At 41.0% G+C, this 144179-nt stretch overlaps 3 protein-coding genes across 12 annotated transcripts; 2 read left to right on the forward strand and 1 right to left on the reverse strand.

Annotated features, from left to right (window-relative positions):
• Nucleotides 1-23138: 23138 nt before the first annotated feature.
• On the reverse strand, nucleotides 23139-25592 carry LOC134549451 (putative hydro-lyase KRH_21160). The gene is made up of 3 exons (XM_063394995.1): nucleotides 25545-25592; nucleotides 23897-23993; nucleotides 23139-23818 (listed from the first exon to the last, which is right to left on the reverse strand). The coding sequence occupies exons 1-3, from the start codon at nucleotides 25590-25592 to the stop codon at nucleotides 23139-23141; spliced, it is 825 nt and encodes a 274-aa protein (XP_063251065.1).
• OSBPL8 (oxysterol binding protein like 8) lies at nucleotides 23161-106447 on the forward strand. Of its 9 annotated transcripts, none has more exons than XM_063396425.1 (24): nucleotides 23161-23327; nucleotides 51222-51325; nucleotides 56648-56684; nucleotides 60326-60460; nucleotides 76181-76251; nucleotides 79561-79641; nucleotides 80428-80529; nucleotides 81215-81418; nucleotides 85139-85223; nucleotides 86357-86528; nucleotides 91518-91752; nucleotides 93121-93305; nucleotides 93999-94080; nucleotides 94782-94880; nucleotides 95289-95385; nucleotides 95725-95823; nucleotides 96549-96646; nucleotides 97321-97410; nucleotides 97979-98115; nucleotides 98437-98622; nucleotides 100927-101014; nucleotides 101426-101528; nucleotides 102060-102165; nucleotides 102396-106447. In XM_063396425.1, the coding sequence occupies exons 2-24, from the start codon at nucleotides 51284-51286 to the stop codon at nucleotides 102529-102531; spliced, it is 2670 nt and encodes an 889-aa protein (XP_063252495.1). In that variant the 5' UTR covers nucleotides 23161-23327; nucleotides 51222-51283; the 3' UTR covers nucleotides 102532-106447. The 9 variants fall into 9 exon arrangements, with proteins under 9 accessions (XP_063252495.1, XP_063252498.1, XP_063252502.1 ...); XM_063396428.1 differs by having other exon boundaries at nucleotides 60329-60460; XM_063396426.1 differs by lacking the exon at nucleotides 23161-23327 and adding an exon at nucleotides 50225-50380.
• Nucleotides 106448-106562: 115 nt separating this feature from the next.
• Nucleotides 106563-109674, forward strand: BBS10 (Bardet-Biedl syndrome 10). 2 transcript variants are annotated; one of them, XM_063396435.1, is made up of 2 exons: nucleotides 106563-106790; nucleotides 106859-109674. In XM_063396435.1, exons 1-2 carry the CDS (start codon nucleotides 106603-106605, stop codon nucleotides 108609-108611), a joined length of 1941 nt encoding a protein of 646 aa, XP_063252505.1. In that variant the 5' UTR covers nucleotides 106563-106602; the 3' UTR covers nucleotides 108612-109674. The 2 variants fall into 2 exon arrangements, with proteins under 2 accessions (XP_063252505.1, XP_063252506.1); XM_063396436.1 differs by having other exon boundaries at nucleotides 106573-106665.
• The last annotated feature ends 34505 nt before the right edge of the window (nucleotides 109675-144179 follow it).

Raw genomic sequence — 144179 nt, forward strand, 5'->3', positions numbered from 1 at the left:
TGGTTATTATCCAGCCCAACTTGTGCCCTATGGAGGTATCCTTTTGAAAGATGTGGCCTTTATTTACTGACTACTTCTTGCAGACAATTGCTAGTTTAGAAATAATTGTTCTTTTCCGGGATGCATGCCTCTTGCTTACTTTTCTAGGTTATTACTTTTTGGTACTCCCTGAAACCTATGGAGGTTTGCATATTTGCAGATTTGAAAAGAGATCAAGAAGACCTCTCTGTTTAGAGAGCAGTATAACAACATCATCCAGTGGATTATGTTGATTTAAAGTGGTTTCTGTAGTGTCAGGTTCACGGTAGATGCTATAAGTGATGCAAGACATTTATTGCTAAGTGGAAATATACAGTCATAATAAAAACCAAATGAATAAGCATTTTTAAAAATAAAAACAAAAACAAGAACAGCAACAACAAAAAAGGAAAGCATTTTCACATAGTTCTACAAGCTGAAATGAGATTTCAGTTACAGGGTGATGGGCTAGACAGGGGTGACTAGGGTTATTAAACACATACAGCTTCCTTTACTTGAGTAATTTGGTATTGGTTTCCAGTCAAGGAGAAAATATTAGTAGACGATGATGCTGAAAAATCATAACAAACCTGGATATGTAATTATTTTTAAGTCTAGAAAGGTCATGCAGAAGTGCAGGGAACACTACATTGTTCTTTATTGAACTGGAAAACACACACAAATCCTAGTCCCATCTGTACCAGACATCCAGAGATTAATATAGGATTGGAATATTATAGTTGTTATTGTAAAGCCTTTCCTCCATAGATAAAAGAGCCTCAGAGTCATTAGTGAATGAGAACATACGTGGTATTCCACTGAAGCAAGCTTTGCAAGGATGAAACACAGGAGCAGCAGCAAAAAGGGCTCACAGTTTCCGCTTGCTTTGAGGGGCGTGCTGGAATTGTGTCCATTTGTGGTTTCTTACAGAGGCTTTTATCCACAGCAAGCAAAACAGAATGGCTGCAGAAGGAGGTGCTGTACACAACAGGAATGGGAAACCTCACCCTGGTTTGGGCTGTATGGAGGGCTCTGTCCATCCCTGTTTTTCTCAATCCCAGGCAAAGTGCTCCTTAAGTCCTAAAGGACACCTGTGTCCTAAGAGCTAGGCCTGGCATAAGGAACAAAGTCTCACTCCTCATGCCCAGAAGCAGCGCAGAAAAACGATCCTACACAGAAGTTAACCATACAAACAGCATATTTTTGGCAAGTCAGTAGCAAAACTAGAAACAGAATCTCATTTTTCTTCAACTTTTCTTCTACACACACACAATTAATTTAGATGTTCACTACAAAGGAAACATATATTTGAGAATGCTGAGGCTTTCTTCAGTACTGCTCTGTCTCTGGTGGAGTCAATGGATGGGCAGCATCCATTTCAGATGGATCAGAGAAATTTCTCTTCATCTAATTCACAGTGGAAGACGGTGCCTAATTAGACAGCTATTTGCTAAGGAGTCCATTTTCACTTTTCTCTTTGTTGTTCTTCTTTTATTCTCCTCTTCCATTTCTGCAGTTAATCCTATTCAGTCTTTCTGCAGAAGTTCTACAGAGGAAAAATAATGAAGTTACAAGTATACTGTTAATTAAACTCCCTCCCTTTATTAATTGTGCCTGGAACACTCAGAAGTGAAGGTAGCACTTTTATGATTTTGTTGATGACCAAACATTGCCAGTTACTCTAAATTGTCAACAGTATAGAACAAATCACAGGCACAACAATGCTTCAACAATTAGTGTAGGAAGCTGGAGTGCAAACTCCTCTAGAAAGAACAGTTGAATGAGATACATATGTCCTAAAGTCCTGGAGATATGTAGGAATTTGCTGTTTCTGGTTTTAAAGCTGCTCTGTTTATGACAGCTCTTGTCAGCTTCATGTTTATTTTCCATATATCCATCATATTTTTTATAATATAAAATACGGATCAACGTATTTAAATTACTTGCCTTTAATCTTCTCTCTGCCCCCTCAGTATCTAAATGTTTCAAGCAATATCTTTACAGGTCTATTTTATTGCTAGCCCCTCTTCTCTTTCTTGTCTCCTCTACTTCCTAATTTCCATTACTAGTTAATTATGGTGAATCTTCTTTCCATTTTATTTAGAAATAAATTGTTGGTCTTTCATGCTTTCACAATTCTTTTCCTTAGGAGAAACTAATTTTTCTTGCATCCCAGACACTTCTCTCTACGTACATGAAACTGTCAAATCCCTTATCCAGTTTTATACAGGTTCTACCATCTGTCCTCTTCCAAAAACTCCCTTCTCCAGTGTTCTTCTTAGGTACCTTGCCCCTTTTCACCACTCTACTCCACCTCCCCATCACCCCCTGCTGTACTTCAGTTCTTGCCCCGTTGCAGCAGCCAGGATTGATGCAGTAGAGGGAGCCCTGAAAATCTCAAATAGGCCAGCTCTTTGCTCTCAGCAAAGAGCTGGCCTATTTTGTCAAGGACCACAAAGTCTTCATCAGCCAGCAGGGCTCTTACTCGCTATGTCTCAGCTTGGGCAGAGAACTGTGCTTACTGCAGATCAGATTTCTTGGGAAAATGGGTACCACACTGCGACAAGTGTGTCTGGAGTTCACAATAACTGAACTAACAGAGTGCTTTATAACCTTTTATAACGTTTTCAAAAATGATCTGTCGTCAGGAGACAAGAAAATAGCAAATATCTGACAAGGCCATTTCTCTGCCAAATATCAACTTCCATCTCTAAAGCAGGAAGGCAGCAGAGAACTTGTTTTAATAAGGAGAAGCACTGACTCATGCCAGGGAGTCAAGCGAAGCTGCCAGGATGGGGAAACTTCTGTGTGACCAGCAAGGTGGCAGCAGAAGAACCTCCATGCCTTGCTGGTGCTGGTAGCTGCTCTTCTTAAGCAAAGCTGAATGAAAGTGTTCCTTCCAGTGAAGGACCTCCTGTGAGAGACTGGAATGTTAGTGGTTAATGACTCAAAGCAATCAGCTATTTGCAGAGGCTGCAGGGTGCTTTGTTGGGCCGGGTTTGCACCTCCCCAGCCAAGGAGACGCAGGATCTATCAACTATAACCTGAGTTACCCTCACCTTCAGGGGCTGGTCTTGTTCCCTCCTAGCCTGGGTGTTCACATTAAGAGGCTCTGAAGATCACCATGAAGAGTCAGATTAATACCCAACACGACAGTGAATCATATGATGTTGGCAACATTTGCTGCTGCATCACTACAGAACAAGATTCCAAATACCTCCCTACCAAACCACTTCCAGTTCTGCTGTCTTAAGAGTTTTGTTCTGCTCTACTCTATTCTTGCTTTTTCACCTTTTTGGCTTTTGGAACTGCAGATGGGTGTGTCCCTATCAATTTATCTATCTTTCTTTTCTATCATTAGACTTAGCCTCAGACTTGCTCATGAAGAATCTTTCTGCTTCAGAGATATGGTTCCTAATGCAATCCCATCATTTCAGCACAATCATGTAATATCCCAATTTCTGCAGCCATTTACAGATAAAAGTAGCATTAGTAAATAATGCTCTGGCTATTTATTGCTGCATCATAGTATCCAGGGAAAAATAAGAATGAGTACTCCAACACTGCTTTCTGTGAATCACCAATAATTTCTCTATGAAACATGGATATGTGAATGTAGCTGTGGCAGGGAGGCTGGTGTGAGAAGGAAGCATGGAGACATTCTCCACTCTTCCTCCCATGTGGCTGATATAGAACTAACAGGGTGAAGCACCAAGGAAAGGAGAGCCTACATGGAAACCATGACCTACTGAAGTGCATGCACAGCTGAAAGATTAATAAATTCTAGGACTGTGTCCTAGGCCTGAGGTAAGATCACTAGATCAATAGATTTTGTTTTTATTATTCCCAAGTCACTCCCTCTACTAGCTCCGAGAGTTTCTTCCCATCTCCAGTATTATCCTATCTCCCAAAGCACAAGACACTCTCTGCCTCCATTCTCCACTCCCTCTGCACCATGCAGAGAGGACAGCTGTGCTTGTGGCTTTAGGTCTGAGCAACTGAAGGAATAACTGGCCATCTTGCAGATAGTTATGCCCAGAAGATGCATTAAATTTGCCTTCACCCTTCCTGCTTCTCCTTATTCCCAGATCTCAGGGCAGTACATTGCTTTCGATTTGCTGCCTCAGCAGCACCAGCAAGTGCAGCAAAATGGAATCAAGGCTCTGCCCTCTGACTGGCTTCCCAAGCTGAGGAGAATCATATAAACAGCTCTGAACATTCAGGTGCCAGGTCCCAGTAGCACTCTTAAGGTTGTAGGTGAGCTTCTCCATTCCCTGGACTAGTACGTGGCTTTGACCACAGTCCAATTCTGAGTCTAACCCTAATCTGCAGGGCTCTGAAGCTGTTAATTCCTGATGCTTGCCTGCCAGCTCTCAGCAGCACCAGCACACAACAGAAGGCTCCAAATGTTGCCCACTGTCAGTGAGAGCAGCACTGGGGCATATTAGTACTGCTGATAGGTGGGAAGGCAACAGATGGAAAATAGGTTTAAAAGCTCTGGGGACATCCATGATGCTCCAGGGACTGCAGATGGCTGGGAATGAACACAGTAAAAGCTGCAGCAAAATTTTTCAGGGTCTCTTACCATCTTACAGCTGAAGGAGTGATTTGGCCACTTTGTAAACAATGCCTGTGACAGATGGTTGAATATCTATCTATTCAAAAGTTGCTAATAGAAGTATTATGGCAAACCTTGAATTCTGCTAATCTACAAGTTCTAAACGTGCACAAAAGGTACATGGTAAGGTTAATTCAGACGTCAAAAAGCCTAAATAAAACCTACACATCTGGAGACATGAATTAGTACTTCCTTACTCTTATTTAATGTGGCTCATTAGAAGAACAAGAAATATATGACAGCTGATTTTAAGTGACATTCTGTCTGCTCCACTGACCTTGATTTTGAATAGAATGTATTAATTAATACAGAGCCACACTACATTCAATCCTCTTCTTCCTTCTACCTTCTCAAAGAGAGGGGGAAATTTCCTGAATCCTCATCTATTTAAAATTCTGCTTGTATTAAGAGAGCACAGGCAGAAGAATTAACTTTCATTGTAGGGTTTCACAGCTGGGCTACAAAGTGAGGAAGACAGAAACTGGTAGCAAAGCAGGGAACAGCACTCTACCCATCAATTCTAATAGATTGACTTGAAAAACAAGACATCAGATGAGAAATGTGCCAGAATTGGACTCTGAAAAAAAGAAATTGACCATGTACTTCTGTGGCTGAAAACCATTCTATTTATTTATCATTTAAAAAAATCAAGCAACACAATAAAAAACAATTTTGGCTCAAGCTGAATGAGTATCAGATAACTAGTTGCTGATCCCAGTGGAAGTACACCCTTCCTACTTGGGCTATTAAAAGAAGCTTCTAAACCCTCAAACAAAAAATTCAACAACAAAACAAGAATGAATTGTTATAATTAAAAACTAAAATGCAGTATTTGCTAGAAGATGAGATCTCAGGAACTATTTCAATGCTGAGCTAAAAGGATGTGTTTAGATCAAGAGTTTATGCTTACAGTCCATCTTCCCAGTCATCATTCTAACTCTTCTCTATTATATATGAGCACCTAATAAAGACAAATTCATCCAAAGAATATAACCGTATCTCTTGAGGGCACTGCACTGAATTTTCAGGTAGAAAGTTGAAAAACTACTGATGAGTGACTTGCCAAAAGGTGTACAGAGAATAAGGTATTGATGCCTGGAGTTTAAACCCTGCTGCCTTACCCAGCAGCTGCTTTACCACATAGTGGTGAATAAGGATTTGAAAAGCATCTGTAGCAAAATATTATTTTCTTACATTATTTAAACATTTTACTAGAGTAAGTAGCATAGCAAACTATCATAGGGGTAGCCATATGATGTCATATCAAAGGTCTATCTAGCCCAGTATCCTACCTTCATCAGTGGCTGAAAACAGATGTTGAGAGCTGCCACAAAAGCTGAAATATCCTTCTACTACCCTTCTAATCACATTTTGCCTGAACTTCCTCAACTGCAAGTGAAAGCTATGTGGGAAAACTCTGTGGGCTATGTATTGTGGATAAGGTATGACAATTCAGCTGTAGAGTAAATCTGAGCTACATGGAGTACTACTAGTTGTGCTGCCAGATGAATTCCACATGATCTATTTTATCCATTGAACTCCTAACTCCACCAGATTTTTCAGGGATCTGCAAGTCAAAAAAGGCTGGATGTTGCTCCTTTCGAGATCAGGGTTTGGGGGATTCTACTTGCTGTTGCCTGTTTGTAGATGAGAAAGTTCTGCCATCTGCTGGAGAGAAGAAAATCCGCTCTGGTTCCTGTGGCTGTAACTACTACTTTTCCTGCATCTCATGGTCTATTGTCTCATTGTTTCAGTTTGGGGTGGGGTTTTTTTGGTTTTGTTTGTTTGTTTGGTTGGTTTTTTGTTGTTGTTGTTTTTTGTTTTGTTGTTGTTGTTTTTGTGGTGTGGTGTTTTTTGGGTTTTTTTTGTGGTTTTTTTGTTTGTTTGTTTGGTTGGTTTTTTTTTAAGTTTAAGACGGTTTAAGACGGTTTAATTATCCTGTGTGCACAAGAATTTGTGTGAGTCATTTGTATGCATACACACGTTAATATCTTGGGCATTAACTTTGTTTTTTAATTCCCACTTCCATTTCACAGTGAGGCAAACGTAGTCTAACGTCATTTGTACTAATTAGAACCTGCATTCAGAGAAAAAAGCTTACTTCAGCATAGTTTATTACTTTTTGAGGTATAAGATGACTCAATCTAGTACATTTCTGAAAAGCAGGGTTTTCATGCTTACTAGAACAGAATAAAAGTAAATTAACTCAATAGTAGCATTCCAATCCAGTACAGCTCATTTCTTATCACTTTGCAATTTCCCACTAGCTTATTCCTAGGAAGCAAAGCTAGCAATTCCACCTGTGCCTTTGACTGGGAACAGGAATGGCTTTAGTCAGCTCTTCAAATCCTGGTCAGGACTGCAGGTGAACTGAGCCACTTGAACAAAGCACTTGTCACAGCAGATGTTCTTCACATTTTAGAGGCCATCTGAGACTGAAAACAGGGAGAAGCTCCTGAACTCCATTACCTGCTGGGAGGTTTGACACTATTTTTTCTTAAATACATGTAAATGCAGGGCTGACCCATGCACTACATGTCCCCATTCCTTACAGCTAAAGGAATGTTGTGGAGCACTAACATGGGCTGGCTGTGGTGGGGGACAAGATATGTCCCCAAGAATCCCTTTCTGTGGGACCCTTTTCACAGCCAGCCTCCTTCAAGACCCCGAATCAGTACAGAACATGTGCTCATTACATATTTAAAGCATGGAGACAGTTTGTCCATCTTGCCAGCCTGGTATCTGTTTCAACACTGTTCAGGTTGTCTGAAGGATGAACACATCACGGTGACATTCCTGTCTGTGTGAGGGCATTCAATGGCAAACCCTGATTCAAGAAGACAGAAGGTTGGCATATTTGCCATCCTTGCCACATAGTGTTTTTGCCCTGTGTTAAATACTGGATACCAGCTCTTAAATTCAAGCACACATACATGCCCGCTGTGGGAAATGGATTTGTAGAGAATTCTCAAAGCCTGACAGAACACTCACATAGTATGCATCTGTATGCAAACTTCGAGATAAAAAATGATACTTAGAAATTCCATGGAATAGGACAGATATTGTTGAGAGAGAAATGGAACTGGAAACAAGTTTCAAATTATGGCCTTGCAAATAAGACTAGATATTTTGGAGAAATAGAACTATGAAAGATACATTGTAGTGGACCCACGAGGGGTAATTTTAGATGATTTGCTTTAAGGAACTAGCAGCAGTGTGTGGCAACAGCTGATAGGTCAAAAACGCTTATAATGTGTTGTAATTAGGAAATAGTTGGCTTCTGATTGTGATGGCGTGAATTGTAACAGCTGTATTGTCTCACCCTTCACATGAGACTGAAAATGGAATAAAAGTTTTTGAAACACCTCTCAGTCACCCCACCTCTGGGTCAGAAAAGGGTAGAATCTGACATCCGCAAGCTTGACCTTGCATCCTGGCTCCATCTGCCAAGGCTTTGAGGGATGCATTGGTTGGAGTCAGAGCAGCAGTTACAGCCCCCTCTTCTGCTGCTTCTCCAGCAGCACCACCCTGACTGCTGCAGCAGGGCCAAGAGCAAAAACCCCAGGGATGCATTCTTGGATGGGTCTGCTGGGGTCACACGGAGCTTGGCTGTACCACAGACACTCACTGCAACTCTACCTACCTTTCACCCATGTAAACAAATACTAGTGGTATTTCTCTTGCAGGTAACTCGAGCTTTTGTGCTATGATAGAGCATAACAAAAACCTGCATGAAGCTAGGCAGACAGAGAAGCTTTTTCCTCTATTCTTCCTCAATTGCACTATTTAAGCCCCAATGTAACCCCAATGTCCAACACATACCGATCTAGACTCCCAGTTTTAAAACAGTATTTATGATGATGTACAATCTAAGAGTCAAACTCTTCCATAGCTCTGCAAGCCACAGGTTTAAAAATACTATTTTATTCTTCTACCATGTAAGAAAACCAAAAGTTATGTGAACCCTATTTTGAACATGGTTATTCTGCTTTAGTCATCTGCAGTAACATCATCAAAAGAAGCAGAATGATTTATAGCCTAATATATATCTGTCTGCATTATGAAACAGTAAACCAAAAAGGAGCACATGAAAACCCCAGAAAGTAGCTAAAGTATCTTTGATCTCATATATTATTTCTCTCCTCAAGTACATAAATGAAAACACTTTCACTCTGCACTCTGTGCATCTTATACCTAGAATTATAAAACAGAATTATGTAAAACGATGTTTGTCTAAGGATCCAAGATCCTTTCTTTGAAAAGGTGAAAATCCATCCAGCACAGCGTTTGTTCCTTCCTGGACAGCTGCAAAAAAAAAGAAAGAAAAATATGTATTCTGCAGTGTGTCCAAAGATGGAATAATCCAATTCTGGCAGATCATTGAGTTCTAGGGAATTTTCTGCAAAATGGAAGTCAAGCACAGGCTGGCAGGGAATGAGGGCTCTGGGAGATTTTATTACAAAGTTACAGCCTGGAGTGGTAGTTGCAAGATGTGTCTCCACTGATTTTTATTCTGTGCACTTGCAGCAATCCAGCAGTTACCATAAAACTTCTGCCTGACTAAAATGCATTGGGCGTTGGGCAGGATACTTTCCTTTTTATTAGATACTGCTGCAGATTAGAATTTCTTTTTGTTGTACAACTAGGTAAGAATATAATGCTGAGGTCTCTTGATGCTTTACATTTTTACGGGAATAGTTTCTTCTGATCTAAAGCCACATACAGAATTGAAGAAAAAAATGCTAGAAAAATAGCTTGCACTAAAATAAGTCCCTTGGTGTGCCTAAGGTACTCTAAACAAGAACATCGTAGATTTTCTCAGGGATTATCAGAAACAAATATTGTAAATAATTTTAAATGCATATATGCAAGAAAATGCTGGAACGATGTAAAAATAAAAAACTGGATGAAGCAGAACACCTAATTCTTATGATGTTTAAGTGAGGACAGAAAATCCACACTTAAATCTTGCAGACACACCTATATTACTCCAGGTAAGTTATGACTTAAATTGGTTTATTTGATGTAACACCCCTATACAGACCCACACAGATTTTATCAGCTATTTGTTTGGATCATCAACTTGATAAAAATCAACATAAAACAACTTAAGGCAATATACATATTGACCTGCACTGGTATCATTAAACATTTTCCAAAATGTCATTGAATTCTGTATTTGGAGAAGACCTGAAATATCTTGCTGGATAGTGCTCAAAACAGCAGGAATCTCTTTTGAAGAATCCATTGCTAATGCTTCCATCATTCTGGAAATCAAGGTCAGAGAAAAATGCATTCTCTCTCATAGGCCTGTGGGTGAAATGACTAAGCACATCCTTGTTTTATAGCTCTTGAGTTGCTCTTGCTCCTTAGGTACCTATGAGCCTCAGCACCACTCAGGTTTATGCATGCAGGGCCACACATCCCCAAAAACTGGGTTTGGAAGAACACTAGTGTTTGAGAAATGCAGTCAGAGCCAGGAAATGAGCAAGAGAAGGGTGCCTTTGCTGGCTTGTTTCAGTGCCTGGTCACATGCAGTCCTCACCCAATACAATTACTCATCCGAATCAGCACAGGGAATGTATCTGAACACAGCACAGGGAATGTACCTGCACTGGGGATAAGCAGTAAGTAAATCAAAGGTGCCTTCAGAGATCAAAATAGAGATAATTTTAAAGGTAACAGATGCTAGTAAAAACATTTAGACACTGAGAATGTTCATTCCACTTCCAAGTCATGTTAAGAAGGTCACCATCATGAAAAATGTGTAAGTATTTTTAATTAGAAAAAAAAAACCCTGCACCCCCCAGTAGAAAGGAGAATTCTCATCTCAGCCTGCCCTGACCAAATTAGCAGTTTAGAATCCCTGTCTCCTACAGCCACTCAGTTTAGGCATGCTCTAGCTACAGATGTCTTCCTCTCACCTACAAGTTCTTTTCCTCACTAACCCTAAGGGTTTCTGTTCACCATACATTTTTCCCATAGCCTTTTCTCTCGCAGACTGCATCCTCCCACATTGCTTGCTCTCTGTAGCTGAGACAATTTTGAATATTCCCCTCATCTGGTGTCTTGCTCTCCCATTCACCCTCTCAAGTAAAAACTTCCTTGAACAAAACTCAATGTATAGCACAACTGATCTGCTTTTAATGTGATTTATTACAGACATGATTGTAAAAATCCAAGCCAAAGCCCAAAATACTTAACTAGCATCATGAAAATAGCTTCCTATCACCAGCAACAGAGTAAGAAGCTGTGAATTCTTTTTTTCTGACGGTTTGTTATTTATAGTAAGCAGGCAAGCACAGGGGTGACTGCAAGGGACTCCAGGCCAAACAGAATGATGGTGAGATTTGCCAGGATATGAACCTGTCATTACTCTCTCTCACTGTAAAACACAGAAAAATAGGGAATGAGGATTTCCTCCCTGATACCCCAGGCTTTTGAATAGCCCAGTCTCTACCTCAATAAAAGTACAAAGTGAAGCAGGCATTTCTTCCTGCTAGCAAAATGATGAGGCATTGGTCTTCCTGCGAGTTGAAAGTCTTGTGCTTTTTGGCAAACTCCTTGTTGTTTGAGATGAATTTCCCTGCCATCTCCTAATGAGTTAAAATGCTCAAGGCGCTGAAAGAAATAGCAGGCAGATGGTGCTAGTGATTTATGCATTGTCGGGCACAGAGGATAAGTGAGAGTGCTTGTAGGAGCCATCTGCAGTTTCACACACTGATCCCATGGTCGTTCATTATATTTGGACTTGACACCAAGAGGATCCTCCAGTTCGCAGGTGGCTGTGAGCTATAGTGGAAGTGTACTAATGTCAGCTCTAATAAAGATTTTGAGCTCCCTGGGAAGAGTAGCTTACCTCAGCCTTGAGCCCCTGCTGAAGGCACCCCAGGGCATCACTCACAGGCAAAACAGCTTTTTCAGAGTAAAGTTTTCTTCTGTTTGAGAAACAGCCATCAATCCTGACATGCTTATTCTTTGGAACTTGGGTCAAATTCTTTGACTTTCTACTTCAATATTTCAATCTATGAAAAAAAGAGGATACTTTACTTAGCTCTTGAAGATATTGTGAAGATATTTCTACATTATTATATTGCTGTTAACATGCAAATGCACTCTACAATGAAATACAATGTATATTGCTTTTGAAGGGCTGCCAGCCCTGTTTTGGGACATACAAAACAGGTGTTTCAAAATTGTTTTTCCTATGTACAGTAGAGATGAGTCTTAAATGTAGTAATTCAGCAAGGCTCACACTGTACCAAAACATTTAACTTAGTTGTTTAGACTTTGAGTTCAGGGTCAGGTCTATCTACTTAACCAGATACTGACCATGAAGGAGAAATACCATGGCTTTCAGATAAGGGTAAAATCTTGGCCCCATGGAATTTAATCACAAGTTTGACAGGGCTCCTACTTTAGCACTTCAGGCTGGAAAGTTTGACAATGTCTTTTTGTTATCCCTCAGCCCCTGGCTCGTGGATCTGGGTAAGCAATACCATGTTTGGGACTCAAACCAGCAAGAGGGCTATCAGAGTATCCCTACAGCTCTTGAAAACTTCAGGCTGGAAAACACTTCAACAAATGTGGAAATTTATCAGAGAGACAATTTGTCCCACAGTTCAAAACACAAAGTAAGGGCCTAGAGGTAAAGCACATCTTCATTAATGCAGACAAATAGTCTTGAAAAATTCTGAGCAAGCTGGGACAGTCCTGACACTGAGGAAATGAGAAAATACAAACTTTGTGGCATTGAGGCATTAAGATACCAACTTAGCAAGGGGAAAAATACCCCACACCAAACCCTGAATTACACCCTAAGAATATACTTTTGGGAAAAGTATTTCTGAGACTGCCCTTTGCCTAAGGTCTCTGCAAATACAGCAATAAGAGAAAAAGGTTTTGTGCCTCTGAGGCTTTAGATACATTTGCTTAAGAAGGCAAGGCATTTTCACAACCCATCACCATCCTCAGGCTGGTATCACAACTAATGTTTGCAGCAGTACATGACATGCAGAGATAGAAAAAAATGTGTATGTGAGAACTTTCTCTATTTTTCAAGAAAAAACTTAGACTTCCGGGGACAAAAATAACTCAGCTACAACTTGATCACATTATTGTTCACAAGTATTTGCACTAGCAGGGACAGAGTGCCTTGTTTTTGGTTTTCACCACATAGAGGCACATCGCAGATAGGTTTAGTAAGAGGCAGTCTCTCCCCATCATCTGCTTATAGTAGACACAAAAATTGTATCTGATGGAAGACAGGGGAGGGTATTTAGGGGCAAAACCAGGCAATTGCACCTAGATTTGGGTTGGATTTAATCAGTAGCATTTAAAAACTTTTCAGTTTAGCATTGTTTAAAAGCAACATTTTCTTTCTACATTTTTTTGCACGTATATGAATAGTGGTTTTAACAATCCTATGGCCTGCCTAGCCATTTTTGCAGTACCAGAGTAAACTATGGATTTACCAAAAAGAAAAGGTGTTTAGACCTCTGCTACAGCTGGAGATGTCATGCAAAGTGTTGGGGATATGCAGTGCCAGAGAGGCCTGAAGGGAAAGAGTGAGAAGGGAAGGGGTGGTAGGGAGGAGAGTGGCAAAGAGCAGTCATCACACAAACACTTCCTCCCCCTGGGGTAACTATGCATGACCTGCGGTGAAGAAGGAGACTAGCAAGGAAGTAGAGGTGTTTGGCCAATGCAGAGCCTGAGCAATGAAAGTTGTCTCTTGAAGTGTTTAAATATGTTCTCTCGTTTTTCCACCCAATACCTGAATCAATGATCAGTAGCTGGTGCTAACTGGGAGTAAGTAAAGTAAAAATTTCCTGAGTTGAGAGTGTTTCACCTGAAACAGGATAAAGAGAAAAAAATAACCAAAACCCCTGTCTTGGGTTATTTAACAAAAACAAAAACAAATTAAAAAAAAGTATTCTATTTCATCTGTAGAAAGCAGTTGGGAGATGGTTTCTTTTTTTGTTGTAACTCCAGGGGGAGGAGTGGATGCCCTCTCATAACAGACCATCTGTTAAAACCAGTTGGGGCAGTGTTTCTTATCTCTTTCATCAACTTTGTCCACCCTCTGAGGGACATCTTCTGTTAATGGGCCATTAGGGCTCATCAGTGCCATGACACATTACACCATCCACTGAGATGCACCACACAGTGGGGAGGAGCCAACCATTCCCTACCCAGATAAAAATGGGGACACAAGGACCCCAGACATCCTCTTTTTCCCTGGATTCTCAGAGGAAGACTGGACTCATCTCTACTGTATTCTATTTCACCTGGAGAAACATTTACAGGATCATCTCTACTCCAACAGAACCACATCTGTCACTCCAGGAGGACTTACTTGGACTGCTTCCAACACCCTGACAACAGGGTGTCAGGTCATATTCCTTACTCCATCAGAGTTTTCTAACACTTTTGTTTGCTTGCTTGCTTGTTTTGGTTTTTTGTTTTTTTTTTAATTACTGCATTTGCATTTTTAATATTCCTAGTAAAGAACTGTTATTCCTATTCCTGTATTTATGCCTGAAAGCTCCTAATTGCAAAACAGTAATAATTTGGAGGGAGGGGGTTTTTGCACCCTCCATTCCAGGGGAAACTCCAGTTTTCCCTGACAGATACCTGTCTCTCCAAACCCAGACAAACCCCAAACCCAGTTATCTCCCCTCCTTGCAATTCCAGGAAATTCAAAATTGCCTCCCCCCACTTTTCTATTAATCCTACCAATGGGCTGGTTTCTCAGAGGCTCACAGGCTGGGCACCTACCAGCACTTACCCTCCCATCTCCCACTAGTGCAGCCGTGCCCTTCACTGTCCCACTGCACCACATGCTCTCTCTTTTAATCTCATTTGCTATCAGGTCTCAAATCCACATTTTTTCTCCTGTTCCTATTCATATGCCTCCCTCTGCTGGTTTTTTTTTAAATTCTAGACTTCACAGTGGTATCATTTTTATGAAGTACAGCAGTTCAGAACACATTCTTCCAACCAGAAGTGCCTTTCTGAGGTGTGCTGGAAAAGGAGCAGGTGGTTTTAGTCATAGTCACAGTTATACTATAATGGTCACTCCATTGACTTTATCTACCCTACCCATAGAGGCAGGATTGAATTCAGAATCACGACACTTTATTAGAAGTAATCATCTAGGTTTGGACTCAGCCATTTTTAGTTATGAGAAGAATTATTTAATGGAGCTACTTGCTAAGTTAAAACTTTCCTGAAAAAAATCAAACCTTGAAACCATGTTTTTCAGTTTTCAGGATGCAATAGCTTGAACCCTTGCCCTCTGGTGAAGCTCACTAGGAAGTACCACAGTGCACAATCAGGTCAGAAATGCACACTAGAAAATAACATAATAAAGTGTCCAATTGCAGTGTTTTTTTCACTCATATGTGTTCATGGTTATTGAAGAAAACTTACACTGGGTGATTGCTTTCCTGCAGCAAATAAATGCTGTAGACTGGCTGGACTTCATGAACTTTCACATTTATTTCAATAAAGTACATGGAATTAAGGATACTATTTTATTACCATTAGCCCTGTTCTAAACCTCACAGGAGCCACTGTCAACCTTTCCATTTTTCAAACCAGAAAATTATATATATATATATATATATAATATTCTCACTTTACAGATATTGTATGTAGACTGTATCCTTGTACTTACTAAGGTACTGCCAAATTTAAAATATATCACATTGATTTTGTCCCATTCAGAAAATTTCTTGGGCAGAGAAAATGAGGGTAATTCCACATGATTTGTTCTGATTTATGAATGCCAGCTGTTGCTCATTACCTTGTTATCTTCTAGGGCTTACATATAGATAACTTATGCTGGGCTATTTCTAGGAAGGAAAAAGGGGCTAAGTGTATTTTCCTTGGTAGTTTTCTTCTCCCCTTCCATCCTTTCAAAGGTGGCCACTGTGATTTCCATTTCACAGGCCTCTAGAATTTCCCTCATCCTTGATAATGTATATTCTCTTCTGCAAATAAATAAAGGGCTCAGGACTCAGGCTGCTGCTCATGGGCAAGTTTCATGACAGCTGTACACACACAAATAAAACCTAAGAGGAAAAGACAGCTTAGATATTTCATAAGACAGAAATGCAGAGCCATCTAGGCAACTTCCAACTAGATTTGCAGACAGCAAGGCTACAAGCAGAGAGGAATGACAAGAAGTTTCCTGTAGCTGGGGCAATGGTGAGCATATACATCATATTTCATTTATGATGTTTACCTCTATAAACATAGCTCTCAGCAAATCAAGATCAGCCTGTCAAGGACCAGATATGAGACACTGGCCTTTTATATTAAGAAGATAAGAAAAACATGATGAAGAATGCAAAATAGAATCACGTGACATGGAAAGGACCTAAAATCACGTGGGGTGTGTTACTTTTACCTACTTTTCTCTGCATCAGGCTTTCTTATAATATAAACAAAGTATCTGATGACACAGGAGCTGTGTGATACAAGAGCTGAAAGAGAGAAAATTGCTTGAGCTGCCTTTCCCTGATTAGAAAATGTTTCATAAGCTTCTGACAGGCTGGACACCATGTAATCACAACACACATTTGCAGAGGTGGATGGAGTCTTGATTCAATTGCCCTACTGCTAAATAAAAATCCAAACACGACTCTGAGAGATGTCTGTGCTTTACACTGAATTAATGAAAGCTTGTCTGTGAGAGGAAATAAAATGTGACAGTACACTTTGACAAAATCCCCTAAGCACTGACTATATAACTACCCTGAACAGTGAATATATGCTTTGCTTTCAGTAATGACGTGCTGGAGACCAAGCATCTATAGGCTAACTGAACATAGCTATCTGCCAAGAAAATGAAGGAGCTGAGACATGATCAATACTGCTTAAGGTTACCAGGAGGCCTGGAAATAGAAGATGTTTTAGAGTAGATAGATAGAATAGAATATAATGTGGATTATGCATTAAGGACATACAATAGAAAGAAATAAAACCTACATACATTAAGGGTATGAGTCAAGCTGGCAGTCAAGGGTTAAGAGGGAGGCTTACAGCAAGACAGCATCTGCTAAGGGCCAATTGCAGTTGTTGCTTCAACTGAGGCATCAATCTCAACAGCGAGTCACAGGGGGACCATATCAGTACCTGTCATGGTCCAGCTGAATGGGCTTTCTTAGCCAGCAAACTAAATTAGATCTGAGAAAAGGGAGGGCCGGGACTCATTCTGAATCAAATGAACTTTCTTCTTCCAAATTTAGGCTATAGAATGGTATTGCATCCAATATAGAAGAGAGTTAAAAAAAAAAAAAAAGTTTCAAGAATCATCCCAGGAACAAAAAGACTTGCGAAAGGAAACTGGGAAGAGAGCCTCGATAAAAAGCTGGTAATGGACAGACCAGCAGATATTGCCCACTGACTTGACAAGGGGACAGATAGAAGCTTCACACTACGGAGATCCCTTCTTCCCCCAGCAAGTAGGCTCTGTCATTTTGAAAGACAGTTTATGACTTTAAGTATATTTATTCCATTCTGTAACTGAGGAAAACACAACATATCAGCAAGAAATTCTGGAAAAGAAGGTTCAACCTGGAGCATACTGATCTTAATGTGTGTATGTCTTCCTTCCCTCCCACAAAATTGCCATGTGGTAAAGGAATTGTGCCAATGGGTAATCCTCAGCCAGCGTCTTTGCCCCGTGCAACTGCTCACTCACACACCCCACACCCCCTCTTGTGGGATGGGGAGAGAATCCAAAAGGTGAAAAGGAGAAAACTTTTGGGTAGAGATAAAGAGATTTTAATAGCGAAAGCAAAAGCCACACATATAAGCAAAGCAAAATAAGGAATTAATTCATTACTTCCCAGCAGCAGGCAGAAAGAACTGACACTTCATACAATGTGAATGATTTACATCCTCCATATTTACCATTTGTGCAAGAGTTGATGCATTGCTGTTTTCTATTTCTTCATTATACTAATACAAAGAGTTCTGAGAACACTGGCTGCACAAGTGTGTAAGCCAAGTGGCAGGTGAAACAGGTGCATTAAGTCTCCTTGCTGGAAGAAGTCCCTCTCAACAGGATTATTGGATTAAAATCCTACTGATACAGCTAAATATAATCCTATCAAGCTCAGTTCACTGTACAGGAGAAATGTGAAGTTCTCTACATGAAAGTTGGAGGCTAAAAACAGACACATGGGGGGAAGGAGCTTCTACAAGACAGCTGATACAGCAGATATTTAAAGAGGACTTGTCAGACAAGAGCATACTGAAAACTGCAGAAATGACAAACCAGATCAGGGCTAAGAATACTTGAACTGGTGATGCAAAAGAATAAAAATATGCGGGTACTTGAAAAATGCCTGAGTTGAATTAAAAATCTTGTAACATCATGTCCTAAATAACTAAATATAATGCAGAAAATCAGGACTGACATATCTCATAGAGACAAGCTTAGATCTAAAGGACGCAGTAACATTCTGCAGTGTCAAGGTCTGTGACAGAATGAGTAGTTCTGCATCTAATAAAATAAAAATGTGATCTAACTGTGGAAAACTAAGTTTGGCTTCTTTTATGTTAGCCCTGTGAGTGGCTGGGGTAAATGATGGATTACTGCAGCAAAAGTAATTTCCTAAGGATAGCACTCATAACTATGAAGAAATTGAAGACAGTGAGAATTATTGTACTTTAAATAAGAAATACTTTAGATACCTGCCACACAGCTTTTAGAATCAAAGTGGAAATACTTTCATCTCATTTCTAATTAGCATAAATGTACCGACTTTAAATGAGAGACTCAAATCGTTAGCAACATCAGTGGTTTTAAAGCTTCAAAACATTTATTCTGAACCAACTGTGCATTACCAAGCTCAATGATAAAAAGACTACTACTAAACATTGTTTCCTATCATGTACAATTACCACCAATAATAATCCTTTCTAATTTTAATTAAAATTTTAATTTCACTAATGTCAGAATGCAGATAATTGCTCCAAAACGTGAAGCTGTGCAGTGAGGCCACAAGAGCTCAGAGGCCACAGAGCTCATGGCCCTACCAGCAGCACTAAGGCTCTCCCACAGAGGAGGGACCCAAATCTGAGCTTCCTTCTATCAGAACACACTAAAGCCTCTCTAAGTCAGCATTTACCTATAAAGTTTTTCATTTCTCTGCTGAACCCCTGCTGCTTGTTAATTAAAACCAAATTTTGTTAATTAGAACAATGGTCCCAATTTTAACTTTTACTAAAAATGATTTTTTTAAGCTGAGAACAAAAGCCTCTGTTCTCTTTGACAGATGTTGGAAGCTGAAACTTCCAGGAAGTGCAAGGAAGACAGCTTCCCTGAAAACATAAAATTGCTATATTTTTCCTCTTAATATTTTTAGTACAGTATTTCTTTTTTTTTTTTTTCCTGGTTTTATAAATTTTTCCCATGTTGTCAGAGTTCCCTACACCTTCAGATGTAGCAGGAAACTACTATCCACTTCAGAGAAACCAAAAAAAAGTGAGTGTGTGCATAAGTCTCCTTTGCCAGGACTGCAGAACTCTCACATTACCTCAGCCTCTGCTGCTGCTTTTAGTCTTTCTCTGTTTCCCTTTACCAGTAAAGCCCCATGTGGCATGTGTTAACACTGGATAATAAGACAACACCCAGCAGGATTACAATGAATATCCTCCAGTGACTCTGCAAGCATGTTATCTGAGAATAATGCAAATTTTATCTTCTTTTTGAACAGAGCTTGTTTGTGTTCCTATAGCATCTACCAGCCCTAATCATAGATATGCACAACCACAGACCAAAACATTCTGCCTTTTTGTTGTTCACCTTCAACTCTGAAGTATATTATCTTGTTTTCTGAGAACAGATGCACTTGGGAACTAACCCTGAGACCGTTGCTCTGCCAGAAGCTCCCACACTTCAGGTGGAAGTTGTTCTTCCTGTGGCTCAGCTTCATGTCTAGCACACAGCTCTTCTGTCACGATTTCACCCCTCCTTTTGCAAGCGTTGAGTCAGAAAAGGAACAGCTGTGGGTAGCTGAGGTGAAAAGCTTGCTTCAGTATGTTATTGCAGATTTTATCCTGTAAAGAAAAAAGGGACCAGATGAACTCTGTGGTCCTGAGTGCACTAATAAGACTTAATGGCTCTAACCAGCCTCATCTGCAGCTTCTACTTATACCCATAGGCCCAAGAGCTCTATTTAAGCACAGCCCTGGGCTATTAGACCTTATTTGAGCTGTGTTAGAAGAGTATTAAGTCTCTGAGATAGTAAGTCTTGAATCAAGCTTCAACCTCTGGCCTAACTTCCTAGCCTGACATCAGCCTGCTCTCGTTGCCTTGGTAGTTGCTGGACCTCATCCTGAACACAGCTAAGGGATTTTGCTCCTGGCTTCACCTCACATCTCTCTCTTCATTGTGATATTGCCTTATTGCCTGGACCTCTGGATGACTGTGACTGTCTCTAGGTATGTCTGGCTCAACTGAATGTGAGAGTGGGTCCTAGATGGTGGGCTACCTGCCCTGACAGCTGTGTTACCAACGTTGGCTCCCCACTCACCTTTCCCTTAGGGAATAGTCCTGTCCTTGCCATTCCCTGACTAACTCAAACTTCAGATCCTACTTTAGGTTACTTGAATCCCTGCTATTTTAAATGGGTTGGAAATATGCCCTAATTAAAAGTCTATGTCAAACATGGAAAGCAGCTTCTCTCCTTTCATAAAGTAGTTTTCACGTCCTTTTTATGACCCTCAAATTAACAGGACTGGTAGTTCTGGTGTTTCTACAGGAAAAAATAGATAATTCTTTTGTTCTGCTAGCTGTGGGCTTCCTGCTTGTTTATTCCTGGTCACAGATGTATACAGTGCAAGCAAATGCTTTCTCTAGTCCAGGGCATCCAGCTCTGGGATCTCCAACTTAAGAAGGATCTGGACTTGCTAAAAAAAGTCCAGGTGATGGCCATGAAGATGATCAGAGGCATGGAGCACATCTTTTATGAGGCTGTGAGAGCTGGGGCTCTTCAGCATGGAGAAGAGAAGGCTGCGGAGATCTTATAGCACCTTCCAGTACCTAAAAGGGACCAACAAGAAAGCAGTGAAAACTTTTCACAAGAGCATGTAATGATAGGATGTGGGGGAATGGACTTAAACTGAATGAGGGCAGAACCAGACTAGATATAAGGAAGAAATGGCTTACAATGAAGGCTGGTAAAAGACTGAAACAGGTTGTCCAGAGAGGTGGCTGATGTCTCATTCCTGTATGCATCCAAGACCACGTTGGATGGGACTGTGAGCAACCTGGTCTAGGTGGAAGTATCCCTGCACTTGGCAAGGAGTTTGGACTAGATGACCTTTAAAGGTCCCCTCCAACCCAAACTATTTATGATTCTCTGTACTTGTGGTGGTAATTAAGTGTTTTTTCCACCTGACAATCCTAAGGCATGAGGTGCAACCTCCCACTACTCACCAGTTCTCTGTGTCCTCAGATCTGAAGCTGTGATACTTTAAGGGCATTTCACCCCCATTTTCCCTATAAGAGATCCTTTAATGAAAAATACCTAAGACATAATTCAGCATTGTGTAACCCATGGAAGCATCAGCATGTATATGATTCAGCATAAACCCTGTAAGGAGAGACCTGAGTTCTCCATAAACTCTTGCTACTCTGGTGTGCTGCCAGCCTCCCCTTTCTATCTCAGACAAAAATACAAGAATTCTGTAAAGCTAGGAAAGCACTCTGAGGAATAAGTAATGAGAGTTTACCAGTGCCCTCCAGGAGAAGCAAAAAGCATAGTGTGGATTCACCTAGTATACTCACTGAGGTGCACACAGCAGCCTGATATCGCATACTGGGTATATCGGAAACTGTGACCCCTCCATGGCTGTTTAGCACAACTTGAAGAATTCCATGTTTTTTCTAGAGCTCTCAAAGCGTTAAAGTGTGAAATATGGTGTCCTTGAAAATAGCTTTTAAAGCATTGCTCTGTCACAAGGCAAGACATAAGAGTCATGAATTGCACACATGCGCAGGACTGCTTCCCAAAGCTAGACTCAGTCTGTTCTCTAGACTGCAACCACCCTTGTGAATTAAAGCTCGTCAGTAAGAAAGCCTGGGTGAGTAGCTCTTGTCAGAGTGAATTATCTCATTCCAGAGCCTTCCTTTTGGAAGAAGTATTGTTTAATTATAAAAGACTTTGTACAAAGAAACTTCATTTTTGTTTTCATCATTAGATATGTTCTCTGTATTATTCAACATTTTATACTTCATTGCTGAGAAGACAAAGCAATCTTCCACAGCCAGGAATATATACACATCTTTCTACAGAAGCATTACAAAGTACTGAGAAAAGAATAGTCAGCCTGTTAATTAACTTTGATTCCAAGGAACAGAATGAAAAGATTGTGAGTGGAACATTAGCCCAAGATAATGGACTCCTAGTCACACTGCTACATAATTGAGATATAACAGATGATTTTATGAAAATTGGATGGAGCGAGACGACTTATTTTTGGAGTTGGGAACATTAATCCTGTTTCAACTTTTCTGCGTCATTCATTGGGGGTCAGTGCTGAAGGTGCCAGATATCTTCTGAATGTACTGACAGTACTTTCCCTTCAAATAAGCGAAGATGCTCTACCTTTTGCATCTGTTTTCAGCGCTGTCAGCCGGCAGATAACTGGTGATAACAAGGTGAGGTACCAGCTGATGTTACTTGAAATACAGTAACAGATATAAGTTGCTCACGGTGGTTCTTATTACCGAGGGTGTGTTTAAAAGTGCTAGGAGAAGAGGAGGTTCATTATTGCTCTCTCCAATTTCCTGAAATGAGGGTGTAGCCAGGTCAGTCAGGATTAGTCTCTCCTCCCGGGCAGCCAGCAACAAGACAAAGGGACACAGCCTTAAGCAGCAGCAGGAAAGGTTTAAGTTGGACATTAGGAAAGATTTCTTCATAGAAAGGGTGATTACACATGGCAGTGGGCTGGCCAGGGAGGCGGTGGAGCCACTCGTCCGTCCCTGGAGGTGTTTAAGAAAATACTGGATGTGACAGTGCCATGGTCTAATTGACACGGTGGTGTTGGGTCATAGGTTGGATTCGATGATCTCAGACGTCTTTCCCAACCTAATTGATCCTGTGATTCTGAGAAGTCTCATTTTGAGGTAATAAAAAAGGAGAAAAAAAAGCAATGCGGGGTTCCTGTTGTGATGTTCATCTGAGACCACGTCTTGCAGTTTTGCGGGTACGCTTCACACCTCATTTTATTTCCGCTGTCACTACTTTTCCGCTGCCTAAGTTATCCCGTACCGCCGCGCCGGGCGATGTTACGGCGGTGGGGTGCCCGGAGTTTCGCCGCGCTGGGCGCAGCTCGCGTTCCCGGCCCTGAGGGGATTTCACCTCAGGGGATTTCACCTCAGGGCCTTTCCCCGGCAGCCCCGCGCCCGCCCACGCGCCGCTCCGCGGGGCGGGGCCGCCCGCGCCTGCGCGCGCGCCTCCCGCCGCGGCGGATGAGCGGATCAGGGAGCGACCGGGCGGGGCCGCGGTGGCAGCAGCGGGAGCGGAGCGGCGGGAGCGGAGCGGCGGGAGCGCCCCGTGCCGCGCGGGGCAGCGGAGCCCGCGCCTGCAGGGGACGGCTCCCGGCCGCCGCCCACCCGCACCGGCTCGGCGCCCCTCCGCGCCGCCCGCCGGACCTGGTGCGGGCAGAGGTGAGGGCAGCGGCGGCTTTGGGACAGCGCCGCAGCGACCGCGGCCGCTGACGGGAGGCGGGGGGCGTGTGTCGCGGTGCCACCCGGGCCCCGCCGGTGCCGCGCTGCCGAGCGCGCCGCCTGGCCCCCGGCTGCCGGGCCGCAGGGGGTTGCTGGGAGCTCCCCGGGGTCTCCGGTAGCGCCGGGCCCGGTGGGTGTTGCTGGGCGCCGGCCGGGCCGGGTCCCGCGGGCGAGGCTGAGCCGCGGCAGCTCGGTGCGGTGTCGGGCCGCCAGCACGGCCCCGCGGAGCCGGGCACTGCGGCCGGGGGCTCCGGAGCCGCGGGCCGGCTGTTGCCGTCGCCGTGCGCGCACCCCGGGCCCGCCCGCGAGCCGCCGTTGAAACCGGCCGCGTTCGGTGCAGTTGAAGTGAGCGCCTGTGGCTGCCGGTAACCTCCTTCCCTTCGCACCGGGAAAATAATCTTGCGCTGTAGCCGTGCCCTGGGGAGCGAAACCTGGTTACTGTCCCCGGTCCCGTGGCGCTGCCAGCCGCGCTTCTGCATTTCTATCGGCAGGCCTTGCAAATGGCTCACTTCCTAAAGAGCCTGGCTCCAAGGGGGTTTTGCTCGGCGAACTCGGTAATCGGTCAGATGAGGTTCGCACGGTGGCTTGAAGTGCAGAATCCTTCTCCTGAAAGGAGGAAAGCCGGCAATTCAGTGTGTCACTGAAGCTGTTTCTAACGTGGTTTGTGGTGCCACTGTCCAAAACAGTTCTTGGGACTGAGATCAGGGTTTAAAAACACCTTTTAAAACCAGTTGATTTTCACTTGGCAACTTTCATAACTTCAATCATTTCAACTTAATCATAGGAAATATAAATCTATTTGATTTGTTGAATGTTGAAGTAATCGGGGCCCTGCTAATTAATACTCGTTGATTGTTAGCCTCAGTTTTGAAGTTTTGAAAAGGCAGAGTTAGTACTGAGTTTAGTCCCCAGTGAGCATGATGGTCAGCAACAGAACTGTGTAAAGAGCGGTGCTTCCTTCTTGCCTTTGTCAGGTCTGTTCTTTGGCAAGTGCGAGTTTAGAGTTGATACAGTTCTAGTTTTAAATGATGTGGAAAATATGAGAACAGAAGAACGTAGTTGCATTGTTTGCTATCAAGTAACTGTAGAAGGGACTGGTGAAATTTTCTCTGTGCTGTTTTGTTTTAGAATTCCTTGCAAACTTCTGAGGTCATTTGTTATTTTAGCAAAGTACTAGTTTTTAGTCAAAAGTCCTAAGCTTTGAAGTAATTTGTTTTGTGATTATACAACTTTCCAAAACCTGGCCCTGGATGCCTCCTTTTTAGATGCTGATTTGATGGGTCTACTTCAGAATTGAAACTTTTGGGGAAAAATGAGATATGTGATTGTGGTCAGTTGTGGACTCTTTGGCTCCTTTTTTTTTTAGTAGAATTGGGAAGATCATAGACTTATTTAACTTTGGAAAGACCCTAAAAATCATGTTGTAAGTAAACCAAATTTTTCGAGGCTTATATAGCTTAGACCTAGCAATACGTAATCCTTTTTCTACCTTAATCATGGGTCAGGGAAAGAACTCCTTTTAAACATGCTGCTTTGTCAAATTAGTTAAAAAAATGACTTTTTAGTCAAGGGCTATCCAGCTCATATCTCTGCTGCATGTGTAAACCCCCAGCGTACCTCAGACTGTTCTATAAATGCTTGTTGATGTTTATTAACTTTTACAACACAAGGAAGAATTTTCTGATGCTGCAGGAAACAATGTACTTGTACACCTTTTACGGAGAACTGAACTGGAACAGAAAGTCAGACTTCTGTGTGCCTCTTCTTTTAATAATGCTTACTATATTATCTCAGGTTTTGCTCCCAAGAGAAATAAAATGCAGAAATTAAAGGAAAATAATTTTGGGGGAAGGGAAGTTTATTGAAGATGACTCACTCTGGGATTGCCATTTCTTAAATTCTATTGGAGTGATCGAGAAAGGTCTGAGGTGATGCAGCACTTACCCATTTTCTTTTGTCTTGTCTGCTGTTACACTTTCCAGTACATGGTTGTGCAACTACCTAGTAAAGAAACTATGCATACTTTTTATTCTGTGGAGTTGTGTTCCAGCCTCCTCTCTGTCCAGTAAATCTTTGCATGGAACACCCAGCCAAGTTTTAATGAACTGTGTTGAGTCAGTTATTAGGCTTTCAGCTCTTCACTGATTACTGTTTTACCACCTGCTTCTGCACCGCATTTCCCACAAGTTCTGTTTCCTGAAGCATGCAGGAGAGTTTTTGAAGGGCCTTTTCTCCCTTCCCACCTTCTTGTGCTGTGTAATTCCTCTTGCTTCAGGCTGTCAGATAACTTCTCTTAGTCTCTTGCTCTTCTGTTTCACAACAGAAAATGAATTTGTTGGAGAATTTACATAATGTAGTATACTTAAAACTTCCCAATGTGCCAAGGAATGTGGTTTGTTTTAGTTCTGTTTGTTTCTCTTTAATGAACATGCATCAAGCTCTACATTACTCAAATTTGTGATTAAACACAGAAGAACAATTTTTGTTGTTCAACAAAATGGAAAATTGTGAAGAAAGATAGAAAAAGACCTTCAGTGAAGAAATAGTGGTAGCTGTGGAAAACAGTATAGTCTTACTCCCTACAAGTGTGGGTTTTTCTCCAGTCCGTGCAATGTAATTAAAGTAGTACAAACACAGAAGTTGCCGATCCTATTCTCTGAACTGTAATGTGACCATCTTAGTCAGGTACATTGTGTTTCATAATAGACTATGCTGTTAATGAAGATCCTGCTTCTACAGCAGATGTATAGCTGGGAAGCAGAGGAGCAGTAGCTGAGAGCTTTTTGAGGGAGATATTTGTGTAGTCACTGTTTTCACAGGAAGAGTGAAGCAGTGGAGTTCTTTGCCTAGGCTGTTTTGGTGAGTTGGTGTGGAAGTTAAAAATACTGCTTCTAAGTGTGAAATGATTCTTTAGATGATTTCCTGAGTGAGCTGCCTTTGCTGTTTGGCTTTCCCCTCTCCGCCCTTCAGTATTCTGATATGATCATAATGATGTTGAATTAGTTAATCTTTTCTCGTTTGTTAGACAGCAGTTACAATTATCTTTTATTAGAACAGATGGTTGATGGTAATATAGTTCAGAAATAAATCTCACTTAAGACAGAAGAAATGATGGGCACAGTCTTGGTCATTTGTTTTGTTTAAAAAAACCTAGCCCAACAATAAACCCTATAGCAATAAAAAATATTTTCCCCAAAGCCTTTGATTCATTTTAGAGGACTGTCTCTGAATTTTGCTTGAGTGATTTCTTTTGCTGTTCTCTTGACTTCTGGATAAAGTTGATATCCTCTGTGTTTAGCTTCAGCTAAATAGTTCCCTTCCTTCCCTGTGCTGCCTATGCCTCTCCCACTAATACAGAGTGGAGAGTCATGCTCTGAGTTTAAAGCTGATGCAATGTGAAGGGCTTTGTAAGGCTCTTGCTTCTCTTGAGAATGCGTGAACAAATACTGAGACACACTTGTGACTTACACAAGTTTTCTAGGTGTTAGAAGGCCTAGTAATCAGAAATAAGAAAAAATGAGTTACTGACTTTGCAAAATACTTCATGGTATTGATAACTAGTAGAGGAGATATATTGTTGCTGCCTTATGGACTGATTCGGACCCTGAACTTAAAGAATCTGCATTGTTTTGGGGATGTTTTTATAAATTAGGTTATGATCAAGGAGGTCGTTTCTCTGCCTAAGAAACTCCATCAGTTTAGATGCCGTTGAAGCAGCTCTGTGTAGCTTTGTCTTAAACCATATGCTTGTCCAGCTTCTGGGGAGAGCAAATTGCATGCTTTCCTGATAAATTTTCTCATTTTGGTGATTTCAGACCATGATGGAGCTTGATGTTGTGAGGACTGACATTGGCTTTTAAAAGGAAGGCTTATAGGGAGTGTTGAATTCTGTAAATGCAGCAAGTGAAGTTTGGGAAACAGTGCTCATAATAGGCCACTGATCAGTAGCAGATATGTTAAAAGTGTTTTATTCTAGAGTAACTAGTTCTGGATTGTACACAGTTGAAATCTGGAGCAGTATTTTGCTATATTTGTTATAAAACAGTGTTTAATCCCATCTGTACTCTACAAGAAGGAAATCTGTTGCAGATGTAATGTCTATAGTAGCATAAGAAGCTTCTTGAGAACAGCTAAAACTGTTTGACAGATGGTAGGAGGCATTTGGGAAGTAAGATTTTCACTTTGAGGAAATAGCTTGGACTTCTGGTGCTAGGAGAGGAATAAATAAACCACATTTTCTTCACACTCTTAATTGTGGATGTAAGGTTTTATCTCAGCTTGTTCCCTCACCAAACGGTACAGCACTTATTCATCCACTAAAAATGCGACATCTGTCTCTCTAGAAGTTATTAAAGTTACAGTGACTTTGACACAATATAAGAATGTGTATCTGATCTTTCTCTTTCTTTTTTTAATTTTTATTTAACCATTCATTCATCCATTTGAAAGTGTTCTCATTGCATCTAAGCTTGAGCTAGTTCATATGCTATCTGTATGTTCAGACATGTCCCAGTGCCTTAATCCTGTCACCCAGTGTTTGTGTTGCAGTACTGCAGAACCTGTTAATATGACTATTCAGCTGAGATAAGGAAAACCAGCATGTTTCCTTCCAGAGTTATCATTTTCTTGCCTGCAAACAGAAGCCATGGTATTTTGAAGGTTATTTCAAAAGACCAGTGAGTTTCTTTGAATAGGCTTGGACTTGGAAGTGCAAATATAATATTGGTCATATAAACATGGGAAAAAATTTTATTTAATTGAGTGTTCTTGCTCAACTTAGGGAAGCATGTGTGTTGTAAGGAGACTTTTTTTGGTTGACAGTTTTAACTATTTAGGGAATTACGCATGAGAAAATAAGTGGTGTTTTATTAGAATTCACATGTTTAAAGCCAATAGTAAGCAGGTGGTCTAGTAAATGGAGTTGGGTACTTCACTACCTATCTATTCCTAAGCATTCCCAAGGCTTAATAAATTAAAGGATACTGTTCACCTCTCTTTCCACCTCAGAGTAATGAATAACACCCATGAATGGTTTACGTGACTCTTCAAGTAGCAGAAGCATCATTCCAAACCTGGCTTTGTCTCGCGTACAGTAGGTCTTTTTCTAACTACCTAAGAGGGCCACATCTCAGTGATTGGCATATTTTTCCTCAAAAATGTTCTGTAGATGTTGTATTTCTTACAGATGATTTGGAGAGATAAGGCAAACAATTTATTACTTATAACTGGATGGGGATAGTTAAAAAGAGAGTCATATTGTTGATACAAGATCTGTGAAAGTTTTCGATTTAGTTGGTGTCAAGTTCACAAATTGATTCCTGGCTTTATTCTAAGGGTGAAATGTGATGTATTTGTGATTCATGAAACACTTGGCCGGGTACATAGTAAGTTCATTTGCTTGAAATTTCATGTGGATTTTTTTCTAATTACTTCTAAGAAATGTAGTGAAAAGCATCCTTTATGGGCAAAATGAATACTTTTTTTAGGTAAAATATGGGTAACATTTGCTTCAATATTGCATTGACCTAATTTTTTAGTTAATATATTCATATTTTATGGTCTTGCAGTCTTTGCAGGTTTTAAAAGTTAGTGTGTTAATGCTGTAAATCTGTGAAAGATACTCCTTAAATGGCACTGAATTGAGAAACTTGAAATATTAGTTTTCCCTGCGTGCAGTGTAGTAGAACAGATCACTTGGTGTGAGGATCCATCGTGATGGATATAAGCTCTTTTCAGTACTAAATAGCATATTTTTTCTTTGTTCTTGCATATTTAATTCTGATGTAAATAGCTGCATATGGGTCACTGTTTTTTCTTTGAGGTCGCCCGTATCATGGTTTGTTTCTGCAGGGTGTGAAAATACTGCGGAAAGCGTGACTGGAGTTAGGGGAGAATGCTGCTCCCAGCCGCATGAAGCTTCCAAGAGCAATCCCAAGTTTGCGCTCCCTGTGCAAGCTGTTCCTCCCAGTCTCGTCTCAGAGGTGGCTGCCCGAGAGCCCTGCAGTGTGCGTGGGGACGGGTGCTGGAGAGGAGCGGGGTGGGAGGTTTGCTCTTTGTGGGTGGCGTGCTGGTGCTGCCAGCACAAGGGGAGGCAGCTTATTTGCAGTGGAGGTTTTGGTGCAACTTGTGACCCGTTGTGCTGCGTTAGTCAAATACTGTTCTTTGGCACAGAGGAGAGAGCCACAATATTGTTTAGGCATTAAGGCAGCGGGTCTGCATTAACTGCAGTTCGTTGTTGGTCAGCTGTGGGACTCGCATACAGCAGCACCATACTGGACCAGGAGAGTGGGTTTCCTATTGTTCCTCACTGGAAAAATCGTCCAAGAGAAGGGCTGAAACATACTAGAGTTTCAGTTTGATACTCTAAATACATAACGAATACAAAAACAAATATAACACGGCTGTAGAAAGTCACCCGTCTCTTTCCTTGCGTGACTTTACCTTTGTCTAATAAGAGCTCTGTTATAAGGCTTTTGATATAATCAGAGCTCTTGTGATATTTCTTTCAGTACTTTTTCCAGTGGAAAGCAATCACAATAACAAGTTTATTTGTGTCTCTGAGCAGAACTGAGCCAGTTTAGATCTCCATTTAGAGTAGTGCAATTAATTACATAATACAAGGAAAATGTTTTGGTCTATACAGATGCAATGCATATAATACAGTCTGTGTTATTTGGGCCTGACTTTTAATAGTGATGCTCTTAGCTTTTTCTTCTCCCTCATCCCCACCCTCACATATGCAGTGTGGAAATAGGCAGCTCATCTTGATGGAGGCATTTATTTTTTCTTAGGCAGTTTCCCATTGGTGCATCTCCTGCTTTGTAGAAAGGCACAGATAATCTTTGTGCTTCCTGTGTAGGGACATGTCAGTCATGCTGGCTGCTTGCCACCTCCACCATGGCAGCTGAACATGAAACTGGATTTGTGTGCTGTACTGAACACTGGCTCCATGGAGTTACAACTGGGAGCTAGAGCAGATGTAAATTGTAGGAGTGGTGCTGGTGGAGATGGTGTGAACTCTTGGAACTGCTTTGTTTCAGGCCTTGGTCATTGTCAGGTGAAGAGTACCTGTGAAGTCAACCAAGTGCTCTTCTTCCCCAGACAGGTAGACATATAATTTAACTTTTTGGGTAGAAGTTGAATACTCTGATATGACTAGTGCTAGTGTTGTCATCTTTCCACGTCTTGGGAACTGCTGTACTGTACTTTTTGAGGGACTATTGGACACTTAAGATTACTGGATTTTTTTATAAAGAAGACTGGGTAACTTTAAAGAAAGGATGTATATTTTAAGTACTTGAAACATGATGATTCTATTAATACATAGTCCATGCATAAATATGGAAGAAAGTAGCCAAAGATATCAGGTTGGTACCTAAGGGAAATGTTAACTGTGTTCTAGTATACCTGTTCTAGAAATAGAGAAGTGGTTCAGAGTTGAAACATTAACAAGATGAAAATGACAAGACTTGGAAGTGGTGCTTCTATTGCTACCAAGGAGCATTCCAAGATGCTATTGCTCCTTTTAGCAAGGAGCGTTTAGGGAATTATGAATGTGTTTAATCCAAGTCTAGAGGAAACAAAGTTTATCTAGATACAGAGTTAAATACAAAAAAATGATTAAAATTATTTATTGAAAATATCAAATAACAGCTAGTGTGATGGGGAGGGAAAACTGCAAAGGAAAAGTTATGTAGGCTTGGGCCACAAATTGACATCAGCTTAGTGTCAATTCTTTGTTTCTAATAGCTTGTTCTGTTTCTGAACAATATTGACACTGGAGATAATTGTACATCAGCTAAACTTGGTTAATAGTCTGCACTGTAAACCTGGGCCAAATGGAGCGAAAATTTGGCTTTGACTCATCTCAGTGGATTTGTTGCATGTATTGTACAGCCACCACACATTTATTCTGTAAATAGTATGCTAGACAATATAATTTTGGAAAACATGTTAAATATTGCTAGTATGACTGTACAGTTGAGTGATTGATTATGCTGCAGCAGAAGATAATGCAGACATGCTCTCTTCTCTTAATGCTCATTATTCTTAATGCCCTCTTTCCAGTTTGGGAGACAAAAAGAGAGGTCTCTGCAACAGGAGAAGTCATTTAGGTCTTATATTGGGGAGCCAAAGGACAAGGTCTACAAGGACAAATTTCCTTATCAATATTAGGTTTTAGACTTGAATATTTTCCAGCTCTCTAGATGGCTGATCATGAGTGATTCTCTGAATAAGAAATCTGCTACTCTTCTCCTTCCATTTCTTGTGTGCTTGTAAGGTTCTTGTAGGAACCTTACAATGCTGTATTGGCTTCTGATTTTTGTCCCTGATTATATACTTTTCCAGTTCAGGCAACGTCATGAAAGTTCTGGCAATATTCAGGAGAGGGGAAGGAGGATGATTGAAGAATACTGTTAAATTCTTACCTGAAGTAGCAGATAGGATTTAGTGTCACTGAACAGTGACATCTGGCTGTGCTTTTGTAGCTGATGTCTAATGTACTTAAAGTGGATGTCATGTGCACATTACTAATGGAGCAGTATCTTTTATGAGGGAAGACCACTTGCATCACTTTCCTAACCTAATAGCATCTGCTCTGCCATTGTTGAGGTAGCCTTTTTGCTTCTCTTCTGTCCATTTTTTTCTGTGTAAGCAGGATGGTGAGGGCCTCCTTCTGGTAGCTTTATTGAGGAAAAGACATCTGGGATTGCTGCTTTTTCTTGTTGTGAGATATGGTCTGTCTTCATCTGCAGTTCCAGCTACATTACCTGTTCCAATTACACTGGATGCTTGCCATCTGTCCTCTGCCTTGCTCTCCTACAAAAATCACCCTTAAAGTGCTGCAGGGAATTTTCTGTCTGATTTCTTATAGCTCTAGGTACCACCTGACTAACTGTGGTTTTAGCTGTTTTTCAGGAGATTATAGTTTTTGAAGAGGGCATTCTCTCCAGATAGATCAGGCACTGTGGAGGACTACTAGCTGGAGGAGAGTTTTTTTCTTTTCTTTAGGTGGTATGCTTGCCTGTGTTAGACACCCAGGTGTGTGCTGTCTGGATGTGATACGGGGCCCATGTAGTGTCTGCTTTGCTGCAAGGACTTGCTGAATTTGTAGAATATGATTTGTGTGTGTGCATGCATATATTTGCATAGGAAGGAGTGTCCTAGCAGTACATTAGAAGGAGATAGCCTCCTGTAAACTGCGAGCTGGCAGTTCTCAGTGCAGGGCTCCCAGCTAGGCCTTCAGCCTGACACAGCAGTCGGGGTAGCTGTGACCTGCAGTCCTTCATTTTATTTGCAGACTCCTTTAGAAAGAAAAGAAGTTTTTGGTATGGGTAAGTAAAACAACCTTGCTTATCTGTGTGATGTAAATTGCAGACTTTGAAAGTATATCTGCTTTAATTAGTGTCTTTAAAAAAATCTACATTGAATCTACACAATACATGAAAAGTTACAGTTCTAACACTAAGGGTCTTGCTGGGCTGTCTGTTATGATCTCTGGGAGGCTGGAAGATTTATATTACATATTTCCTCTGCTGAAATCACAATTCTGTCATTTCTCATCAGTAGTTAAAATGTACACTTTGGTTGTGCAGAGAAGCTAATAAGCTAACATTTGGATCTTGTTTTGTACATAGAATTAAGGACCCCACACGAAGCTACCTATAAAGATTTACTGCTTGCTGTTTTTCAAACAGTACTTTGATTCTGGCTTACAAACAGGATTGTAGTTAACTGTTACAACATGTGCTGCCTTGAAAATGGTCAGGATAAATCTTGCTGCAAATAGCTACATTAAAATACCTGGGATAGAAAGTCATCAGAGAAAGGCATGGACTTGAGGCCTGTGATACTGGCAAGCAGAAAGCATCTCCTCTACAGAAATGACAATTCCATCTATTTAAGTAATGCACAAAATTACTGAGCATATGCAGAATTTTTAAGAGAGTTCTGAAATCACCAACAAGAACAAATGTTCTTCCTTCATGAAGAAAGTTCTTCTTTAATTAAAAAAAAAGTCCGCTAAGGCGAAGGAGCACTAAACAGAAAGCTTATACATTCTAATCAAGGTAGAATGCAGAACAGAGAGCAATGAGCTGCCCTAAAAAGTGAAGGAGAAACTGCCGAAAAATAAACCTGAGAGAGTGTACAGATGGATCTGTATCATGTCAGCTACTTTAATTAAATATTAACTATACCCACTTACTGTCAGTGCTTCAAAAAACGCTGCTCAATATTCATCTCCATGCACTAACAAGGATGTTTTTCTTTGAAGCGTAATAATCAGTGTTCTTCAGTGGCATCAGCTCTGTTTGGCTGCCAGCTTGGAGCAGGGAGGCATACTTTCTTAAGTACACGAAGAACTGGTGTAAGGAAATGAGGCCTGTGGTCTGAGAGGGCTTGGTGGTTTTGCTTTGCTTTCTTTTTAAATTTGTGGAAGACCTCTGCTCTGGTCACTGTCAGATCACATGCTACAAGCTGTGCTACTTTGGTGTTCAGAGACACATCCTTGTTGAATTAAAACAAGCTTTTTGACTTTTCCCCCAGATTTTGGCTTATAAACATTATCTGTCTTCAGTAGACTTAAAAAGTTTCCTTGTATATCTTATTGTTGATTTCTACCTTCTTCCTAAACAGAGTTTGATTTATGTCAAAAAGAAGATTAAAGATCTGATAGGTGGTGGTTATTTTTCAAGCGTAAGAAATTGATGGCTGCATGTTGCACCATTTATTGAGTATAAATATTTATTTTTGGCTACTAATTAACCAGAAAAGAAATTCAATACACATATTTTTAGTGTTTATTTTATCAATTATCAAATTGTATTTCATCCTTCTTTATGAAATGAAGAAAACTGGGGTTTTTTGCTTAAGTCACTTTCCTCCGTGATTGATAGATTGTTTTTGTAAATATAACCTTATGAACTGGACTTGTGTTATCTCTTAATGTAAATATATTGAAATAATCTCCACCTTATTATTTGTCATATTAGCAGCATAGATGGAATTGAGGCATGAACAGAGTAAGATGAAAGTCAACATAGAGCTGTGCTGTTCCAGTTGGCTATTTTCTTTGAATGCTTCGAAGTATCACCTGTAGTCTTTCATTCAAAAAGAGAAATTAATTATCTGTCATTACATCCTATATAAATTAGGTATTTGGCAGTGGGAATCTCAGACAAATATATTGCAGATGTAGCTTTGTCTATCTTCCTGCATTTTCATTCCTTGTTCCCTTACATGGATTTATTTCTGAACTCTGTTCCTTAATTATTCTGGATAATAACTTGTGGACTCCTTCTTCCTCTTATTACAGGTACAAGAATTCATTATGCATCTGAAATACTTACCAGCATGATATTTCTCATGCTGAGAAGAGTTAAAAATCATATCTTCCTGTCTCTTCATCAGAACTTGCAACAGTATATTATGGATCAGGCTGATGAAGATCCAGCAGAAAAATTAGATGGCTTAGTCTACTTTTGGAAAAAAAACCAGTATTTTTTCTGTAACAGTGTGGACACTTGGTATTGCTGTGCAGCAACAGGAGGCTCAGGTTTCTCAAACTTCTGGCTCTATTGGGTTTAATTTTAAACTTCAGGAAGCTAAGGCTTGTTGCATTTTAAGAAAGCAGTGTTAAGGGTAACTTCACTGTGTGTTGTTCTTAAGAACTAAATACAGTGAGTCTTGTTTTTCCTTTTAATTCTGTACGAGGACTGTTGTCTGGCAGTTGACCTTTTGTGAATTTAATATGTAGAAAAGCATTTGTGCTGGCAGCCCAGGAGGAGGAAAGGGAAATTAGGGTGAGACAGACCTGATGTTGATTTCAATGTCTAGTGTTCAAAAGTGATTGCTGAAACATGGCTGTGGTATCACATGTAAATTTGAACTGTGATTCGGTTTGGCATTTTGTAGACATTTCTGTGGGTTTAAAAAAATGCATTGGTTTCCAGTGTTAGCTAACAAGTGCATTTAAACAGTTTGGGGTTTTTTTGTGGCATGGTTTGGTTGGGATTTTTTGACTGTTAGTTTCTTGAAAGTGATTAAAACATAAACTGCTTGCTTAGCAGATATTTCTATCTATAAATGCAGATTTTAAGAAGCTTGGGTTGTCTTCTGTGCCAAATGAGTAGCATCTGTTGTGATTCATTTGGCTTTAAGGTTTTGGGGGAGATGTTGTGGAAGCAAGCTCGTGGCTCATAGAATAATTTTCAGAATATAGTTTAGTGCCTTTATAGAGATGTAGATGTTTGATTGAAGAGATGTTTGATTTTGCATCTCTGTAAATTTTTGGATGGAGGGAAGGAGGAAAGGGATGTTGGTGGGTTTTTGTTGTTGTTTTTGTCAGGGAGCAGATGGTGTTTTAATGACTTGTAACTGGCTATAGCTGACCACCTGCAATCTGCACAATGTGTTCTGCACCAGGGCAGCCCAGACAGGGGAAATTGTGGGGGAGCAAAAAGTAATTGCTAAACAAGGTTCATGTGAAGCCTTAGAAAAGGACCTGAGTGCAGGAAGGTGTGCATAGGTTATCAGGGTTTTACCTTTCAGCCTGACAGCTCTCACTGAATCCTCACTCTCTTCTCCAGTGTCAAGCGTTGCAAGAGCTGAGTGGTGAGGGAGAAGAAAAGAAATTATGAGGCTTTTTTATTACCACTCACAGGTATAATAGGTACCATTTTCCAACTCCTTTTAGCATCTGTCCTCTTCTTGTGACACAATGCTGCTATTGCCATCAGTACTGAAAAGAAGCCCACTTGAACTCTGGCAGCCTTCATTGCCTTCCTGTTGCAGGGTTCATGTTTGCTTGAAATGTTCTGTGATTTAAAAAAAATACGTTTATCTCCATATTTGTCTTGCTGTAGTCCTCTTTTAAGTGATAGACCTGTGTTATTAACTGTTTTGGTTATAATTGTCTGACACTTCTCAACATCTTTTCTTCTTCCCAGCTTTATTCTGTGTCCAAAAAAGTTTTATCTTTAGCATCACACACCTCCCTCCTTTCATTTAAGCATATATTAGCATATTTGTTTTTTCTTCTTTGCTGCTGTCCTGCCTGTCTCAGCAATTCAGAAACTTAGCAGCATTCTTCCACGTTCTTGTGATTTACTTCACTTTCTCTGGAGAAAAATACGAGTGTTCACTGACGGAAGCTTGCATGATGCATGGATATTTTGCAGTTGTGAAAATTTAAGTATCTCTAGTTGAATCCCATGAGTGACAGACTTTGCTGCTTACCTTGCAAAGATCATGCTATTGTAACAGTGTGGGAGAAGCTGCAGTTCAGGTGCCTATGCCAGCGTCTCCTCCCTCCTCAAACAAATTACTGCAAGTATAAGCTATAAAGCAAAATTAGTAACACTCTACTCCTCCCAGTACTGAGTCCAGGGAAGTTGTTATCAGCATAAGTTTATTTGCTCTGAGCAGCACTTGTAGGAGCCCTACTGCTGATACTCTTCTGGAATGCAGTGGTATCAGTCTGCTCCCCCTTACAGCCTTGAACTTTGTTTCCTGAGTTAATGAGGATGACACATTATTGTCTTGGCTTCTGCTCCTCCTTCATTACTGTTTCTGGTGTCTCATGCATCTTCTAGTTCCCAGCAAATGTTTTGCTGAGTAGCAAAGACAGAATTTTGATCTTTAGCAGGCTATCCTTCCTCATAAGGAATAGAAATGCTCGACTCCTACGAATTCTGATTTGTGAGCATTTCAAAGTCGAGCTTGCATGCTTGGTGTCCTTGGCAGCTGTTATGTACTTTGCTTGAGATGCATAATGAGGCTGACAGCTGGGAGATGGATTTTATCTGGGTGAGCATTAAAATTGCTGTTGAGGTGGTTCCTAAAGCTACTGACTTGCTAGTGATGGAGTCATTTTTCTATCCATTATGGAAGGATGTGAACCCACCGTGATGGTGGCATGGGATTTGCACGGATTGCTCCTCAGTCTGCTTCTGGCATGTGCAGCAGAACCCATAAGAATTGTAGCAGTGGGATATAGCATACTTCACCTTTGTAACTCCTGCTAAAATTTTAGGATGAGAGGGAATTGGAAGTCAAAGAAATATATATACTTGGATTCATGTTACTTATGTTTTCCAGGAGTGAGTGGTTGTTCATTCCTGTGAAGCTTGTGCCATGCATGCCATGATGTGAACAGTCAGCTTCCAGACAAAAGTGACTGCTTTTGCGGGGTTCTGCGTGGAAAATGTGTTGCTGACAGACTAGACCTGTATTTTAGCAGTGAAACTGAGATGTTTTCTGTGTAGGCAGTTATTTTCTGAAAGTGTCTCTGTTTCAAATAAAGTGAAAACCCAGGCAATCCAGATGTACAGCTGCACTAGAACAGCACTTTCCAGTCAGAAATATGAGGTTACTATGGAAAACTTGATTTTTATTTTGGTAATCTGAAACAAAATATCTGAGTGTACCCAAATCCCATACATGGGAACAGTTTATTGTGGATCTCTATTTTAAGGATGATCTTACCTGCGGTAACTTAACATTTTTGTTTGACTGGCATTATGGTACATTTCTTTAGTCATCTGAAAATGTTGCTTTTCAAATTAAAGCATTTTGTATTCTTTTTTACCGTGTATGGTATGTTGTGGGGATGGCTGAACTGAAGATTCTTGCAGCACCCTTACGGTATTCCCTGTATTGCCGTCCTTAGCCCCAGGTTAGGGCGGGGAGGTGAGTGCTGTGAAATGCTGCCATCTACAGCACTGTCAAGGATAACTGAACAGCATCGAGAGAACTCCTTGGAAATGATAAGGCATGAAATGTGACATGAAGATGATTCTGACTTTCAGCCACTTCATAAAGGACCTGTTTTCAAAATGAAGAGCTAATTTAAGCTTGTTAATACTGGAACAGATGCCTGTTAAGCAGATATATCCTGTATATTTAAAAATAAACTCTAAAAACAGGGAAGAAAAAATAATCAATGCCACTCTGAACTCAAATAGTGCATGCAGTTATACTACACTGTAACACTGGAATATATCATTTGAAACAAAATTTTGATGTTAAAACTGAGTAGTAACTATAAAATGGTACTCATCAGTTCAGATTCACTAGAGAATCAGAAATCACTTTGATTACTTTTCCTTCTGTTGAACAAGTGAAGTTAGAAGAAACACGATCATCACAGAGTCACATGCATCTAAATTTCATAGCAAGTACACTTTTTTTTTTGTAAGAGGAAATAGCTATGATGTAGAAAAGAAGTTAGAGGGAAAAATAAGAATTCTAGCTCATTCTGCCTGTCTAATTGTTCTACTAATTTCAAAATGGCAGACATAAAAAAAAGCAGGTTGGGTGACATAAAAGTAGATTTCCTTGTCAGTAGTCAATCTAAAAGGCAGAATGAATGAGAGAGGGGGAAGTTAAGCTCTTTGAATGAAAATGTTAAAGATAGCATCTAAAGGCAAAATCAAACTTCATAGCCCACCTAGATCATCCTAATCTTTTTTCTCTGTGGCTATATTTTTTCTGTTAAACCTTCAATTTTGCCTTCATCAGCCTGTTTCAGGATCTTCATGGAGAATTGAAGAGTCTTTCATAAATAAATTAGATTTATTTATGAATGATGATTTTTACTAAAACGGCTAGCAGATCCTTGAAGGTGTATGAGGAGACAGTTGTGCTATGTGATATGGTGTTTTGGTTTTGTTTTTTTTTTTTAATTGAATGCTATTCTCCAGTCCCAAAGTAGACAGACTGCTTAGCATTTTAATTGGTTTTCAGTATGAATTCAGATTTAATGTTCAAGGCCAAAGACAGGGTTAGAAGGTTAATTATACTTATCAACATTTGGGAACAGTCAATTCTCATTGTATGTCAAGTGTTTGCATAGTGCTTCTCTCTTCGGGAGAAGTTGCTTGTTACTTCATGCTTTAACTGGAATGTTCGTGTGCTTGTCTTGGTTAGGTGGTTTTGATGGGTGTCTCAGTTACTTTACAGTTTGGTGCGTATAAATGGCTTTGAAATATCTAGCTGGCAATTCACATTTAATCTGGATTTTATTAAGTTAATAGCACTCCTGAAGTTTTTACTCCCTAATTTCATATTCTGTGTCTGTTGCAGACAATTTGGATATAAAAAAGCTGAAGCTGTGAATTTCACAGACTTTCTGGAAGACGTCATGTGAGTGTAAAATGTGCCACTGTTAAGAACTACTGGCATTTTGGTATTTTTTCTCAGGCTGTGATCATCAGAAAGAGAACAGCTCATCCTGTGAATTTTGTTGAGGGCTACAAAATGAAGAAGCAAAATCCTTTCTTATGCGAAAGATTGTGTGTGCCAAGCTGGTTTTGACATTAGAGGCTCTGTGTGCTTGTTGCTGTCATTAAACTCAATATTACAGGGGCTTTTGCTCTACAGTTCTGGAAAAAAACAAACCCAAACCAATAAATTATTAGTCTCCTACATGTTCATGATAAGATTTCTTGGACAAATCATAGTTTTTAAAAGTTAAAGGCTGTAGTTGTAACTACACTGTACCTGCTGAAGTGGACTGGTTTGTATCTGTGACAGCTGTTCTGACATCTCCGTGCAGAGTGTGAAAGTGAGCCTCAGAGGTGGGATGTGCCAGGAACACACTCTTACTCTATGGGTGGGTTGGCACATCCATTTTTGTTCAGGTACAGCTTCTGAGCTGTTGCTGCCTGCCTCCGTTTACTTTGTGAAGCATGGAAATTAGCGTTTCATTCTTTTCCTACATGTTAAACTTGAAAATGCACGTGTAAGCTTCCTTCTAGGGAATAAAATGTGTAACATTATACATAGAGGTGTACTTAACTGCTTTGGCACAGATACAGGGTATTGAATTGCTTTATGCTAATATTACCTTGGTAGTTAAACTTGTGTTATCTTGGCATTGTGTATGTTGTAAATATGAAAGTAAATTATAATATGCTGTTAACTGATAATTCTTGTCAGTTGGGAGACAATATTGGAATATGGAAATGCTGTGAAAGAGAAGGATGTAGTTTTTTCCTTTTAAAAAAGAAATACATTCCATCTTGGAGTTATTCTTTCCCTTATTTATCATCAAAATGACAATAGAATTTGTTTGAACTTAAAAGTATTGCATCCTTCCTTCCCAGCATTTTATATAAGTTGCTTGTTTGTTGCAAATAGTGTGAGCAGTTGCCTGACTAACGTTAGGCAGTGATATTGCCCTGATTTCTGAAGGGTGTGAATTGCAGGTAAGTTGTCACTTTATGATGCTTTTAATTCATCCATAGTTGTTTTTTGTGGCAGGCCAGGTGCTTCTCATTGCCCAAAGAAATGTCATAGAGGAGCTTGTAATTTGTTAAATAGAAATAGGTAGGTAAACAAGAGGTTTATTTTTAGGTTATGTGCAAGTCTGTAATGCAGTAATATTGTACAGTTCTTGTAGATCAGGCTGTGTTGTTTAAGGGTTATTAGTTCATCCTATTAAACAAAAACTATGCAAGGTTGTTGCAGCAGTTCCAAATCAAAGTTGATCAACAGTTATTCAATAGCTTCAGAAGACAAGCTTGGTGCTAAAAACACTATTTTTTGTTAAGCCTGTATGAAGTCTCTTTGTAATATTTTTTCTCGTATATTAAAAAAACCCCCTATAGAACAACAACAAAAAACCTCCCCCAAAACCCCCAACTTTCCTCCCTAGGATCCCCCCCAAACCTCACAAACCATCAACAAACACAAATAATAATAATAAAAAAACCCTGCCAAAAAAACCTACGAAAAATCCTGAATTGAGATTGTGTAGAACAGCACTGACATGTAAAAAGCAAATTGGATTCATCAGCTCATTTTACTTTAGCATTAAAGTGAGAAAAACCACATTTGGCATAACCAGTGGAAATCTAAATTAGACTTTCTAAAGCTCTTTAATAAACCATGATGTGTAAACCAGATACTATTACTGCCTGTTTGAACCTGCTGCTGCTTTAAGTTAGGATTTCTAGGGTTTTTCCTATTGCAGTAGGTTACTCTGACCTTTTGTTCTTAAATTCTTGTACAGATATCCTGTATCTTAAACTTGTGTAAACTACCTTCTACCACTTGCCAAAAGAAATTGAAATGAAGGCCATTTATTATGTCATCAACTCTGTTTTAATGTCAAGAAGAGACACTGTTGCTAAAATAAGAAAAATGAATTGTATGTGAGAATAAACATAAGGTTCCTGTTTGAAAGATCTACATTTAAGCCTGCAGAAAGCCTGTTTTTTAGAAGCCTCTCACACAACAAAACTGTATTACTGCCAACATAGCTCAACTGAAACTTGTTTGTCTGTGTTAAGACTTCTTTCATATTTTTAATCTTGGAACAATTTTTCTATTTCATTTATTTCAGTTTAGAGCAGAAATTAGGATTGTAGTTACTCTCTGAACTGAGTTCCTGTGAAATGTATTCATGATGCTCATTATAGAAGTAATCTCAGTTCTTGCTTTGCTGAAACAGCCATTGTGGTTACAGAAAAGTGGTTCAGTGCTGATAGGTCTTTGGGAGATCTGACACCTAAGGTGTCCTTTCAATAACTAGGAAAATTTAAAAGAGACCCTAAGGTCTCTTTCACCCTTGAAAATAGGTTGAGCATTCTTTGTAATTCTCAGAGGTGGCAAAATACATAGTGCGAAGGAAGGACTAAAACCCTGGTAGAATTGCCATTAGAGAATTGATCTTTGCACTGGCTCAGTTTTGGAGGTATACTATTCATTTAATGAAAAATCTTATGTTCATAGAGGAAGTTGGCTGTAGTAGCATCTGATGTGGCAGTGAACTGTGTGTTGGTGCCTATTCATCCAAGCAACATCACTGCAGATTCTGAAATGCAGAAACTTTATGGTAGTTAAAGCTTTTTTTTGCTTTATTTGCAGTAGATAAAAAAGGACTCATCTAGTCACATATAGTTTATCTAGCAGTTAATAATTCATTGGTCTGTAGTAGTGTGATTACTTGCAGTTGTTTCTAAATACTCTCAGAATAGCTTTCTGAAACTCTATTCCTTATGAAGTAGATTGTATTCTTGACCTGCAGATGAAACTTAAAATATTTTTGTATCTATGATCTCATTATAATAAAAATGTTTAGATACATCATTTGATGTATTAAAGTAGACTTTTAAGATCCTCTTATTGAGGCTTTTTCAGCACAATGAATGAATTCTTATATTCTTACAGTGTTTTTCATAGTCTTGTGTTTTGTTTTGGAAAGTTCCATACAGAAGAAATCCAGACCTATTTGTTCTCTCTGGAGGGCAACTAATTCTGTTTTGGCATCAGCATCAGAAGGATTTGTTCTGCCACCTGTCCCTCTTGTCTGTGGAAACATCTCTGCTGACTTTAACTTACTTTTTAATTTCAGAAAAACCTTCAACAACAACATCATTGCTTTTCCTTTTGCCTTGGCTTGATTCCCTTCATTTCCTGAAGCAGTTTGCAGTTGGTGTTGGGGCTGTCTGTAGCTGTAAGCACAGTCTGTGCTTTCCCAGGCTGTTATGGTAGGAGTGGAGGTGAGTGAAGAGGTGTCCTTCAGCTGTGTCCCTGTGGTGCCAGGCCTGCAGAAGTCCCATGACCTAGCTCAGTTTAAATGATACACGTTTTGTGAGTGTCTGTTTAACATAAATTGCAATAATGGGGATTCTTCTTGACAGAAGAGGGTTAAGGGAGCACCTGCACAGACAAGTCCGCAAGCAGTTCAGAAAAACCTCACAGTGGGGAAAGAGGTGGTAAGGACCAGATGTGGAGGACTGATGATCTCTCGGTCCCTTCCAGCTGTCTCTAGCAGAGTGTGTCACACTGCCTCTTCATACAGCTGCCTAAATGGGAGATAGGAAAGACAGAGAGTTCCATGTGGGAGACTATTATTATTATTATACTTTACAGATGTGGAAGAAAATCACAGGATGGAGCTTTGAAAGGAATATGGTTTGCAATATCTCTAACCACCTACTTTTAGTCCATCTTTTTTCTTCAAAATCAAGACTGTCATTGCCCAATTTACCTTGTATTAAAGTTGTGTATGACACCCACTTAGTTATTTTGCTGGTTAGTTCTGCAGCAAAGTAACAAAAAAAAAGTATGCAAAAATAAAGTGCTAGATTTGGTGTTGTAAGGTTTGAATAAATCTTTTCCTACTTCACAATGAAACAAAAAAAATCATCTGAATATTTTACGAAATTTCATAGGTTTGCTCTTAAATGAACAAAATAAATGGTTTATTGCCCCTCTTATTTTTGTGCTCCAAAGTTAGACTGAGCCCTAGGTAAAAATGACCCGTGGAGGCGAAGTGTATAATACTGCAGGTAACTAGACACCTTTAAGTGAAGAAAGAGACATTTTTGCCGTTAAGACCAAACACTCTTGAGTCATGGGAATGGTCTTGCAGAATACTTATTGTGAAGACTGGGATAAGTTTTGGATCTCTGAAGCATATTTCAATGGCCAAAGGGCTCCAGAACCCTAGGAACTCAAGCTTTTGGAGACAGCATTGGGATTTAGTACCTGTAGGTGGCTCTTGCCATATTTTCTTTACACCTTCATTTTTTTCAGGACAAGTTTGTTTGTGGAACCCAGTTTAAGGTAGTAATTATTCAAGTTGCAGTGAGTATTCGGAATGTTGTGCTTTCCTTGGCCTTCATTGCCATGTAACTCTCTCAGAAGATAGCTGAGGTATCTGGACTGTGCCAGGTTTTTTCCAGATGAGAGATGTTTTCAAGTCCTGTTCTTAAACATTTCAGCTTTTATGGATTTTTTTTAATGGTTTGGTATATTTGATGGTTTTTTCCCTTCTGAAAACAGCAATACAGAAACAGAGGAAACAGCTTGCTCTGCATATGGACTGTTTATTCAGGAAATGGGAAGGCAGGTGATGAAACTCGGGGTGGAAGGAAGTGTTTCATAAGGGTAGATTTGGTGGCTGATAGCATTAAGTGACCACAGTGTTCTTGGGAACTTGAGGCAGTTGTTGATTCTAGTGTGTTTATACTTGTAGCAGACTTTTGAGCATTCAAACATTGCAACTCAGAGTTAATGTAACTATGCAGTTTCTCATCTGTGAATTCCATATATAATTACTGGTTTTGTCAAGCTCTCCTGTTGGACTGACATCACAGTAGAAGGAATTGAGCCTAAGATATACACAACTCTCACATTTCTCTTCTAGAACTGCAGGATCAACCAGTTCCCAGTTCTTCCAAGTTCCTGTTAGTGTAAGATGCTTAGTTTGAGAGTTGAGAAAAAAGTTGTGATTTCTTTGTTTACCAGATCTTTTGCTGAATTTTTGACCCTGTTGCCCCTCCTCCATTTTTACCAGTAACTCTGCTTCAGTTCCTGCTTTCTTGGAACTGATCTCAATAAACACGGGGTACTTGACATGCAGTGGCACTGTGTCATGTGCAAGAAGCTGGCCTGATCTGTAGCTTGATAGTGATGTGTACTTGGTGTGCAGACTTGTTAGCTGGGAAAAATGATCTGTGGCCTTGCACTACAACCAGGAGGCTCCTCTTCCTCTGGTATTCAAAGGCCTGGAGAGTAAGACATATTACCCTCTATAGCCTTCTCTGTTATTGCTGCTCCCCTGCTGCATGGAGCAAAGTGGAAGTGCCTTCAGCAGCCATGCAATAGTCTGAAAGACACTTGGGTTCTTTGAGAGCCTTGGTTTGATCACCCTAGTTCAATTCAGGGTATAGATTTCCTTTAATCTCTTAAAACTATCTCTTAATCCTATACCTCTTAGGAGTTATAGATAGCTATAACTGTTGTAGTTAGTTCTGAATATCTAGGAAACTTGTTCTTTTTTTGTTTGTTTTAGCACTTAGATACCTTTGTCAAGAGTATTATCTTAAACTTCCTTGTGGACCTTATAGAACTGCTTACCTGGGGTTATCCTGACAGAGAGTTGAACGTGAGTCAATAACATGCCCTTGCCATAAAGAAGGTGGATGGTGTTCCTGAATACTTTAGACAAAGCATTGCCAGCAGGTTGAGAATAATCATCCTTCCTCTCAGCACTGTTCAGTTCACGTCTGGGGTGTTGGGTACAGTTCAGGGCTCCCGAGTACAAGAGGGATGTGGATGTGCTGGAGAGAGTCCAGTGAAGGGCTGTGAAGATGATCAAAGGCCTGAATCATCTCTTGTGTGAGGAAAGCCTGAAAGAGCTGGGTCTGTTTAGCCTGGAGAAGAGAAGGCTCAGGGAGAACTCATCAATGTGTATAAATACCTGAAGGGAGGGTATAAAAGTGACAGATACAGGTTCTTTCCAGTGGTGCTCAGTGATGATACGAGAGGCAATGGGCACGAACAGAAACATGGGAAGTTCTATCCCAACATCAGGAAAACTTTTTGACTTGAAAGGCAACCAAACACTGGCTCAGGTTGGCCAGGGGGTTTGTGTAGTCTCCATCCTTGGAGATACTCAAAAGCTGTCTAGACATCCTTCTGCAAAAGGGGGCTTGGGCAAGATGACCCTCAGAGGTCTTTTCCTGCCTCAACCATTCTCTGATTCCCTGTGAAATTTCCTTGGTACTATTGTGACTCTGCTTTCCTGCAACAACCTAGGTGAATTTTTACCCTTCTTGACATCAATGTAGACAACTACTTTTCTTCTAGTGTGCCTTGCCTTTGCTTGCTGCTTCATTGATCTTTAAAGTCAATGTAGTATTATACTTTTGTCATCTTAAAAAACATTACAGTATGTTCTTATCTGATGCTCATTGCAGGCAATTTAAATACTTCTACTTCTTTTAGGCTTTAGGGAAAAGAAGGCCGGCATCCAGCAGAGCTTCAGTCAGTTTGGGGGTCAGAGCCCAGGAGAACACTTCCCCTCTGGAAAGGCTGGGTCAGAAGGCAGCAGCCATGTCACCAGGCAGCCTGGTGGCAGGTCACAGAGAGGCTGGCCCTTGCCTGTGAGGTTTGGTGCTGGAGTGCAAGAGGAGGGTACTGTGATACTGTGACAGATCACCAAACAGTATCGCAGTGTAAGTGCCCTGTCTAATGACCCTAGGTGATAGTCCTCAGGGAGAAAGCTAAAACCTGCCTATATGATACACTGTGCAAGTGTTCAAGTAACTTGGTCCATTGACTAAAAAAAAAATGTATTAGATTCAGGGATCATCTCTACCACTTGCACTTTGTGGCTGAAATTCAGGAATTTCTGTGGGTAAAATGGGGCCTCTTGATGAAACTCTCCAGTTATAGTGAAGTGTTTGAACTGAAGCTAATCTTATGTGGGAGAAGGGGAGGAAGAGTCCTTTTGTGAATTGAATTATGATATAATGTTATAAATGCACCACCAATAGGGTATTACTGCCATAGTGTCAAGGCTAAACTCTCTTGTGCCTGGAACAAATATCATGTTTGGTGATGAGCTCTTGTTATGCTGGCAGAAAAAGGGCCTTGCATTGCGTAATAACCCCTTTAGTTAAACATACCCTGCAATAAAAGCTTGTGTAATGTGGTTAACATAGAGAATGCGTAAGTCAATGCAGAACACTGCAATATCCACTTCACTGATCTCTACAGGACTGAACAAAAGCTTTGCTGCCACAGTTTCCGTCATGGCCAAGGCACCTAAGTTGTGCTGCTTTCGATCTGTGGTCTGTGTAACTATATCTAAGAGAATATTGGGTGACAGTATAGTACTGAGACACCCATTTAATGGCTTGTGAAATTATCTTTTTAATGGGCAGGAGTTTTCTTACGTCTTTCCATAGGACTTTTCAGCATGCATGTGTGTAGATAGTTAGAAAAGATCCTGTTCATGCAGAGTAGTAGCTTTCATTGATGCATATTTTTCTTTCCTGGGAGAGCTAAGGAGGATTTTCCTATTCTCGAGGTGCAATGAACTGAAAAGCAAATTGTTACAAAAACTACCAATGGCTGAAGCAATCTGTTAACATGGAGCCACAAAATCGTTTGGGTTGGAAAGGACTTTAAAAACTATCTAGCTACAGTCTCCCTGCCATGAACAGAGATAACTTCCACTAGACCAGGTTGCTCAAAGCCCCATCCAACCTGGCCTTGAACACTTCCAGGGATGGGGCATCCACGGTTCTGGGCAGCCTGTTCCAGTGCCTCACCAACCTCACAGTAAAGAATTTTCTTTCTAATATCTAATGTCAAATATAAATATTGCGAAAGCAGAGTAGATCTGTAAATGACCTGGTGGATGACCTTCTGACCTCTCTTCTTTTGATACAGCCCGGGATACAGTTGGCTTTCTGGGCTGCAAGCACATGTTGCCAGGTCATGTCTAGTTTTCATCCACCAGTATCCCCAGTTCCTTTTTCTCAGGACTGTTTTCAACCCATTTTCCACCCAGCCTTGGGTATTTGTGCTTGTAAGTATTCATCCTGGGCATAGCCCCAGCCCTGATGCAGGACCTTGCACCTGGCCTTGTGGAAGTGACGTCCTGAGGTTCACATAGACCCAACTGTGAAGTGTGCCAAGGTCCCTCTGCATGGCACCCCTCCCCTCCAGCTTGTCAGCTCCACCACGCAGTTTGGTGTCATCAGCAAAAATAGGTGTTAACAGGTGTTAACAGGACAGGTTATGGATTGTGTGGTAAGAGGAATACATTCCTCTTCTGCTTTAAATATATGTTTTTGATTTGTTCAACTTTCTTCACAGTTGGAGAGAAAGAGTTTATTTTGTGGCAGGATTTGTCCAATGGGTACAGTGCTTTAAAGTAAGAAATACCTTTGTGAGTGCCTGATTGTATCCATTGGCTGTCAAGGAAAAATAGCTGAATAGCTGGATGCCATTACAGAGTTATTTTCAAATAATTTCATTTTGTGTGTGCCTTCCTGAACACTTAAGCTTTTAGGAATTAAGATTATGAAGGAACATTTGTTAATTAAAACCTCAACCTGACCAAACTGCAAACACTTGCAATTATAAGAGAGAATAGCAAAAGCATGTCATGAACATTCCCCAAAAGCTAAAAAAACCCCAAATGAATAAAATTATACATTTGAGGTTCTATCTTCAAATCTAATGGTTGGATTAGCTAAAGTGAAAAGAGCTTGCTTGCTTGCTTGTGGAAGCACCCTTCATAATAGCCTGGCTGCATTGCCAAATAAAAAAAATTCCTCTTCCTTACATTAGTTGGAAAACTGTTCCAGAGCCTTGGGGCTCAGATGGTTAGAAGCATTCTGTAATTTTCAAAATAAATCTGTTCTCCAATTTCATACTTACTTGACTCTTTGGCAATATCCTTTTGCTGAGAGAGCCCTTTTCCTTCCTTTGTATTTATTTTGGCATATAACAGAAGCAATATTGTTCACTGTCAGCCTTCATTTTGCCAAGAAAAATAAGGCAAGCTGGCTGTCTACTCATAAGCTAAACAGCTTGGGGGAAGGTAATCCTTAACCATTTCTGTACCTGCTTTACTGTTTAAACATGAGCAGGTAGAATTTTTTCCTTCCTTTTTCAGAAAACTTCTCTGCAGCCTTTGGGAGCGTGCTGGATTATAAGTCTTTGGGACCGCAAGTGATCATGAATGCTAAGAATTAGACCTTATGGTACCTGTCTAGTGGTACTGCTCTTGAGACTAAGATAAGGAAGGCTGTGGTCATGTGAACAGATGGAGGAGCAGAATACACCAGGAGCATTGACAGTAATAAATAAATAGTTAAAAAATGTTAAATATAAAAATGGGTTAAAAGTGTTTTAGGCTGAATGTTGCTGTCAGCAAATATCTGTTCGTTTGGATAACTTGAGTATGGCTACAGGTTTGTGTAACTAAAAAAAGCTAAAAAGCTGCTTTAAATAGCAGTGCTGGCATCTGTTTGTAATGCCACTCATTTTTCATCCTGTTTAAAAGTTTGGTGTTTCTGCAAATTGAATATGCATGCAGTCTGGTGTTGCTGAATTTGCTGCTAATAAGACAACCTAAAGTGGGTGTGTGCGGGAGGCATGACAAGGAACAGACATCAAAAATCATCATCCAGTTCTGTATCTCATGTTTGGGTGTGGAAGGTAAGGATTGCAGTGCCTGCTGCTCTGGGAAACAGAGCTTTAGGGTGAATTCCTTTCTATGATAATGGCGTCTTTCCTTTCATTAATGCAAATTAATGACTTGTAGTCATCTCCTTTCAGATGTCTACTGTTTCTAATTTACGTGAGAACATCTAGCCATGCTTCCCAGTTATGTGCCACCTCAGTTAATCACTCAGGTGCTTGAGCAAGGTCCTCCTCAGTTCATTGGACTAAATCATAGAAAACTGTGGGTGATACAACAGAAAACTTGTAACTTTGCAATTTTGTTAGCACACAGTCATTTTGTTGAACTGTTTTTTAAATGGTTTCTTTTGTGGTTTACTGGCATATGTGATGGTAATTACCTAGAGTGTATTAATGCTGTAAGTTTTTTCCTGAGGGAAAATTCTAACTTGCTTTACATAATACAAAACCAAAACCCAATTATAATAAAACATGGAAAGCAGCTGAATAAATGGTTATTGTTTTTAGTGAGATGTGCTTTCATGAGTGCCAGTTTCCTGAGACAGACCTTGTTCCTGAGAAGATCCTGTGTATTCTGGTGATCTGTTTGCCTTTCTCCCGTCCTCCTGCATTCAAGATGTTCCTCAGGATCCCTGGAGAGACTGTGATGTGTCTTCCCACCTCACCCTTCTGTCTTCACTTAATCTGTTTTTACTATATCTTACCATTAGTTTGGTGCATAGATTAAGCGCAGTATATTAACACAGTGTAAAAAAAAAAGAAAAATCACCATCTCCGTGCTGCCCCACAGAGCAGCCAAAAATCACCAACCCCTGCTCTTGCACAAGTGTTGGTTTAGCAATTGAGTTTGTAATTTAGCTGCTTCCTGCCCCCTCACCCCACCCAAGACAAAAGGAAAGAAGATTGTCCTTGGCTAATTGTCTGATCAAACACTTGCTGTGGCTGGCAGGAAGGGCAGAGTGAGCGCGGCTTTGCAGAGGGTGGGCCCACAGGGTTTTCTCCCTGCGTGGTACTGGCTGTACTGTTTTGAACAGGTAAGCACACACTCCTCATGCACTGCAGTCTTGTTTGATGGGGGTCGTGGAGAGACACAGAGTAATGGGCTGTAGCTGGACATTTCAATAGGCATCCCACTTTGATCTGCACCTCTCCTGAAACTTGCTTAACAAGTCAATGGTTAAAGCCCTTTTTTTCAACCAAGTTTTGCTTGATTCCAGGGTGTGTGCTTGTCTCACTAATGACTTTAAATATGCTGTGAATGCTAAGATTGGTGGTAGTTTCATTCTCTTGCAAAAAAAGTAAATAGGAAATGCCTAGAGAGTGCGGCATTGCTTCCTGGCTGTGTGTGGTGACCCCCAGATGAGTGCCTGCTGTGCCACAGAAGGTGCTGGCTTGCACATATTACTCAATTTCTGTGTTTTGGTTCCACAAAGCAATACATGGCTGTTTCTGGAGTTGTGTTCAGAAGATCTCCACTCTGGCTTCTCCAGAGTAGCTTTGTTTTGTACCCAAACAGTTGGCATGCACACGCCGGTGTGGCAGGAGCGATGTGCTGCTGGGAACTCTGGAACAACAGGAAATGCAGGGCAAAACCCATGGGTTTCTTTTTTTTTGCATAGCTCTTCCTTATTTGTAAAAGTAAGTGCTTGCCTCTGTGAGTAGTTTTTGTTTTTGACCATTTTATCTGAAACTATTCTCTCCGTTCCTAAGTTGATTTCTCTGGGTAAATGTTCATGTTTTGCAAGGTACTGTAAAATGCAGTGGCTACCATATAAGACTATTTAGCCTCCTAAAACACAGGGAAGAGAAAGTGTAGCTATTTACTGGATTTCAGGCCTTGTAATTAAATTATTACATTTTTCTTTTCCTCTCTAGGATCTCGAGTAGCAGGATGGAAGAACTGTAACTGATAGAGACAGAGAACAGGCCCTTTCAACATGGAGAACATTGCAGTTGATGGGGAGCTGGACAGAAATTCAGTGAGTAACTTAAGTGTGCCTTTGTATAATGAGATGAATGTGAAAATGCTTTTGCAGGGAGAGGGTTAAATGACTTGAGTCTCTTCACTTTCAGTTTGAATTGATCCTTTTCTGGTGAATGCATTTGGAATATCATGTAGTATCATTTATGAGACTCTCATGGCAGGAAGGCTGAATGTCAAAAAACTTTTGGACTTTGGATTTGATTTTTGGATTTTGACTGAATTCCAATGGAAAAAGGTGTTCCTCTCAGTCTAATTGGCACTTCGCTAGTTAGTGACTACTGACAACAGAAAAAATCATGTTCTTGCTGGAATGAGGAGCACAAAAGACAGAAGGAGTGATAATGATATGTTATCAGAGTAATCTGAGGTACAAGAGTTGATAATCTATTCATAAAATTTCTGAGGCAGTGAAGCTCTTTCTAAGCACAATTAAAAACTGGAAAGGCTAGTGAGTACTATTGTGCTTCATCATCATCATCATAAATGTTGAAATTATTTAAGAGTTTAGTTTTTCCACGAGCTGTGTCATGTAGAAGCACTTTAATTGCTGAAGCAGGAAATGTTTTATAGTTTCCAAAGCACTGCCTCCCAAAAGCAAAATAGGATATGTTTTTCTTTAACTGAGGTCAAGGTCAAATTTAACACCTCATTACTGATAAACCTTATTTGTGATAGTCAGCTACTACATTGATCTATTAATTTGATAAAGTGTTTTATTATTGTTTTTATCTTAAATGGTGCATTTGGAGACAAACTGTTTTGCAGTGTGTTAAGAAATTTTTGGCTTTTTTCTGTAATGAACAAATTCATTGGTTTGCTGCATGCATTTATATCTTAGATGCAACATGTGCTATAAGTATCAACTATCAGCTCTGCAGTAGGGTATTTTCATTTAAAAAAAATGCTGTCTTTTCAGTTGGTGTGCTCCTTGTTTCCTCAAAATATATAAAAAAGTACCAGTTTACAAAACACTTCAAAGTAACATAAAAAGTGTTACTTTTCTTTTTGTGACATGCCTTCAGAATAGCATGATCTTGAGAAGGTACCTCAAAGTGAGTCTCTGTTTTACGAAGACTCTTTCAGAAGAATGCTAAGTGTAACAATAGATTACCTTTCATCCTACATGCTTCTGAAGTGTCGTCTCAGAATATTTTTTTTTAACTGATGGTATATTGTAATAAGCTACTTCAGGCATTTCTTACCAAAGTATCAGCCAGTGGGGTAATTGTCTGTTTAAATTGCAGTTAATGTCCAGTTTTGTGTGTTGCACTACAGGTGTTAAAAACGTTTTTGAACGCTTATTTGGTAGTCCAATACAGCCTAGTGAATATCATAGTAAAAAAGCGAAAATTAAATATTAGAAATACCATATGTATTTTAAGAGAGATTGACCCAGTAGTTTTGAAATCTTTTAGTCAATGCAAATCCTGATACTTCTCAGAAATTTTAATTTTTTGAAATCATGTTTAAAATTTTTCAGTATTCCAGACTTTTAGGTGCAATCTGTTTGTTTTTTGGTTTTTTTAAGTTCCATTGTCATGATAAAATATATGAAATACATGTGTTGCACTGTGCATGAGGAATACTGATCAACTCTTTTCTCTGCTTTTAAGTCCTTTGGGATGTTTCTAGGAGGTATCTGAAAAAACTTTTCTTAGAGGTGTCAGCTTCCTAATTTGCTTTTTGGGCTTGCTTATAAAAGAACAAAAGATGAGGAGATCACAGACCTCAATGCTGTGCTCTTTCCTTTCCAGAGTCGGTATACAAACAAAAGTCTTATATTAACTGATCTTCCTGTCTAACAATTAGGTTGATATGTACTGAACATAAATTTGAAGGCAAAGGCTGTGACATCTCAGCAAACTATTTTTGTAGTCTGACACCATTAAAACAGTGCAAAATAATAAATGCTTTGAGCTCTTGTTTGAGAACAGTTTTTGTTTTCTATAAAATAATGAAAATTAATAATTAAAATAAAAATTGAATTAAGTCTCACTGCTCCAGAACGTACATCATTACATGGAAATGTATGGTATAAATCATTCTTTTTTGAAATATATTTTTTAGTAATTTTTAGTCTCTTCTAATTTTACCTAAGGCATATATTTAATAAATAATTTGCCTGTGATATAACTTGTACAGTCAGTGTCAGTCCTTGCTACTTAATACATCAACAGACATAAAAGTACCTTTTTTCCTTGAAGCACTGAATAGAGGTCCTTTTTATTGATCAGATTTGTAGGTTGGGTCAGTGGTCCTGAATTTAACTGGATTAATTTTAATGATTTACACATATCAGAGATGGCCTTCAGGGAAAGTCTGTCTTCAGCAAGGTGAAAACTCAAACTTGGCTTTAGAATATTCATTTAAACTGTTAAAAGTTAAGCTGTATGTTTTGATTGTAGAAACAGTGTTTTTAAAAAACTTTTGTAATATAAGATTCAGACATGCTAGTGTGACATATGCTTTTGCTTTTACCCTAATATTCAACAAGAAAAGTATTTTTTTAGAAGAACCTGGCAGATATAACTTAAGTTTAGTAGAAGTTGTTATAAGCTTTGTTTCTGAAAAATAAACATCTAAAAATAATGTTTTTGAAAAAGTGAGCCATCTTTGCATAAGAACAATTACAGCTGCTGTCTCAAGTGATGCTTTATATTGCTGGATTTATATTGCTGGTTTTACTTCCAAGTCTTAGTCAAAAACTTTACTGGCAGGAGGACTGGGCTTCATATATTTTGGTAGCAACATTTTAAAGTAATTGTGCCTCTGTAGAAATGAAATCGATCATGTAGTGTTGAGAACCTGTCAAAGGACTTGTTCTGTAAGCAAAGTCATCAATTATATAATGTGAAAACAAGGGTAGGCTGTGCCTCTGGGAGTATGTGTGTGTTTCTCTTAATTTTGTATATTTAGAGTAAGAGTTGTGGGCGGTGATGGACAGGAATGTCCTGAGAGCATTCTTTGCAGAGGAAATGGTGAAATAGTAAAACTGTCATGTTTTGTTCCCTGAGCTGTTTGGAACCCCAGTCTGCAGTGACTCGAATTGCAGATTGTAGAGGTGCAGTAGGCCACTGGAAAATGGAAAAGTCTTTTTGGCCAAAACAGTCTCATTTCAGTACCTTAACATCTCACACCAGTGTTTAGAAATATATATTCTGCAGGTTTTAGGTAAATACCCAGACCCAAATACCTCTGATGAAGAGAGGAGGTTTACCAGCAACAGAGAGAGTTTGGTGTGTAAACACAAGGTCAGTTGGAGAAGATCAAGGGCAGGGTTAGACAGGCTTGTGTTTCAGCCTCTGGCATAGGAGCTGTTTGTACCAGTTCATAGGATTAACCACCCAATGCTAAAATATTTACATGAAAAGCCCCTGCATCGTCATCTCGGGTGACGGGTTGCCCTGCTCTGTGGTGTCATGTTGTATCTTGGCCAGGGCTGCTTGCAGGGCAGGCAGGGAGACAGGAGCTGCTGCGGTGCCTTTTCACTCTCATTTCTTCCGCACATAAGTAAGGCACTGCGAGCGAGCATCTGGCTGAGTCTCAGGTACTTCTGATCCTGTGTGTCTGTTTACAGTGTATTTTTCCAGTTCTGTTCTCTTGCTTTCCAGCTCCCAGTGACAAGTAAAGCAGCCCAGTGCTGAATAGCGATGCTCCCAGTCCTTCAATCAGTTGCTGGATCTCTTATAGTTTCTGCAGGCTTCTTGTTCTCTTGTCAGCCACTATTCTCTTGAATCTAAAGCATAGGGTTAAGACAGTTCCAGTCTGAACATAAACTATTTCTGGTCTGCAGTGTGTTATCTGTCCATTAAGAATAAACACTTTGCCTTGAAAGCCATTGAATTCTTGAATACATTTCATGTACTACTACCCAAACCTGTCTGGTAAGTTCATGGGTTTCAAACACTCTTTGACCTGAGTTTAGTCTCTGGCAGGAATAAAAGGTTATTTGCCAAGTGTGCTTATATTTTATTTCAGTTTTTCCTGTTCAGACAAGTCCTGTTGCAGAAAGTGCAGAATTAGGAAAGAAGGGTTCCCTCACCTTTCCAATGATGTGTACTGCAATTGCTGTATATTCATTGCAGTACTTTTCATTTACATATTGCACTGTCAATTTAAAATCTAACACCCTTAGGCAGATGTGAGGGATTAAAAAAAATATGAGGATTTTGAGGTCAGCAGTGCAAGACAAGACCCCTGCTTGCAAAGATTTTGATTATGATTTTTCTTTTTTTCATTTCCTGCTTTTAAGTCCGATAAGAGAAGCAAGATTGGATCCTCTTTAAAGCGGAGCACGGATTTTGCCACTTTATGGAGCGCAAGTTTATTTGGGATATAGAAGAGATGTCATGTTTGGATTTATTCTATTTTAAAGGAGGAAATGTTATCACTGAGCAGTATTCTTGTTTTCTCCTTTTCTGTTATTCACAGATTTCAAATATAGTAAATCCTTAAAGACACAAGTAGAATTTGCTTTTTATCTGTACATGGCTGAGCACAGTGGGATCTTAGCCTTGATTCTGGTCTTGGTTAGCAAGGATTTAAAAAATATTCCAGATCAAATACCAGAAAGGCATACAGGCTATTACTGTGTAGTTACCCTCCTTTAGTGCCTATATTTGCCTATATTCAGTGGGGGAGAATTTTATGCAACTTGGTTCTATGAAAATACTTAGACATAAAATATCCTCTTACATTTAAAACTGCACTATTTGTCTTGCATCCTAAGCAATTTCAAATGTTACCTGTGTTTGTAGATGAACTGAATCTGGCTTCAAATTTTGTGTTTGTACGCAAAAGTAGTTAGGCTTGGATCTAGCATTAGTAGGTGCTTGCACATTACTTATAGCTTTAAAGGTTTTTTTTTTCTCCTTCTGAAATGCTGTTCTGAAAGTGAAGTAGTTTTGGAAACATTTTGTGTTATTGCAGCTTTCTTTGAAGCTTTAGTCTTTTGAAACCACTGCAGCTTAAAATTCCTTAAAAAATGCTGTGTACCAAGTCATACGAGCATTAAATTGCTGCTGGAGAGTTTCCACTCAGAAGAAGTGGTTGAGCCACTTGCTGTTTACTAATGATGGCTTCTAATAACGGCTTTTCTACAAGCATATTTGTTAGAGTTGTTGCTCCAACTTTTCTGAACTGCGGAGTCTCTTGAGGCCTTTGGCATTGAGGTGCACGTTGTATTTTAGTTATGAGCTAACACTGTTTTCATTGTCCTTCTTTCCCGCTGCTGCTGCTGCTTTTTGTGCACTTGCTTCTTCCTGGCCTGGATTTTTATGTTTGCTGTTCTTCATTCCTCAATTGTATGTGTACACAGCATCATGGTGAGAACAGAGACTCTCCTGGAACATCAAGTAAGTGACTCCTATCTCCTACATTATGTTTGCACATATATTCATAGTAGTTAGCATATATCTTTGCATGTAGTTGCTGGGATAAATACTGTTTTCTTCTGTATCATAATTGAGAATTTGAAGCATGACGAAAATTTGCTGTTGGAAAAGTATTTTGCCTGGCATACCACTGATCCAAATTTTTCCCTACTGTAGCCTTAATTTTTTTTTAATGGGAAAAGTTTATTCTTCACCTCTCCCAGTCACGAGCAGGAAAAAAAATCTTTTATATTATTTATCTGGAAGAGAAAAAGCTATTTTTATCAGTTTGAAATGAACCTCTTAAATGCTATTGTAGTAGTAAAGATATGGAAATAATGGTTCAGAAACAGTTTTTTATTTTTGAGCTTGTCAATTTCTAGTGCTATGTGGTTCCCTTAATTTCAATAATTTCACATATTCAGAATTGAACAGGTTTATATATATAGCAGTTATTCAGGATTGGATCTGGTGAGGGGCTAGGGAAAACTTCAGAGGTGTGTGTGTGCTTACATGCAGCCAAAGACTTACTGGTGCCATTGGTTTGTAGGCATTAGTATGATAGTATGATTGGCAGAGTAATTTTGCCTGAGATTAAGAGTTTGTGTATGTGGGAAAAAGAAAGATGCAGGCACAAATTGTTTCTTTTTTCTATAAGAAATCTGTGCAGAAGCTGTGGTCTTAGCTGATATGGCTTATTAAAAACAATGTTAAATTGAATTGTAATAAACCTCTTTCTGTGTATGATGTCCTTGTGCTACTTTCAGTGGTGTAGGCACTTTCACAGGCTCATTATAGAAAAAGAAGTGGGAATCTGACACTTCAGATTTTCTTTTCATAGCTTTACCTGAAATAAATTGGCTGTAAAGACCCAATTTATGTTTCTTCTAAGGTATGACTTGTACAGAGAAACTTTTACGTTGGTAATTTGATGACCAGTATGATGCACATGAACAAAGTACGTATTCTCAACTCTCAACTGTTCTGTTGGTATTGAAATGGGACCTCTAAAGTGTCACAAGGAGGCTTTGATACTTATTATTTATTGTTTCTTCTCTAAAATAAAGCCTTGTCTTCTCCCTCACCTCAGAGCAAACGTCTGAGCGTTAGGATGAGGCATTTTGCAGGAGTGGGACAACTTCCTCCTAGTGGCTGCTATGGAGTGGATAAATAGTTACGTTCCTAACGGATTTATTTCCCTTTGTTTAGTACTACTTAGATGTTTTGTATAAAAAGGAGATTAAAAACTCTCCTGCCAATCATTCTTCAGCTTTATAGATGGAATTTCTCAAAAACCCACTTGGTTTAAGATGTTCACCTTGAATCCCTAGGCATGTGAAGTGTTTGCCACCTGGTATTCTGTATTAGGTGATACATAAACTCTGGTAGGAAAAGAGCCTTTCTGCCAGTTCTAGGAGTTGTTGCAGGATCTAATTGACTCCTAATGAAGGAATATGAATTTTACAGTGAGCTTGAAGCTTGTAGTCCTGTTAGTGTGACTGTGTCACAACTGCTGAATGTAGCTTATGCTTTAGTAATACTCATGTGCAGAACTTGCTGATGCTCCAGGTTACTGGCAAGTACTGCCTGAGAAATTATTGCATTGTGACAGTTTAAACAAATCTTTGGAATTCTCAAAGCCTGCAGTGGAGCCTTGCTGCAGTGGCATGGGGGTGGTGGGGGCACTTGCAGAGCACAGTACGCTGAGAAATCCCATCCCTGCAGAAGCTGAGTGGCCAGTGGCTCATCAAAAGGAGTTTTCAGATAGGACGCTGAAAGTTGGTCCTCCTTCAGTGCACTGTACACCTTAAATCTTTAAAACAAGTCTAGCTCACTGTCCTTGCAGCAACCCATTTTGTGCAAACCTGTGAAGCAGCTGTTTTCTTACACCCCTTTTATTTTCACCTACAAGACCTTCTGTTGTACAGTCACTTCCCAAGACTTCAGTAACTTCCCTGCTCCCCACTTTCCCCTACTTGTAGTTGCAGAACAATAAACAGCTAGTTTGGTACAAAAAGAAGATCAAAACCAGACATGACTTTGAAATACCAGCCTTCTGGCACTGATAGACTTGAATAAATGAGCTCGTTGCCTCTCTTGTCCATTTCCTCACATATTTTTACTCAGCATAGAGTATAGTTTGTCTGGAGCAGAACTTTAGATGGCTTATCTCTTGTAGAAAAATAATACAGTTAGGTGTACTGCAATCCTTACATTCTTCATAGAATAATTTAGGATTGGAAAACACATTTAAGAATCATCAAGTCCAACTGTGAACCCAGCATTGCTGAGTCCACCACTACACTATGTCCCCAAGTGCCACATCTATGTATCTTTTAAATACAGATTGGTATTTAAAAGATTGTCACCCAGGGATTGGTGACACTTCCCTGGGCAGCCTCTTCCAATGCTTGAGAAGCCTTGTGGTGAAGAAATTTTTCTAATATCCAATCTAAACGTCTTAGCCACAACTTGAGGCTGTTTCCTCTTGTCCTGTCACTTGTTACGTCGGAGAAGCTCCCTTTCAGGTAGTTCTAGAGAGCAGTAAAGTCTACCCTGAAACCCCTTTTCTTCAGGCTAAACAACCCCCGCTCCTTCAGCCATCCTCATCAGTCTTGTGCTCCAGACCCTTCACTATCTTTCTTGCCCTTCTCTGGACACTCAAGCACCTTTTTATTTTTCATACTGCTTTGTATTCATTCCAGGTTTTGCTGCAAAATGTTTCCACTACTGTAATAAGAGTAGTGATAAAGCTAAGAAGGCCTTTGTACTTTGCAGAGTCCATCCAGAGAATAGAACTTGTTTGGTTTGACTCAAATCTTCTGCTCAACTTTTAAGGAAAGCTTGGGAACTCTTAAAATCATCGGTGTTGTAAGTTCCAGTCTTTTCTTTAGTAAATATTGCTTGTTTCCCTCTTTGAAAACATTGTCAGTATATCTGCCTTCCCACGACAGGTGTTACAGAGACAGTCATTGTTTGACTATGAAAAAGGGTACAGTTTTGTTGTGTGCTGCCTAACAAAATGTAGTACAGAAACTATAAAACCGGGTGGCTGGCCAGGTGATCCTAGAAATAGGTAAGAAGACATCAGACAAGTCTTTCAGACTGATGAGGTTCAAGGAGAGTAAAGCTTCTGTTTTAAGCCTTTGCCTAGACAGAATTTGTACATGATATGTATTACTAAGATTTGTTTCTTGTGATGTATGTACAGACATTCATCTTAGCTTTCTGGGATATTGGTACAGCTTGATCTGGCAAGCTGTTTCATGGGTTGGCTGTGTTGTGGCTAGTTAAATCAAAAGCTATTGCAAAACTGGCAAAGAAAATAAGTATTTCAGAAGATAGGCAACAGCTCAGTGCTGTATCTGTATTGAATATCAGCCTTTCTACCTCATGCTAATTTTTGTTTCCATCTTTTGCCTCATGTCTTAGACCATTCTTACAGGCTTATTTCTGCCATCCTCTTCAAAGCAAATACCTGGTTTGAAAACCTCAGTCTTTACAATGAAATGTTTCACAACAGAGCAGTTGAATACCAGTTTCATAAATAGCAGTGAAGTTCTTAATAGAAATTATGTACAAGCATATAACATCATTGAATGAGCATCCATTTTGTATTTCAGCAGTGGTAACAAACAGTGATGAACAGCCTGTAACTCCAGGAAAAATGAACCAGCACCAGGGGAAAGAAGCCTATTTTACTCCAACCAAAGAGTTACTCCAACCATGTCTCAGTCCAGGAACTGCCCATAGTCATGGTAAGACAAAGTTATTTTTTACAGATATTTTAAAGAACTTAAATTCTGGCATTAATTGTCTATCCCAAATATTCGTTCCAAATTGTTGCCTTTTAGAGTAAAGAGGTAAGGAAAAAAGCATATTGAAATTTTATATGTAATTATTTGTACCTTTATGTGTTAATCTGAAACAGGAAAAAATGCATTATGTGATGTACTAGTTTAAGGCATGCTAGGATTTGTTTCTGGGAGAACAGTCCCTGTGATGGTAAATGATTGTTTGTGTGTAGTCCTGTAAAACCTGTGGTAATGTTCTTTTCTCAGTATTCAGGTTGTGTCTTTATGCTGCACTGTTACGATGTACCATAAGTGGAACTTTTGTGGAAAGGTACTTCAACAATTTCTTCTACTGAAAGACCCTTCTCTTTGGGGGGGAAAAGAAAAAAAAAAGTCTCAAGACTATTTTTTGCCAGCTTTCAAGCGGTCCCTCTGCCGTGCTGTTGAAAACAAATTCTCTGGATTCATGAGAACTGACTGGATGGAAAGTGAAACTCATTAGTAGACTTGACATGCTGATAGACTATTCAAGAAACAAAAAAAACAAACAAATAGTTGCTCTCTTTGTGCTTATTTGCATTTGGAACTACTTGCATTATTGCTTAGGAAATCATTGGACATCTTTCTTGGGATGTGCGAAGTTCTTAGTGAAAACTTAAGGCTTTTAAAATTAATATTTTCCCTTCTGCTATTGGCAGCCATACTAGTTATCCATGCTTCCTTTAGTTTTTTCCATGAGTAATGTTCCTGACATGGTTTTATATTTTTAACTGGTTTTGGTATGAGTCTCCCTAACTGCCACAGCTTGCTTTGTCAAAGTAATGATATCAAAGTAATGTTACTAGCGTTTCAGAGTAATAAAGGCAGTGTCTTAGGTAACTTTGAATTATGTTCCTGTTTTCCTGTTCAGTTTTATTAGACTAGAAAAAACCTTTGAAACAAAGACAGTTGTTACTGTGCTGAGTCTAGTAGTATTTTAGTGTGTTCTAAAGTTATTATGGTAGTATTTTTGGTACTACACACAGCTAGCTTGGATATATTTTCTAATTCTTGGTGTTAACTCACTGGAACAGCACTTGATGTCCTCTGGCTTGTGTCAAGCTTAGTCTTGAAATACTTTCTGTGTAATATAAATATAACTTGTTTGTAATTTTTATGTTGAAAGAACTTTTGGTTCTTTTCTCTCTGTACTGTGTTGTAGCCTTTACTAGAAAAATGCTGGAGGTATGTAAGTGTATTTGAATATTCTAATAAATCCTTCCTTTTAATATTGAAGTTCCCACTAAGTTATAAAGTCAAACTGTTGTGTTATTTCAGGGCTTTCACTCATAGGAAAATCATTAAAACGGGCTTGAAAAGCACTAGGACTTGATTGTCCTACATCAAGCTCCTTGTAGATATTTTCTCTCCAGTTTTTTTTTCTTTTCTTCTGAATATTTCAGGCCTTATATAAGTGAATGTAACCCAGCTAAATGTATCTGTCTTTTTTAGCATCATTCATCACTTTGTTTTCCAGCAGAACTACTAAATAAATATAAGATCCTACTTTCATGAAACAAGAAATTTGGCTTGCATTTAATTTTAGTCGAGAAGTGGTGCAATGTGGGCTAGGCCTCAGCAACCCACAATTACTGTCTTGCAGCTTAACTACAGCTTGGGTTGTGATTTTTATAGCGTGGGTTGACCAACATTTAAAAATTGGGTGAATACTCAGTGGGTCGTTATTCCTATGGCAAAACTACAGTGCTGGTGAAAATGTGAGCTTATTACTTTGGAGAAAAAGAGATGTTGTGGAAGTCTGAAAAATATGAAGTAGAACAGGGCTTAATGTGATGGAGTACTTGAGGCTGACTGTTGTAACTCAAATCCAGTTAACCAAGTTCTCTATAATATGCCTGTGGTATGGTATAATGAGATAGGAAATGTTTAGATACAGAATTTGACAGCATTTACAAGGAATTAAATGGAAATACTCTCAGTCACTGACACCTGAAGTCATCCTTAGGAGATGAGTAATGCAAATAAACAATTCAATATCATGCTAGGCACAGAATAAGAGAGAACCAAAACAGAAACATGTAGGATACCATCTACAAAGACCTGATTAAATATATATAAGGGAGAACTGTGGCACAGGTACTTAGCTTTTGCTGCTGTTGTGCAATGCTATTTGGCCACTTTTACCTGGGTTGTTTCCTGCTGCCTGAATAAAAAGCACCTGTGTTGCAAGGCCACTTTGACATAGAACTTGCAGCTCAGACCTAGGTGAGTGGGAAAGGAACAAAGCCTGTGCTAGGGCAGTCTCTTTGAGCAGCACTAACTTTGGTGTTAATGTGGAAACCACCACGGAGGCTGTCTAGGGATAGGCATGCTCAGTGACCATTTTTTTGGAAAATCTACCGGAACAAGCTTAATTTCTGTCATCTGCTTATGTTTTAAGTAAGATCCTAATGACAGTTATTACAAATATGGTTAAAATTACATCAGTCCTACTGTGAGGTAGCGGAGATAAACATTTAACATCAGTTTGAGCCATTGAGTTTCTATCTGGAACAAAGAGAACCATGTAATATGTCAGTGTAAAGTTGTAAGTGCTATGTATGTTACCGTTTTGGGTGCTGCTGTGTATAAATGTTGTGTTTTCATTTCTGACCGTAGCTCTGGATTTCAGAAAGTTTCTATTTTCCTGTATTTGATTTCTTAGTCTAAGATGTGTCTTCCTTCTCCCTCACTCCTGTCACTCTTGTGAGATGGAGCTTAGTATGTTATTTGAGGCAGAGACGGGAGTCTTCTTCTTGGAGTCCAATACAGATTTATTTCATAAGCGTAGAGTACAATTTGATCTGGCAGCATTGTCTAGTGATTGTTCAGCAAAAGTCTATTTAAAATGTCACTGTTCTGTATGATCTTTGCACTGTTTTACAAAATATTTTTAAGATCCTTGGAGTTACTCTGTCCTTTATTCTGAAGCTGAAGTAGCTTACCTGTGAGGCTACAGACTGGCATGTGTAGGTGTGGAGGTCACACTCACTTCCATAGAAAGCTTTAGCAAGATTGTTTGATGGAAATGTATTAAAAAAAAAAAAAAAAGAGATGGTAGAGATTTTTCCTATATGATTTTAACTTGTTTATGGAGAAAGTTTAGAATTTTAGTGGCCAAACACTGACTCGGCCGTATATAGCATTGATCCTGAGATGGGCTTTTAATTTTAATTTTTGTGCATTTAATGTATTCCTGCCTTGCCCATTAGGTAGTTAACTAGAGTGTCAGAATACCCTAGTCCTGATCATAATGCTACAAATAATGTGTCTTGAACATACTAAATGATTATACTATGCTTTTTTGATCAATATTTTGACTTGTCAGACTTGGAACAGGACCTAAAAAATTCAGTAGCCTTTTGATAAACTTTAATGGGCCTGGGGAGTCAGCTTTTTCTTTAAAGCTTTGCTTGTGTTTGTGGTATGGTGTGTCTTTAGGCTCTAGTGGGCAGCATGGCCTTGCCAACTCACCAAGACTGTATTTTTTTGAAGTGTAGTGTGTATAGATGTTAGTACTGCTAAACCATCTTTCTGTTTTAGAGGCTGACACACAGATATTATGATGCCAATTCAGCTCTGTGTTTGCATTCAGTGGTTAAAAATGTTATTAACTCTAAACAAACAAACAACTGAACTTCTCTCAAGCTTACTTTTGCTTGCTGATGTCTTCTGCTTTTGTCAAATTATCCCTGGTAAATTGAATTCTTGTAAATCTTATTAACTCAGGCATACTGATTTATTTCTTCAGTAAAATGAATTAATGCAGAAATAGTGAGCACATAAAATTCATGAAAATCAGCAGTCTCCTTTTAAATTATAATAATGTTTTTAACTTATAGTATTTTCTTAAAACATTTCAAACTTTTTGTGAAGACAGCATAAATGCTTAAATAGCAATATTTGTGGTAAATAGAGGAATCTAGTTAAGATAGTATTATGAAAAATTCTGTAACAGAATGCTTGAAAATGTCAGACTTTTCTGTTTTTTTCCTGTTTTTATTTAAAACATCAGTGAAATGCAGATGAGGTAAAAATGTGAGTGTGTCCTTGTGAGATGTGTGTGCCCAGAAGGAGGCTGACAGGAGATAAGAAACAGGATCTGCCTTTCTTTTCCAGCAGAACAGTAGTTGTTAATTCAATTTGCAATGCAATTAAAAACATATTGTGTTACGTGACTGAGAAGCAGAAGTGGCCTAGGTGCAGAGGGAGGGTTGACAGTGGAAGCAAAATTACATGTCTGCCAGTGATGATGATGACTATGATCACCATGAATTGGAAAGAAGTGAAGGTGATTTTTTGGAAGAGTGAGGGTATTTTTTTCTGTGCTGAGCTTGTGCTTTAAGCAATTCCAGAGAAAACATTTAAAGGATATGCTAGTGCTAGGATTTTGATCCACAGGATACTGTATTCATGGAGAAAATAGGATTTTATCTATTTTTGTACGTGACAGAAGGTGGAAAGTGAAGAATAGGCATTTTCAAGCAGTAGGTCCTAAAGAACAGTTATTAGCTGTTGAAGGGATGAGATTCCTTTGGAGCCTTAATGACCCAGAAAATAGCAAACTCAGACATTACTGACTGTGTACCCAGGGCAACTAACAAGTTAAAGCTGATTTGTTGTAGATCTGTACAAATTGTGGCTTTAAAAAACCCATTTGTTTCAGTTGTCTGGCTCAGCTGACAGCAGGAGCACAATTTGTTTCGCTGGGCAGTAACAAAGGTCTTGGAGCTCCTGACGGGCCATGAGTATTCTGGGTTCCTGGCGGTCAGTGTGCAAGAAGCCCTGGAGATTCAGCAAAGCACCTCCTCTTAACCAGCTGTCAGTGGAAGACAAATTCCTGTGGACCAGAGGAAGGAAAGATGCAGCCCTGTGACAGTGAACTCAAAGCCTTCTCAAAGTATTAGCAGCTCTGCCTGAGACAGGCACTTGGCTGTGGTGCTCTGGGCACATTTCTGCCAAGAGGTCACAAGAGCTGTTCTTTCATGTGGATGCATGAGACTGCAGCCACAGCAGAGGGGTACTGCCTTGGAGCTAGGGAGAGAAATCCCACTGCCCCTAATTACAGCAGATGGATGCACTGAGCACAAGCCAGGCTGTAATTCCCCTGGGAGCTGATCAATGCTTAAATGCCAGTTTGTGCTGGTATTTATTTTTTTTTTCCAACTAATGCTTTCAGTGTGTTAGTAATTATTTTTGATAATAGTATTTGGCTTGCGGATGGCAAAATGTTGCCAATCTGTCTGATTCCAAACCAAGCTGTTTCCTGGAGAGTTGGGTTATATTTTATCTTTAATAGTAATTTCTGTTTTTCTTTTCACCTTTCCTGTGAGTTTACTTTCTACATGTGGGCAGATTTAGTCATGGAAGTAACTTCATGCGGTCTCCTGTTTCTGTTCACTATATCTGTTCTTTGAATAGAGAAGCTGAAGAATGGCTAAATAACTTACTGTCTTGTCACAGTAAGAACAATTTATTACTAAGCATGTCATGCTTTGTTACTTCACTTCATCTTCCCAGAAGTCTTTCTCATTGTCTCACTGCCAAAGAAACTGTTAAAGGTCTAATTGAGGCTCTCCAAAAAGCTTTTTTCTTAATACTTCAATATTACCAGTAAATGTTGCTTCTGAAGTAAGGCACCTTCTCTGCAGACTAAGTGCATTTAATGTCTTAGAAAAATATTAACACTTTTGCTTTGTCCTCCCACATAAGAATTCTTTCTAAAACGTTACAAGCCCTCATGCTTGGATTCTCTTTATCTTTCTTGTTGTTTTATTAGAAAGTATTTTAATTTGTCTTGCCCTGCTTTAGATGAGGAAGTATTTTGTAATCAGCACTGTGTGGGAGCCATGGGCCCTGGTTGTTCTTTAGGTGGTATTGGATTAATACCTGCTGCAGGGTCCTGAGCCTAGGGACATGGATGGTCGCTTTTCAGGTTTTTGACAGAGTATGGAAGTGAAGTCCCAGTTCCACAAAACTGTAACTTGTGGAGTACCTTGAGTGATGCTTGTCTTAAGTGGGATGTGAGTGAAGCTCTGGTCGCAGTAGGAGAAAGAAGCTTGAGCTCTAAATAATCTGATCTTAGTCTGTGTTATAAAACTGAATTTCTTGTAAAATATTTTAAGTTCTGTGTGTGGTTAGTCTCCTGAATACACTATCCTGACCTCCTGCTTTCTTACTGTCATGCATACCCTGGCACATTCCTCTCTGCAAGTCATTGTGTTTATTAGAACTTGCCATTTCTGCAATGCTACTCCACCCAGTGTTTGTGGCTTGGCTAAATTGCATATACTGCTTTCTGTGTGGGTTATAGCTTTATGGAAGTGTGGTGCTGGGTTTAAAAGGCACAGCAGGGCTGATTGTTGTGAAACATCTCTAGCGAGTTCTCTCTCTTCATGATGGTCTCTGCAGGACTGGCCTACTTGAACCTGAGCTGTGACTGAGAATTTCGTAAGGCTTGAGATGACAATGTTGAAACCTGAGCAGCGAGCAAAGCTGTTTACTCTGTGTGGGAGGAGCTGAGCAGGCTGTTAGCAGGTGAGGAGGTGCAACCAACTACAGTTGCCAGCAGTGCATGGGGAGCCTTGGTGGTCATTCATCACCACTCTCAGGCTTGCCTCTGGAATTGCTCCTCAACTAAACTGCACTGGACTTAGCAGTTTAGAAATAGCAGGGAACAGAAGAATAGTTGGTGAAAGAAATTTGCCTCTCTCAACTGCTCTCCAGCTTGCAGCCTCATGGTTTAGGTATAATTTTTTTCTGAATCAAATATCAGTGCTGAAGGCAAGTATATCTTTAATACCCTTTTATTAAATAGGAAGAAACCACTTTACTTCAAATGCACATGTGAAAATCAGGTGTTGGATAAAATCTTTGTAGGTATGATAGTCTAGCTGTTTTCTTTTTCTGCTTTCTGCATGCTGCAAAGAGTGTGTTTATACTGCATGTAGAGAATTATTTATGACCTTTTCATGGACTGGGGGGTGAATTCTGCTGGAAAAGGTAGTGATGTTGAAATGTCAGGGCAAATTACTGTCAAAATTGCAGGGCAAATCTGAAAAGCTGCCTTCCTCTACTACACCAAGCTTTCCTTCTTTTTTTCCCTGTAGCTTTCACAGAGTTTGGTTTTAAGAAGATTTTGGCTTTTCCTTGGGTACCTGTAGGGGGAAAAGGATTTTTTTTTTTTAAAACTTTGCATCACTAGACATAGTCCTAGTTGTATTACTGCATCAGTTTGTAGAATGTGTTATTTATTCTAAACTTCTAAAATCTCTATAAAAAGGATTATTATAGTGAAAATTCCTCATTTGGGTAGTCCATATAGATTTGATTTGAGTTCAATTTCATTGAACTCATGCCTTTACAATTTAGAGAGGTCTTTTTTGATAAGACCATGCTTTTTCAGCTGTAAATATTTTTTCATTGGAGAAATGTTTTAAAACTAAAACCAGACTTTGTCTATTGTGTTCACAAGTTGTGAGAACTCCACGTATCTTCTGTTTGACTTCATTTTGTACACTGAGATTTTACATTTTGCTCGAGGCAATATCCTGGAAGAATGTCTTAAGCATGGGATTAGATTGGATTTTCAGCCAGCATTTACTATTTACTATTGAAGAAGCCCTGATTCAATATGTGATGTGAGAAATGCATTCTGCCCTTTAGAAAAATATATTATTAAATAAGTTTTCCTCCTCTAAAAGAGATTGATTGAGAATGGATTCTTCCCCTTGTGCTCCCCCCGCCTTCCTCCTGCCCTGAGATACATGAAATAAATATTTCAGTCACATAGAGATCTTGTCTTCTACTGATGTGTTTTATAAAACAGAGAACCCAGGAAGCTTTTTTCCTGTTTCAGTGGCACACTTAATCCAGTGCCTTCTATCATGACTTAAACTTTTGTTATGAAAAAATTCATATATTCATGTACAGATACACTGTCATGTACCTGAAGCCTTTAAGCTAAGGTGCAGATACTTCCCTGTTTGTGCAGGCCTTTCTGCCGTGTCTGACTTGTGCAGCTGTACCTGGCTGTAGTTCTATCCATGAGTATCTGAAACTGTAAACTTCTAAGCTGAGTATGAGAGTGCATTTTCTAAGTATATCAATTCTTAAAGCACTCGAAAACTAATATCAAAAGGATAGAAGGCTGCCTGGGACTTCAGTCTAAGGTCACCAAGTCTAATTTCATCAGAAGATGGGCCTATTCTGTCTGAATTTATTTTTAGGAGGGAGAAAAGAAAGGATTTATGGGATTTTTTGGTCTGTGGGTGCGGGGAAGAGGTGAGGAGAAGAAGCAAGTTTAAATTAGATTTTTTTATTTTCCTCTGTTTTAGTGGTGAGACAAATTCATATTTTGGTAAAAGATTCAGAGTCTGGCTCTTCTGTGTTGCTGTTGAGGTAAAGCAGAAGGTTCTTAGAATACCTGGATAACAGCTTCCTTGACTGGAGAGAGCCTCAGAGAGGGGAAATGTAACATTAACCGTATTGGAATTCTGAATTTTATCTACACAAAAAGCTCAGTTTCACTTCTAAATGGAGAAAAGGGCATAGGAAGGACAAAGAGGTATTTTAATCTGTTCCTGTTTACAGTTTGGCTACATGAGCAGTGTCAAGGAACCTGAGAGGGCATGGAGAGAAATAAGGGAAAGGCCTTCAGGATTATGTGGTTTCCTGAAACCCCTGGAAATACAGCCACTTCTTTAGTAACGTGAACATGAGGTGGCAGAGAAGACCCAGTTGTGAAACAAGCTGGTGGGCTGGCAGGTAGGGCCCAGCAGCTGGAGGCAGATGCAGACCAAGTGGTGTGCAGGTGTCTGATGGAGGAGCCTCCCCTCCCTTCAGTGTGTGACCCAGCCATTCCAGTGCCAGAGAGACATGGAAACACCGGATACCAGTGTCAGCAGAGTGTTCTGGGCAGGGTCACAGCCCTGACTCTGAAAGAGGAGATAACAGCCCCATTAACTGGGCAAGGTAGGTCTGTAATGAGAGGATACAGTTCCTTCTGTGTGTAAGGGGAGTTCTGCTGCAGCTTTCTCTTGATTTTTAATCAGAAAAAAAAAAAAAAGAAAATGCATATTCTGAATAGATTTGGACCAAAGTATTTCCTCTGTTTTGTAGTTAAGACAGATTTGGAGAGGTGATATGTAGCTGTGTTTATTAAAACAAAATAAACAAACAAACAGAAAAAAACATAGTGTTCTCCCTCCTTGCATTTCCTCCTCATTGCCAGTCATTCCACTCCTTTAGCTTTTTAGCTGCTTTTTCTGTTCCTTCTGGGACATCTGGACAAGGAGTGTTTCAGCTGAAGGCAGTGTGAGGCACAGGACTGGATAAATGGAGACAGGCTTGAATACATGATGCTTATCCAGTTTTTCCTACTCATTGTGCTTAAGTGAATCATGTTTTTCATATAGCATATAATGGTTTCTACTGATGGCTATCCATGCCTCATCTTTGTTTTTTTCTGGCACATTTTTACCTTTTCATATATTGGGAAGTTAACCACACTTCTTTGTATAAGGAGATGGAGTAAATAGTGTTATTTGAGGATTAATCACGTTCATGCTACTATTGATTTAATTTATGGCACGTGATTCACTTTGTAACAAAAGGCAACATCTGGTATGGAGTAAGGTAAGAGCTCAGCTTCTTATTTGCAAGGCAATTCTTGGTGTCCTATCGTCTTGTTTTTTTGTAGAGAAGGTTTCATAACCTGATTGGTCAGAAATAAGGTTTGATGGGGAACATAGGAGCAGCAGAGAAACACCAAATGGGATGGGGGCTGCACGTTTGCAAGAGGGTGGCTGTGCACACTAGTGATTGCGGCAAAGAGACTGCTGGTGCAATGAGCAGTGGATGAAGGTGGTTAGGGAGAGATTATTTCACTTTATTCTGGTAGCTGCCAGCAGGAGGAGTTTGGACCAGCAGATTTCTAGTCTTGAAGTGCAGTTTACTGGAATCTTTTTTATGTTTAAAATTTAAGCTGGCCCATTTAAGTGTTTTATTCATTGAATAAAATATTTGGGGCGTTAATAATTAAAAGCCTTTTTTGTGGAGATTATTTAGGGCAGCTCTTCCATGAGTCAGGCTGGTTTGTATATAAAAATATGGGAGAGTTTTAAGAAGAAAAAGCAATTGCCTCACCTTTTAAAGAGAAATAAGAAATGAAGATATAGAGGCCATAGCAGTCAGTTGACAAAAACTAGTTAGGTGAGTGCCTGAATAGGAAAGGTAAACTTTCTGCATAATGGCTGCATAATGCAAACGATTAATTCCCTTTTCAGATTCCCATAGTGTACCACAATATCAAACAGGGAAAAAAGCTAATGAGTTATCCTTTTTGCAGTATAAATTTGGGACTTGAAAGACTAACAGAAACTTGATTCAAGGAATCATTAAAACATATGTATCATTTTTGTGTGCTTAGAAATGAGCAGGACCAAAACTGAGAGGTAAAAAATGAGATGTGGTGTGTTTCCCAGAAAAAAGGAGCTGAAGTAAAGCCATTCCACTTCAAGCATCCTAAGGGCTTTGATGAGAGTAGTGTTGCTTGGCTTGCTGCTGATTTGGCAGCCTCTGTCTCTTCACTGCATTTTTCATGTGCGCCCTTCGTTTGTTTCTTTTTTTTCCTCTTTTGTATCTTACTCATCAGAATGTGAGGTAAAAGGCTGCTACTGCAACACACTTGCTCCAAGCAGCTTATGCTAACGAGCTTTCACAGAGAACATAATCCTTACACAAACACCTTAACTCATGAAGGAAGAAGGTCCAGTGCGGCGTAGGTTTTCTTCATGTGCTGGGATTTCATCTGTGTTTTCTCCAAGAGCTGATGGCCGAAAGCTCGTCCGGAATGCTTCATTCGGCGGATATAACGAGCTCTCTCCTGCTTTACCAGGTTTGTTTCGCTCTTGCATTCCCTAAAATGTACAGAAGCGAATGTAATTTCCACCTCAGATTTTCACGCTGAGATGAGAGTAATGTACTGACATGTCGGTAGGAATCGGAAGGAGTATTTACTGCTTGTATGCATTTAGATAACAGCTCTTTGTAGTGGCAAGATCTGCAGACAGGGAAATGAGTAAGTTAGCTTTTACACTGCCACAAATCTCACTTTAAAATGCTATGGTGTATTTGAGGCTGACGGGAATGTTTGTTTTGGTTGTTTGGGCTTTTACGAATGAGGTTCTGTGATGTGGTTTATAAATGCCTTCCTCTCTTGTACTTTCCACTGCCCCTCCCTCCACCACACACACATAATGGATCTGCTTTAAAATTGTAAGGTACAGCAGAAGGTTTTAATTTAGCTGTAATAACTGGAAAATCTGCAGGCTGGTCATCAACGGTTTGACATAAAATGACAAGATAGAAAATGAGGGCTAAAAACATAGTGTTGCTAAACTCTGTAGTGCAATATTTTAAAGACTTACAACCCTAAAAGGGCTTTAATCTCCTTTTGCTCAGATTTGTTGTTTCCTGAAAATCAGTACTGGAATATTGAAATGAATTTGTAAATTGAAATGATTTGTAGATCATTGCACTTCATTGTTCATAATGTGCACTTCTGACGTAGGTGCCTGAATTTCAGCAGTTTATATCAGAAAGCCTCAGTGCTTGAAAATGTGTTACAAGGTCACCCATTCCTGAAGGGGGACATGGTACAAGCTGTGCATTCTTTCCAGAATTGCTCTGGATGTGGGATTTGTCTTGTGCATGCGCAGAGATCCACTTTATTGTGTGGTCCCACGGGGCCAGGATGTTGCGGGGGAAGGAAAGGGGGGAATAAAATAGTTTTCACTTTCTATTGCGTGTCTCCTGCAGCATGGCTCACTGAATTTGTAAGCCCTGATTCTGAAGCCCTGGAGCCAAGTTGACTGCAGAGCATGGAAGAGGCTGCATGTAAACTTGTTTTATCCTGGAATGTTTCCTTTCACTCTGTTTCAGGAAATGATTAGCTTTCTACCAGGAATCTAACACTGAGGTTTTTTCAAGCTGCTTATGAAAGAAAAGATCTCAAAGCTTGAAAACATGGGTTTGGCAACTAGACAGGTGCTTCTTACCTTTAAAAGAAATACGTGTAATCTGGTAATTAGTGGGGAAAAAAAAGGATCTCATTTTATATTTGCTTCCTTTCTGTATGGAATTCTGCAATTAGAGCTGATCACTGTTCATAAGCAGACAATGAATGACTACTTAAAATGCAGAACAAATGGAAAACGTTTTTTAATGAAAAAATTCAAGTGTGTACATAGACGTCAAAAATGCTTTCTCCTTTGGAATCTTCCATGTATCTCTGAAGAACGTCAACATTCCTAATATACCTAATAAACATCCTGTATATACTCTTTCAGATTGGTTTAAGCAAAGAGTAATTGTCTATTTTAAATATACTCATGTATAGTTACAGTGATGATGGTCTTTGGTTAGTTTTTTTTATGTGGTGATAACAAAAGAAAACACTACTGTTAGAAAATACATAAAAGGACTTTGCTTACTTTTCTGATTACTTTGCTTTCAAAGTCCAGGGAGGAATCTGAATTAGTTAATATGAGATTGTACTCTTTAATCTAGTTGTCAATAAGCTTTTGAAAGTCAGTCAGTTAGAGACTGTGGTTCCCTGTGTTCAATTCTTTAGAAAGATTTTTCCTTTTTTTCTGATGTGTTTTTTATATAGCACCAGTATTGATAATTCCCACTAAATACAGCTCATAGTTCTTCCAGAAGCATTTTCCAGCTCAGTTATTTGCTCCTCAAAACTGCACATGCACACCAGTAATCAAATCAGGCTGCTCCTTTCTTTTCATTTGGAAGTCAGTAATATTGTTGTTTGGATTGCTGTTTGTGATCTTCTCATGCATTGCATTTCTTTTGTACTGTTTTTTCTGTATGTTTGAATTAGAGCCTCCAGTGGATAGTAATTATTTTTTTATGGATAAAATAGATCTGACATTAAAAAGTAACATGCTTATTTTCTGATGTATTTTTCTCGTGTATCACAACTGCAGATGGCATTTATTGAGAGGCACAAAACTAGTATTCAAGATGTAAGAGTTATGTTGGTTGGTTTTGGTTTTTCCCTTCCTTCAAAACTGACTGAAGGGACAGATTGTGGGTGCAGCTTCAATAAGTATATGTTATGCTTAAAAATTGTAATCTATTACCTAGACAGGTTTTTTTGAAATTGTACCTTGCCACAGTCTTTATCCTAAATAGTCTTTAATTTTGCAGTATATATAGCCTCGGTTTTTGTCAACAACAGTGTTTTGAAGGTTTTGGTTTTGGTTGTTTTTTTTTATATTGACTGCATTATCTGTCTCAATCTCTAAAGCAACACTGATTTTGTTTTAATGGCATCTTATATGCAAGGGTTCTGGTTCCTCTGTCAGGCTCTTAAATCTCTCTGAAAGCTCCTAATGAGTTTTAATGGAAATTTTCACTTGCAAGTTTTGGAAGAACATGCTGAATGCTCACACTAGGAATGCGTTAATGGACAGTTTCCCTTGGCTTCTGAGGTCAGACCATGAACTGTGGCTGAGTGCACTGGCATTGGGATCAGCTTTCAGAGCCCATGGCACCTGAGCTATTAAGATAAGGAAGATCACACTGGAAGAAACTCTGTTAAGATGTAGTGTTGCTCTGAGTGCAATTGCTGATGCTCAGAACTGCTTTAGAGAACAACAGTGGTGCTCCTAAATCTAAGGATTACTTTCAGTATTGTAGATAGAAAATGATACATAAATTCAAAGGATTCAGTAGAGAGGAAATTACAGGAAGGGGCTGTCTTCAACACCTGAATTTCTACATTGTGAAATGTGGGCTCAGGTTAGTTCATTAAAGAGCTGCAGATTGAGTTACAAGGTGGGAAAGAACAAGTGAGCTAAAATATTAAGCCCAAAATCGCTGCTGGTAAATATTGAAAAACTTGAAACACTTTTTTTTTATTACCCTGATTCTAGCCTTTCGTGCTCTGGCAGTCTCTGCTCCAGACCGCTGTCTGTATTGTGAGTTTATCCCTCTACGCAGAGGGAGGTTAGCAGTAGGATGGTGGGGGATGCAAAGCTGGATGACTGGGTTTCCTGACAGACCCAGATGGCACAGTGCAGGGTTTTCCAGGAGGTGCAGCACCCTGACTTGGCTTTGCTAATGAACCCCTGAGAGAGCCCTTTTCTGTGCTGTGGGTGAGGAGGGGAACCGTCCGTGTGGTGGATAAGTTGATGAATCAGATGGCACGCACACCTCTCCAGCTCTGAAACACTGAAAGCAAGGACGTGAAATTCATGGAAATGCAACTGAACTTTGGTCTTCATGGTCAGCTCTCTGGGACAGAGTAGTTCTTTCTGGTTTCATTTCTGCTTGGTGATACTGATGCAAAGCTTGTTTGTGAAAATAAAGAGTGTATGTCTGTTGGATAAGGGTGTGTCAAGTCCTTAAAACGGTTGTGCTTTAGAAAGCAACCTTGAAATTATAGCTTCTCTTCTGTAAGAACAATCCTGACTTAGCACTTCCTTGCTGATTCCCCCTCACTAAGGCTTCTGTATGTGCCATTAAATAAGCAAAGATGGGAAAGTCATTAGAAAATGCCTGCACTGCATTTTCAGTGGGATTTGATTCCTTTTGAATCAGATTTCTTTTGGGCACTGGATAAGGAGAAAGCCTCTGCTATGGTTCTGGTGTGTGTTTGACTTCCTAAGTCTGGCCAGTCCAGTAACTTCTCAGTGAACTAAGGCAAGTGTAGCCTGAGGCTTTAAACAGCTTTTGTTTTACTTCATGCCTGATAACTAGTGCTATAAAAAAATGTGCCTTTGCATTTGGTGTTATGTAGGAAACGTGGCTTCTGGTGTGTGGATTTTTTGTGGATTCCCTAGTTCTACAAATCTTCTGCCTATCAAGGTACTTCTTCCCTGTTGTCAAATGGTCTTCCATGTTACAGCTTTTACAGGTTCTCTGGCACATAGCAGCTGTGTGGCAGCACCCACACCAGTTGTGTCCCTGTTTTCCACTGTTGCACAGACACTGACTTACTTTGCTTTTTGGATACTGGAGAGTGTGAGGTGTGTCACAGAAGACAAACATGAGATTTTGACAACTGTTTTAATATAAAGCCTTGTAGTTATACTTCTTCAGTGTCAAGTTGAAAGTATGAATTCAAGACTAATATAAGGAACTTTTAACATTTTCTTGCAAAAAAAACCCTGATGGTGATTTTAGTCAGATTTGCTTTCATGTAGGTGGTATTTAACTGTTATCTAATTCAGGAAGCTACAGAAATGAACAAACAAAAAAAGGTTTTATTTAGTACTCTTCTCTGTGCCTGCATGTATGCAGGTAGGGGAGAATGAGAAAATAGAAGGACAAAAGTTGGCATGTTATGTTTACAGTTTATTGTGTTATTGGATCAGGTGCAGCATTTTCCAACTACGGGGACTGTTCTTGCCTCTTAGTGGCAAGTATTACATTAGTGTGTATTGTAGTTGCTGGCATGATTTTAACTGATGAGACACATTGGTATGTATATGTTATTTGAAAATTTCATTTACTTCTACTTTTTTATGCTAAACACGTTGGCAAATTTATTTCAAAAGCCAGTTCATATAAATTTTGTTAATGAATTGAAATCTTTTGCAATGATGTTGTTTTTTCTTTAAGGTTTTGACAAAGGGAAGGAAGATGTGTCACAAAATAAAGATGATGCAGCGTATTCTATGTCAAAAAGCAAGGTAAGGAAAACAACCTCCTAACCTGTCTTGAAAATGTTGATCTGTAAAGGGGTTACACATTTTTAATTAAAAAGGGAAATATATTTTAACTTTTGTTGTAGATAATCTTGAAGATTACTCTTCAGATTCAACAATAGATGAAGAATAAAGGGAATCTCTTAATATAGTTCCCAGGATGACATCACATCCAAATCAGTGGTTCAAAGTAGTGAAAATTAAATATGAAGTCTGCGTGCTGTCATCTTGGAGTGGGATGTTGCCTTGCCATAGATTTTAAATTGCCTTGCCATAGAGTTTAAAGGCTCTAACTTACCCAGCTTTGTGGTTTTTTCTGCTAGGATGTTCACTGTCTTTTTAAAGAGGCAAATTTGATAACAGACACTTAAACGAATTGTTGGGGTGCAGCAGGTGTGGGTTGCTCTGGAAGGTGATGACCTGATTTCAAGCACAGCTAGCTCCCAGGGGAAAGGAGGAAATTCCTGCTTTTTGCTGCATTTGGGCACAGCTGTTCCCACAGCACTCTGTCCTGGGCACAGGCAGCCACACTCCTTGGAGGTAGAGTTTGCACTCCAGGTCTTGACAAAAATTTTTCTGTGGTATTTGATATATCAGAGCCATAAAGAGAAGCATTACAAAGATACTGAAGGAAAACAAAAAAGAAACTTAAAGATTATAGTAGCATTTCCAGGCTTAAATGGTGTCATTGAAATTGCAATGGGATAAGCAGTTTAGTTTCTGCAGCTGATACTGCAATTTTGTGGTGTGTAACTAAATATTTCAAATGGTTGGTGTCTTATATGTGACTTGGAATCACAGAACTTTGTATCTTTTTGCGTTACTGCATCCTAGAGCCACACATCAGGGATATCAAGAAAGCATTTTCCATCTAGCTTTCTTGTGATCAAAATATTTATATTGATCCAGAAACCTGAAAATCAATTGGACTTGGAGATCAAGTTAATATGATCTCTTTTGACTTGGATTTATTCCAGACTCTAAAGAAAGATTTATCTTTGACTATCTAATTCCCTTTTCCTCTCCCTTATATTTATTTTTCCTAGTCTTAACAGAATCATAAGTCTTTTGGTTCTTTGCTGTTACATTTTTTGTGTCTTTCTGTCAAAGATAAAACCAATATTCCTATTTCTGCTAATACATGTTTTTCTTCACCTTTTTTCATTAATTGCTGCATATGGGGGTTGATTTTACCAGTGTGAGCGAAATAGCAGCCTTTCCTCCTAAGGGAGAATGGAAAAGCAGTGATGGGACTTGTCTGTAATCTGGTGCTGAATGTACTTTGCTGGGAGTTACAGCAGAGTCTCCTAAATTGTTTTCTTCTAATTTTTTTGTCCCATCTGCTTTGTGTAGCTACAACAGTGAGAATGTTACTGGCTTAAAAATATACAGATTGCTGACCTGTCTCATAGCATTGAGCAGCTAAATGTAGACCTTTACTCAGTGTCATATTGATGAGCTTTAAAACTGAGACAATGAGAAAATGAGTTTTTGTAGCCTGGGAAACTTACTGGTTTGAGGCTTTTCTATGCCTGACGTTTAAATTGCCTTAGCTTTCTATTAGTGAGCAACTAGAATATTTATGAATGCTTTGCTTAAGTTGTTCCATTATAGCTTGCATAATGAGTTCATTACCTCTTCTTATGTGACAGTGATAATCATTTTTCCCCTCTTCTGTTACTACATTTAAAGTACTGTGTTTCCTTTAAATTCTACAGAGAGGAATTTAATTTCAAGTTGTACACTCATCTTAAAGCTAAATTTTGAGTGTCAAGAACATACCTTTATTACAGGTGTTTCCTTCATTTTTCCAAGATAGATACAGAAATTAAAGAACACTTATTTATCATTAAAATAATTTTGAGCTAAAATTACTTTTTGCCAGTTATTGCACATACCTTTTTTACAGCAGTTAAATAGACTTCTGTAAAGTCTTAGTTCTGAATTAAAGATGTAAAGTAGAACCCGGGTTAAATTGTTCTGTGCAGCTTGTGACTCTTTTGGCTTTGTTTCTTTTGTTTGAGCAGCCTGTGAGTTAAGAGAATGCTCAAGAGCGTTGCTTTTATTGTTGCTGTAAGTTTTCTTCAAAGCTTGTGTATTTTTTGACTGTAATTTTATAGTATTCCAAAAGAAAATTCATTTTCACACTGTAGTTTGAGATTTGATATGTGGAACATCTTGAGGATCAGTTCTGATAAAATTTCCTTGAATTTTAATTGAGTACAGAGTTTAGAATGGTACATTGTTTTGGTTTTCTTTTTGACTAAGCAGAATTTTGGGTCCACCAGGCTTATGTTATGTATTTCCACAAAGAAATACAACTCTTTAATTTAATTTAATCTGAAGTTTGTATGTAGTGAATACCTACCTTCTCTGACCTCCAAGAGGAATAGTATGAAAACTGTCATAGACTCCTCTTAGACTCTTCTTTTTCCCTTTTTCTTCCCCCTGAAGAGTGCTGTTCCCAAAGTGAATATTTGGTGGCTTGAGTTCCCTTTCAACTAGTAGGCAACAAACTCCTAGGAGTAAACTTTGAACCTTGCAAGGCATGAGGTAGGGGCGGGGGCAGAAATCATGTGCTGCTCAGTGTCCTGCTTGAACAAGACTTGGGCGTCACGAACAAACCTGGCTCTTGTTCCCGCCTGATGCCACTGTGAGCCTCTTGAAGATGATTTGCAAAGTGATCAGAGCGTGGAATTAGGGTGCAAGGAGCAGAACAAGTTCCATTAGTGGGCTGTTACACTCTGATGATTTGTAGAGCACTGAATCCTAGACTGAAGAGGCCGTGTTTTCCTTCATGAGTCATAGGGTAAGTGCCTCTATAGCAGCCCATTTGGAGAAGCTGTCAGGTTGTGGATGAAGACAGCTGATTCTGTATTTTGATTCATATATCCTGGGAATAACTCCTGTGTTAAAACACCTGGATTCTCCTAAAACATTCTCTCTCTGCTAAAATAAAGCCTAACTATTCAAGCACCCTCTGTCTAGGAACAGTGTACATGAGCTAAATACTTACTGTATATAGGTCAGCTGCTTCTGAGGGAACCTCAGACTTCTTTCCCATAAAATCCTTACAAAAAGGGACTCCATGAATAGGTGGTGAATAGCTCATGTTACGAGCTGTGGTTTGTTGGTTGGTTTGGGTTTTTTTAACTGGGGAAGCAGAGAAGTGAGAGAAAATGGAAACATTACAAACATAATTGCACTTCAAACACTTGCTAAAGTCCCAGCATTAGTAATATATTCTTGTATCTATCATTGTCATTTATTTATTATGTGTGTTGTGAATTTCAGTCTGAATCCAAGCTCTTCAATGGCTCTGAAAAGGACATCTCTCAATCTTCAAGCAAACTTACAAAAAAAGAATCTCTCAAGGTGAATTAATTTCCTAGTAACTTGTCATGGGCTATAAATGCATTCATATGGTGTTACCTTATTCTCTAATGAGAAGACAAAAATGCCAAATAATGATGAGACTTAGAGAATATTTAAGTATTGTGAGAAGTTGTGCTGTTGAGTCTCTTCAAATTTGACTCTATTTTTACTTGAATAATGGCTTCTATAATGCAGTCTTTGAGATGGCATAATATTGTCGAATAACTCAGAAGATTATAAATTTTTTCAGATTGGTAGGGACCTCAGGACATCTACATGCAATGAAATAACAGATGGAATTATCAAAATTGCAATTTGAATGCTTTTTTACTATCTTCTTCCCTCTGTACTGTAGCAAGACCAAATTCCTGTGTTTGGAATTTCAGGAGAAACCTAAAATCATTTGGCTTTAAATGAAGGAGATATATTGCTGCAAATTTCTCCTGGAGGGGAACATAACTGATGGGTAAAGACTACAGATGAGATAATGTACCTGTATATTGGAACTTGGTTTGGTTGGTTTTTCTTCCCCTTTGATTCTAACAGGAGTTTCAAAGTGCTTAGTTTTAAAAGAAAATTGCAGAAGAATCTGAAATTGGCTACATCATAGCTGCTCTTGAAGTAATTGTTTACACTTTGAGTCAAATACTCTGCTTTAAAGCTATTTTTCTATATCTGTATTGAAATTTAGCAGGTCTTTCCTCAGCTTGTATTGGTCAATACCTTTTTGTGCTGATAACTGGCTTATGGCCATGACATTGTAAACATTTTTATTATTATTTATAGGTTCAAAAGAAAAACTACAGAGAAGAAAAGAAGAGAGCCACGAAAGAATTACTTAGCACCATCACAGATCCCTCAATTATTGTTATGGCTGACTGGTTGAAGGTCAGAATCCAACTGTGAATCCTGAGTTGAAGATGGAGCAGTTAGTTGCTTGCGGCTTTCAGGCCAGAATAGAAAAAGCTCAATCTTTTACTTGTTGTTAATGTTTTTCTACAGGCACAGCAGCCACTAATTGCATCCCAAGGTCTCTGTGCTCAAATCCTAGGGGACTAATAGAGGAACTTAGCTCCCACTTACTGCAGTCATCCCAGTCACATTATTCCTGTGTGCATAGCCATCAACTTGGGATGAGTTGGCTGTGCAATTCTCATTTTGTCCTTCTCATTTTACACTTTGAAGTGGCTCTGTTACATACATAACAATTGCAAAAATTATTCAGTCAGATATTTGGAGGCAGGTTTCTTTGTGTATCTCTGGTAGTTTTCCTTTCCTCTCAAGAACTAGCTGGTACTGCTGTCTTGAAGATAGTAGTTCAACTGTACTGCAGTTAAATTGTCATGCTTCCCATATCTGGATGTATGCATACCCATTTGTAGAACTGAGTATTCATCAAGACAGAAGAACAAGCATACCTGTATATTCTGTAACAAACCTGGTTAAACTTTTGAAAGACCTGATACACTTTATTTTGAAATGAAAGCTAATAAATTTCAATTTTCATTTTGTTAAGGGGAATGGTTTTGGTATTGACTTCACTGAGATACAACTGTAACTATTTATCTTCTAGATTCGTGGTACTTTGAAGAGCTGGACCAAACTGTGGTGTGTACTGAAACCAGGAGTGTTGCTTCTTTACAAAACTCCCAAAAATGACCAGTGGGTAGGAACAGTGCTGCTGAATGTTTGTGAACTCATCGAGAGGCCTTCTAAAAAAGATGGCTTTTGTTTCAAACTTTTTCATCCTTTGGAGCAGACCATATGGGCTACAAAGGTTAGTGGTAGCATGCATGGTTCTTAAGGGATGACTAGCATTAATCAGCTATGAGTAAAGACAGTCAATGAAAAGCTGAACTGTGTTTTCTGTTTCAACTTCAGTGGTTTGTCTTGATTCTGAATATAAGTTAGAATAGCCAAAAACCACATCTAGTCCCATTTAGAAAAAGTATTTGATTTATGCTGCTGTGTGCAGCATAAAGATCTTCAGAAATGTGATGTGCAAAGGGTTGCCATTAAAAAGGTTAATGCCATCACTGGCAATCACAGAAATTAAAGGAATAAATGTTTAACATTATATTTTACATCAGCCAAATCAGAGAAATTAAGGTGAGATTTGCCAAATTAAAAGAGTTTTGTCGCAAGCATTTCTTGGTGTCTAACTCTGTATTCATGTAATAAAATGTCACCTTTAGTGACATTAGTTCAATTTGCTTGTAAGAGTCAAAAAGCTTTACTTGCTTGTGCAATAATAGCTCATATTGAAACTTGTTAGCCAAGTCTATACCTTTTTGTTATAATGTTAGGAAGATAAATGTTTTCATTTGGTTCTGATGTCTGTTTGCCTTGTTATACATGGCATAATACTGTGAGCAGCTCTTACCTGTGTTGAAAAGAACCAGGAGTGCTCTGCATAGCAAAGGTTTATTTCAGTATCTTCTAAGGATCTGTAATGCTTGCTCTTACTCATTGTTTATAATCTGATAAACTGTTCTTGTTTTGTGTTTACATGTGGAGAGGAGATGTGGAAGCACAGCACAAGTGAACATATTTTCCTTCTGAAATAACGTCTTACTTTAGATGAAATTACTGTACAATATTAGGACCCTTGTAATAATTAATTATACCCTCTAAAATATACATCTTACAATCTCACAATTTGCCCGTCTAAATCTTAAATTGAGATAGATGTACTGTCATGTCTGTAGACTATGCTGTATTGAATTTGTCATCTTTTTCTTACGGAAGTCAGTCAGTATCATTCCTGATGCATGTGGTCATTCTGGATTGTGATCATTTATCAGTGTTATCTAAATTTACCAAACTTAGATCAAACTACTTGTAGTTTCTTTTGGATAATTTTATTTTATTGTTGCTTAGGCAAACTTTTCAGTAATTAGTGGTGATCTTTGCAGAACACAAACTCCCTATCTTTTTCCAAAGCTGCAGCATTTGGTGTTAATGTGCTTTATTTATGATATATATACATACATTGCAAAGTGGTGGCCTGTCTGCAGAAGATCACAAATCAGTCTTGTATTTCTTTATTGCTTGGCAATGAGAAATGGATTTGTTTGTTTTTTTAACTAGATATTTAGAATTTAGAGGACATGCCCTACCAGATTTTTACTTTTTTAAGGTAGGTCAAATTTTAAACCTGAACAAGTTAATATTTTCCATTCTAAATGTGCTGAGAGTTGGAGTGGCGTTTGTTCATTTTGGTATGGCTATTTGCAGTTGAGAATTACTGGATTCCATGAGGTGAAAGGCCTTTAACCTTGGATCAAAGGCCTTGAAACCCTTTTCTGCCTTGCTTACCTAGTCAATCATAATGTCCTAGTTACAGATTTATTATCAGGAGGCAAACTTCCATAAGTGTAATAGCAGTTGACTGATCTAGAATAGATTTACCAGAAAGAGCCTCAAGTCCAAGGCAAAATGAGCTTTGTTTGCAGTTAGAGCAGAAAGATAGCATTGCAAAAAACACGTATGGAGGTATAAGTACTGCAGGAGATTGTCTCACTTGAAGACACTGCCCGTGGTGTGTCCTTCTGGCAGACTGCAAATTCTCTTCTGCAGTAGTTTGTGGCCAGTCACTTCACATGCTCCCTTAAGCCTGTTGCTGTGGTCTTTGATGTTCCTCCTGCACTCTGAGGTAGCTGATGCATTGTACCTTGTTTGTCTTCCTTGTGTGCCTGATGCTATTTCAGTTTTCTGAAATTATTAATCAGAAAAGTTAACGCATATATTTTTTCTGAGTAAATTTAGTCAGGAGTGACTGCGTATTGGTTTTCATTGTTGTCTTTGAAACAATGTTCATGGCATTTGAGTTTTATTGCCATGAATATTCTGTAAGAAGTAAACTTCAACATTTTTTAATCTAACAGAATTTTTGACTTGACCATTGGCTTGGAGTAGTAGCATCATTTCATCAGAAACAGAGATAATCCAAATAAAGTCACCCAGCAAACAGAAATTAATGTGCCTCTTGTACAGATCACTAACTATTGGAAATTGGTTTTGAAACCATAATGGGTGATGTCAAAAAAAAATATCCAGTGCTATTGTAATAGTAACCAATTAGAGGAAAACAAGATCCTTGAGCAGTTATATGAAATAAGTCAATTTACTTAAATCTTTGCTAAAAATGACTCATTTGGTTTTACTCATATATTGTTAAAACACTTAGAGAATGTAACTTTCTTGCATTAAAAAAAAACTAAACCAGACCCCAAAACCACACTTCACCTCTAAATTGTAGTTGTTTGGTACGAGTAAGGAGCCTACCCTAAAGTGCCCACAGTATAAACCCAAAGGGCAGATCTCACGAGCAGAAGTCTGCCCTTAGCCTGCCCCACTGTCCTGTGACCCAAGAGTTTTGAGGCCTTTGCAAGGTGCTGGCAGCACCTGAGCACCTCTCCAACCCTGCCTTGTGTGGTGCCATGGTGATCTCCCCTCCTTAGGTGACACTGGACTTCTTCCCTGCCTTCCACCCTTTGGGTGAGGAGTGGTCATGCATTGGGGTTGTCCTTCTTGGTACCCACTAACTCCTCATGTCAGTGTTGCTGCTTCATCAAAGACTTTTTGGAGGCACACCTTTCCACTCTCTTCAGAGGAAGACTGAGGTTTGGAATCTTGTTTCTAGTACCTAATTGCTCGTACTCTATACTGACTCCTCAGGAGCTTCTGAACATCATTTACACCAGCACCAGCTTGTCCGTATTGGTATTTAAGTGCCACCAAGACTACTCCTTTACCCACTTCTTGCCCTCAGAAATGTTCTGGCTGTTTCATTTGCTTGCTTCTAAAATTACCTGCCTTTATCTGCTTTTGCTCAGAACTTCTGCTGGCTTTCCAATTCCCTCTTCTAAGCCTTATATTGGCTTTCCATTAGGTTTCTCTGGGGGAAATCAGTAAACATCAAAATGTATTAACTCATCAGTTAGGCAGGCTTGACCCAGCTTTCAGTGATAGCTTCAAGTATGTTTAATACAGCCCTCTTTGCCTATCAATTGTCTTAGTTATCACAGATAAACTTTTTTTAGAAGGGATTTAAAATGGTTATTTAACCTTTTATTCCAAAATAAAGATTGACAGAAATGGGAAAGTCTTTTGAATTTTTTTTTTAATGTGAAGGGTGAAGAAATTCATAGTGAAAATAAAACTTTGGCCAAGTCTGTTTTATACACCAACCCTGCCTCCCCAATCAAAAAATCACACCAAAACCAAAAAACCCCAACTAAACTAATTTTTCCTTTTAATCCCCAGGCCATTCTTTTGATAACTGGGCTTGAATTGAATCCTGTACTTAGAATGAAGTCTTTGAAGAAGAAATCCAGTGAAAGAGGGCTGTCCATCTTTCCATTCATGTCTTCATTAGATGTTGCTGAGTGACAGTAAATAGCCCTGCAGTGTGTCAGCTTCTTACTACATTGAATGATAAACTGTAAAACTGAGTTAAAATATCTGATGCTGTTCCTGTTTTGTGTATTTCAAGGGTCCTAAAGGTGAAGCAGTTGGTGCTATAACTCTGCCATTGCCCAGCAGTTACTTGATCATCCGAGCCGCTTCAGAATCAGATGGTAAATGGATACTTCATTGATTTTCAGCAATGACAACACTTAGTTATGAGAGATGGTTTCAATTGTCATATCATGTCTGTTAAAGCACTATGATTGCAGTTTAATTGTTGTTAAGGTTATCCTTTAATTTAGAGCATTCAGTTATGTTGGTACTAGTACTTTTTCATGGTTATTAAACGACAATATTGACCTGAAGGAAAAGGCATTGAACTTCTTGCAGTTGCCTTTTGTTGGCTGGGTAGAGGAAGGGGAAAGGATTATCTGTGATTTAGCTATATTAATGTATGTCTAACTGTCAAGTGCCTTTGTAAAGTGCTAATATGGATGTATTCTTATTAAAGCGTTTCTGTGTTAAGTGCACCAGTTGCAGTGAGTTCTAATAGTAAAAATTCCTTCAAAATGTAGCTTTGTAAACACTCTTCACTGGGAAAGTGGTGATCAGTGCAACTACCTTCTAAAGTTACAATGTGAAAAAAAATTAAGACTGTTGTGTAGCTCTTTCTGGCAGGTGCTTTTCCATTTACTGGTTAATTAAGCATAACCCTGCAGATTTTGAAAATAGGACTCTCTCTGCCTTCTGTATTGAGAATCCGATTAGAAACATAGAAAAGAAGAAGGGGAAAGAATACACAAACTTGTTCTTTTTGCCAAAGAAGATTAGAATACCTGCTTTTTATCTTTTGAAATGTTATTCACACACTATCGTTATAGCTCTTTTGCCGCACTATTACCATATCACTTGGGCAAATTTTGCCAAATGATGCAGTTACTTAGTCTTCAGAACTAGAGCAGGGCTGCAAGCAACTTTGGGGGCATTCCATTGTCATGACCTGGGTGGAACCAGAATTGCATTAAGGAAGAAATGCTGGAACATGCTCTAACCTGTAAAAAAATCATGATTTAACTTTCTTGTCCTGCCCTGAAGCATCCCTTGCACCGAAGCTGGGTGGTTGTGAGTTGTTTTCATGTCCCCACCAGACCGTAAAATCCAGTGCATGTAACATGAAACTCTGAAGTGTGTCTCCAAAGGCAATGCAAGCAGGCCCAAAGGACTTTTTTTCCCCTTAGGAGACAGAAGTGGTATAGTTCTGTTAAATCCTTCATTTTTAGTCTAATACTAAATTTGTCTTTAGGCAGGTGTTGGATGGATGCTTTGGAGCTGGCACTGAAATGTTCAAGTCTGCTTAAACGTACAATGATTAGGGAAGGTAAAGAACACGATTTGAACTCCTCATCCGACAGTACTCACGTCTCTTTCTATGGTCTGCTTCGTGCTAACAACTTGCACAGTGGAGAAAACTTACCGTAAGTGAATTAATTACTAAACCTGATTGCCTTTTGGCAGAACCTAGTAGTGATAATTTCACCACAGGGAGTCTAAGGCTGCAGATTTTTGCTCCTGAGTTCTCTTTATATGCCTTATTTGCAGTGTGTTTTATTCCCTGCACATAAAATGAAAAAATCTTCTTTTAAGCAAAGTAGATCCAGGTGAAAGCTTGGCCCAGGAACTTGGAGTATCACATCAGTAAGCTGAAGTACTCAGTTGAACTGTTCAAAAGAGAAAAAGTTAAAATTTAAAGCTGGTGTCTCTTGTTAGCTTCAGCGGAAAATCAGAAGCTTAGTACACATGACAAAAGACATTAGATGTGAATTTAAGTTGCTGTTGTTTAGTTAAAGAAATTAATAATCTTTTATTTAAATGGTTTCGGCATGAATCATCAGATGGATGAATAATAATTCAGTCACCTTATGATTAAATGCACAGAAGTTAAAATTGTCTTATATCCCCTGATATCTAATGTCCGAGAGCCCTCGAGTTACTCCCTGATTATTTCAATAAACACTTTCAGCCAGGTTTTTGTGAGCATAAGCTTTTGTGGAAATAAATTAAGTGTAGTGAATGAATGGTTATAGTGGGTTGATTGTGACTGCATGCCAGGCACCCACCAAAACCTCTCTCTCACTACCTTGTGCAGCTGGATAGGGAGAGAAAATTTAACAAAGGGTTTATGAGTTGAGAGAAGGACCAAAAGTCATTCAGTAATAACATCATAGGCAAAATAGGGTTAAGCTAGAGATATTAATTGAATTTATTACTAACAAAATCAGAGCTGAATAATGAGAAGTAAAATAAGACCTTAAAAAACACCTCTGTCCTACCCCTCTGTAACAGTTTCACGTTTGCCAATTTTGACCTTTCCTGGCCAGTGCACCAAATTTTGATGGTTTTTTGTGCCTACTCTCTTTTCTTTCTGTGAGATAGACTGGGAGGAAAAAGGCAAAACAGGCCCAACTTAAAGGTTACAAAGATAGTTTTGTTAACACACAGTAAAGGAAGGAAAAAGAAAAAAGAAGAATAATGAAACTTTCAAAGTTCTTCTCCCCACAAACTGTTCACTTTCTCAGAATCAACACAGAGAGACAACTTGTGATTTTCAGTCAGTTTCACTATTTGAAAACTAGTCTTTCATTACTTCTTTAAGAGTAGGAGTCTCTCTTAGAGTCATGGATCCCACTGAGGATTTAGGAACAGTTCTCTTGTGGGTTTTAACTGTCACAGAAACATCCATCCGGGGCAAACCTGCTTCCGTGACCCCTCCGACCCTTCCTCCCATTAGCAGTTTCCCATTAGTAGCTTATGGGTCATGTGAACTCAGGCATATTCGGGTATCACCTTTTAAAGATTAACAACTCCAGAAGCAAAGGGTTCCTCATCACAGGGAACAGAGATGTCTCTTCACTTCTTCACCGGCTCAAAGAGCTTCGCATCTCTCTCTGTTCAAACATCTCATGGCACTACAAGAATCACAGATTCTAATGCAATATTACTCAGTCCATCACAAACACCTTTGCTCAAAAATCCACAAATGAACAATCATCTCCCCAAATGCATATCTTTCTCATGATTTGAAGGAATAGTCTACATATAGAGTTCATTTCCATAGCTCTAATTGAAGTCCAGCCAGCAGGCAACTTCTCCATCCTTCTTTTTTCCTCTCTGCCCAGGAGTCACCAGAGAGGGACAGGGGCCCTGCCTGCCCCTCGGTCACAAATCGGGGTGGGCTCGGCCCAGCTGGGCCTGTAGTTGTTATCAGGGGCCCGGCTCCCTCCTGGCTCAGCTGGCTCCAGGGCGTAGGGAACCTCCCCTTCTCCGCCGGGAGCCCATGGAGCCTGACCGGGCCTCGGGCTGCCTCCCCCGCCCGACAGGGGCAGCGGCAGGGCCAGGCCGGGCTGACTCCCCCGGGAGGGGGAAGCGGCAGGGACCCTGGCTGCACCGAGGGAGTGGCTGCTGGGCTGGCTGTGACCTGTTCTATGGTCAGAAAGGAAAGGGCTGACTTGGGCTCACTCAAAATTTTATATGGGTATTCCTCAAAGTCACATCTAGCTTCCTCAATGGTCAAACAATATGTCAATATTTAAAAATTAACTCCAATAATAGATGCCTGTCTCAAAACAATTCCAAGGTCCTGACAGGGAACTGTTTCTACTTTAACTAAAAACCAAACTGTGTCAACCTATAACGCCCTCCCCTCCATCCCCAGAGGCACAGAGAGACAGGGAATGGGGTTTCCAGCTGCTGCTCAGGGAGAGGCGTCCACCATGGGGCCCCTCTCACAGGAGATGTTCTCTGGACTTCTCCAACATGGGTCCGTTCCACAGGCAACAAACTGCTGCCACGTTGGTCCCTCTGCCACAGGGGGCAGTTCTTCAGGCACAGCTTGCTGCAGCATGGGTCTCCCACAGGGTCAAAGGTCCTACCAGGACACTGCTCCAGCATTGGCTCCTCTCCCAACAGGTCTGCAAGTCCCTGCCAGGAGCCTGCTGCAGCACAGGCCTCCCATGGGTTCACAGGGATGGTTCAGGCATCCACCTCAGTAATTTTCCACCAATTCAATATACTTTGTGAAGATTTAGCTGTCCATTTGTCTTTTCTGGGTGGACAGGAATTTTGTTGTGCTGTTACAACTATGCTGTCCCAGAAAGAGATCTGGACTGAGAGAAATGTAATTCTTATGCAATGCATAGATGGCCTGAGAAAAGCACAAAAAAAGCAAATGTTTGCCCCCTGCAACAATTAAAGGCCCTATCCAGATGACCAAGCCTGGCTCAGCTGCAGTTTTGTGCCTTCTTTTCTCTCATAGAAACAATATGACTGCTGTTTACAATTCAGCTGGAGATCTGTACTCTGGAATAGTAGTTTAATATCAACTGCTGGCCAAGATTACAATCACAGCAATTAGCTCCAGCTGTTAAGGCTAATTAAGACTAATGCTTTAAGTACATCTTTTGATATAGCATATTCTAAGGGTGTTCAGTGCTCTTAACTGTCTGAGGAACAAAACTGGCAGGTCTAGCTTTAATTGGGTAGCAGACAAGGGAGAAGAGAGGTGAAGGCAATTTTAACTTCAGCTGAGAGGGAGCTTTTTTAAGTAGGTTAATAGCAAGAGAAGGCCCAAAGAAAATCTTGGACCGATACCTGTTGAAGATGGTCACCTGAAAAATGGGGATGAAGAAAAATCAGGCAGATTCACTGCTTTCATTTTTTTTGCCTCAGTCATTAATACTACTAGTAGACTGGGCTGCCTGATCTCCTTGACGTGGAGGCCTGTGAGTGCAGGATCAGTGACTTTCCATTTCTGGGCACTGAAATTGTAAGAGACCAGTTGTATCAGCTGGATGTGTGTAAGTCCGTGTGGTCTGATGTGACTCATCACAGAGCAGTGAAGGAGCTAGTGGATGTTATGATAGGTTACCTCTAAATTGTCTGCCTCGGGAGTCTGAGGAGGTCCCCGCTGCCTGGAAACTAGCCAGCAGTATTCAGATTTACAAGAAATGCCTGAGGGAAGATCCAGGAACCTATAGACCTGTGAGTCTAAACTCAGTACATGGAAAAATTATGGAGAAGGTTATATTATGTTCTGTTGAAAGACATTTAAAGAACAATGAATCACTAGGCACAGTCAGCGTAGGGAAAGTCATGTTTAGTTAATATGATATCCTTCATACGATGAGATCAGTTGCCTTACTAGATGAAGGTAGGGCAATGGATAATAGTTTTCCTGGATTTTAGTAAGGGTTTTGATATATTCCCTCACAGGATCATTTTGGATAAATTACTCAGCTGTGAGATGAGCAGGATCACAATGTGCTGGTTGAACAACTGTGTGAATGGCATGACTCAAAGGAGTGTGGTGAATGGAGCTACATCTGGCTGGTGACACCAGCAATGTCCCTCAGGGCTCAGTCGTGGGCCTGTTCTCTTCAGTGTTTTTATCAGTGCTCTGGATGTAGGAGTTGAATGCACTCCTAGCAAGTTTGCTGACAATGCCAAACAGGGAGGTGCTGCTGACTCTCTCAGGGGATGAGAGGCCTTGAGGAGGGATCTGCATGGATTGGAGAGTTGGGCAATCATCAATGGCAGGGAATTAAAGGAGTCCCAGTACCTGATTCTGCACCTAGGGCAGGGTAGTGCCAGGCACAAGAATAGCTTGGCAGAGGAGAGGCTGGGGAGCAGCCCTGCCCTCATGGTGGCCCAAGGTGACCGCTGGGTGTGAGGCAGGCACAGGGCCAGAGGAGCGGCAGCAGAAAGGGGCCACGGGATCCACATGGGTCAGCAGTGAGCCCTGGCAGCCAAGGGCAAACACCATCCTGGGGTGCATCAAACAGACGTTAACCGGCTGGTCAAGAGAGATGATTGTGCCACTGTATTCAACATTTGTGTGGCTCACCTTGAGGGATGTGTGCACTTACGTGCCTCAAAATTTAGAAGGGTTATGAAGGTTCTTGACTATGTTCTGAGGAGGAGTAACAAACTTGTTAAAGAGCTGGAAGTCATGGCCTGTGAAGAGGGACTGAGAACTTTCAGTTTGTCTAGTTTTGAGAAAAGAAGGCTGAGATGCAAACTTAGAGCTCTCTTACAGCTTTTTGAGGAGGGGAACTGGAAAGGGAGATGCTGAACTCTTCTCCCTGGTATGGATGCATGGAAATGGTTGAAAGTATCATCAGAAGAGGTTTATACTGGACATTAGGCAGCATTTTTTTACCAAGCATATGGTCAGACACTGGAACAGGCTTCCCAGAGAGGTGGTTGATGTCCTGGGCTCATCAGTGTCATTTGACAGTTCAGTGAGAAGAGTATACATTCTGTATGTTTCCAGCAAGGCTAGTGTGACACTGCTGCCACCTCAGGCTTGATACTGATGGTTTTGGTGTGTATTTTATTAAGATCCTGGTTTGGAAACAATGAAATGGTTGTGTAAAGTTGAAGATTCATTTAGCCTTTGTTTTTAATAGGTTAAATGACAGTGAAATGGAAAGGCATCCCTTCAAAGATCAAGATACGTACTCTGACAAGTCTGATAAGGAAAATGACCATGACCGTGAGGAATCTGATAACGATGGAATGGCGAAAAGTGAAGAAAGCGACAGTGACACGTCGGAGCGACAGGATGATTCTTATGTCGATCCAGAACCAATTGATATCAAGGAAACAACTTACTTAGAAGAGAGTCATGAAGAACTTGGGGAGGTAAAAGGGCTGTTGATGTACTGAGTAAGCAGCTTCTCCAAATAGTAAGCTGATATTTTAAGGGTCAGAGTACACGTGAAAGCTGGCTTTCAGGATTGGCTTTCATATTTTCAGCAATAATGTATAGAAAAGGTTCTGTTCACCCCTATTCTGCCCTGCTTTGCCACTCTTGTGCTAATGTATGAGATTTCAACAGCGATAATGAAATTACCTGTATTGCTCAGACAGAAGGTACACAAAGGGCCACCTGCAGCAGAAGTTTGTCATGACTATTTGCTCTTTTGTTATTACTTCTGTTTGGGTTTTATGAACTTAGTCCTGGTTTTTCTTCAAGTAAAACACTTTGAGATGAAGGTTTGAATGCAACCTGACACTTCTTTTTTTCCTCCTGCAAGAGAGAAGTTAGGCATTTGTAGTCTGCAGAATTTAGTGGAAGGCTTTGCTGTGCTTTTGATGTCACCTTGCATTCTAATGATTCTCCAGAGCTGCTATTCCACTTCTGCAGGTTATTTTATGTATTTGCTTATACAGGCACATATGACAGGGATTTATAAACCAGAAATCTTGGTAACAGAAATCGAAATAAGTCTTTTCACAAATCTCTTCTTTCTCCTTGAGAGAAATGACTATGAGGGTTTTTTTATACTCATGGAACTTGAATAACTTATTCTTTAGTGCTTTATAGTACTTTGTCTAGACAAAGCAGTATTTTAGGAAAAGCTGAGGAGTTTTAAGTGGCAAATTTTTGAATATGCATTTTGGAACTGTTCTGGAAAAAGAGAAACCTTTCCTTGCTTTTCCTACAACCACTGCTCTTGATTTCAGAAACTATATGGGATAACATCTCCCCTCTTCTTGGACAGAAAGGAGCATCAAGTGTGGCTGCTGGTTTTGCTCAGTTACCCATAAGTCAAGTATTTTTTTAAGGAAAACCACTGATGCTGCTGACTGATCCAAGGCAGTGAAAAGCATAGATATGTCAGCTTTTATGGCTGGGAAAAGCTTGTAGAATGAACAGCCCTTTGGTGTTTAAGTCCTGCATTTGAGAAGAGAGTAAAGCAGGTGATGCCTAGGAAAGGACCAGAGAAGGATTTCTGAACAATATTCTACCTCAAATTTTTCCAGCCTAGTGATGATGAAAACAAATGCAGTTTTTAGTGCTGAATAGTATATTCATCATACTTCATTAAAGATGTATCATAAGTGCATTTATAGAAACTTGATCTAACTTCCATAGTTGCTTCAGCATCTCAGAGTGGTTTATTTCAAGTATCCATTTCCCATTCTCACTGCAACCTTAGAATGTCCTGTCTTCTGGAGGATTGTTTGCTTTCTTCTTTCTGTAAGCAATTTTTTGGTTCATCCTAGGCAGGTGAGGCTGCTCAGACAGAAGAAGTGTCAGAAGAAAACAAGAGTTTCATCTGGACACTACTGAAGCAAGTCCGGCCAGGAATGGACTTGTCCAAGGTTGTACTGCCTACGTTTATTTTGGAACCTCGCTCTTTCCTGGACAAGCTGTCTGATTACTACTACCATGCAGATTTTCTGTCTGAGTAAGTAAATCCTGTCTCTGGTTTTCATTCTTACTATTTTTTAAATTAAAATAGGGTTACAGTGTCAGATATTGTCATTTTCTGAAAGCTAACTGCCTTGAGAGCTCATATGGTACATCTTGAAGCCTGGCCCCTCTTATAATTTAATACTAGTTGTGTTGCATTTCTGATTTATCTTATGAAGGCTGTTTGAAAGATTTGTAAAAATGAGTTTAATTTTTTTTCTCCAAGAAGAATATTTAAAATGAGCAACCAATACTAGTTAATTTTTTAAATACAGTGTAAAGTTCTGTCCAGATTTACAGTTGCCTGCTCAAATGTAGCTAATAAATTAAAGACTGTAAATTGAAAATACTCTTCAGCTCAGAGCTCTGCATGTAAGTAGGCTGGTTCTAAAAAGATACTAAAGTAGTAACCTGTACATGGAAAAACTTGAGTGGGGGTGGGACAGAATTTAATGTTACAAAGAACAGACTCAAATATGGAAATACCACTTCTAGCATTTTTGTTTGAATTCAATTTTCAGATAATTTGAAAACTTTAAATTTAGTGAGATCAGGCTGAAGGTTTTACAGTAGTGCAAATCACAGACCTGTTTTAGTCAGCTCATAGATTGACGATATGTCACAACAATTGACAGCATGCTATAAATGTTGCAATAGTGGTACTTGATCTGTGTGTTCTGTTTCACAGAGCTGCTCTTGAAGAGAATGCCTACAACCGCATGAAAAAAGTAGTGAAGTGGTATTTGTCAGGATTCTACAAAAAGCCAAAGGTATACTTTCACGTATTATTTTGTCTTTAGTCATTCTGTCTGGTTTGAGGACTTAGCGATCTGCTGGAGTAAGTTTTTCTTGTTAAATTGATATTTTAATGCATTTTTTAAAAAATCAGAGATAAGTTTTCATTGCCTACATAAACACATAAACACATAATGGAAATTTCTGGTCCCTAGCCATGCTTAAAATAGACTATATTCAGTTGCGATTGTCCCTTGGAGTAGAAGTGGAACTAAATATTTTTTGATAATGTTGAGCCAGTTCTATATTTACCATTCTTCACTGATAACAGTCTGAAATTGGAGGACTAATGTTTCCACCACTTCATTTGGCTTTGCACTAAGCACCCTTCATAGTCACGTTGTTGGGAAATAGTATTCACAGAAAGTACTTACTACCTAACTTCAGACAAAAGCTCTGTAACAATTCTGCAAAAAACAAATGCCTTATATTCTGTGTGTCCTTACATGTTGATTAGTTTAGTGGATATACTGAATATATGATAATTGCCTTAGAATGAAAAGCAGACTAATTGAGCATAATATTCAAATGATGAAATCAAATACCATGTACTTAAGCATATATATTATGATAATTTTTTTCCTGTGTGTCTTATCTTCAGTGATAGACTGATAAAATGTTTTGTGACTTGTGTACATGCACATGTATGGTTACACTCTATTCAATTTCTGTTTAGGGACTAAAAAAGCCGTACAATCCTATACTTGGAGAGTTTTTCCGCTGCATGTGGATTCATCCAAGAACGAACAGCAAGACTTTTTATATTGCAGAACAGGTAGATGCAATAACTGGAAAAACTATTTTTAAGAAAAATAAATGTTTTGTATATTTGTGTTAGTTAAATGCTATGGTAGTTTCAGAAAATGTACTGAAGTGTATGAATAGTATCCTAAAACCTCTCCTGGTGAGCATAGTTTGTCACAGCTGTCTCTTTTAAGTGTGCCTTCCTAAAGAGAGAGGGGGAATAAGTCAGGTACTGATTTTCTTAACTCTTAATTCTTGAAATTCAGTAGGTAATTGCTTATCTTTATCTCTAAAGATTTTAGTCAAATTTCACATACATTAACTGCATTCTAATACGTGCACCCTGAATTTCACATTGTCATTATAGCTCAAAATGTATAGTGTATTCACTGTATTGCTTGTTTTTGTTTTTCTCAAATATGTGGGTTTTTTCCAACAGGTGTCACATCATCCTCCAATATCTGCCTTCTATGTTAGCAACCGCAAGGATGGGTTTTGCCTTAGTGGTAGCATTCTGGCCAAATCAAAATTCTATGGTAAATAATGGGGGTTGTTTGGATGTATGTGTATTGAGGGATGCAGAATTGGTGCACACGAGCTGTGTTTTGTGCATGAAATAAGGCTGTTAGAAGGGTCAGTGTTTTGGTTGGTGTATTATCCTTTCCTTACAAAGTTTTTGCTCCCGATCTTCAGAATTTTAATTTCTACTTTCGGTGTGTTTTAATTTTTAATTGGACACACTGTGTATTATAGTGGCTTCACTAGACAGGACAGATTGCAGTGTTAAATATACTGATGTTTAATTGTATTGCTTAGTCTTTAGGGAATATTGTCTTGCAGGGTGAGAAATGTGACAATCTGTCTTTGAATTTCAGGGAATTCATTATCTGCCATACTAGATGGAGAAGGACGGCTAACGTTTCTAAATAGGGGAGAAGATTATGTTATGACAATGCCATATGCCCATTGTAAAGGTAGTGGTTTTTTTCATTCTCTGGATGGCAAAATTATGACAAAAGAAGTTAGTTATTCTAAATAGTTCATTATTCTAAATAATGTGCTGTGTTGGATTCAGGCCTGTCATCTGGAGGAAACTGGTGTGAACATTGGCTCTAGGCTTCCACATATTTTATCAGGAAAAAATATCTCTGTTGTTTAAGCCACGTTTTAATTTTTGACACAGGAAAAGATTTTTTTTTCATAACTAGTAAGAAATAGTAATAGCATATATATAGTTTTATGTCACTACATGACATTACTGTTTGAGTTGCCTTTTTTTTAGAGCAGCTTTGAGCTTTTCCACTATTTTCCTCTAGTAGACATGAAAACCAACATAGTATCTGTACCACTGTGTGATTTGATTGTAAATCATGAACATTTGTCCTTAGTTTCACTATGGGAAATGGGTCAATGCTTTGCAAAGTTTTCTGGAAGGTCAGTAATAGCACAAAATAGATTGCAGAATTTCTCATTTTTAAGCTTTAATTTACTCAGTATTGTCTACCCATATACTCCAGAATTCTCTTCAGAATACACCGAATCACACAGGAAAGGTCATCTGAAAATAGTTTTTCCTCTGGCAAAAGCACATTTGCTCTAGGAATTGTACCCAAGTAACTTAGGGGTTTGGTTTTGTTCAGTTATAACATTCATTTTAGCTGGGTTTGTTTTGATTTGTTTTGTTTTTTCTTCTTTGCAGGAATTCTGTATGGAACAATGACCTTAGAGCTTGGTGGAGTAGTCAACATCACCTGTGAGAAAACTGGCTACAGCGCCACAATTGAATTCAAACTCAAGGTTAGTGCACGGTGCGAGGGGCACAGGAAGGAGAATGAACAGAATGTCCACTCACACAAGCTAAACAAAGGTTTCTGAACTACTTCTAGGTGGCCTCTGAAAAATGCATTTGCCATCCTTGAGGTGGAAACTGATTTAAAGCCGAAAAAACAATTTTCAGGAAGTGTGCATACAGAAAGGGAAACTGTATTCAGTTGAAATTATAGGGGAAACTTTAAAGTTGGGAGGGTGTGTTAAGTGACAATTTGCTTTGTCAGCCCACAGGATACATGTGCAACCTGTCAGAAGGCCAAAGAAAATCCCTGGCAATTGTTGCTGTTTCTATAAAAGACAGTCTCTAGTAACAAACGGTCCTTGGCCAAGCCATGAAATAAGTGTAGCAAATGACTGTGTCCGTTGGAATACTGTGTCACTGTTTTCTGCATTATTTTCTCTTTTCCTTCCACATATGTTAGACAATACTTTTACTCAGAAGATCTTTTAAGAAGGGAAGAAGAAACTATTTACTCTAGTTTTAGACTTCTTTAAGATTAATAGGTAAAAGATAAAATACTAAAGATATCAGGGCTGTTTGTTGCACGTCATAAATTCACATTTTTCCTTAAGACTAAACATATAAACAAAAACAACATGTTATTAAAATAAACATGAAACCATTTCTTTTTGTTTTGCAGCCTTTTTTGGGTAACAATGACAGCGTTAACCAAATATCAGGGAAAATTAAGCTTGGCAAAGAAGTTCTGGCTGTTTTAGAGGGTCACTGGGTAAGTAGTGAGTGATGCTCTTTTATAAATTCTGGCTGATGGTTTAGACAAGTAAAATAGCACTTAAATACAAAAAAGACTCATGTCTAAAAAAAAGTTAAGTACTGCTTTTGCAGAAAGTATTCAAGAAAGTATAGAATCAACATTGTTCTATTTGCAGCTCTTAAAAGGTGGAGAAGTGCATGTTTAAGTAGTTTATGAAGAAAATGAAATGTTGCTTCACAGTGAATCTTATGAAATACTTTGGTATATGCATTAGTAATATGAAGAATTTTTTGGCACCAGCATGAAATAATTAAGGTTGTTTCAGTTCTGGTGAGGTGACATGGTATCTATCACTCATTTCCGTTGGTAATGATTCCATTGCATCTCTGTTCCAAGCTAGAACTTAGCAAAGAGGGCAGAGATTGAATTTTAAAGTTAGCATATCTAAATTTTCTTAACTGCATGCATTCCAAAGAAAATAAATTCTTATTACCAAAAAGAAGGGCTTATTCTTGGCTTCTTTTTGTTATTTTGGCACTCTTTGAGATAATGACACTTAAGATACCAATCTTATCTGTTACAGGACAGTGAAGTTATTATTAGTGACAAGAAGACAGGTGTTTCAGAGACATTCTGGAACCCAACATCTGATGTGAAGCAGCGTAGATTACGTAGATACACTGTGAAGCTTGAAGAGCAGGATGACTTTGAGTCAGAGAAGTAAGTTCACTTTAGAACCATGTATTTATTTTGCCAAAATAAAACTCATAATCTTCTCCAAATTAGAAGCAAATTATCATGACTTTCCCATCCTTGATTATACTAGCCTTTGATTATAAATAAAGTAACACTGTTAAATATAAGATCACTATTTATATTAGGGAAATCTTGATAGAAATGTAGATCAAACATTATTAAAATGGTACTATTCTCTTTGGAAGGTGGTCCATGTACTTAGCCTATAATTGAGGACATTATTTGCAGTTATTTCTGTCAACCAGACCATGACTCTGGTGACTCTGTATACTGTTCATTTGTCAGGCTTTGGCAACAAGTGACAAAAGCAATAAATAATAAAGACCAAACAGAAGCTACTCAGGAGAAGTATATTCTGGAAGAAGCTCAGAGAAAGAGTGCCAAAGAGAGGAAACTTAAGGATGAAGAGTGGACATGCAAGCTGTTTGATCAGGATTCAGTCACAGGAGAATGGCACTACAAATATGCTGAGTGAGTCCTGGAGTGCTTGGTAATGTTGCTGAGCCTCTTCCTGTGGTTTCAGCAGAAAAAGAACTGATACATATAGCTTATTTATGTATAACCACATAGCTGTGCTATGTTCTGGGTTTTTTGGGGCATGGAAGTTTGGGGTGCATTGTCCTCCCTGTTTTTCCCCCTAGACTGACCAGAACATCTACACAGATTTTCCCAAACTGGAAAATATGGTACATAGTGGCATACTAGCAGGAAATCAGAAAATCTAGTGTTTGAAAATCAGAGAAGCCTATGCATAGTTGTATTGAGCCATTTAATTTGTTATATGTTGGAATGACTCTGAGAATAGCACCTTTACAGCAATAGTTAATGCTGGACCAAGTGGCTATGCCTGGCTGTCAAATATGTCCTGCACATGAGTGTCTGTGAATGTCTTTGTGTGATGCTCTGGGTCAGAAGCTAAAGAAGAAGGACTGCTGGAAGGATGCATTCTGTATCGTCACCAATGTTGCAAAAGTCAACTTGAAGCTGAGCCCTTTACTAGGGATACTTTTCACAGAGCACCCATGTTCTGCTGATTTTTTTTCAGTACCCAGCATGCTTCTGTATTGCAGGGATTGTAAAAGTAAAATAGCCAAATATGATACACACTAAGTTAAGTAACTTTGAATTCATGCATGCTGAAAGCATGTTCCCATGGCTAAACCTGGGAGGCCTTTACCTTTCTGTACAAGAATGGTGATATTCAGGTCATGGCCTAAGTGTTTGTACAGGGAAGGGTACAAGAATCCTGAGTACTCTACATGTCTCCAGCAAATTTGTAACTTGGAGGTTTCCTGCAACCAGACAAGGAATCTGTATTTACCAACTCTCAGTAAATTCATTTTCCATAAATTTCTTTGGTTTCTTACTAAATTTGTGCAGACTTTCACCACTGAAATCATTGTGCAGCAGGGAAGTTCCCCAGCTAGACTAAATGCTCAGTGAAGCACCCTCTCTTGGCTGGAATCCTCTAGTGCTGTTGATAGCTCTCCCTGCTGGAAGAGTTGTGAACAGTCCAGCTGAATGGACTGCCCTTACTCTTGAACCCTTTGCAAAACTCTTAGGAAGAGAACTGTACTTGAAATCTGTTAGACTGTCCCCTGCAGCTTTAAGACCTGTCTTGTTAATATGCATTATTCCTGATGTCCTTGAGGCCTTGTGGTTCAAGGATGTGCCACAGAAACTTTGCTGTGTGCCAGAAGGCAGTCTTCACTGACAGCATTCCCTGGAAAAAGCCTCTCTCTCCTTTCAAACATGTAATGCTGGCTCACCACCTGGTCCACGTAGAGAGAGCAGTCTTGTATACTTACTGTGAAAGATGTGTTCAGTGAGCTGGAGCATTTGTTAAGGTATCTGGATTATGGATTTAGGCATCTGGATTACAAACAGAGAAGAGAGCAGTGCCTAATTCTTAACCCAGTTACCTCAGATGACTTTTAATTCAAGTCAGGTTAAGCTAAGATGTAAGTGCAGGTCTGTTCACAACATCTGAAACAGCTACAGCTCTTTACAAGGCATACAGAAGGACACGAAAGGAAATCCCTGCTTAATCTACTCTCACTAAAGCTGTGCGTCAGAACATCCTTCCTGCAGCTCACTTGCAGTTTCTGTCCTGAAAAGTCTATAATCAGTGGTGACCTTGGTATTTTCCTTTGGCTGCTTGTTGTTCTCCAGTGAGCTATGTTTATGGTGTTGTGAGGTTTTTTTTAGTTTTATGTCAGACTGTAATTTGAAAAGCACTCTCAAAAACACAGAAAACTGTGCATAGCTCATTAGTGTCTCATGAAACCAGTCTTGATTACCATTAACCACTTCAGGATGAAAGCAGTTTTGAGGTAACTGATTCTTAAACTCTCCTTCATAGGCATCTTTTAAGAGGAAAAAAAGAAAACTCAACAAAAAGCAGTCTAAATATTTTAAAATTCCCCTTATTTCCCTGTAGGTCTAAAATAATAACTGTATCTGAAGCAGGAAATCTTTCCATGTTTGTAAATACATGTGACTGGCAAAAAAAAAAATCATAATGATACTGTTGGTTAATGTAATAGTTTGTACTCCTGTCAGGTGGCTGGGGCTTTGATCTGGACCTGAAGTTCATTTTTTAGCTCTGTTGGCCCTTCAGGTTAAGGCTGGACCATAGGTAGAATATAAGATCATGATACAGTATCTGATTTTTATATAGGGAGAGTTTCAGCCTTTTCATACTGAGTAGTTTCTAAGCAAGGAAATACTTTTTATTTAAATTGCTGTAATGTTAATAATGTTTACTTTGTCTAGTACCAGACCATGGGACCCATTGAATGATATGATCCAGTTTGAAAAAGATGGCACAATCCAGACAAAAGTTCGACATCGGACACCAATGGTATGTTCCAGTTCTGACAGCACATGTAAGATCCAGGAACTTGTATATATTATTCATTATGTGTATAAAGATCATCAGAGCATTGGGATTGATGGGAAATGCTATTATCCTGCAACAAACATGTTGTTTACACAGTCCATACAATGTCTTTCACTTGTGTTGCATCCTAAGTGGTAGAAATTACTTGATTGGATAGGAATATAAAACATGCAAACTTGAGCTCAGCAGTTAAATGAGTGTTTTCCCTTAAATGGGAAGATGCACAAAATTCAGACTGCTAATACATCAAAAGCTCGAACTTGGACTTCTCTTAGAAGTCTCTTATTGTGCTTTTAGCTGTCATTGTTGGAATGTGCTGCTTTCCATCAGTTCATGTTCTCTGGAAATAACAGATAAATTTATCAATTTTAGGTTACTGTTCCAAAAATCAAACGAAGGCCATCCAGTCAGAGTAAAGGAGAGTGTGGTTTCTCATCCCCAGAGCCTGATAACCAGGATTCCTCTGGGAGTGAAGGTACAAAAAGAAATAATAAATTTATTTGACAGCTGAAGAGTTCGTTGTCACTCATACTGTTCTTAGCTCAATGCTTTATCAAGCTTTAGTTCTATCCAATGTGAAGCACACCCTGGAAAACAAAAGGAGCAGAATGGCTCATGTTTTTAATTCCAAACTTTTCTGTCTTTTTAAATGCAGTGTAGGTAGGCTTAAGTGCCGCACATATTTAATATCTAGGGGAAAAGAATGGTGTTCATAAACTGTTTTCTTTCTTAAAAGGTTAGTTGTTTTAATTTGTAGATTAGTATGTGGCTAGAGGGTAGATTTTTGTTGATAATGTTTGCAGAGGCTAAACAATATGATGAGTGTTTAAAAGATAATTCAAGCACTTAAGTTGCTGTCCTGTGGTATACTGACTCTGAAATAAAGAAGCTAGTAAGAAAATTTTCTCCTCATTTTTACTACAGGTTTAGTTTGTCGTTCGTATTTTGTTCCTTTTATGGCAGCAGTCATTTGAGTCAATTTCATCTGACTTTTGTATCCTTCTAGCACAACTTATGAAGCATAATACAAGAATAAGGAAAAAAGGGGCTGACCTTGGTGAACTGCAGAGTGCCATTGAGTCTATAAAGGAAACGCAGGAAGACATTAGGAGGTAGTACTAATTAAAGTGCTTTAAAATTATTTAGAGAATAATAATCTCATAGGTTTGTTTTGTTTTTTTCCCCTTAGAGGCTGGTATATATCTTTACTTTTCTCAGATATCGATTACTCATTGATGTTTCATAGTTTTCCTCTAAAACTGCCTTCTGTAGGGAGCCCTAACATAGAAAATGTCAAATTGTCTAGTCTGTAATTTACAGGATATTGTTTTCTATCTTACAGGGAGATCATGGCGCTACGAAATAGAATCACTTCCAATTCAGCACCCTGGGACTACCATTCCTTGCAGTTTAAGCACTATATCTTCATTGTACTCATGGTTCTGCTACAGCTTATCATTAATTTCTTGTTCAAATAGGAAGTGTGAACAAGGGCCTTCTTGAACTGGAATGATCAAACTGTTACTGGGGACCACATTTTAAGCTGGACTTTAAATGATGCAATATTATGTCAAAGAACTGTGTAGCAACAACTTACAGAACTTTGCCTCAGCGTTCATGTTTCAGAATCATACTTCTGTGTACCCAGTTGCAGTAAGCATTGTGTAAGTGCCAGTACACTCTTGCTCCTGGTGTGTGCCTCTGTCTCGCAGTCATACGACATCAGCCTTGTGCTTATATTGTGTCATACTGATGAATCTTCAGCACAGAATAGATCAAGTTAAACATTGAGGTCAGACCCCATAGGTAGGATGTGAGTCCTATTATGGTAGAATGATAAACAGGCATACTTCATTACATATAAACTCATCATTTTTGTAAAAAAGAAACTTTTGAAGTAGCCAACAGCTTTTGTAAATGGCAGTGGGTGTTTGGAAGTAAACTTTTGTTTAAGGTCAAACAAATGCATTATTATACAAAAAATTGTGAATGTTAGGAAATGGCAAGTAAAAAGCTAAAGTCTTTGGGAAATCTGCAACATAATGTCCTTGATTTGCTTTGGAAGTATGAGGTTTTTATCCTGAATTACTATAGGCTTGTAAGCCAGCTGTTTTATAATTTTAAAACTTCAGATTCATCATAAAAACATTCCCACATCTACTGTACAGAGCACATTTTTAACAGCACAACAGCCAGGGAATACTGTTTTGGTCTGCTCTCTGTCATGAATTGCAAATGTCAAGGATTTCTGGTATGTTTGCAAGTCTTGAAAAACCAACAGCTTTGGATTTGCATTTGTGTATGGCCATGTTATGGTAAGCAGACAGACTGCTGATGCCAGGACTCATGCTTGTTTTTGAAACAAAATGTGAAAAGGTGTGCTTAGTGTGTAACTTGAGCCGAATCTCCAAAAGGCAATGTAGAATAGGATTCAGGCACTGTCATGAGCAGATTTGCAAATGAAAATGTGTGTTTTTACAGAGGGCAAGCTCAGAAATTGTGTCATGCCTAACACCACATATCTCAAAACAAATAAGAGGAAAATCCAAGTGTTTGTGAAATCCCTCTTTACTGCAAGTATACTACCTACCAGAATACATGGATGCACCTTCTTAGTATGCTGTAGCCATACAAATTCATGCAAAACCAGGGTTTCTAACATTTTTTATTTGAAGAAATATATGCATGTATAGAATTTGTAAAATTCCAGCAGAAGATGTAGTGCTGGTGTTTATCTGGCAAGTTTCCTGTGCCACTCAAGCATACCAAGGCAAAAAAAACCTGTAGAAATGAAAAGGTATTTTCAGTACCCCAGGTGAGACAATGGGAGGCTAAGTGGCACAATGTGAAGGACAGCCAAGTTCTTTTTCAGAGGATCCTCTCAGAAATCAATCCATCCTGGGCAGTGGAACGGTTTGAAAGTCATGTTTGGCTTTTTGCCATTGCCAGGTTATGCCTCTGCCTTGGGCAGCCTACCTGACTCTCCAGGTGATCTGCCTTTCTGCTCTGCATCAGTCTCACTAGTATTGAGTGAAAATACTGTTTACTTGTTTATCTGTCCAGCTCCTATATTTCCGTGGCTGATACTTTCACATACCTCCCCTTCTCTTTTACCTTTCCTCTTCCTTGGGCCTCAGCTATGTAAAAGTTTGTTGTGTAGGCAGTGAACTTCAGCATATTTCATACAGCTTCACATTAGCATGGTTTGGTCTTGCATAATTTTTCTGGAATGTGTTATGTTAACCAGATCTTGTAGCCATGGGCAAGACCAAACCTGGTTGGACTTCTATTAACCTACAGCTGATGGGGCAAAATTTATGAACATAGAAAGTCCCTTCATAAACAAACAAAATAATTACAAATGCCTCCATCTCTAAATGAAAGCTGAAGTTTATCCATGTATGAAATGGCATTAAGAAAGCAGAGTATTATGGCATTCACTTTAACATTCTTACCCTGAAATTTGGCTGTTCATTATTCAGATGTCAAAGCTTCAACTGTTGGAAGATTTTGTAAGCTTTTGAACATACTCTGAACGTGAGAATAATCCAGTGAGTGAGATTTGGGCAATAACTCCAATCCTCTAAAATAATACTCTGCTAAATTTGTGGTGCTGAAACTCTTGACTGATAGTTACAAGCTTTTATCTCCCTTGTAAATAGAAATATCCGTCTGCCTTTTCATGCTGATTTTTTCAATCACTTCTATTCAAGAGCAGTGAATAACACAGTCTGCATGCATTTTTATGTGGACCATGTGGTAGTGACTGGATTTGACCCAGCCAGCTGGCTGGCTGGCGGCTTGGTGTTGGACAGTGTCAGACTAAAAAGATACCCCATAGCTGAAGTTTCTGCTCAGCTCAAGATGAGTAAAAGACTTGAACAGAGCAAAACAAAATCCTTATGCTTATTTTCCTTTTCATCTTATTTTTTAGAGTTGAATTCTGTTGAAAAAGTGGTTTTAGTGATGATCTGGAAAGGTAAAGGATGAAACCTCTTGATAAGTAGAATTGCAGACTTCTGCGAGACTTCTTGATTAGATAAATTCTGAAAAGTACAGTGAAAACCTAGTAGTTCTTATTTTGCTGGGTTTTGTATGTTCCCTCACTTGAATAGAACAAAGCAATTTTTCCCTAATTTTTACTGTACAGTTTTTCTTTAGTGTGTCACCACTGTCCTCTTCAGCCATGATGTACAGCAGATCTTGACTACTACCTGCTTAAGACTGAGCTCTGCACATATATAAAAATAGATTGTACAGTTTGCAGATGTTTGAGGGCTGTGGCCTTCTAGTTTTTAAAGTTTATAACAGCACTTGTTTTCATATTTGATTTTCGAATCCTGTTTTGTTTGGGATTTTTTCCTTGTACAGGGAATGTCTGCAAAATTTATTGCCATGTGGTTTTGTTGGGTTGGTTGCTTTGTTTTCAGATGCACTCTATGCCTTTAATTTGCCTTTTAGGTACAAGTTGCCTAATTGGGTAGAGATAACCTAAGCTAAGAAAAAGTAAATATGCCATGTGAAATGCAACAAGTATCATTTTCAGTAGATGATTCTTGAATTTCATGTGTTGATTCCTTTTAATTAGTTGATACTACTTGATAGCCTGGTTTTCATGTCCTTCCTCCCACTTGTGAAATCTCACAAATTATTTGCAAGGTTGTCCTGTAAAATGTAATGGTTGCAGTTTCTTCTTTTTTGTTTGTTGTTTGCTGTCCTTCTGTGCCTTTGGCAATTTTTTTTTCTTCCTACACTTGTGTTTATGATACAGACTTGTATTCAGTGTTTCTTAAAGGCTGTCATCTTCAGCTATTACCATAGTTAGTGTAAATACTGTGTAACAAAAATTCTGTACATCTCTAAGTTTTAATTATTTTTATTTCAAGAGTACCCACAAATCACAGAAAATTTAGCAGATATTCAAGTATTGTAAACAGTGCCTTCTTGATGGGTTTCTATACTGTTTGGAGACATGTAAAGATTTGTCAAATTTGTGCCATATATAATATTAGACCTTTTGTGCGGGCTGTTGTGTTTGAGAACTGATGTTCCTGCTTAGTAAGAATCTGGGGGGCCGAAAATCAGCTCTTAAAACATTACACTACTCCTCCTTTCTGGCTGGTGAGCCTAGAGTGAAGGATCTGGGATGTTTAGGGTGAAGCTGCAGTACTTTCTGCTCATACAGAAACAGCTCGAACGATGTGACTTAAGGGCGACATTATTCGAGCGTTTTCTCCCAGCCTTTCGCTCTGCCAAGCAGGAACGTCAGCCCTCAGGCCACAGCGCCCGCTTTCCCGTCCCGCGTGTCCCGCCCTGTCCGACACCGGGATCACCGCTTTGTGTGAGGGATCTGAACTGTTACGGGCCGCCTCCAATAAAGATGTGTCGCACCTCCACGTCTCTGGGCTCTGTGCGCCGCTCCCCGGCCCCTGTCCCGCCCTCAGTCCCCCAGCGCGGCTCCCGCTCCCTGTGCCGCCCCTCAGCCGCTGCCCGGGCGCGGCCGTGACGCGCGGCGGGCGGGCGGAAGGGGCGGCCCGGGCGCGGCGGCGATGGCGGCGGCGGGCCCGGAGCAGCCGCGCTTGTGGCAGGAGGCGGCGGCGCTGGCGGGCGCGGTGCGCGGCGCGCTGGGGCCGCGGGGCGGGCGGGCGCTGCTGCTGCGGCCCACGGGCGAGGCGCTGCCGACGCGGGACGGGCGGCGGCTGCTGCAGGCGCTGAGCTTGGAGCCGCCCGCGGCCAGGTACCGCGGCGGGGGGGCCGGGCGGGGCCGGCGGGCGCGGCTCCCTAACGCCGCCCGTGTCCCCGCAGGTTGATGGCGGCCCGCGCCTGCAGCCTCCGCGCCGCGACGGGGGACGGAGCCAAGAGCTTCGTGGTGCTGCTGGCGGCCGTGCTGGGCGAGCTGCGAGCGGCGGGCGGCGGCGGCGGGCTGCGGCGGGCGCTGCGGGACTTCGAGGCGCGAGTGCTGGAGCGAGCGGTGGCGCGGGGGCTGCGGCGGCACGTGCGCCCGGCGCCGCCCGGCTCGCTGGAGCCGCTGCTGGAGCCGTACCTGGCCGGGCGGCTGGGCCCCGGCGAGCGGCGGTGCCTGGCGCGGCTCTGCGCCGAGATGTGCCGCCGCTGCGCCCCGGCCGCCGCCGCCCGCCCGCAGGTGCTGCGGCTCCTCGGGCGGCGGTTCGCGGAGCTGCACGCCGCCGTGCCCGGCCTGCCCCTGGCCAGCTCCAGGGTCCTGCCCGGCATCGTTCTCCGCAGGGACTTCGCTGCCTACTGCCCGACGGACGGGGAGCTGCGGGCCCTGCTGGTCACCGAGCCCCTGCGGCCCGCCCTGGCTGGCCCCGGTGTCGAGTTTGTTGTGGACTCCGAGGGCCAGTATCAGGCTTCCCTGCGCTGGATCGCTCAGAGGACAGAAGCCTTAATGAAACACTTGCACAGTAACAACGTTAAGCTGTTACTGTCGAGTGTGAAGCAAGAAGAAGTAGTTATCTACTATGCCAAATTATATGGTGTGTCCGTGGTAGAGTGCTTGTCATCAGAAGAAATGGCACTTATCGGTGAAATCACCGGTGTCTCCCCTTACGCACCTTACGTGGACGGAGAAATAAGCGAAACTGCAGCGGTGACGTTTTGCCAGCCCTTGCTGCTCGTGTCCAAGAGGTGCGCCCACATTGGCTTGAGCAGTGCGTGTGCCTTCCAGCCCCATTGCCTGATCCTCTGTGGGCCGGTTGATGGCGTTAATAAGCAACATGCCGCTGCTGTGCAGGAGGCGTTCACAATGCTGCAGCAGCTGCTCAAAACAGTGCATCGGAGGGAGGAGTGGGAAGCAGAAGGTGAAAGCCAGAGCCGAGCCTCAGATGTTTGCACTTGGCAGTCTTCAGCTACTCAGAAACAACTGGTAATAGAAAATACTTGTAATAGTAACCAGGTTTCTGAATGTCAGCTGAAAGCACTTAGTGATGAAAGAGAGAGAAAAGTTTTAGACCTTGATAAAAGTGACCTGCTGGTCCACAATCAAAAAAACGACAGCACTCCTGTGGTAGTAGCACATAACACTGATACAGTCAGTGCCTGTGAGTGCCTGCATGTTGGCAAAGGTCTAGAGAAAACATGTTGCCATGTTGTTCCATTTAAACAAGAGGAGAGTTGTGCAGATATTGCACAGGATTATTCCAACTGTCTCATAGAGGCAGGATCGGTTTTGCCAGTAGGAGGTTACTTTGAGATCCTGTTACATTATTATATTCAGGACTATGCAAAACAGTGTCAGCAGTCAGAGGTAGCTATTGTATCTAACATGGTTGCTGATGCTTTGCTAAGTATTCCCAAGGCCTTGTACCGGACAGGAGAACGAGGTGGCTTTACCACGTTCTATCTTGAAGCCATTAATTTACTCCGAAAAAATCAGCCACTGCCTGTAAACGATGAAGGCTTGGAGTCAGTGTATTGCAAATACCAGTTAGTTGTTTCAGTTCTTCATTGTGTTACAGAGCTTCTCTCCATAGACTTAGTGATTGGTATTAGGCGGCCACTCCAAAAAATTGAGGATTGTGACTCAGAAGATGACTCTTGAAATCGTTAATACAAATTATTTTGATTATCTGTTGTTTCCTTGTGTCTTCTTGTCAAATGGACACCCTCAAAAGTCAGTGCTAGAGACTAAAAGTGCTTCTTCTCTTAGAAGAAAAAGGCTAACCAGCTGAGACTGTGGAAAACTGGGTTGTAAACAACACGAACTTGACATTTTCAGCGAGTGTAGCCGATTTGCACTGCAGAAGATGTGCAATGCAGTCTCCATGCACATGCTGAGGATGTACATTCAAGCCAAGGGTCAACTTTGCCTCTTTTGGTGGACTGAGTGTTTTCACAAGCTAGATGGGATTTGTTTTCTTGGCATAAGTTCCCAGTGTGACATGAGCCACTGAACTTTCAAGTTACAAACCAAGGGGTGGATTTTATAGCCCTCATAATTAGCTGGATTAAATGTTTTTTAAATAAAAATACTTTGTATTCATTGTGATGTTAACTGTAAAGGGAAAAATATAGCTGTTAGCTTGTTCAGCACTGGGGCAGGCAGCAGTAATCCACTGTGGTGTATCCCAATGAAGAATTTTCTTCATAGGAGATGCAGTATTTTTATCTTCCATTGAGTTCATTTCAGTTGAACTAGAAGAGAATAATTTCATACTGTGACTTCATGGCAGTTTCTCTGGAAAATTAGTCTATAGCTTAGTACAACTATTAATTTTAACTACCATGGGTTGAGTTGTGGTCCTTGTATAAAAGGCTGTGTACTTATGGGAGAAGTTCATCCAAGGCACTAATGCAGCTCTGTGTGAGAAAACTGAGACAGTTCAATCTTTGATCATTAGGGATTCTATTCTGGGTTTATTTTTTGGTTGGTTCTGTTTTTCTGTAATTCTTTTCTCCCCAGAGTTTTCAGTGTAATATTTGCTTTAAGCCTAGTAGCACCTGCATGTGTACCTCCCTTTCTGCTGGGTCCTAAAAGCTGCAGGTTTGATGGAGGACTTTTTGAGTAACTTGACCAGCTGCAGCTGATAATAGTATCAAGTTGGGTGTCTGTGGGTTTCCCAGTGTTGCATAATACTGAGAGTAATGACTTCTTTTTTTTTTTTTTCAAATCTACCATTAAATAAAATTTAGTGGGGCTGTTAAAAACCATAGGCATAAATCATATTTACCTGCTATACCTGAGAAGATTACAACTAGAAAATAGATTTTCCCCTCCATTAATCTGTGCTTTTCCTTTTTCAGTTTCTTCTGAAGACTCAAACTACCAAAGTTCTTTCAGGTGTTTTGTCAGTAATGCTTCATTTGACTACAACTTTCCATTGACATTTCACACACATTCCTGGTAATATAAAACATGGTAATTCTTTCCTGACTAATACACTCTTACAGACATCTGCAGATGAATAATAGTAAAATGCACTAGTGTTAGGGCTCACTAGAGTGATTTCTTTAATAAAAAACTAAGAACAGTAATTCTTCTTAGTAGAATCTTCTGGCAGGTTGCGGGAATGGGGGAGAATTAAGCAGGGAGAAAAGAGAATCCTATTCTTGTTGCTGCCATTTGCTCTTGGAAGCTGCTTTATGTGGCAGGTCCAGTATGAGCCAAGAGAAATCTCTTGTGGAAGATTTCGAAGCTGTGTGCCCTGTTCTGCCTGGACAGCATCAGGAGCTCCCACCAGCCCTGGCACTTCAGCAGGCAGCACTTGGGTCTGCATTTTACTGTTGTGATGAGCTGATGCGACAGTTCTGCTCTTGCACAAGTTTCTGCAATACTCTCTTCAAACCACTGACCAACTTGCTGGTCAAAGATGAGTGATTTGCTCTGTGGTAGTCTAACAACTATGGCATAGAACATGTGAAGCCTGGCAGCAGCGGGGGTTCTCTGCAGAAGCAGCTTTTGTACTCTGAATCAAGGTGCTGTCTAAATAGAGTACTGTGTCATTTCACGTTACTTTATACCATTTGCACATCTGATTACTTTCAGATTTACTGCAGTTCCTTTGAAAGGTTAAAAATACTTTGTTACATGAATGGCCTTCTGGTCGTTTGATTTAAATTGTGTCATTCTTACTGAGAAGCAGAAAGCTCATAAATTTTATTATATATAGAACTCTTACTTTCACATGCCAGAGATGCAAAGGAGAATTAAAAAATGGCAGTTATATAAAACTTTTTTCTGACCTGTTTCTGGTGAAACCTCTTGTGCCTGAAGATTCATTGAGGCAGGAACTATATTTCTTTGACTTCTCTGTCCTTTTATATTTTATGAATGATCAGTTTTCCATTTTGAACTACTGTTTCTCTGTTCTGCCTGCAGAACTGGGAACCTGGCAGGCTTTTCCCTTGGAGAGCATTGTCCCTTCCTTCTTTGCCCTGGTTTGCAGAAGAGGATGCTTGTTCAGGATTTGGCTGTTTGGTTCCAGTCCTGGAGTCTAAGCTCATTAGAAGATGTGTACCAGCTCAAGAGAAAAAAAAAAAAAAAAAAAGGCATTAACTTAGTCTTTGGAGGGAAGAACAGATTTACTGCTGGATTCGGCTCACTCTTATCCTTAGGAGTCTTCTCCAGTATAATTAGCCTGGATGTGTAAACATGATCAAAGAAAATATTTTGGGTTCACTGCTATCCCATCTACCCTTTAAGAGAAAGGCTGTCTGTAGCCCTGAGAAGCAGCTCAGTCTGTCTTCTGGGCTCTGGCTCAGGTGCTGTCACTGCCATTTCTGCTCTGCTGATGTTTCTGACCTGCTTCAGCAGCGGCCCCACATTGCAGAGGCTGCTTGGGCTGTTAATGTTCCCTGGTACCTAAGCCTTAGGTATGCAACAGTTCATGACATCTCACAGCCATCCTGATTTGTAAAGCTGTCTCTAGCTGTAGCTTGGCCTTTGGCAGGGGGACAAGTGAGCTCTTGACACAGTGACAGGGACCAAAGAGGTTACCTGGGCAGCTTGGGACATGTTTACTTACTCAAAACCACAGGGACTGGTGTGTTGGGGCATTCACTGGGGTTGTAACAGCCTATAGCTTTTCCTTCAGGCACTTTCACAGGGATTATTTCTATTTTGCACCATTATTCTATTGTTTTTACATTTCTAAATATGGGTTGGCCTTCATGCAGAGTGGAAGTCAGGTACACATGGACGTGTGTTTCAGCTAGATTCAGTCTTGAAATACGACGTAAAGTTCTGGGATACTGATGCTAATAGCCTAAGATTAAAAGAATGGCTTAAAAAACTCTTGATGTTTAACTCTCTTTTCTGCAGCCCTTAGCAAACTTAGATTCTGCCCCACATGAAATTTATCAGAATATTTTGAAGGCATTCACCCCACCCACAAGGACTTGTAAGTATATTTTAAGCAAGGTAATCCTATTTGTCAGGTATTAGATTCACATATACAGGCAGGCAGTTTCTCTTTTTCCTTAAATTTTAAAACCCCCAGTTTTAATATATGTGTCTAGTAATGTGCAATGAGACTAGGTTGACTCCTGCACGCAGTTCTTGAGAATAGGAATAATCTACTTGTATGACACGAACAGACTGGTTTTTATTTGTTGATTTGTGAGGGAGTCGAGTCTGAGGAGAGTTCTGCAGGGAGCGCACTGAGGCAGCCCCCGTTCCCGGCTCTCCTGGAGCCGCTGGCCCCGTTGCTGACCTCAGCAGCCCCTCTCTGCTCAGCACCTTCCTGGCCCTGCCTGCTGCTCTCCATGGCACCAGCTCCCTGCTTACCAAATAGGTATTGCTTAACTTCTTCAGTGGAAGTTGTGCAACCTGAGTGTGGCCTTACATTTTCACCCATGCTTAGGTGACCTTCAGCGGTTTGGGCAGCTACACAGAGAGCATCATTAAGCAGGAACCAGGCACAACAAAGAATATTGTTCTGTTGTGCCACAAATCTCACACTGCTGAATCACATTTGTAAGAGGAGATGGGAGAATGCAACATTTTGTTTAGGAACATAACTACATAGTGGCATATTTTGTATTTTTCTGTATATTTTATTTGCAGAAAAATTATATTGTTTCTGTTGCTATCTCTAGAAGTCATCTTCCTGAGCCCAAAGGTAGGGGATTAATCACACCATGTGAGAAGATTAAGGAAGATTAAATTCTTCACTTGCATATATCTCCTGGACTTCACTAGAATTGCATTCATCTGCTCTAGGTTTCCTTTTTGTTACATGACAGATCTGCCATTAGTGGTAGAAATTTCTGTTTTCATTGCTGAATTATTTCTATGCTTGTTTGTGTTAATCTATCCATTTGCATATTTTTTTAGTCAGGTTCTTTCAAATCTCAAGAGAGAGAAATTTTCAATGATCAGTTGCAAAATTCTGTTTAGTTTAATTTTGGTCTTGAAATCTAAGAAGTTATGCGGTTTTGTCACTAGTAAACCCAAATATTAAATAGTTCTCTATTTAATATAATATTTTCCCATCATTGCTATTGAAACTAAACAAAACAAGGGAGTAAATGTCTGGATTTAACACCAGACACTTTGGAAATGCATTGGCTGTAATTAACACGATTATAGTTTTGCAGTATCATTTTGTGTAAGGTGTTGTTTGTAGTCTGTAAGTGAGACTACAAATAGACGTTTAGGTCTAGGATTATGCAAATTACTTCTCCCTTAATAGAATATTAAGATGATAATTACTTCCAGGAATAAGAATTTTAATTTTTGCATTCCAAAACTAAAAACAATAGCAAAAAATGTAATAGATGTAATACATAGTAGCTCCTTCTTTATCATATGATTCAGTAAAGGATCAGACTTTGTAAGCGATGCTTATTCCTGTAATAGATCAAGCAGTGTACTCTTTCCAAAAACAGTCCTGGCAAAAAGAAAACAAACCAGTTTTCCACAGGGACACCATTTGTGCTGGTTCAGCAAACAGCTTGTTTCTCACAGTGTCACCAGCAGATAAAAGAACTGTTACACTGGGGCTTTGGTCCAGTGTGGGATTAAGGGCACATCAGTAATGCTCTGTCGTGCAGGGCCGTGTCCTAAGCCATCAACAGCAGAAATCACTCTAAAAGATAAAATTTCCATTAAAGGTATTTTTAAAAAGGTATTTTTTTACTGAACAGATTTTCTAGCCTATTCTTTTGAGATTCCTGGTAAAACAATACAGCATGGTGATCTTGCTTTTGATAAGAATCATGACCTACTTTCAGTGAGTGTCTTCGTTTTGCAGGCTAAGCATCTGATTAAATATTACCTTAAAATGGGAATGCAGAGAGGAAATATATAGCTGGGCTTTCTCTGTGGGTGGGGGGGAACAGACAGCTCCAGATTAGAGTAACATCCACTGAGATATTAACTTTAGATTTGATACAGGTCTTGTATCTGGTATAAGGATTATATTTACGCCACTGCTTTTGGAGCACTGAAAGTGATTGTAGAATCTGCTGGATTATATTCAAAGAGCAAATAAACTGCTTGGGAGCTTTTTCCTAAAATCAGAAATACTCTGAGACTTTTAATTACTGATGCAGTTCTGAAAAAGTACGAAATAGTCACAAAGTGCTGAAAAAATTTAATTCAGTTATCAGTGTTGAGTGTACTGGAGATATTAATGGCATGAGTGTTTTTTAATGTGCTGGTGTTAGGAGTATAATCCTGAGGACCAGTGCCTCACAGCAGAGCTGCTGCTGCCATTCCTGTTGGTACTGGAGGTAGCTCTGCCCTTGCACTCCAGCAGTCACACAAAGACAGGTCCTACGGTGCCAAGATCAGATGTGGTACAGTTCACCTTACCAGAGTGCTTAGGATGGAATTTCAGCAGCTCAGTAAATCTTGCAAGCTGTGGTGTAGGTAAGCAGAGAGGGTTTTTTGGCATTTCCAAACAACTAGTGCTTGTAATGCAGTATCAGAAATTACATTCCCTGTAATCTGAGATATTTTTGTCACCTTGCAGAATTTTTCAGTAAGACACATTTTAAGCCTTGGCAGTAAGTAGCAAATAGTATCAGGATCATTTTGTTCTAGGACTCCCCTCTGTTAAAGAGTTTGCCACCTGGGCTATAATCCTAAGTGCTGCAGAAGTTACCAGAGCAGCCAATGTGTAATCACGCAGAAAGAAGAAATTTTCCCCCTCCTGTGTCATTGCTTTTTCTTTCTACTTGACTGTAGAACTCATGAGGCATATGGTAATAACTCCATGGGTGTGTGGGTGGAGAGAAGGAGGGGCAAGAAGAAGATAAGACAGGAGATAAGAAGACCCAGTTCAAAAGGAATGGGGAGGAAAGATGAAGGTTGATTGATGAATAGAAGAACATAGAAAAGGACTGTTGTGTAGAGGGAAGAATGTAGGGTCTCAGATACATGAACAGGGAGAAGAAGCCCCAGCTTCCACACCTCTCTCCCTGGAGAAGCAGTAGCAAAGGGAAGACATTACGTCCTCCTCTCCCCTTGGAAGACTGATAGATTGTAGCTGCCAAATGGAAAAAGATAAAATCCACAAAAGTGATTTTCTCCTGTCCTGGCGTAGGGGAGTAGCTGCCTTGGAAACTGTTAGGAGCTGTGGAGACAGTCTGTCTACATATCTCAAGGTGTCCTGGGCTGTAAACTTGCAACAGCCTGAGATAAAGATTCACATTTCTGTTCCTGAAGCTCAGTGTCTAGGAGTGGATAAGAAATTACTGGGTGTAGATTACATTTTTTAGATAGCACATCTTGTCCTCACTGTCCTGAGCCTCTGGAATGTGCTTTGATCCTTAGGTTTTTTGCAGGTACAGGCTGGTATCAGGCAAATGCAGAGTTTGGCTCCCCAGCCTCAGCGACGAGGGGCTCGGGGTTGAGCTTGAGCTTGAGTGATGCCTCGAGCCTGGGGAACGCGCGCAGGTTCGTGTTTCAGGGCAGCCGGGGAATAACACACGGCTGCAGTGGGAAGTTGCTGGGTTTACTGCTTTGAAAATAATTGTATGAACTCTTATTTAAGTCATAAATCATCAGCTGATAAATTTGCCATCTGCTAGGCCTTAGATAATGAATCTAAATTTACTAATGTTATAGCATAGAAAGCCTGTCTAGGACCTCCCAAGCTTATTTTTCATAGTGAAATATAGCAGGAGTTCAGTGCTTTTAGCCTCCTCATCAAATTGTAGAGAAAAATAATTTTCTTGTGTAGTTCTGACTTCTCATAAGACTGAACCATTTTAAGAAAAACAATTCTTGTAAAAATCATAGGTTTCCAGCATCTCCAACACCAATCCAGTACTGGTAGCATCTTGTTTGTTTAATAGCTAGCACTCATGAAAAATGTCTCTCCCTGCTGAAAACAGCAGGTTTCAGCCTCTGCATATTCAGACCCCAAACCTCTAATCCAAATACATTCAAGTGATTATAAACAGAAGATATTGAATTGACAGCATACCAGAGCAGTAAAATTAATTGCCTAGCACTTTAGAGCAGAGGATGACTGATACCAGATTTTTTGTAATAATAGTTCACATTGCTTTTCCTACTGAAAAAATACATGGTTGAATTAAAATGCATCAACAAGATCATCAATCATTTTCTTGCTGTTGTATTTAACATATTTGAGTTTTAAACATTTATTCTGTGGTGTCTCTAGGGCTTTGTAAATATGATTAATATATGATTTCAAAAGCCTTTTATTGATTCAATAACCGAGTGACTTCGGCTGTAGCATTTTAACTGCAAAGATCAAATTACAATAAAAATGTAGGAAACATCCCTGAATATCTTGGAAATCTGACTCCATGAACCATTGAGGGAAACTAGTGGATTTTTTCTTTTGGAATCTTTTAACAGTTTGTGCTTGAGGTTAGGATTAGATCCTGAGCCAGCAGCATCTGCAAACAGCATCTGGCATCTCATAAACTGTGCAGCTTTTTAACAATTGTACCTTTACATTTTGACATTGCTCAGGTTTACAACGAAATTGGAATTTGTATCGAAATGCAGAGAAGTAAATTCCTCATCATTATTCCCTCTGGATTCCTGTTGTCAGAATGAGTGGGTGTTCATGTCAGAAGGTAGAATAAATGCTAGTGCCTTGAAATGCTGCCTCTACAGCTCCTAATGGTGTTGCACTTGTCATCCTGAGCTTTCCAAATGCTCCAGTTTTGAACTTGGAATCAATTTTCTCCACTCGTAAAAACACCTACGTCTGTAGGAAGAAATGTGTGCATGCACCTTTCTTTAGTTTCCATAATGTGACATGTGTTTTCTCTCTGTAATTTTCCTCCCTGGCACTGTTTTGATGTGCCATGTGACACTGGCCATTCCTTATCCATATTCTTTCCTCAAGGTTGAGAGTTGTCATGTTTTGTTAAAATCCTAGATGCCAGAATTTCTCTTGACTTACTATTTATCTCTTCACATTTTTTAATCACCCTATTCAAAAATGATGTATAAGAGTAATTGAATTATTCAGTAGAGAACAGCAGATATGAATATTCAATTTAAATAAAGCAAATGCCGAGGACTTTTCAAACTTTTCACAATAACAGGCATTTATTGTAAAAATAACTAACCAACAGTTGGTCTTCTGCAGGAATAGCTATTAAATACCATGGACTGACAATAATCAGCTAGAGGAGGACGCGGAGTTTAAGACCCTAGGGTTTTATCATTGCTAGCACTGATTTACTGCATAGCCTGGAGTAAGTCAGTTAATGCCCATGTGATTAGTTTTTCATCATGAGATATTTGTGGGCTTCATATTCATAAAGGTTTCAGACCATGCTTTAAATCATTGGGAACACAAATACAGATGCAAGTGCAATCACTGTCTGTTTGGAAAAGAAAAAAAAAAAAAAAGAGGAAAAAAGAAAAAAGGAAAAAGAAAAAAATATATAGTGTATTAGATATCCTTTCAGTTTCTCAACTTTTTTTTTATAGAGTGAGGAAAACTGTTTCTACCAGGATTGCAAATATTGCATATTATATTCCTTTACCCATGACTGCTGTAGGAAAACTGAGTTGCTAATGAGGAAGCAGGCACCATTTCCTACATTACTTTCCCTTCTAATAAAAACAGCTCCCCCACATGCTGAGGATTTCTGCATTGAGTGCAGAGAAATGTTTAAAATGCAATGGTTTTAATGAGCCCTTCCCTTTCCCGTACTGCAGCTCCATTTTTTTTTTCTGTATTTCTCTGAGCCATTGCTGGTGATTTGAACTCCAAGCAGGTTGGAACAAGTGAAAATGTGATTCTGTGATTCCATGATTCTGTGAAAATCAGGATATGTGCTGGGTAGCCCAACCAGGACTTGGTATCAGTGACTTTGAAAAGGTGCAAAGGTATCCCTGGCTGAGCCAGCCTTCAAGGGCAAGCTGCCTCCCTTCTGGAGCTGGCATGGCCTGTGTGTGGTGTAATGATGTCCAGGTCAATGATACAACCTTCTCCATAGTCAGCCAACCAGGAGTATTGCCATACTGCCTGGCACCAGCTCTGTCTCCTAAAAGCAGTGGAGGAAAGGTGTATGGAAAATCACTGCCTGGGAAACTCTCTCTTCTCCCCTTGCAGCCAGATCCTTCATTCATTTGTTCCTTAATCCAAGTCCAGGTCTAACTCTTTAGGGTACAACAAATTGTTACATAGTGTGTCACTTGATTTGCTTCCGGGAGCCTGAGTTAAGTGTGCAGCAGACTACCCGTGTAGCACTGGATGATTACATTAGGATGAAACATGTGGAGATGGAAACTATTTAGTGGGTTATACTCATCACATAATTCCAATATTTGCTTCTGTTAATCACCAGCACAATAAAAGTGTCTTGCCATTCTCTTTTGACTGCTAAAATTTAACAGTCTTCATGAAATAGTCTACACTTTGGAAGACTTATTACTGCCATTAAAATAGTGAGTCAAATGCCTACATATTTATCATTTGCCTGTATAATTATGCTTATTTCTTCATAGATACTGGAGATCACATTTTAAAAAATAATATTAGAAACTTATAACTAATAAATTATAAATTATAACTTTACACTGATAACAGCTCCAGCACAAACCTCTAGGTCAAAATCAGGTACTTATCTGAGATCCTAATCCACATTTCAATCCTTCAGCCCTAATCTACAAAAGAGAAAGAAGTAATTTTGCTCAGATTTGTTCCAATGGACCAAAAGCAACATTTTTTGAGTGTTGTGAGGGATTGATTTGGGTTGTTTGAGAGTCTGCTGTATAATACTTAATTCACATAATACCATTTCTATAGCAGTTCTTGTACTCTGAATGTGTAGAGTATTAGATATTTATTCATAGAATTATATATGTTAGATGTAGCCAGGTTGTTATGATGCTCTGACGTTGAACTGGAACTTCTGCAGGTACCTTGACAGAACATCCTAGCAGCAAAGACAAGGACAAAGAGGCATGATTGTGTTAAAAAGCTGATTAATTATCGTCAAGGTTATGTGGGAAAGTCAGAGAGAACTGAATCATATGCCATTAGCAACTGAAACCCCAATTCCATGTTAAAAAAAAGAAGGTTGATGTCTATTGTTGCTCATAAAACAAGCAACAGATTTTGATTAAAATCTGACTGCTGCTGCAAAGGAGATTGACTGGAGAAGCCAAATCCCACCAGTACACGGGTTACACTAAATGTCAGAGTACTGATGGAACTGGGAGAGGGGGGGAAGGTTTTTGGCTTTGCTGTACCGTGGAGGGTCAGACTGGTTTAATGCCCTGGGCTATGGAAAGCTGCCTTGCCTTCTTGCCACTGGAAGAAGTCACTTGCAGTGATTTGCCCTAATATATAAAAATCAAATTCACGAGTACAAATGGAAACAAAAACAGAGTGTACAGTCCTGAACTACCCTTTGTATTGGGTGAAATGGAGACCTCTTTTGTTTCCTAAATTCAGAATACTCTAACAGAACCTGGGTTCTTACAGGATGGCAACTGGAAGGTTTTACATTTATAAGGCAAGAGACGTTTGGGAAGGGCTGATGCTGAGCTCTGGAGAGCTGATGGAATGCTTGCTTGGACTCTTTAGATTTGAATTCAGACTGCAAGAGCTGTGAAATGGGAATGGGAGTCAGGGATTGGACGGAGGGGGTTTATTTGCATTTGTGTCTGGTTTCACTGAGAGCATCCTGCATGTTTATCAAGCCGAGGATATCTGCTGTCTGCAAGGCAATGACTCTCCGTTCCTGCTGAGATGCCAGAACTGCAGGAGACAGAACTGGCTGTCTTCCAGAGGCGAGCTAGCGTTCCTTGTGATGCAGCAGCCTCCCATGCCGAGGTTGGCAGTCTCTCTCTGACTGCTGTGTGTGGCACTAGAAAACCTTCCAAAGAAGAGAATTTTTTAAAAAGAAACAACATTGTGTATCAGTAATGAGAACAGATGTTGGCCTCAGGTGCCGCACCTACTTCACATGTCCTGGGTATTCTTCAGAACCATACGCAAAAGTAGTTTAGGTATTTTTATACTAAACGAACCTAGCTCCCCTCTATCTCTTTTTTGACCTGGATGAAAGGAAGCCTCTTTCTTTTGTCTTTCTCTGGAGGGGAAAGCCTCTGTCCATTCCTCCTATCCCAGACACTGCATGTGAAAACAGGTAAAGGTTGTGCCTGCTCCCTCCATTGTTGTTCTGCTTGAAATGTCACCAAATGATGATGGAAGAACCAGGACTCCGAAGAAGCTTTGCAAGCATTTGCTTGGTAGGTGTCAGCCAACATTTAAAAGACTGGAGAGCCTCTTGGGCTGAGCTGGTAGTCCTGCTGTTATCTTATGGTGCCCTTCTTTCCGTCCCCTCCTTTCTTTCTTGTTGATGTATTTTTGTAAACTGTGTGCAGCTGAAGCATCTGGTCTCCTCCAGGCTGCTTCTTGCTCTTGGTCCCTTCAGTTCTTTGAGGCTGAAAGGAAAACCAGCTCCAAAGTATGGAATAACATGGTATTTTTGGTGATGGACAGGGTTTGGGTCTTCAGCTTTTTTAATGCCTGTTTCTGCAGAGTTTAAACGTGGGGGTATGTGCCTCCTGGAATTGTCCTAGGTGAGCTGGGTCAGAGAGAGCTGTGAGCTCTCCCTATTCCTTATGACAGGTTTTGGATATGAGATAAGCAGACAGCAGGGCTTGGTGTTTCACAGCTGTCTGGGCAGGCTGCCTTTTGATTCACATTTGCTCTGTGTGGGACAGACTGGCACAGCTTTGTCTACAGCTGATATCTCTGGTGGGATGGGCTGGGGGGCAGGAGAGCACAGCACGTGTCAAAAATCTGCCCAACCCTCCTACTACATATAGGCAAGACAGGCTTAACTTCCTGACCACTGCATGGCAGGGGACTGCACATGAATGCACACTGCTAAAATTCGTAATTGTGTATGATTAAATGGTGTTTTTCACTCACTTTATCCACTTTTCTACTTGGTTCATGTACAGCATTCACTTGGTGTTTTTTAGTAAGTGGTGGTCTCGGTGCAGTCGGCAGTCACAAGAAACAGCAGAGGAGAAAGTTCCTTCCACAGGAAAGACACATTAAAAATAACATCACCCCTGGAGGAGGTAGTAGTTGACACTGGAACTTTTCAACTCTCTTCATTTGCTAATGTTGTAAAAGTTGGCAGCTATTTAAGTTGGTGACAGCCCTCTAAATACATCATGAGTTTTGTTTTTTTCTTAAAGAAGTAATCCATCAGAATGGCAAAATACCTTTGTAAAGAAGAGCATAGTGATATTAAGTTCATCTAGAAGTTGCAGAGAAAAACACAGCCTGACTGTTAATTGTTTTACTTCAATGCCTTTTGCTGATATTGAGAGCTTAGAAGAGCTCAATAGTGCTTTCAATTACTTGGGTGTAAATCCAGAAAATGACAGTGGAGTTGGTCCAGATTTACATAAGGACAAATGAATTTTTAAGAAATGTCTGTATAGTTTCCTTTCAGGCTTTAGATATAATTATCTTAATTAGCCTCTCAATTCAAGGGTCTAATTTCCACCATGGTTAATGAAGAACACTTATACTTGGCAACTGAATTATCTGACATGAATTATCATTTTTTGGGAATATTCTAAAGACTCCTAATGAGAAAAAAAAGCCTCAGAGTTCTCCAGCTTTATTTTCCCAAATATAAAGACTAAATATAGCATGTGTTCCCCAGAAAATGTGAGTGACAGGGATTAGTAATTTATGAACAACATGGCCCATTTACAGTCCTACCAGCACAGAATTCACCGTGGCATGGAGAATATGAAACAAAACCACTCAGTTGACTTCCATGCATTTAAAACAATGAGGAATAAAGGCTTAATTCAGACTAAAACTCCAAAAGCTCCCTGGATTTAGTTAACAGTAATGAAAACATTGAATAATAGCTAAGAAATAAGCTGAAACCCGAATTTTAAAAGGCTGAAAAACAATTAATTAAATCCCAAAAGTATTAAAAGTTGCTGTTGAAAAAGAAGCTGTGTTCTGTCACAAGGCTTTGCTCAAAAAATACTTTGCAAGAAAAGTCCCACCAAAACCCATGGACTGCATTTAATTCTCAGTGTTTTAAATTCCTGCCAGCCCATTCCGAGAGGTGGTATGCTGTGACTACGAGCAACCCATTGGTACTATGGTGTTTCTTAGCAGTTGTTCATTTTTGCATGGTTTTCTTTTAAAATAGATCTCAGGAGTGGGTTGCAGGGACCCCAGCTCCTCAGGACTCATTTGGAAAGGGAGAATTTTAGGCTTGATGCCCTGGGCAGGCATGGGAAAAGCAGAACAGAGCAGTGCTCCCAGGCTGGCTGTGTCCCCTGCTGTTGGCAGAGGAAGGTGCACTTGTGCAGCAGCTGCTGCAGGGGCTCTGGGCCACTGAGGTGAGTGATGGCACTGCCTCTGAGCAAGGATGGCAGAGCACACTCCAAACCCCTGGGAAGGGACACCAGGCAAATGCTACCGTGGCACATGGCACTGAGGTGCTGCAACTGCCTTCACATCTTGCTGTCTGTATAGTGCTCCTGCAGTGCCAGCAAAGGAGCAGCACCTCAAATGTTCAGAAATTGTTAGGTAAGCTATGGGATCAAATAACCTTTAAATGATTGGCATAGCTCCAGATTTTGAGACTTGTACTGCAGGCATGTTTTTGCTGCATAAAGTAACATGGTAGTTTGAGCAGGAAGTGCTTTCCTTCTCAGCAGGGGTAATGTGAATTACCCAACCAAAGCAGTCCTACTCACCATTAAAGTATCGCATATTGTATCCTCAGAACTGGCCCTTTCCCTGATACCGCTTTGGTTTGTTCTCCCCAGCTGACTTCTCTGAGCACAACCTGCTATTTATGCCTGCCCAGTCATGCTCTGGAAAAGAAGTTGGTCCAGCTGTACCTCCAGTGGCCGTGGATAGGAGGTGCTGATGTGTTTGCTGCCTTCTCTCCCCTTACAGAAGTAACCCAAGTCCTTGCAACTTTGAGTTTCACTGTGTGCCTCTGCTTTGCTTCAGGTATAAATCCCCCACAGCAGGCATTTGCTGCCTGCTACACTACAAAGCATCAGGCATTATCTGTAAGCACTGCATACTGTGATGCAGTTCAGTAAACAATGTACATGGCTGCTGTGCTCCAAGTGAGTCAGAGACCTAGAAATGAGCTGTTACTGAACAGCAGGGTACAAACTAGGCCTTTCTTTACCCAGTCCAAGCATATAAAGCAAGTTATTGCTGTAAATATTTCTCTCTCTGGCCTTTTCTTCACTGCAAAAAGAGGTGCTTTCCTCTTTTTGTCTGCTACAGATCCAAACCACAAACATATGAAAATATATTTGCTTGTTTATTGTATCTTTTTAATCTGCAGCTCCTGTGATGCTAATAAGAATGAAAAGGGCACCTTTTCCCACATGTGGTTTTGTCCTTGGTGTACCCAGGACAGCAAGCTTTAACTTTGGAAAGCTAAAGCCATGTTTTCACATTTCTTTTTTTTACTTGTTAGGAAGAAATCTTCACACTAGCACTAATCTGCTGATAATCCTGTATCCATAAATCCACTGAGTGAAGTGGTGCAGGGTGAAAACCTCACCTGGGCTCAGCTGCCATGCGGAGCTGGGCCTGAAGGAGGAGTTAGGCTGGCAACCTGGCCACCAGCCCCTGCTGGCACTGCTGGCTCCTGCCAAAGGCTGCCCTGCCTTCCCCTGTACTTCACCCTCTGGGCTGGTGAGAAAGCATCTGGTGTGGTGGGTATTTGGCTTGTTGCCGTGCCACAGCAACCCTTGGCATTAGAAAAGCACAAGGATAGGGTTGCTGCTGAAATCTCCAGCCTTTCCTCTGGTAAAGCCATGGATTAAGCAGCAGGAGACTCCTTAGGTATGTGTGAATGATGTAATCAATGGAAAGTGGATTCCAACTTATTTTTGATGGCTGATACTGATGCCTTGCTGTGCCTCACCCTCCCACCCAGTCAGTTCTCTGTCTTCTGACTACCCTTGCCCAGGCTACCCCTGTTTCTTCTTAATTTTTCCCCCTCTGGTTTGAATTTAATCCTTTTCTCAATAAACAAACAAAACCTTCCCCTAAAATTTGCTCTGTGTGAATGAATCACTGTCATGCTTTTTCTCTCTTGCCTTTAATAAATGTTATAGATGAACAGTGTTGCCCATGTTAAATAAATAGAAAATTAAGAAAACAAAGTGAAAGAAGTCAATCTCACTACCCATTTTCTCCCAACTGTTAGACAAGAGCAAGAATCATGAGCTGTCAGCCATGTGTGGCCTGCAACCAAAAATCTTCCTGAAAAGTGGGAGCAACCTTCTCATGCCTCTCCTGTGGAGAGCCAGAACACTTACCAGATACAAAGACTGAAGACAGTAGCTGCTGGCACTGATGCTGCCAGGGAATCATGCACAGTTGAGTAGTAAGGCAAACTCCAGGAAAACTCAACCTATAATTAGGTAATTCCTCCCTGAGCAATTGGTATCAAGCAAGTGAGAAATCAGCTGTGAAAGAGAGGATTTGACTGGCTTAAAAGAGAGACAGATTTATTGGTTTAATTTGGGAGGGGTGGGGGGGAGGGGTGGTTGGGTATTTTTGGCTTTGTTTTGTTTTAATCTTGGTTGCTTTTGGTTGTTTTGCTTTCCCTTTATTCTGCCTTGTTCATCTACAACTCTTCATCTCTCCTTCTCTCCTTCCCTCACCCATCCCTGAGATGACAAGCAGATATCATGCACTGTCAGCTCATCTGATGCAGGTTTTTTTTCCTCCCATGAAACTACATGTGGAATAAAACTTTGAGGAATGCATGTGCAAAGCCCATGCAGAGGTGGGTCCCAGGAGAGAGCAACTCCTCCACCTCAGATGGGGTAAATGCATTCAGTTGCAGCTTGCCTGCTGGCACATTTTCGTTGTAATAAACCCAGGACAACTGTACATTACCCAGACAGTGCTTGCCTCCACATTTGCTAAGGGCTGCTGTGCCCAGAGTACCACAGGCTGGTCAGGGCCCACTGCCCAGTGCTTGGAACAGGCTGCCTGCTCACTGGTGTCTCCTCCTGAGGTGTTTCCACACTCTGCACGGCCCAAAGCAACAGCTTTGGTCTCAAAGGAGGGATGCAGTTGCAGGTGGGTTGGGGAGGCCACGCACCTGGGAAACCTGCTTCAGCTGGGTTTGAGAAAGTATTGTCACTGACACCTGGGAAGGATGACTGCAAGGGAGGTCCCCCAAAGCAGTCTTTTGCAGCAAATTTTCCTGTTCTTTGTGCATGGGTACCGACCTGTCCTACCCCGTACTTGTGTCAGTTTTAACACCTGTACCCATCTGCATTTAATAACAGCATCTGTTCCCTGAGACAGTTTCTGAAGAACACACGTGAATTCACTGAAATGTGAATTTGTGTGGTTGGTTCACTACACTATGCAGAGTTCCTTTCCCGTGCCCATGCAGGCCACAGTGGTGGCACAAGGTTAGTGTTCAGGCAGAGACTGGTGGGTTCAGCTCCCCTGACGTGGCCTGAAGGCTGGAGGGTTCCAGGCAGGCTCTAGGAGACCTCTGCCTGCCAGTCCTGCCTGCAGGGTGCCCGCGCGTGGCTCTGGGGTCTGTCACACAGCTGAACACCCAGCTTGGTCCTCCCTTCCGCCTTCCACAAGGGGAAGGAGATTCATCTGGAAGTGCTCAAGGCCGGGGTGGATGGGGGTTTTGAGCAACCTGGTGTAGAGGAAGGCATTCCTGCTCACGGCAGGGGCATTGCATGAGATGACCTTTAGGGTCCCTTCCAGCTCGAACCGTGCGATGATTCTGTGGGCGAGCACTGCTCGTTGTGCTGTGTCACCTCGGCTTCGCTGAAGCATTGGCTGCCAGAGGCAGCTGCGGGCCTGGCAGAGGGCAGGGCGCGCTGTGCTCCGGCGGGCAGCCAGCGCCGCCGCTGCCGGCTCGGGCTCCCTCAGGGGCAGCGCGGGCCTGCCGGGACAGCGGGCAGCCCGGGCAGCTCCAGGGCGGTGGCAGGCGGGAGGGGAGTGGGCACTGCTGAATCAGCCAGAGAACCCACTTGCCTTGGCCACGGGGCACAGCAGGCACGGCACCTGCTGTCCCCTGGGATGCTGCACCCAGACTCAGACGTGTTTGCCCAGGGCAGAGGAAAGGGGCCTTGTGGGGGTGCAGCTCTCCCTGTTCCTGCACCTCTGGAGCCCCGTGTTTGCCCAGGAAAGGCTCGGCCCCCAGCAGGGCCTGACGGGTCCCTGCAAGCAGCGTGTGTGCACAGAGCCCCTGTCCCTGGGCACAAGGGCCCACTCCGGACCACACACAGGAGGAGTGCATGTGTGCACCTGTGTTACACATGCATATGTGTGCACACATGCAGGTATGCACATGTATGCTTATGTGTAGTGCAGGTCAATGCCCTCAGTCCCAATGAACAGCTGAGCTCTGCTGCACAGAGTCAGGTTTGGGGAGAGGACTAGTACCTGGTGGGCAGAGGTAGGGATGCAAAGATGGATGGTCAGCACAGGAAAATGTTCAGCAAGGGTCATGCAGGCTTCTGGAGACCTGTGACTCGTTTTGGACTGTAAACAAACAGCAGGAATGCCGGGGTGTTGTGAGGAGCCCTACACAGCCATTTGAAGACTTATCTCCCATTTCCCATTGCTGGTGAGTTGGAGACTAGAAACTGGCAGTGGGAAAGTGATTTGGGAGGTCAGGTCTGCTGTGTGGGAAGTTTTCACCTTTCATCTTCTGTAGGTGAGGACACACAGGTGACCAAAGGAGGTTTGGCTCACACAAATTCACTTTCTGCTTAGTTAGTAAGTGGTATCACTGGATCATGGCTGTTATGAAGCTCCAGCAAAGCCTCAGCATTGCTGACTCCAGCTTGGTAAGTGGGAGTTCTGCAGCAGCTTTGACTCTAACCAAGAGAGTTATCAACCTGGTCCCTGAGAAACTGCCCGAGGCATACAGGTGGAATGTCTAATTGGGAGTACTTGGCAGCTCATCCCCTGCTTGGGAGGCTGGTCTAGAAGAAATAACACCCAACAGCAAATCTCTGTCTGCCTCGTGTTGTGGAAGTGTCTGTGCTGACCTGAGAGCAGTGTCCTCTGAACTCCTCTCAGCAAGGGCTTGTGATCCTTGTCAGCTGAGATCAGTGACCTAGACTGGCCTCAGAGGCTGCATAAACAACAAAATCTCAGCTGAGCAAAAGCAGACCATCTGTCCTGAGCCCCAGCTGACTCTTGCTTTGTTTTGACAAGATGCCCTCCCAATGGTCTTCGCCATTGCCAATTTTTCCTTGTTTCTTTCTCTCCCTTATCTCTAAAGAATTACTCTTGTGCTATTGCTATTGCCCAAATGCTTAAAAATCATCTTGAACACCCTTGTTATTTACTGGAAAGAAGAGCCCTGAGGACATCAGTTTGCCTTCAGCCCCAACAACATCAGCCAAAAGCAGCTGCCCAGGCTGTTAGTGCGACATGAGGCCTCCACTATCAAGATGTGTGTGCCCTCCAGGACTTGAAAATGGGAACGTCACACAGGTCTTGTTATGCCTTTGGGGCTGCAGGAGGAATATGGATTTTTTGCTTCAGGTGGCTTATTCTTTGGCATCAGAGCCTGTGATGTGCTCTGATGCTGTTGATGCAGCATCAGACCCTACAGGGGTGTCTGCCCCAGTCTCAGCTCTGCTGCTCTTCCCTGTTGTGTGCCCTTGGCTGCCCTGAGCTCTGGTTGTCAGGGAGAGCAATCACCTCCTGCAGCATGCAGCCCCTCAGCCCGGAGCAGCGGCTGCAGGGGCTGTGCTGTGGCTGGCATGGCTCACAGCTGCCTGCCCAGGGCCAGGGGCTTCAGGTCCACCCCAGACACCACGCAGCACCATCCACAGCAAAGGGCAGTGGCCACAGGTACTGTTTGTTACACTCTTGGAGAGGTGAGTCACCAACAGGGATTCTCATTTTACCCTTCTGAAGCTCAGTACAGACTAAAAGGTATCTGGAGGTCAGGTTCCTTCAGGACATCAGTTGGCTGGGATTGGAGGCTACTGAGGCTGCTGCGTCTCCTGACTGACTGCCCAAGTGATGATGGTTTTAGTGCTGCTCTCAGGACCTCTGGAGCAGAGTCATCCTGCAGTATGGATTACCTGGCACATGCCAGCCCCGAGGATATGGCCTTCCTTATGCAGAGAGGCAATTTGCCCAAGGAGAGGAAAGCCGGTTAAGCCATGTCTGCCAGACCCTGGTCCTGGGAAGAGGAGCCGCTGGTATCTGATCCAGTGCAAGACAAGCAAAACCCAACCAAACAAGCCCACCTAATCCACCTCCAAAAATATCCCCTGGCTGTAAGAGGAAAGGCCCCAGGAGCTGCTGGCTGCCTGTTTCGCTTTAGCCATGGAAAGGAGAAAACACAAACTCCCAAGGAGGTGAGGCTGGGGCCATGTGGGGTGTTTCTGGGCTCCCCCCTCAGGCAAGGTTTCAGGCTGAGCAGTCCTGAGGTGAAAGCAGAGCTGTGGTTTTGCTTGGGTTTCACTGCAGGGTGGTTTGCCAAGCCACCCACTGTCCCTGCCAGCTCTTGTCCTTGTCCTTGGAGCCTGTCTCCTCCAGGATTGCTTATACTGGCCTTTCCCTGTCAGGTTGGAAAAAAGATAAATTTGACTCTTTCTGCCTAGCAGACGTCTGCAGTTTCCTTATCTGTATTTGGATTCAGAACTGAAGGAGACATCATGCATTAAAAGAAGTAACAAATTAATTTCTGGAGTTCAAACTCCTTAGGGGAGGAGGGGCATCAATTTGCAAAATTTTGATAAAATACTCAGTCCTAAGACTGAATGATGCTACATGTGATCACAAGAAACTGCTTATATGTGGGTGTGAAAATTGAGCACACAAAAGGAGCTGCCTTGCTGCTCATGTCCCACCCTGTTCAGCCAGGACACAGAGAGAGGGAAGGGAGCTCAGGGATTAGTAGTCATTGCAGCCAGTGCTTCCAAAGAGCAATCTGAATGTAAGAGCAAGTGAATTCTTTCCCTGGTTTTATCCTCTTTTGATATTTTTTCAAACTGAAACAAGTCAGAAACCACAGCAATCTCATTCTGGTGAGCTATTTAATCCTTGCTCAAGGAAACAAGCATTTTCAGCCATGGCTGCTCCAAGGTGTGTCAGCAGTGCCAGCAGGGACCTGCAACCATTCTGCCCTTTCTTTAGGGCAGAAAGAGAAATTACTCTTGCCTAAGTGCTCAGAACCCAGCTGCAAGGCCCAGGCTCCCAAGGACCCCAAAAGTGCAAAGCAGGATACTTATCCCTCATGTCCCCTGCATCCAGCTGCTCCTGCTGGCAGCCCCTGTTCCCAGGCCAGCAAGCAGCCACCTGCCCCCAGGGGCCCTGGGGTGAGGAGCACCTGGCCAAGGAAACCCCAGCCTGTGCTCACCAGGGTCCAGCTTGACCTGCACAGCCCAAAACAGGACAGCCTTTGGATGGAAAAGACAGAGCTCCCTGCATACCTTGCCCTCTGCACTCAAACCAGCTCTGTAGGGAGGGCTCTTCCAGCCCAACAATGCAATTCTCCTGCCTGGGACTAGACTGTTGTGGTTTGATGCTGGCCAGATGCCAGGCACTCGTGAAAGCTTCTTGCTCACTCCTCTCTGCAGCCAGACAGGAGAGAAAGTTTAATGAAAGTTTCATGAGTTGAGATAAGGACAGGGAGAGAGAGCACTCATTAAATACCATCAGGGCAAAACAGGCTCAACTTAGAGATATTAGCTGGCGTGGCTGGCTGGTGGGACAAAGGCAGCTGGCTGGCTGTGTGTTTCCCTCAGTGCATGACTAAATACATACAGTGCATTCTCACTCTGGAGTTTGTCTGTACATGGTGGAAGGCATTTGGAGACAATTAGCTGACCAGGGGCCTCAGTGCCCTCAGTGTGCCTGACTATGCAAAGGACTGCTTTGCACAACAGGGAGGGCTCTCCTGCTTGGGAGTTCTGGGTCTGCCCCCACCAAAGGACATGGGAAGGCTCTCATGGGACTCCTGAATACAGGGACAAAGCACCCTGCAGTCTCTATGCTCACGAAAACATGTTAGAGCAAAGTGAACATCCCTTGGCATCAGGAGACACACTCTGCCAGGAGAGCTCATAGCTTTTATTAGACCATCAGACACAGGCAGGAGAAAAGAGTGGGCAAGTTTTGGGGCATTTGGGTCTCTTCATTTTTTTCTGAGTGTATTGTTTGGTCTAAAAGACATGACTCCTCCTTTCATATCTTGCTGCTCCTCCGACCTTAGACCATGGCAGTGGCAACAGCCTTCTTGGCACTGTGTCCTTCTTCACAGAAATATAGTAGTGAACATAAAATGGTGGACATCAACAAGTGCTTCAGAAAGGACAAGTGAGATGGAGGGGAAACACCATTGTGACTAATTACAAAAATAAAATCTCACTTTTTTGTGCCTTTCCAACTGTTTCTTGGGGGAGAGACAGCCAAGAAGAAGGGTACTGGCTGTGCTCCGAGCCTGCTTTTGTTCTGAAAGCTTCCAACAACAACTGGGGTTTATTTTTGTCCATAATGATGATTCCAGTCCTGCCCTGAACTAAGCAGTGTTAAGCCTGAACAACTGGGATGCCCTCGCTCAGGACTGAGGCATTTTGTTCTCCTTGACTTCTATCACTGACTAGCAGATATTCATAGAATCCCAGAATATGCTCAATTGCAGGGACCCACAAGGATCATTGAGTCCAACTGCTGGCCCTGCACAGGACCATCATTAAGAGTCACACCATGTGCCTGAGAGCACCATCCAAACACTTGTTCAACTCAGACACTTCTGTGATCACCTCCCTGGGGAGCCTGTTCCAGTGCCCAACCACACTCTGGAACCTTTTCCTAAGAACCAACCTAAACCTCCCCTGATAAAACTTCAGGCTGTTCCCTCGGGTCCTGTCACTGGTCACCACAGACCAGTGGTGTCTGCACCTTCCCTTCCTGAGGAGACTGTAGCTGCCATGAGGTCTCCCCTCAGTCTCCTCTCCAGGCTGAACCCAGATGACCACAGCCACTCCTCATAGGGCTTCCTTTCAAAGCCCTTCACCATCCTTGTTGTCCTCCTTTGGGCACTCTCTAATAATTTAACATCTTTCTTATATTGTGGCACCCAAAATGTCACACAATATTCAAAGTGAGGCTGCCCCAGCCCAGAGCAGAGCAGGACAAGGACAATCCCCTCCCTTGCCCGGCTGTGATGCTGTGCCTGATGCACCCCAGGACAGGGCTGGCCCTCCTGGCTGTCAGGGCACTGCCGGCTCATGTTCAATTTGCCATGGACCAGGACCCCCAGGTCCCTTTCCACAGCACTGCTCTCCAGCATCTCATTCCCAGTCTGTCCTTATATTCAGGATTGTCCTGTCCCAGGTGCAGAATCTGGCACTTTTCCTTGTTGAACTTCATGTGTTTGGTGATTGCCCAGCCCTCTGATACATTGAGGTCTCTCTGCAGGGCTTCCCTGCCTTGGAGGAAGACAGCAGCTCCTCCTGGTTTTGTATCATGTACAAACTGTTGTTTGAAGCTGCTCTGCAGTCTGCTGCTATCCCACCCAACCTCTCCTGAAGCCCAGCCCTAAGTAATTGTTCACACAGGCAACCAAACTCCTCCATAGGTTATATATATGAGAGCACACATTAACATATGCACATTGTTGTACACACCACCTGAATACCTGCTTTGATCTACAGCAAACAAAACCCATGGAAATTGCTGGTCAAAATCATCAACCTCTGGTTTTGACCTTGTGCTCCTCCTACTATGAGAAGTACTCTCAGAAATTTCTCCAAGTTGTCCTGATCACTGCCACAGAAAATAGAATGAAAACGCCCACATTTTAGCTTATGCAGAGCCAATGTGTGGTGGCTTGCCTTCAGAGGCATCTAGTATGGAAACACCCTTGGTCTGGACACATCATACCTTTGTCACCCTAACTTTGCTGTAGAAATCAGTTCAGATGATTGAGATTTCAAGTTAGCTTAGCATTTGTCAGAGGAATTGATATTTCACTTGGATGAACAGACATTTGCCCCCTTCAGCAAGATAGCTTTGGATCAGGACCATATTTACTACAGACTAATCTCCCAGTACCCGCTGAAATTGAAGTGAGTCAAATGTTGTCTTGTAAAAGAAACACATTTGTCACTTGAATGTATTTTCAATGTGTAATGTTCATCTTTCTCATTGTTCACATGAGAACTCTTTAGTAAATTACTGCTAATTAAAATAATTTTCTAGACAAAGAAGATTTTTACATTTCTCTTGCTGAGGTGAGGCTCAGAAATGACACAAAATGAAAGCAAAATGAAGAACATTCACAAAATGAAGAAGGAGGGCAGACGGCCCATTGGGAGAAGCAGCCCTGAGAGAGGTGATGAGGAGCATGGGCTGAAGCAACGAAACCCTCAAACTGCCATTCACAGAGGAGCTTTGCAGTGTCCCCACAGAGCTACAGAGGAAGATCACACTCATTTTTGGATGGAAATTTTTCCCATGACTACAAACCTACAGCCCATGGAGATGTTGCAGGATGCCCAGCCCTTGATTCATGAATTTCCCAGGAGAAAGACTGGGGAAAGCACCCAGCCCTTTTCATAGTTTTTTGACCAGCCAAAGAGGTTACTGTGTTTTTTGCAAGACTGAAAACTGTATTTATTTTTTTTGCACTGGGAATGTTTTCCCTTTTACTAGCTGGTCACAGCCTTTCTGAAGCTTGCTAGTTCCAGCACACCTGGATTTCTGATGTGGAGTTGTATGCAAATACAAAAATAAAAAGAGAGGCTTTTGCTGCACTCCTGTATATTTACTGGAAAGCTCTCAGAAAGCACACTGAATGCTGATTTTTTCCATCAGTGCTTTCAGCACTTTCTTGACATGAAAGTGATGTGATAAAAAGTATTTTCAAGGACACTTGAGTGAAGTGCATCACTCTGTGTCATCTTTCCGGTAGAAATTCCCCAAACGGAATAATTTAGTATTTTTTTGCATAGCTTGATGGCTGTCAGAAGTCTCTCCACATCAGCTTTGCAGAAGGTTGTGGATATTTTCACAAAATATATAAAATAGTCCAGATGATATTCAGATCACACTAACCTCTAGAAATAAATGCTTGTTTTGTAGGGTGTTTTGCTGCTGAATAACAAAGAAGCACTAAAAAAAAATGTAATGCAGAGGATCACCAACCTGGCAAAAAAAGCAGGAAAGATCACTACAGTGACATTCAGAAAACATTTTACGACTAAAGACTACAGAACATCTGCTGCAGCATCTGAATTTGCATACCACAAATTAAAACAAATAAAATATCCCCGAGCTGTCATCTGCTCTCCGTTATTTGAGCACAGCCTTGCCATTTCCTCTGTTTTGGGGTAGGATGTCCTGACTGCCTGGCATGGCTTTTGCCAGGAGCACAAAGCTGTAGCTGGCACAAGCTACCCCAACCTCCTCAGCATCAGGCGCTGCTGATGTTGTGCTGGCAGGCAATGGGCACAAGCTGCAGATCCCCCCAGCCATGCTTTTGAACAGCACTGGGGATGTATGAGCACAGAAGCATGGATCTAAGGAATGGCAAATTCCCAACAGGATCTTTTTGTCACCTCATGGCTGTCTAGGCCTGGCACCAATCCATTTTCTCTCCAGCTACACCGAAGCACAATTTTATTGGTAATGCACTCAATGGCTTGTCTGTTGTACTGAGTTGTTGCCTGTGGTGCCTGGCTGCTGTATCCTGTTTGGCAGAGAGGCTGTTGCATCCTGAGCCCTGCAGAGGCTTTTTGTGGAGCTTCTCACCTTACTGAAGGCCAGAAGGAGTAAATTCTATTCATTGATTTCTCACATGTGGAGAGCAAGTTCTCAGCCAAATTCAGGGCTGGATAAGCAAACACCTCTGCAGCAGCAGCTGACAGCCCAAAGGGACTAGTCTAGTCTAGATCATCCAGACAATGCATTAAGCAGCAAAGTTTTAGGAGGGTTTGTCTCCATTCTGTGGCTTAGGAGTTTATGTAACTTCCTCCAGAGAATACGGGAAACATTAGGCATGGCTTGGATTTGAATTTATGTTGCTTGAATCCTGCTCTGACTTCAGCACATGAAGGCCACCTATAAATCTGAAATGATAATGAGCACAGAAATAAAAACCAGCCCAGCCTGGTTTTGCCCAGTGCTGTTGCACACCTCAGCACACCTCTGGGTGCCAGCACTGGGTGCTGGGTGGCACCGTGACAGGAGGGTGACACCGAAGCAATAAATCTCTTCAGACCATTCATGGTCATAATTAAGAAGAGTTGAGCATAAAATAAAGAGCTCTAATTTATGATGGATGTGTCTCAAGCAGAGCTTTCTGCTGCCTGCAAATCAGAGCATATGGATACTTTAAACAAAAAGCCTCAGCTGGCTGTGGGAAGATTCCATTTAGCATAACCATAGGACTTTATTTCTGGAGACTTTGCCTAGTGTGTGATTTGGTCCCTGTTGCTTGCCAGGCGTAGCACAATATCTACATGGTCAGAGATTGTGGTGACATAAACCACTGCCTTGTCAAAGTTGCTTCTGCTGTGGAAGATCTTCATCACTGGCACAGGACAACCTGCAAAGGTTGGACCCAGCCTGGCTTTGACAAGTTGCTGGTGTGTGTGCTGAATACCCCCTTCATCCAAGGAGCATTCAGATTAGGGGTTTGAGGACCTCATGTGTCTGAGCTGCTCAGCCATTGAGGCACCAGCCTGACAGGGACATTTGCTCTGAGCCATCCTTGTGGTGTTGAGATGCCCAGCTGCTGTATCAGCCACAGCCAGTGAGAGTGGCCAGAATGGCTTTACCTGTCTTGCTCCTACATGCAGAGGCCCAGAGGCTCAGAGCCTCCATATACCAAAGTTTTGTTGCTGTTTCTTCTCCAGTACTTCCAGGGTTGGCAGTGCAGAGCCATTTACACCAGACCTCTGTTGATCCTGCAGGATGAAGGCTCTCCTAGGGTCATGTGCAGTCACCAGGTGACTTTGCTGGTGACTTCAGTGAGCTACACCCTTGCCAGTGGCCTTTCCTGCACACCAGGCTGTAAACAGGCTCTTTGTAATAGGATAGGATTTTACTTCTGGCTGTTCCTAACTGATGCAATAAGCAATGTTATTGAAACACCTTCACTGGGTGATTTTTATGTCCAGAATTAATAAGAATTTACAGTTATATGGCTTGAGCAACATCTTTCAAATGTGCATCTTGAACAGATATCACTAACACAGTTTGCACAGCAGCTGGTACTGAGTGTGTTGCTAGCCTAGCCTCCAGCTAAGCAAAGTCTCTCTCTCACCACATTTTAGGTTGGGCATCTGAGCAGGAATGATTTTGTGCTATAGTTTTCAAGCATAGCTAGAATTAATGTGCTAGGTTTTCCTCTCTCTGCCATATTCTGAAATCCATGTAGGGCTCCTGACTGGCTTTTGGCAGAGTTCTGATTCCACCCTTGTGATTCTACCCTCATCTTTTTCCCTCCCTCTCACTGATAGAGGAGAGAAAGGTTGTTTTGGGTTTTGTCCTTCCCTACTCCTACTGCTCTTGCTCAACCAGGAAAGTTCAGGAATGACTTCAAGGAAAATTGTAACGGCCTTGGGTGGCTTTTCTTCATTAGTTCTGGCTCCAACTGTGGCAAAATAGGCACAGAGCTGAGCTGCCATCTGGAGCTCCTGCCTCTCAGCCAGCAGCTGCCTCTTCCAGGCTCCATCTGCAGGGCCCACAGCACTGATGCAGCAGTGAGGTTGAGACAGAGCTGAACTAGATTTGCCTCTTAATTCATGCAATGATATGTTTAGCCAGAATGAGGACCCATTGCTCAGCTGTGGGGGAGCCTAGCCCTCATTTATTCTTCTTTGCAATGAGGATGAGCCAATGCCTAGACCAAGGACTTGGGCTGACCACAGTGCTGGACTGCACAAGTTAAGGGCACTGAGGTGGATCACAAGTTGTGTCTTTGCGGGGCACCAGGGCTTGAAATATTCATTGTTTATCCCTTGTAGCATATTTGGTACCTCTATATCTGATAGCTACATTCCACATAAAATGTCTCCTGAACAGGGGTAGGATCTGTCAGTTTTATCAATAAAAGAACTAAAAATGGAATTTTTGAAGCAGCTGCAGGAGATGGCACAGCACCAGCTTTGCACCAACACTACCTGTGTTAGTGCTGTTCTTTCCTGGGTAGTGACAGCGAGCCCACGTTGACTGGTAGCTGGCTTTTCAGTTCTCAGAGGCCGTGGATCATCAATGACATCAGAGACTTTTCTAAAATTGGTTCAGACTATTAAAGGAAGGGCCGTGGCAGAAAGAGGAACGAAAAAGTGACAAGCTGGTGACATGTTCATTCAGTTCCTCTTTCTCTGCAAATGAAGAAGCATGTAACTGAACTTAAAAGAGACTGCTGAAAAAAGTCATGTGGAGACCATCAATAATGAATCATCCAAGGACATGAGCATCCAGCAACAAACTTCCTGAAGAATTAATATGTCCTGTTATTACTGGATTATCTCCAATCCCAAACATTTCTGAGTTTTGTTCTAGTGAGGACCCCTACCGAAAAAGTTTGCAATCCAAGTGGGAAGATCAGATGGGGTGTTGGGAGATGTCCAAATCTCCTTTCACTTGCTCTGCCTGTGCCTTGTCTCTGATGTTGGCAGGGTGAGCAGAGTCCCTGGAACCTGGCTCTGGGTGGGGTCTAACAGGCTGGGTGTCCTGGCACTGCCCTGTGCTACCACACTTCTCTGGGTGCCACGCAGCTCATGCCCATCTGCCAGGAATGGAACACACTGCTGAAAGATGGGTGCTGGCATCCCTGGGGAAGCAGATCCACAGTGTCCAATTCCCATTGGTTCTGGCTCAATGAGTCCAGTGACTGTTCCCCAGGCAGTCAGGCACTTGGAGAAACACGAGAGATGTTTTACTCCTGCTCAATGATTTGCAAACACTTGAGCTCTCCCACAAATACCACTTGTGCTGCAGAGAGGCAAAATATTGCAGGCAGCATTTTGCAGAAATTATGTTTCCCTATTAAAGGGAAACCACTACTGTCTCCTTGCCTGTTGCTTGCCTCTGGCATGCAGCACATATTGCTTGAGCTGCTCGGGGTTTAGAGTTAGGAGCTCCTGCTGTGAGCCCCATCCATCCCCTCTGCCAGCCTCTCACTCTCTCTCCTCAAGCACTCCTGCCTGCTGCTTCCCTCTCCGCTGTTACTTAACGACCTGCCAGCTGAGCTGTCCAAGCAGACTGAATAAATGTTAACACTACAATGTTTCCTAGCCCTCAGGGCTCTGAGCCAGTGGTTTGCTTTACACAGAGGCAGCAGAAGCAGTCCTGAACTTGGGGGCTGTGGAAAGGAGCCCACCCGTGGGAGGGAGCCCGCCGGGTGCCATGCCCTGCTTTCACTGCAGTGCAGAGGGACACAAAGGCACGGGGCAGCTGCGGGTGCTGCGAGGCAGCCCCTCAAAGAGAGAGCTCAATGACTTATTGCAAAGGTGGGTCAGGCTGTGCCGTGTGCTGTGGTCAAGTGCTGGGAGATGAAGAGATAACAGAGGGTTATAAAACAGGGCTATAGGGTATATTAGAGTACAGGGTGCATATTTGTATAAGTACAAATGGGGTAAAGAGGTTGTGAGGAAGCAGCAGGGAAGAGCTCAGCCCATGCATGTGAGGCGGGAGCGCTTGCAGACTCACTCTTGTTCCTTTTTGTCACATCATTTATTCATCACAAAGTGCTCTTTAGCATCTATCTTTTTGGGTTGGGGGAATTCTAACACAGCATCTTGAAAGGATTTCGGTAATGCTCATTTCCATCTGAAAGGCAACAAGGAATTTTAGGTAGGTGCAACACTGCACACCACGTGCAGTTCCCCACTTGGGTGGGAAAAGACCCTTCTTCATGCTTTGCCCTTATGTTTCCCTGCAGGGATCCCTCAGAGCACCATTGCACCTGTGTCGCAGAGGTGCATCCCCCACTGGCCCTGCCTGCACCATGTGCCTGCAGAACAGCCTGCTGCCGGCAGGGCCAGGACAACATGTCAGCTTGGGCAACCAGGCTTTGCTCCAGCATTTGACACATGGATTTGCAGCCCCATGTCTGTGGCCCAGGATGGTGACCCTATGCAAAACACTTCCAGCATGACTGGCAGAGCCTCCATTGCATCCTCCATCACAGTCATCGTTCCTCCCTTTCCACAAACTCACACACAGGAACCTGCAAGCAATTGCAGGCAATGCCTCTCCCTGCCTGATGTCTGACTTATTAACTTGGAACTCCACTAGAAGGTGGTCCTTTTCCAGTGCCCATCTCAGTCCCATCTGACATAGGGTGCTGGTCTCTGTAGCACTGTGTGCCCTCTCCTTCACATGGTTTCAAGGTGATAAACACCTTCTTGCCCCTCTCCAGGAAAGCTGTGGCCTAACCGACAGATGGGCCAACACCTCGTGTGTGAATGTCTTCCCTCAATTTCCCTGTTTCTGAAATGGCATGGTACTTCATTGCCAGCAGTCAAATCCTGCACTAGCACAGGCTTTCTTTTGGACTCCTAGAAGCAACTTTACGGCACAAATATATAGCCCTGCAAAAACTTCCAGCATGTTATCCTAATCCTCAGCAAAACAGACCAATTTTGGGAATAAAAACCAAGATTTCACTGACCCAGAGGCCAGGATAGAATCATAGAAGAGGTTGAGTTGGAAGGGACCTCTAAAGGAAACCTAGTCTAACCCATCTGCAATGAGAACACCTCCGCATCCCCACATGCACAGGAGTGCATGAACTGTGACACCAGGGTTTGCCAATGGTCTCATTTCTTGTTTCTTCAGCAGTGACCTATTTATGAAGCCACAGAACACTCCAAAAACCGCCTCCAAAACAACAATTCCACACTGGAATGCACTGGGGAAAGTAGAACATATCTGTATGACACACGGATGCATTTCTTCCTGACCCCAGCAATTATGTTATGGAGATAAAAACACATCAAGCTTTGATAATTATAAGACTATGAAGGGACCTGGGAAAATATCTCCATGCAATACTTTGTAGACATAGAAAATTTATTTCTTGGCTGAAATGTTCATCAATAAAACTTATAGATTGGTATTAATTACAAGAAATTGCCTAATCTTTGTGCAAGTTTTTATGTAAGTGTTAGCTTTATGTTTCACTGTCTAAGTGCTTATGTGGATTTTGTGCCCTCTGTGGATCTGAATCACTGTCAACAGCAGGGAAGAAAAGCAAGAAGATGAAAGAACCTCTGGTCTGGATTTCTCCTGTAAAAAAATTTAAAAAGACATAAAATGCACTATAAAATTTTGCAAAACAGTTTTCACAGAATTTACTGGTTTCCCTCAGAGAAGAGCTTCCAGCTTAATAAGGTTCCACAAACTAGTGGCAGGGTATGGACCAAAATGGGGTCAAAAGCCATCCAATTCAGTGAGATATTTTCCCCCTGGACTGAGAAAAAGCTCATGGACTTGCATAGACATCCTCCTAGCATGTGTGCTGACCTCTGAAGTGTGAAATGGGGTGGAGCTGACAGGAGTGGATGAATCCCTGTCTTTCTCCCGCCCAGTCCCTGTGCTTTCCCCAGAGAGGCTGGCTGTGGCACGGGGGCTCCTGCCACCTTCTGCAAAGGAATCTCATTACCTTGTCATCCTGGAGGCCAGCCACCCACCATCAGCTAACCAGAGAGACCCTGCTCTCTGAGATCACACCTGCCAACTCTGATCCCAGAGTCGGGAGACAAATCAAAAATGCAGCAACAGCAAAAAACTTCTACAGTCTACAGAGGTGGCAAATATGTCAAAAGCATTTTGATATTGAATTCTTACTTAAAATCAATGATCCAAATGGGACTCAACCTGTTATTTATTAAGGGCTAAGGGCAAACTTAATATTTTGGAATTCATTCCCACATGAGTTGGATGGGCTTTATGAGTAATTGCTTTATGCAGCACTTTCCTGCATCATACATTATTAAAATCCTGCAACTGGAGGAACAAAGATGAATGGGGCTTGCTCACCCATCCTTGTCCAGCACTATGGCAGGGTGGGTGACCTCCTGACCTCCACACTTTTACTCACACAAAGTTCCCAGTTCCCTGTCCTGGCCTCTCTTGGATGAAATCCCCGAGTTTTGCTCCTTATCCTTTTGCACTTAATTACTGATATGAAAGGAGAGTTGTAATCCTCACCTTCATCCAGACTTCACTCCCAGAGGGGGATTGAGGAAAGGTTGGAAGGAGGCCAGGAGCATTCAAAGTACAGATGGTGTTTTTCCCTGACCCCTGCTTTGAAGAAAGCCTTCAGCCCCAGAGATAAACATGAGGACCTGCCTGTGGAAAAGAGGAGCTGGTCAGAAGGCCTTTCTCCTTCCAAGCATGGCCCAGTCCTGGGGTGACCTGTCCTGGCTCCTGCTTTTCCTGCTGCTTGTACAGGACACTGCCGTGTCAGCAGCCTGCAAAAAGGTCGTGTGACATACAGCCCTCATCTACAGGTTTTGTTTGTGCAATCAGCAAGGTGCCAGGGCTGGGAAATCAGCTGTGGGAGCTGTGTATTTCATGTGGTTGGGCTGCTATACTACAGCCCAGCAGAGCCACTATGCTGCTGCCAGCTGCTGGATAAATTGTAGGCAGGGGACCAAACGTGGTGAGTGAAATGCTTTGGAAGTCCTTTAGAGAACACTGTGGTAGTGTCCCTTCTGCACTGCACACTCCAGGTGTCAATATGAAAAACTAGTCTGGGAAATGGTCAGGAAAAGCCTTGAGCTTTAAAAGCACCATATACACCATGCAGAACATAAAATAAATGCCAGCCCAAGAGTGTCCCACTGGTGAAAAGTCATGCCCAACATTGAACAGATCAACCAAAACACTGCAGGAATAAGCCCTTTTCCAGTTAAATAAGCCATACAGGTCCTTCATTTTTCTGGTGTGAGGGGGTACAACTCTTTGAAAAACCTGGTATCACACCATTATACTCCAGGACTGCATGCTTCTTCCAAGATGGAATATTCAAGCATGGACCATGGCAGACACGGCCACTAAAAGATGCCTCAGTGCCTGTCAAATAATCTTGTGTTAAACAGTTGTAAGGGAAACTGTGCAGCTGGTAAGCCCTTGCCACACATGTTTTCAAGGAGATTAAATTAGTGTTGATGTATATTGACTTTATGGAGCTTTTTGAGTTTTTGCTAGACAAGCAATCTCCTAAGCCCATTGCACATGCCCTCCCAAGGCTGTGGATGTTTTGCAGTGCAGCAGTGGAGTCCTGGAGGTGGTGGAGCAGCGAGGGCAGATGGGGGAACAAGGAGCTCTGTTCCCTTGTGACACCAGGGAAAGGTGCAGTGAGGAAAGTGCCTCTCCCCATTTGGTGCATCAGCAGTCAAGCCACTGCTGAGTCAGAGCTGGCACTCCAGGTACCCTGTATGTGCTCGCCTCTTCTCAAATGACTGTCAAAAAGAATCAAAATGCCAAGGCCAAACAGCTAAGAATAAAAATGCCAAGGCCAAACAGCAGCCTGTGAGCAGCGCTTGCTCAGAGGAGAGGTAAAAGCTCCTGCAGTTGGGCCCCATATCCTTTTGCCAGAACATATGTGTGGTTTGACCAGATGCTGCCTAGAAAGGTCTGTTCTACCTCCCTGGGCTCTTGCGTATACACAGTAAGTCTTAGAAATGTACCAGTAATTTTGTTCATCTAAGACCCCTATAAAATATATCTGGTTCTTTCCTTAGACTTCTCAATCCCTTAAGGAAACTAAAAGAATTAAATTAAACTAAAGCAAAAAGTTCAGATTTGACCTTTCAAACAACTTTCTCTGTAGCTCCTTTGAATGAACATTGATGCCTTTGAAAAAATTCCCATGTAGCAAAGAGAGTTTTCCCATATAACCCTAACTGGGCCCTCCTTGGCCTTAAAGTGCTAAACACTGTGACAATTATTTTGCAAGTTGTGTCCCATCATACAGAATGATATTTCTGATATTGTAACCCAACAGAACTGTCTCTATCTGTGGGCAGTAATTAATGACATATTTTTAGGGAGTTTATTTTTTTTCCCAACAATCACTGGTGACTGAACCATTCTGTTAATGTTCCCTTAAGATGACCTTTGCAGTCCTGAGATGGAGAAATGGTGCAGTTCCTCTGACTGAACGCTGGCATCTCCCTTGGGGTGAGATTATTCATGCCCTAGAAACATCTGCAGTCCCTCTGATGACTTGCACCCTGACATCCTATACCCTCCTGTGTAGTCACTTCAACACAAAGTGAGTTTTACCACTTCACTGCTCATGGATTTTCTTTCTTCCCCAAAGACAATCATTCTAGCATTCGACCCCCCCCTCTGTGGTACCTGAAGATTATTGATATTGAAGATACCTTTTGATTTCAGGTTGGTCCCTCCCTGTTTTGGGAATTCTCATGGCTTGGAGACTGTATGTGCATATCATTTAGGGCTGTCATCTTTGAGCTGTGTTCCTAGGTCTCGCCATAGTGCTGAGGGCTCTGCACCACCTGCAGTGATGGCACACAGCTGCTTAGACACAACAAGCCTGAGCTAGGAACTTGTTTGGCAAATTCTATTCAGAAGCCCAAGGGCTTATTCTGGGCTGTCCCTGTGCCTGTGTGAGCATTTTGTCCCAACCCTCCTCACCATCAGCTGGACCTTCGTTACAGTTTCGTGTTTTCTGGGATGCTTCAGCATTGATACACCTTTTATAAAGTCCTTTCAGCTGGGGTGGAAAGGGCAGTCTGCAATTTGTACTGGGGAATGGTGTTCTTTTGGAGGGTTCTTCCATTCTCTGCTGTTTCTGTGCACTTGTAGAGAGGTGAAGATGGTGTCCCATGATTTACTGGAAGCATTTCTGCCCTTCCAGGAGGTCTCTGCCTGCAGGTGTCTGTCACACAGATGCACACGCTGCATCTTGTGCAGCAGGTCACCATGTATTTATTGTGACTTCATTGAAAAAAAAATGATGAAATAGTATCTGGAGGGGCTCTGGAGGCAGAATTTGTTCATGGTGGCTAGAGGTGCTTATTTTGCTGTCCACCAGGTTCTCCTACACTAAAGAGATGCAGAGCTAAAAATAAACACATGGCCCATTAGCGCTGAAGTACCTTGAAGCAATTGCCTGGGGAAAAAAGACAGGAAAAATTGGTAGAGTCTGAAAAAATAATTAACAGTGAAGAGAGGCAGAAAGAAAAACATAGATGAGGTGGGAATTACAGTAAAAGTGTTTTCCCAAGGGAACTGTCCTCTTTGCATGCAGAAGCTCACTTGAACCTCCCATGCAGGGGCTTGCAGCAGGACTGTTTTCTTTGCAGCCAAAGGTTTTCTGGGGAAAGAGTTCTTACTTTCCTTTTGAATTTGAGAGTGGATACTTGCCTGCATTTTTACTGCCAGACTGGCTTTCTGTGCCCTTAGCCTGACCACACCTGTGACAGAAGGAAACTGGTGACGCTCATTGCATGGAGGGGGAGCAGCAGGATGGAAGGCCCTGACTCCCTCTCGAGGGCACAGGAAACCTATGGGTGTCTGGGAACCTAAAGCACCAGTCTGTGCTGGGCTTATTGACAAAACCTGCAGAAACCAAACTTATTTTGAAAAACAGGCCTTTTTTTTTTTTTTTCCTTATAAAATGTGGAGGGGGTTTTTTTGGGTTTTTTTTTGGTTTGGGGTTTTTTTTGTGTGTGGGGGGGTTTTTTGTTGTTGTTTGTTTGTGTTTGTTTTTGTTTTTGTTTTTTGTATCAGCAATGTTTCTTATGGAAGTCAGGCAGGGCTGTGAATCACAGGGCTGCAGTGGTTCTTTGCATCTGGACTCAGACTCAGGTGCTGGGCAGTTCCTCTCATACCAGCTTTGGCCCCTGCCCTGCCCTCCTCCCAGTAAGGTGCTGGGGGTGCCTCCACCTTCTCCCATGAACCCACACACCCCCATGGAGCTGTGCTCAGCTCCCACTGCTCAGACATTTGGCTCTGCCCACTATCCCTTTGGAAGGAGCGTGGCCCAGGCTGGAAAAGAAGCTGGGGACAGCAGATGCAGTTGATAGCTGTGCAAACACAGAGATGCATTGCTTGGGCACTGCATCCCTCCCGTGCACAAGGAGGAGGCACGAATTGCAATCTAATCCTTAATCCCTTGGGCTCTCTGTGCCTTCTACAAACCAACATGGCTATTAATAGCTGATGATCTCACCTTCAGATAT

Source organism: Prinia subflava, chromosome 4 (genome assembly GCF_021018805.1).
Source record: "Prinia subflava isolate CZ2003 ecotype Zambia chromosome 4, Cam_Psub_1.2, whole genome shotgun sequence".
Lineage (NCBI taxonomy): Eukaryota > Metazoa > Chordata > Aves > Passeriformes > Cisticolidae > Prinia > Prinia subflava.

Excerpts from the sequence above, each read along its gene's own strand:
- LOC134549451 (XM_063394995.1), bottom strand. The coding sequence starts at position 25,592 with ATGCTTCAGGAAACAGAACTTGTGGGAAATGCGGTGCAGAAGCAGGTG. Across the intron at positions 23,994-25,544 it reads ATGCGGTGCAGAAGCAGGTG|GAGAAGGATTCTGCACTTCA; the intron begins GTAAAACAGTAA and ends TCCTCCTTTCAG. Across the intron at positions 23,819-23,896 it reads GGAGCCAGGCTCTTTAGGAA|GTTTCGCTCCCCAGGGCACG; the intron begins GTGAGCCATTTG and ends GACAGTAACCAG.
- OSBPL8 (XM_063396425.1), top strand. The coding sequence starts at position 51,284 with ATGGAGAACATTGCAGTTGATGGGGAGCTGGACAGAAATTCA. Across the intron at positions 56,685-60,325 it reads AGACTCTCCTGGAACATCAA|CAGTGGTAACAAACAGTGAT; the intron begins GTAAGTGACTCC and ends TTTGTATTTCAG. Across the intron at positions 86,529-91,517 it reads CACAGTGGAGAAAACTTACC|GTTAAATGACAGTGAAATGG; the intron begins GTAAGTGAATTA and ends TGTTTTTAATAG.
- BBS10 (XM_063396435.1), top strand. The coding sequence starts at position 106,603 with ATGGCGGCGGCGGGCCCGGAGCAGCCGCGCTTGTGGCAGGAGGCGGCG. Across the intron at positions 106,791-106,858 it reads TTGGAGCCGCCCGCGGCCAG|GTTGATGGCGGCCCGCGCCT; the intron begins GTACCGCGGCGG and ends GTGTCCCCGCAG.